The sequence below is a fragment of the Calypte anna genome, chromosome 15 (assembly GCF_003957555.1).
Source record: "Calypte anna isolate BGI_N300 chromosome 15, bCalAnn1_v1.p, whole genome shotgun sequence".
NCBI lineage: Eukaryota > Metazoa > Chordata > Aves > Apodiformes > Trochilidae > Calypte > Calypte anna.
Window position 1 is genome coordinate 5649034 of NC_044261.1, and position 142862 is coordinate 5791895.

The 142862-nt window shown below is 40.5% G+C and overlaps 6 protein-coding genes across 12 annotated transcripts; 2 read left to right on the top strand and 4 right to left on the bottom strand.

Annotated features, from left to right (window-relative positions):
- Positions 1-11496: 11496 nt before the first annotated feature.
- On the bottom strand, positions 11497-74492 carry PPIL2 (peptidylprolyl isomerase like 2). 2 transcript variants are annotated; one of them, XM_008502736.2, is made up of 20 exons: positions 74337-74492; positions 73750-73799; positions 73541-73586; positions 72470-72532; positions 72262-72313; positions 60198-60249; positions 57952-58043; positions 56998-57087; positions 52097-52172; positions 51632-51792; positions 50056-50131; positions 48750-48856; positions 37114-37203; positions 35693-35726; positions 26875-26992; positions 24304-24360; positions 15200-15272; positions 14983-15045; positions 14376-14515; positions 11497-12777 (listed from the first exon to the last, which is right to left on the bottom strand). In XM_008502736.2, the coding sequence occupies exons 1-20, from the start codon at positions 74366-74368 to the stop codon at positions 12684-12686; spliced, it is 1566 nt and encodes a 521-aa protein (XP_008500958.1). In that variant the 5' UTR covers positions 74369-74492; the 3' UTR covers positions 11497-12683. The 2 variants fall into 2 exon arrangements, with proteins under 2 accessions (XP_008500958.1, XP_030316584.1); XM_030460724.1 differs by lacking the exons at positions 73541-73586; positions 73750-73799; positions 74337-74492 and adding an exon at positions 71781-71859 and having other exon boundaries at positions 72470-72530.
- Positions 74493-76943: 2451 nt separating this feature from the next.
- LOC103536653 (protein HIRA) lies at positions 76944-106410 on the bottom strand. 3 transcript variants are annotated; one of them, XM_030460690.1, is made up of 25 exons: positions 106285-106410; positions 99727-99789; positions 98896-99006; positions 98212-98302; positions 97603-97697; positions 97117-97212; positions 95745-95905; positions 94976-95143; positions 94357-94470; positions 92573-92643; positions 90103-90208; positions 89267-89494; positions 88486-88571; positions 87822-88016; positions 86248-86418; positions 85219-85423; positions 84935-85039; positions 84321-84469; positions 83948-84109; positions 83120-83178; positions 81997-82102; positions 80139-80261; positions 78736-78899; positions 77788-77876; positions 76944-77238 (listed from the first exon to the last, which is right to left on the bottom strand). In XM_030460690.1, exons 1-25 carry the CDS (start codon positions 106319-106321, stop codon positions 77122-77124), a joined length of 3072 nt encoding a protein of 1023 aa, XP_030316550.1. In that variant the 5' UTR covers positions 106322-106410; the 3' UTR covers positions 76944-77121. The 3 variants fall into 3 exon arrangements, with proteins under 3 accessions (XP_030316550.1, XP_030316551.1, XP_030316552.1); XM_030460691.1 differs by having other exon boundaries at positions 94976-95044; positions 106285-106361; XM_030460692.1 differs by lacking the exon at positions 87822-88016.
- A 380-nt stretch (positions 106411-106790) lies between these two features.
- Positions 106791-109130, top strand: MRPL40 (mitochondrial ribosomal protein L40). Its single transcript, XM_030460386.1, has 4 exons — positions 106791-106993; positions 107504-107587; positions 108154-108309; positions 108672-109130. Exons 1-4 carry the CDS (start codon positions 106812-106814, stop codon positions 108979-108981), a joined length of 732 nt encoding a protein of 243 aa, XP_030316246.1. The 5' UTR covers positions 106791-106811; the 3' UTR covers positions 108982-109130.
- Positions 109131-109728: 598 nt separating this feature from the next.
- C15H22orf39 (chromosome 15 C22orf39 homolog) lies at positions 109729-111008 on the bottom strand. 2 transcript variants are annotated; one of them, XM_030460388.1, is made up of 4 exons: positions 110916-111008; positions 110656-110823; positions 110036-110181; positions 109729-109834 (listed from the first exon to the last, which is right to left on the bottom strand). In XM_030460388.1, exons 1-3 carry the CDS (start codon positions 110937-110939, stop codon positions 110056-110058), a joined length of 318 nt encoding a protein of 105 aa, XP_030316248.1. In that variant the 5' UTR covers positions 110940-111008; the 3' UTR covers positions 109729-109834; positions 110036-110055. The 2 variants fall into 2 exon arrangements, with proteins under 2 accessions (XP_030316248.1, XP_030316247.1); XM_030460387.1 differs by having other exon boundaries at positions 109729-110181.
- Positions 111009-111971: 963 nt separating this feature from the next.
- UFD1 (ubiquitin recognition factor in ER associated degradation 1) lies at positions 111972-119456 on the bottom strand. Of its 2 annotated transcripts, none has more exons than XM_030460384.1 (12): positions 119311-119456; positions 118706-118838; positions 117955-117987; positions 117012-117133; positions 116539-116669; positions 116057-116129; positions 115258-115326; positions 114658-114723; positions 114310-114357; positions 113285-113373; positions 112501-112582; positions 111972-112100 (listed from the first exon to the last, which is right to left on the bottom strand). In XM_030460384.1, exons 1-12 carry the CDS (start codon positions 119311-119313, stop codon positions 112026-112028), a joined length of 924 nt encoding a protein of 307 aa, XP_030316244.1. In that variant the 5' UTR covers positions 119314-119456; the 3' UTR covers positions 111972-112025. The 2 variants fall into 2 exon arrangements, with proteins under 2 accessions (XP_030316244.1, XP_030316245.1); XM_030460385.1 differs by lacking the exon at positions 119311-119456 and adding an exon at positions 119001-119243.
- Positions 119457-119859: 403 nt separating this feature from the next.
- Positions 119860-131670, top strand: CDC45 (cell division cycle 45). Of its 2 annotated transcripts, XM_030460529.1 has the most exons (18): positions 119860-120028; positions 121023-121082; positions 121377-121469; positions 121859-121996; positions 122577-122729; positions 123787-123842; positions 124420-124468; positions 125244-125305; positions 125688-125738; positions 126547-126666; positions 127478-127609; positions 127981-128079; positions 128308-128469; positions 128618-128756; positions 129198-129281; positions 130215-130333; positions 130790-130866; positions 131606-131670. In XM_030460529.1, the coding sequence occupies exons 1-18, from the start codon at positions 119864-119866 to the stop codon at positions 131668-131670; spliced, it is 1824 nt and encodes a 607-aa protein (XP_030316389.1). In that variant the 5' UTR covers positions 119860-119863. The 2 variants fall into 2 exon arrangements, with proteins under 2 accessions (XP_030316389.1, XP_030316390.1); XM_030460530.1 differs by lacking the exon at positions 121859-121996.
- Positions 131671-142862: the final 11192 nt, after the last annotated feature.

Consider the following 142862-nt stretch of genomic DNA (forward strand, 5'->3'; position numbering starts at 1 on the left):
CTGGCTCCAATGCTGTCTAAAACCTGGCTGAAAATGTCTGTGCAGAGCCTGGCTGCAGCCCTGCCAGGCTGTGAGGGGATGGGAAGGGAGCAGGAGGGATGTTGGAGCCACCTGAGAGGCAGGGACACGGACCCAAGGGCTGTGCCCTTGCTCAGCACCCTGCCACTGCCCAGGACAACATCTCCTTGGTACAAGCTCTGAGTGGCATCTGTTTGGCTTCACTGAGGCTCCCTGCAGCTTCATTGAGCTGCAAGTTTGATGTTAATGGCAGCTGAGGGTGTGGCAGGGGCACAGCCACTGCTGATGCTCCCTGGACAGAGCAGCCCTGATGTGGCAAGCAGGAGCTTGGGAGTCCTCCACCCCCCTGGAAAAAAAAATCCACATCAAGCCAAGTTTTAGAAACATGTAACTTGTTTTGTTACAGATTAACTGTGGCAGTACAACCCAGACACTTTGCTGAACTGGCTGTTTAACCTCTTCCCGTTTTTTTGTTGTTGTTTTTTTTTGTTTTGTTTTGTTTTTAAAACCAGGCACACTACAAATTGCAAAGTTTGTCTTGTTTCTGTTCATCTCAGGCAGGAGGCCAGGAACAGGGGCAGTGGGGGGCACCTCAAAGCTATGTCCAGGACCCTTCATTTCAGTGTTGAGTAGAAAATCCACATATCAAGTGATTAATTCCCCCCTGAACATCTGCTGCCTCCTTGCTGGGGCTGCTGGAGCCCCTCTGTCCCCCCAGGAGGGGTCTTTGCTGGACACAGCTGGTGGTTTCCTTTCTGGAAAGGTTTCACATGCTCCTTGGAGCACAAGAGGGTTTTGCTGACCCTGCAGCCTTTAATCTAACTCCTGGATTTGAGACACCTCCCAAAGCTGATGCTGGCCCCGTTCCCCACTCCTCTGTCCCCAGGACAAGCTGTAATCGTGGCTTGGCAGGACAGCCCTGACCCGAGTGCTCCAGCTCCCAGCAGATTTCCCCAGCCTCCATGAGTGTTTGAAAAAAAACAAAAAAACAAAAAAACAAAACAAACAAGAAAAACCAACCAACCAAAAAAAAAAATAAAAAACAAAACTAAACAAAAAAAACCACCCAGTGATTTATTCTCGACAGCTCAGCTGGGTGGAGAAAAAACCATGGTGCTCTCTACATCTATTCTTAAGATTTTTTTACATTTTTATTTTCCTCTTTAACAAGGATTGGCAACAATAACACAGCAGAAACAGCTCCCAGCACCAGAACTTTTTTTCCTACCCTTTTCTGTAGCAAGTGCCAGCCTGGTTTCTTGCCAGTCCAGTGTCTGCTGAAGAAGTGTCTGGCAGTGATGCAGCCAGGGGTTAGTGATGGTGTGAGTGAGCTGTGCTCCCTTGGCCCTGAATGGTGATGGGCACAAGAGGTGACACCTGGCCCTGAGCTGCCATTTGCAGTCACTGGATGGTGACAGTTCCCTGGCTGGGTGCAGGGCTGGCCAGGGGGCTGCTCCCACCCCACAGCCAATGCTGCCCCTGCAGAGCCAGTGTGGGTAAGCACACTGATTGCTTTTTAGGGTGGTGGGAAATACATAAGTGTCTTAAAAAGTGAGCCTCCTGGTAATTGACTGTGTAAATATATGTTCTCAAGTAATCAAAGCTGTAAAAGTTGGTTAACATCTTCCTTGTGTCTCTGCCTCCCATACTGGTTGTGTGTCTCTGACCACATTGGTCAACAAGGTCTGTGGCCATAAAGCACAGCTGAAAATTAGTTTATTCAGCTGAGAAAGGCAGGAATGACGGAGACCAAGACATGGCCCAAGACTGGTGGAGATGAAGCAGGGTGGAGAAAGCAGGATTATCACCTGGGGTGAGGGTAATGATGCCCAAATTGGGGCAGGGAAGGGCCAGCACCCAGCCATACTCCCACTAGTTAGAATGCCTGCAGAACCTGTTCACAATGCCCAGAAAAAAGAAAAGCCACATCCCTCTGACCAAGGAAGCCCAGGGACACCCCTTTCCCCAGCAGCCCCCCTCTCTCTGCCTTCTCTGGGGGTGGCTGCATGGCTTGACCCCATTACCCTGCTGCCTCGGGTGGGAGCTGCTGTGGTAGAGACAAGCAGGCTGACCCCAGCATCCCGGCCATGGGACAGCTGAACCTTCCTCCCCCCACCAGCCCTGGGCTCCCTCCTCCTCATCCCACTGTCCCACAGACCCCACTGCAACAGCTCCACACTGGGAAACTGGGCGGGTGCCAAGGACTTTGATCCCCAGCCATAAAAACCTCCTCCAGACGCCGACATCTCTTGCGAAATCACCTCCTGGGGGGCCGAGCTGATGCCTGCTGGCCCCGTGGCCTTTGCTGCCCTAGGAAAGGGGTTTTTGGTTGGTAGGCACTGGGATAGTCAGCAGCCTCCTGCTGCAGAGGTGTGGAGCTGGTGCCAGAGGCAGTGCTGGGCAGACACGTGTTGCACCAAGCAGATGCATTTACCTTGGCCTGCTCCCAGGCTGCTGCTCTCCTCCCTGGTCCATCTGCACACCCCAGCTGGGGCAAGGCCAGCTGAAAACCTTTCCAGCTGGGACATGCCAAGCACAGGATGTGTGCCCAGAGTGGCACTGAGCACCTTCCCAGAGCTGCTGGGTGGGACAGGACAGGCTGGGGAGGGTGGTCAGAGCAGAGTTACCAGAAGTGGGTGTCAGTGTTTGCCTTAAAGACAACTTAAAGAGGTGATTTTAATTTTTTTTTTTTTTTTAATTTCTATCTTTTTCTTTCCAGGGGGGGCTCAGCAGCCACAGCCCACCATACGTTGGGGTGGGCAATGCTGAACTGTTGGCTGTGAGCCCTGGGCTCTGCTGGACACACAGCATCAGCCTGGCTGGGCATGAAAGGGCTGCAGGTGCCCTCTGCCAACCCAGCCAATGAGCCCCTGATGAACAATTTTTTTCACATTTTAGTTCTCTTCATTTCAACTCCAGCACCATCCATTATGCTGGTGGAGCAGGGCTTTTAAATGTTATTTAGAAGCGAACTTGGGCAAGAGAGGGGTTATTTTGTGAATGCCAGATTGCAGCTTGATCAAGTCAAGGCTAAATGGTGTCTGCACAAAGATGGATGTGTAAAAAGATGGCAGAAGAGCATCTGGGACTTCTCATACCAAGAAGCCTTCTTATGAGGCAAACACAAACCCTGTCCCAGTGTCCAAAACACTGCCAGATCCTTGGAGAAGGTGATGGTCCCTCCTGAGCTCCAGAGCTCCTGAGCTCCTGTTTCCAGAACACACAAAGTGCAGGACCAATGCTTCTGCACTCACAGCCAGCTGTGCCATGAGCTGCTTTTATTTCACTTTTTTGTGGTTAAACTTTTATTAGCATTTTGCTCTTTGACTCATAACTGCATCCTTGTCTCTCACACCCACACAGGACTGATCGTCCTGGGGTCACGCATCAATCTGCCACCTCATCCCCAACCATCCCCTGGGGCTGTGAAGTTTAGGTCATCAGTGCCACAAAGCTTTTAATATCACTCCAGTGTCACTGAGCCGTGGCTCCCCAACCAGAGCTCTGGCTGTTTTTCTGCTCTGCCAAGTACTCTGAGGGACTTCCAGTGCTCCTCTCCCTACCTCCCCCCAGTTGGGCTCCAGCAAACATGCTCCCAGTTGTGCCTGGATTTTATGTTTTGCAGCCTGGGGTGAGTGCTGTGCCCACAGCACCCAACTGGGTCCCTTTGTCTTTCAGGAGCATCCAGCTGTGGATCCTGGTGCTGGCTGAGACTGAACAACACTCAGTGCATTGGTGCTGAGCAGTGGAGCTCACTATGGGGCTGGGACTGCCACTGCTGCCCCCTGCCCAGGAGTGTGGAAGAGTTTCCTTTTTTCTATTAGTGAGTGTGCTGAACTTTCCTGTCCTTCCCCACAAGGTTCCCATGGATTGGGATGAAATCAGGGTTTGGCTCCACGTTGGCCCCTGAGCAGCACCTGGGAGTGAGGGAGGCCCAGGCCTGGTCCCAGCAGAGGGGATGGAGGTGGCAGCATCCACACATCTTCACCCTCCAGGGCCCTGGCACCCACCAGCTCTGCCAAGTACCTGGCCCTTTCTACAGGGAAAGCAATATTTTTAACAACAACAAGAAAAATCCCAACCCCAAATATGGTTTTGAAGAAGAAACAAAGATTAGAAATACTGTAAGTGGCAGAGACAAAGCACCAAAAATAGCATCCAAAGTTTCCTCTGTGTGCTCTCCCTGCAGGCAGCCCACACTATATTTGTCTTCACTTGCCATTTCTGCTGCAATCAATTTGCAATTGCCGCTGGCAAGGAACCCATCTATTAAAAGCTCAGCTGAGATCTGTGGTGAAGATGTCTGTAATACAGAAAAAAAAAAAAAAAGGCCATTCATTAAAAAAAAAAAAAAAAAAAAAAAAATTTGGGCTTCTCCACAGATACTCCTGGCCTCAACAAAATCCACTAAAATCATCATCAACTGCTTTGTCTAGGCTTGGGACCAGCTGTGGAAACCCAGAGCGGGTTTCCTTCCACGTGGGAAGGGATTTGCAGCCACTCAGAGGCTTGGAAGCACTTGGTGTTTGCTGCATGTCAGTGCTTTATCTCCAGGATTTGCTGCAGGCCACCCTGGGGAGGCAGATTCCTCCTGGGTCAATTGCTTTTATCATAAAAACAAATGTTTTCTATCATCCCTTTCATCCCAGGATGAAAGCACAGATAGAAACCATGTGAGTCCCCGGGCTGCCTTGGTGGGCCATGCTGCTGGGTGCTCACTTCCCCCTCCCCCCAAAAGAACCAGAGTAGGAAGGACAGGGAAAGAAAACAGGAGTCCAGATCATCCTCTGCCTTTCCCTAAAAATTCCCTGTAGGATCACAGACTGGTTTGAGTTGGAAAGGACCTTAAAGATCATGCAGTTCCCAACCCCCTGCATGAGCAGGGACACCTCCCACCAGCCCAGGTTGCTCCAAGATCCATCCAACCTGGCCTTGAACACCTCCAAGGATTGGGCTTCCCAAAGTAACCCCAGAGGCCTCTCTGGAGCTGGTACATGGCTCTCCCTTTGGCTTCCTGCCCCAAAGCATCACAAACAGGGCTGCTGCCTGCCTGGGTTCTGCCAGACCCAGGCACCCCTCTGAACCCCCTCAGCTGGTGGAAGGGATGCTGGTCAGGAGGGGGATGGCTCATTGTGAGGAGGCTGCAGGCATGCAGCCCATGTAGCCAAGCAAAACAGTGGCTGCAGAGGGATACAATTGCTGACTATAAATAGCGTTGGGAAGCAAGCATCAGGGAGGGAAAAAAAAAAGTTATTCAAGCTAAAGGACAATGTTGGCACAAAAGCAAATAGATATAATTAGCCATTAATAAACAGAGGCCAAAGATTAGAGAAAGTATCTAATATCAGAAAAGTGAGAGCCTGGAAAGCTTTCCCGGGGACAGCAACTTGATCAGCATTTAAAACAGGCTGTGGATATTTTTTAAAAGCCCTTAAGTTATGAGCTGTCAAATGCTGCTCCTGTGATTGCTCATAGACCTTTTTTTGTGTGTAAAAGGAAAGATTTGGGCAGTGTGTGATGTCAGGAATGACAAAAGGGCCTGGGAAGCTGCCCTGTGGGTACAACCCCAATTCCCTAAACCTCCTCCTCCCTTGGGCAGTTGGATCAGTCAGTCCCAGCCCTTCCTGGAGCCCTTTACCTGCTCTGCCCTTCACAACCCCAACAGGGACCAAACCTGTCTGGAGGGATGCTCCAGCCCCCAAAGCTCCTCAGAAATTCCAGGGCTGGGGCAGGTTCTGGCTCCTCACCACGGGACCATCCTTGTGCTGGGGAGGTTTTTTTCACCCTAGTTAAGGCATTGTGCTGGCAGGGCCAGCTCCTGCCAGCCCATCCCACAGAGGCCAGCAAAGGGCTGCTGCAATGGGCCATGAGCTGTCTCATGATGCTTCTGCACCTTCCTCACCTCTGGAAAATACCAAAGTAGCCAGCTTAGAGCAGTGCATAGAAGAAAACCCAGCAGTGCTGCAACCCCCTGGGCCAGCCACGTGGGAAGAGCCCTGGTGGAGGGAGCAGAAGGTTCCAGGAGTGGTAGCTGGGATTCTTCTTACCAAAGCAAACCTGGACAAACAAGTACATGAAGGACAAGTGACAGCAAGTGCCAAGCTTGCTTGCCTTGGCCCTGCTGACCTTTAAACAGTGACTGACAGGAGTGAAGTTTGCCCTGGCATTGCAGCAGCCCTGAGATGTTGCAAAACTCTTGCTCCCAGCCGGAGAAACAGACTGGGGGGCACCCATCATGCACCCTTCAGCATGCCCCGTGGCAGAGCCGTGGAGGCGGGTGGCACAGCCCTGTGCTGGACACAGGGACCGGCACCTGTAGGAAACCTGCCTTGTCCATTGTGCCTTGGGAAAAGACCAGGGTGGAGACCTCAAAGACTCCTGACCTTCATGGCAGAACTGTAGCTGAGCTGTTTGGAGACTGCTGTGAGCAGCCCAGGCAGTGCTTTGCCTGGACAGTCCCCAGGACAACTCTGCACACCCATGATAAGAGTGAGAGCGCAGGCGGGCAGCATGCAGAGGGGCCCCTTATCTGCTACAGTCACTGCAGGCCCCTGCCATGGCTTTGCTTTGCTACCAGGGGATCTGAAGGATTAATATTCCCTTGAAGCCTTTGCAGAGAGCCCTGTGCCTTTCTGCAAGGCACTCCTGAGCCAATAAGACATTTTTTTGCTTGAGTGCAGTATGTGAAATTGTCTATGGAGTATGAGCAGGTAGGCTAGACAAAGCTGTGATCTCTTTGGCCTTAAAACACTTTTGCTTCTCCAACCCTGTGCCAACGCTCGTGGGGCTGGCAGCACCTCAGCTGTCAAATGTCCTTGGCCCCATGCAGCAGCAGGGCCCCATCCTGTCCCATCCCACACGGAGCTGATCCAGAGAGTGCCCAGTCTGGAGACAAAACCCAAGGGCAAATCCTGCCTTGGGGTTCAGCCAGCTTCCAGGGCTAGGGCTGGGGTGCAGGCAGCAGCAAACCCTGTGTGTCCATGGTGGTGACAGGGAGGCGGTTCCTCCTCGGCTATTTCCAGCAGATGAAGTCACCGGGCTGCAGCTCAGCGGCGGGTGAGTCCGTGCTGACCCAGCCGCGGTGTTTATCCCAAACGGCTTCATGTCCCTTCAGTGGGAATGTCCTTCCCAGGGCCATGGGGTGCCCTGATCACGACACACTCGTGTTTAAAAATCCTTAGGCACACTTTCACAGACACTCCCCGCTGCCAATGGCCGTGTCAGCCCCGTGCAGTGCTGCAGCTCCCCGGCTGCTGCTGGTGCGGGATGTGGTGTCGGGCGCGGGATGTGCACACTGCAGGCAGCCACCACACTGCATGGCCATGGCCAAAAGCCACCAGGGCTGCCCAGAGACCTGGGAGGTCAGAGCTGAGGGGACTGGGGACAGGAACTGAGCTGCCATGGTGCTTGGTGTCACTGCTGTGGAGGTGTATTTCTCAGAGCTCCCCAAGCTCCCAGCACTGCCTCGGCTTCAGCCCTTTCCCCACAGTCATGGCCTGGGGTGGTTAAATCCTCTGCCACGGCTGCGATAAGAAATTTGCTTTTCTGAAGAAAGAGAGGAAGCGAGAAATCCCCGGCAGCACCGCGTGGTGTAATGTGCTGCCGGCCGGGACAGGCAGCTGCCCGCCTCCTTCCTGTGCAGTCGGATTTGGGTTGTTTTGCCTTCTCCAAAGCAAACAGTGTTGAAACTTTGGGGGGTGCTTGGCAAATCCCCTCCCTTGCTTGCGAGAGCCGCTTCCTGGCGCAAGGTTTCCGACGTCCTGTTGCTTCCACACACCACGGGCCAGGGGTGGCAGGGGGATCCCAGAAATACGTGATACATACAACCCAGCAGCTGAGTGCTGGATTTACCCACCAGCTGCTCACCCCAGCTGCAGGGTGGCCAAGGCTCAGGGGACCTACGCAGCCCAATCCAGAAGCACCTGTGTCCTCTACACCCATCAGTGCTGGGTCCCTTTGGCTGCAGTTGCCACCGCGTGGAGCCAGCGGCACAGACCCACCAGCACCTGGCACCAATGTTCCAGCACCCATCCAGCGTGCTCAGCCCCCCTCTGAGCCTTCTGAGGGCTCAGCTGTATTTAGCACTTGAGCTTTTCACTCCTTTTGTTTAATCCCTGGCCGTGCCTTGGGCATCTGCCACTGAGACCAGACCTCAACATGCCAGTGTAGGCAGCATCAAATCAACATATTGCTGTTTTCAAACCAAACCCCCTCGCTGCCCTGCAAGACCATCTACACACAACCACAAAACTTGCCCCAAACTATTTCTGTGTCTCTAAAGACAGCCTTCAATTTGCTCTCTTTAGGCACTGTCCATAAAGCCTCAGTGCCAGTGCCATGCACTGCATCAGCTCAGAGCAGATCTCCCAGGTGACCACACCAGACACGTTGCTGCGGTGTCTCCTAGAGGACCATAGGCTCTTCTGAAGGGAATCGGGCAGATAAACAGCAGGTTTTGCCATTATTATTTCTGCTATTAATTCTTCATAGCCTGCTAGGCAAGGAACACAAAGCCTTAGGGTGTTGCCTTGGTGAAACACGTTGGGCAGTGGGGATGCAGCTGCCCCGCAGCCACCGGTGAGCAGCTCGACCAGGGGATGCCCATCACTAACAGGAACCCTGACAGGACCTGGCAGGAAGATTTTTGCTTTTTGTTGGGAGCTTTGCAGCCACTCAAGAGGTGATTGAACAGAAGCTTTATCAAAGGTTAGACCATGAACATTGGGCCAAAGCCTGGGGGACTAAATGGGTGTAAATGCCACCTCACCTGGGCAGGGTAGTGGGTGCTCATCCTGGCTTCTCATCCCGAAGTCTCTGGGGCCAATTAGGTCTATACCCAACACACAGGTACATGCCACCCCATGGCAGAGCTACACAGAGGCATGAAGGGCTGAGAAACCTCTTGCAAAAACCTGTCAGGAGTCCTGGCACACGCAGAGCAGCCCTTCCTCCCTCCACCCCCATCCTACTGACCTTCACAGGCAGTCTGTCCATTCGTCTATGCCTGTGCTGTGCTCTGCTTCTGGTATCAATGGCATCCCAACAGTGTCTGGTCCAGGGCCTGAACATCTTCCCTGTGCCCACTGTTCAGGCTCAAGACAACATGAGAGACAAATCCTGGAGCAGCACCTGGTAGAAGTATGTTCTGTGGGGGTTTTTTAGTTCACAGTAAGAAATACACTGGAATAAATTTAGCAGTGAGCAAAGCTGTGCTGGACTGAATTCTGCTTGCACTTCTCCGCTCCACCCCATCAAGCTCCAGTTTCTTATGGCCAAAGGTGGCATGGGCTCTGGAAACACTCCATTGCTTTACAGAAGGCAGAATTTCCTTAGAGACCTTGAAACAAAGTTTGACTACGCACAATTCATGACCACACATGTGACAGGTATTGCTATGATCTACCACCTGATGCTGAAGCAGAGCAGAGGAATTGTTTGTACAAGCTCCTGCTTCCAAGAGAGTGGGCTGAAGCAATTCAAGCCAGTGGAGAACAGGCAAAATTAAACTGAACAACCAGTATTTTGGGCTTTTTCTCTTGCTATATATGGAAACAGAGTTGCATTTAGCTTGAAAAGTATCCAATCAGTGCTGTTTCCCACACAGAAAAGTACTGTGGTCCTTGGGGTGCCAGGCTAAGTTCACACCAGGAAGAGCAGAGGTGAAGAGCTGAGTCTCTGCCAGCCCCAGCTCTTTGTGTGCCTGCATGGGGACACATGGTCACAGCTACCTGCCCCACCACACACCACCACCTTCTCAAGGGTGTTTTCTGCTGGTAGTGTGTAGTGTTATGGTGCCAGAGCTCAGGAAACGACTCATTTACTGGTCATCCAGTGCCTCTGCCTTTCCACAAAATGTCTCAGATACAGAATGCAAAGTGCTGGTATTACTCTAGTTAAGGCCAGACAAAAGCTGCTTCAGCCTCTGGTTGAAATCCTACTTTTTCTCTCTCAGCACATTTACTGGAAAAGTGTCAAAGACAAAGAATGTTAAAATGTGCTTACAAATTGCACAGCACTTCCCAGGAGTTTCTGTAGTGAGGCTGCACAATGCCTGCCTATCCCCCTGGCCACAGCAGGAGCTGCTTTGGATATTCCTTCAGCACACTGTCCTGACTGGAGAGCCAAGAGATGAACAGGGCAGAAAAGTTTTCAGTACGACCAGAAAAATTAGCAGAGAGACAGGATTTGTAAAAACAAGGGCTACACCACACTGCCTGAGCCCCATCACCTTGTGCCCCCTCACCATTTTCACTCATGTTTTAGGGCAGAGCTGGAATCACATTATCCCTGGGGTTTTGTCTATCATAAGAAAAGCTGAAATTAAAATAAAATTGACCACATATGCAAAAATAGAGGTGCGGGAGGGAGCACAGAAGTGGGACTTTAGAATAAAGAAATGGCTGCAGAATCTGGTTGCTTGAGTGGTTCTGCTGCCCTTCAGAGGCTCTCAGTACAAACCCCAGCAGGGTGCTGACTCAGCACAAGGCCTCAGCCAAACATCTTGACCTCCAAACCCAAAGCAGCACCCTGGGGATGGGCCAGAGCCAGCATCTCCCAGCCTGGGAGGTAGTGACAACAGCAGTGAGCAGCAGCAGAACAGCCTGGGAACTGGATTCGGGTCAAGTGGTGAACAGAGCCTGAAGAGCTTCACCCCTACTTAGTGCAAAACTAAAAGGTTATGCACAGCCCTTCCTAGAAGCCAGGAAATGGCTCTTTCTTTTGTGTCCAGTGTTATGGTGGGAAATTACGAGGAAAAAAGGCAGTGCAGAAGGCAGCAGTCCTGTCTGCACTTTGCAGGGCAGTGGCCCTTTGAGGACTGCAGTGAGAGCTGCCAAAAAGCTGGAGTAGAAAGGGAAAGGGGGCAGCTATCTCTGCAGCCTGCTGCTGCAAAAGGAAACTGTCCCTTAGATCAACCTGTTACAAGGACTCTTGCTGAAACAGAAGTCCTTGCCACACCTCTGTTGCCTTCCTTTTAATCAAAAGCTCATTTCTTTCATAATAATATCCATTTTGATCTCGTCCAAAAAAGCATTTTACTCCTGCAGACTTCATTAAACTGCCTAGTCTGGGTCTAGCAACTCTGTGAACTCAACAACTCAAAAATATGCTGAAGCAGGAGTTAGGTAGAAGGGATAAAAATTTATCAGGAATAGGCCAGCCCAGGAGAAGCAAAAGCTTTCAGTAAGACACAAGAAACACAGCTTGAGGAAAGAACCATCATACCCCCTGTTCCAGGAATCAAACATGTGTTATTTCAAACTTACACACTGCAAAATGTTGCAAAACAAAACCCATTATTCTTTCAGGCTGCTTTGAACTTCCTATGATTTAATAAAGACGTAACCATATCCGCAAAGATCCCAGAGTTCCTCATGAGCATCCCAGAAAGCAGGAATGAATAATTTCCTTGCATGACAATCAACTCTGCAATGCCATGATCTTGGAAATGCCAGCTGAACAGTCAAAGGCAAGCACTCAAAAAGAAAATAAAAGCATTTAATGCAAAACATTTCACCAAAAGTTTTTACAGTAATTTCATATAAATGGAGTCTTCCCTTAAAACAGAAACCCACCAGTAAAAGGTATTATTAAAAAGCTGGTTACAAAACTGTCTCCTGAGCCACACTGAGAATTAGGGATGGTATTTCTGTCAAATGAATACACCTAAGATCAACTGAAAAGTAATGTTCAGGATTCAGCCTGCTACATCTACGTGATGGCAAGACACAAGTTCTGGATTAAAACATTAGAACTTTACAGGCTGATACATCTTTACCCCATAAAGCCTTTATTAAGCTTCCTAATAATTTGTGGGTAATGTGGAAATATCTGAAACACCTGTAAGCTGTATTTTATATGGTTTTCCCCAGAGATGGGAAGATGTCAGGGATCAGAGGGCAGGTTTGAACTGGTGCATCCTGGCCCCTCTGGCTGCCCAGTTGCTAAGGGAAGGCCAGGCACTGGGAGGAACAAGCGACCCCAGACTCCTCACCTGGATTTGCTGCTTCCCAGGCTGTCGAAGACTGAACCAGGTACACAGAGAGCTCATTCTGGAGTGAGGAAGGCCCTGTGGAGACTGACAGCAGTCAGGCCATCCTCTTTGCAGGCCCACAAAGAGAAGATAGAATTGGTGAATTGGTCCTTATTGAGAACTAGCAAAAGGCAGATGGAAGGGAAGGGCAGGACAGGCTAGAGCCTTTGCAAGGCACTGCAACAGCACAGGCTTTTCCCCACCACATTAATTCATCCCTTCATTTGGCAGACTTGCCTCATCTGGAAACGATTACCTGTAAAAGGAGCCCTTTCACCAATGGAGCTGTTCACTGAAGCAGCATCCTGCAAGGCTGGGCTCTGCCTGGTCTGCTGCCAGGCAGGCAGGAAAAGGCTCCAGCTAATCCCCAGTGAAGCTGGGCTGCCTGCTCCCCTGCTTAGCAAAACAACAACAAAAAGGCCTTCGAGGAAGATGCAGTGGGGGGAACACAGTTCTCTAGAAAACAAAGCCACATTAACCAGCCTTAACAAAGCAACAGTCTTCTTCCCCAGTGGAAGGGCAGGCTGGTGCCTTCCCTCCCCAGGACAGAGTGCCTTCAGGCTCTTTCAGGACATGTGGGAGGCTGCCTTTTCTTTTTTTGCTGTGCTGCTCCAGTGCTAGGCTCCCCAAGCTGCTACCAGGAGCTGAAGTCCCCGAAGCCTGTGCTCTTTTTCTCTTTCTTCACAGCTGTGCTGGTTGAGGGGCCGTCATCTTCCATGCTGCGCTTCCTGGAGTCAACAGGAAAACAACTTTCAGGGACTATTTAATGTTTGGTAGGATCAGGGCAGCTGGGATGCCTTTCTCCTCTCAGCAAGAACTATATTGGAGCCAGCATGGGGGACAGCAGGGGAGAGGGATGGGGGCCTTTGACATATCTAAAAAGAGGGGGAGAGTGTGTCAGTCTGTGGGGATGGTTCAGGTCAGGCTCCGAACACGTCCAGGACCATGTTCAAAACCCAACAAATTGTCCAGGCCAGAGCCAAAGATTTGACAGATGCACTTTTTTAGTGAAAATGTGATCTTTAAGTTTTCTCCCCGTTTTCTCCCCTGCATTTGTGTCAGCAAAAGGTTTTATGGAGGATTAGGTATAAGGCATCCAGGCAAGTTTTTCAGATCCTTTCCTGTTTCTTGAGCACTGCCTGTTGCAGCCCTGCTGCTGGTCTCAGCCTCTCTTGAGCAGATTTTGCAACCCCATGGAAACACTGTGCAGCCAGCTCACCAAATGGTTTTATTGTCAGGTATCAGTAGCCAATAGAGAGGACTGAGAGCCCTGAACCTGCCAAAGGGCTGCTAGGGACCAAACTCTTCATTTCAAGGCAGGTTGCAAAAAGTGAAGTACCAAGAAGTCCTTTCTGTACTCCTTGGCCATTTCCAGAGAGCTGCAAACTCTGCCTGGCTTTCCTCTGTAAATACAGCACAGAATGTCAGAAATTTTAAGCTGAACACAGTATTTTAAAAGACAAGCAATATTTTGTAATTGAAACACCAAACTGACCTACATGGGCTCACGTATTTTGTTCTCACAGTTATGCAAATGCCTGTAAGTCACACAGGCACATAGAAGCTGATTAAATAGCTGCCCAGATCTGTGTATGCATAAACACATGCCTTCATGTAGCAGACAGACAGCAGCATTTTTGCAAATGCTTTTAGAGAAGCCTGCAAAAAAATCAAATGGAAGGCATTTATTTTAATTTATCCAAAAGTCATGCAAAGCTGCCACTTGGGTGGGATTCTGTACTGTCCTTAGGAAAGCAAGTGACTCTGCCAATTGCAGTGGGTGTACAAAGGGTGTCTGGGAGAGGATGCTTTAGGAGAAGCCTGTACAACCAGCCAGGCACCCTGGAGGTACTCACCAGACACCCTATGCTCCCACAGCAAGTCTGGGAACCTGCTCCACTTACTGGCCATTTCAGTTTTGCTGGTAGAACTGTTTTTGTGGCTGAACAGGGAACCAGATCAGCAGACTGATATGGGCTTAAGGCAACTACTTTGTGCAGGGGAGAAGCTACTGAAAGAGAAACATCTGTGGGACCATGACCTTCAGAAATAGCTGCAGAAGAGGAAGAGAATAGAAGATGGAGTAGGAAGTGACACAGTACAGTTCCTCAAGGACTTCTGCGTTGTGGAAATGTATTTACAGTTCTGAAGTCAGTACACAATGTTAAAGATGAACTTGGTCATGTTCAAGTGCTAAAAGAAAAGCTCAGTTAACTTGTAATCTTGAAAAACAACAGAAGCAGAGGGAACTTGACAATTAGGTGTCTGCAAAGCCTGCTGGCACAAACCAAGCACTCAACAAAGATCAGATGGGCACGGAACTCACGCTGCAGCCATGTTAATGTATTTTCCAATCCCCTGCCGGTAGGTTTTAGGAGTCTGGACCTCTTTCTTCAGTGGGACCACCTCAGCTTTTGTTTTGGCTGCTTCTTCTTCTAGCTGGACCTTCTCTCTTTCTGCAGCAACCTGTGGGAATCAAAGAGTGCAATCTGTTGCAAGAGGTAGTCCAGAGTAAGGAGAAAATGTCTATAACTGTTTGAAGCTTTAAAACAATCTAAAACAGCAATCAGCACTGCTATGATTACGGGGCAGGCTTTAGGAGACAGACCTCAAGGGCCACTACAAACAGGCTGTCTGCAGCCATTATAACAAAACTCCTTTCTTCTCACCTGTAACTGCCCAGAGTTACCGTGGGCATTTGGAAAGGAAACCATTTGAATCATGATGGACTGGGAGCCGTGCCAGACTCAGTTACAGTTATGGGACCTCTGTGCTGAAGAGTGCAGAGATGACCCTGGCACATAAGGCGATGCTGAATTGCCACGCTATGGGCCAAGGAGCTGCCCGTGTTCAAATAAAAGGCATTAAGTTACAAAGTTCTCCAACAAAGAGTTTGGCCTTTCTGAAAAAAACAAATAACCACCTATCCTCACCTGGGCATCTGCCTCTTCATACGGATCAACAAAAACAGTTGTCGCCTCAATTCGTATTTCCTCCTGGGAACAGCAGAACAAATCAATCTGAGGGTTAAGTTCTGCCATCTTACCCAAGCTCAGCTTTCAGAGAAGCAGCAGCAGGGTGAACTGCAGTGCCACACAGGGCCACATGCCTCCACTCCCCCCTGCACAGCCCATGGTGCTTCACACCTACCTTGGGACGGTCTGTTTTTGGGTCACTTTCCACATTCTCCATAGCAGTCAGAGTCTCAAAACCACCAACTACCCTAAAAGAGGAAGAAGATGATTTTTAGCCATCACAACACACTCAAAATATTCCTGTTCTCTTACATCTACTGCATCTAATTTATGCTCATCACCCTGGCAGATTTTTAAACCATAGTGTTTGGGAGAAGAGGAAAAAGCAACTGTATTTGCAAGATAAGATAATGTCATTCAGTACAGAAGGTAAGATTTTTTTCCTCAAATCTGAGATTTGAATTTAAAATTAAACAGAACATGAAAAAGTCAAATACTCAGAGGCAAGGCAAAGCCATTTGTCAAAGAACTCTGTAGCCACACAAAACAGCATGATGGAGAATGAGAGACTGTGAACAGCTGTCTGTGGAAGAGGACACAAATCCATTTAAAAAAGGTTTCACTTGCTAATGCTACCTCCATAAATTCGGATAAATCATCTGTTACTCCCATGAGCTTTGAAAAACAAACCAGCATACTTGGTCAAGAAAGCAAATGTTTTCCTTGACTTCTGATTTTATTTTTTTTTTATTTTTATCTTTTTAAATTGTGTATCAGATGAAAGAGTCTTTATTAGGAAGAGCAGGAACTGTGACTATGGCACTACTGGAGAGCAGTGACAGTGCTGTCTGTAAGAACAGAATGTAATGCAGAAAGCACAGGGTGAAGGACTTCACAACCATGAGCTTGTGAGGGTTCTGGAAACACAACAGAGCATAAAGTCAAAGCCACAAGGTAACATCAGGGCACTTCTCATCACAGTTTCTACTTAGGAGAATGTTAAATCCCTGGCCTCTCATTTTTCAAGTCAACATATCCAAACACTTGCTTCAAAATGTTTAAGAAAGCTGAAGACTTTCTGGACTGCTGCACGTTCATTTTCAAAAGAAGTGTGGAACAATGGGAAAGTTCCAGAAAAGGATATTTTAAAAGGATAAATGGGGTGGTCCAGATAATTATAAGCCTGTCATCCTGGCATTTATCCCAGCAAAATAATGGAATAGCGGAGACAGGACATGATTAAGAAAGAAAGGAAATAAGCAACAGCAATCAACAAGGTTTTGTGGAAAACAGTCTGTCAAACAACCTTCTGTCTTTGAGACAACAGATGTGGTTAGCAGGGATAACAGTGTCCATGGAACAGAATTCTGGAAGGCAGCTGATATTTTGATTGAGAAAACAGAATGATATGTAGTGAACACAGCACACATTAAATAACAAACTGTCTGACAGGTGTCAAAATCTAATTTTAAATAGGAACCACTGAGTCAGTACATTTCCAGAGTGGTCCTGCTGGGATCAGATCCTGGTCCCAGGGTATTTAACACTTTTATCCACATCATCATCCCCAATTAAATTTGAAAACAGCTATACTTAGAAGAGCAGTAAATAAAGATGAAGACAGGCTGTTGATGCCAAGCAATACAGATCCCTTAGCAAAGCAGGCTGTAGCTGGACAACATCTGTTTTAAGAGAGCCAAGCCACATGGCCAGGAACCAAAAATACATCCCATATTAATGGCTGTGGGACAATCAGAAGTAGCCATAATTCTCAAAAACACTGCTCCTGAAGCCAGAGGGGTTCAAGGCTGGGAGATGCATAAGGCCTACCCTGAGAAGCCCAGGGCTGCAAACCCAAGAGCCATCAATTCTCCAGTCTTCATGGGGAGGCAACTATTTTGAAGCCTGATTGCTGGGATTACTGGGACTCTGGCAGTAGCACAGGTAGGCTGTCAAGGGTAGGCAGATAAAATGGAGGAAAATCAAATTAAATGAAACTGGCGGGGAAAAAAAAATAAGAATCAAATTGGGGGAATATGTAGAGTTTTTTATCACCTCACTTTGCTTTTGCATCAGAGAAAGGAGTGCCTCAAACAAAACACACATCATGTTCACAGATATTTGACAGATTTACATCTACTACACCATCTCCCTTTTGCAGGTGTTTCACAGCCAGGCAGAACCTTCCAATCCCAGCACAACAGTCTGCTCAGCCACCACAGGGAGAGGCCCCTGGCTCCCACCTACAGTGGTCTGATCCAATGGAGAAATACACCCTTTAATACCACCCCACACCAGATTTACACACTCCTTCCAAGAGCCATGCTAACCAAACGAAACAGGCTGACCACTGGTTTGAGAGGGAAGAGGGTCCTTATCATCCAACAGCCCTTGGGCTTCATGCAGAGCTCTGCTGCCCCTCACTGCCACCCCACAGGCAGGGACAGGCTCTAAACATGCCCCAAGAGACAGAGCTCATCACAGAAAATAAAACAATGCAAGTCCAAGAGGGTGCTGCTCAGTGCCTGCCTCAAGAGGGTCCTTCCTTGCTGACATTTTTTTTCTGCTGTGCTGCTCCAAACTTCTCCCCTTTGTTACTCAAGGGCCTGTCGATATTCTGTAATCAGGATGTTACTTTTAAGAGTAATTTGAAAACATGTATGCAGGCTAGAACAGCCTCAGTTATTAATAACTGGAGGTAGCACAGTGGGGGATGCAGCACAGGGCTTCAAGACCCTGCACGAACTTTGGAACACTGATAACAAAACCTCAAATTTAAAATCCTCCTTCAGGCCAGTATCAGACTCACTTATAATACTGATGATTAACACACAGCCTAAGATACAGTCACTGTATTTTCATTGTCCCTAAAGGAAACTTCTGATTTAATATTGGAGGATTTTTCTAGCCAACAGCTCCATTCATTATCTGTTCACATGTTTTCATTTAATTAGGTTCTGATGATTTGGAATAGCCAGATCAGCAGCTATGCACTGGCAATCTCAACTGGGTAAGCCCGTAGCCCACAGCCAGACCTCCCACAACATTAGCCCTGAGGGATCTTCGTTTGCTATGCTAATTGGGAATCCTTCTTTGCTACATTTTAAAAGGCTGGGACAGCCATGGCATTCACAGGTCATGATAAATGACCTAAATAGTCTCTCACAACGCAATTATATAAGGGGGAGAAAGTTAAAGTTGTTATGCCTGCAGAGCATGTCACTCTTCTCTTCTTAGCTTCCTGTCCCTAAAATGGAAAATGGCTTTTACATCCCTGCATTCTCTAACATTTTGCACAGAGAATATCTGTGTATTACAGTGCCAGTACAGTGAACTCTCAATATACATTTACATCTTTAGACAGTGTCATAACACCAATTAAAAAAATTAATTAATTTGGATACAAACTACCATCTCAGAGCAGAGAGCTCTAACCAAAGGAACTGGAAATAACTTACTAGTCGTATTTGTTTAGAGACCACTTGGAAACCTTGCCAAGTATCGGACTGAGTAAAAAATTTTATCAGTAAAATTAAAATCCAAAAAGGACAAGAACTGATTCCAAATATCATCTCTCCAGCAAAACCTGAAGTGCTCATTAATCAGAGCACTCATGGCTTGACACAAAAATGAATGGAATATTTCAACTTAAACAATGAAAGATTTTGCAAACTTTCCTCTGATTTGTCTAAGTAGAGGGATAACATAGATGCAGGCTCTTGAAACACTGCATGTGTTATTGTCAAGTCTCATGATGTTGCATTGCAGCACCAAAATCAGTTTGACAAGATATGTGTCTAAGCCCATCCACTGGCATCTGTTACACAATCGCTTCTCACAGAATGAGGAAACCAACATGACAGAGTAGATTTGCGGACTCTGTCTGTCCCACAACACACATTCTGGGTGTAAGAAGAAACAGGAACAGAAAGCTTGCCATGAGAAAAAGCCAATACATAGAAGAGACCATCAGATCACTACATTAAACCATTTGAACAAACCTCTAAAGAGAGACACTACTTAATATTATTCTAATATCCACTAACTTTGAACAAAAAGAACTAAAACTTGTTCTATGAATAAATCTTGATTCTCAGCATAAGGAATCCTGTATGTCAGATTCATTAAAACAAAATGCAAACTCCAGAAGTCCAGACTAATATCCCTTTACACCCTTTCATGTGGTGTGTTACATGGATGGTAGCAGGTCACAACACATCAGCCTTCCTCACTCAGGATGATGCTGGGAGGGCAGCAGAGAAAGGAAGGGAGAAAGACAGAAATAAATTTAGCCTTTTCCATTCTTTTTGGTACTATTCCTTTTAGAAAGTGCCATGAATGCTTTGTCCTAGAAGTTGATTAAGTGAGGTTTAAGCAGATGTTCAGATGACATTCTACAGTGAAAAGAACGATACCTTCAAGACAGCATTTTCTTTAGAAGAACCAGTGAAATGGAGGGTTTGCTGTGTGCTTCCAGTAGATGTTGAGCAGAGCAATGATGATCTCAACTATATATTTAGCTCAGCATCCCTGAGACAGCTTGTTGTATTTTTAGAGGAGCTTGATAAATGTTGCATTACATTTAAGCATGGACAACAAGTAGGTACATTTAGGGTTTTTTATGTTAGCATAGAAACAAAAACAAAAATGTACCCTTACTTGTGCAATTCTGCTTTCTGGAAAATTGAGCCAAGTTAGCACTGGAAATCTTTGCATTTCAAATTCAGAGATGTTATTTAAAATCTCACTTCCTGTTAAGGCTCCTTTAGGCAAAGCAGTAACTTTGCTTCATAAACACTGCCACTGGCTTTGCATGAAGTGTAAGTGAAATACCTGGAGCAAGCTCTTATCTATTTGTAATATGCCAACAAAAGCCTCACTGCTATATTAGTTAGTGCTGTTCTCAAAGAAAACTGCAGACATGCAGATATTCACACGTGGACTTCATATCTTTGTTTAGAAGAATTATAGGAATTAAGCCTTATGCAATGCTGTGGATGGCAGTGGTCCAAGATGATAGGGTTTCCTGGTCAGAAGACTATACAAGAACAATGTCTGGACTTTCTCAAAAAAATGTTTTAAACTAGCAACAGAAACCAGAAAGAAACATTGTTTTGCAAACACATTCTGCCCTCAAGAATATTTTTATAAAAAGAGTACATATATTTATACACACACACATACACACAGGGAGAACAATATATACATGCACAAACAAGTAGAGCCAGGGCAAAGTGTTTTCTATGTATACACCCAATCTGAAATGGAGTGAGCAATCTGAATTTGCAACAAGAATGCAGTTGAAACATCTCAGTCTCTCATAAGGGCTTAATCTCACAGGCGAGACACAGTAATGATGGGCACTGAAAAAAATCAAACAACTTGGAAAAAACCTTTAGAAACTAGACTCAACAGATGAACCTGGCATGTAAGGACTTCTCTTCTTTGGCACATGTTCCTCTTCAGAGATCATGCAACTGTTTTGGAACTGACAGCAGCCCTCATGCAGCTCTGACAGCCCCGTCCTCGTGTGCTACATTAAATCATGGCCATGGCTTCCACAAGGAGTCCTGGGTTATTTTCCTACCTTGCTCTTCACTCCTATCCTGGTGCCTGGGGAGCAGACTTTGCAGTGTGGAATTAGGTCAGGCTCCCTGTGTAGATTCAGCAACAGAATCATCTCTTCTGCTGTCAGGCAGTTTCTCTGTTCTTCAGGTGTATTAAAGCAGGAGCAAAACCAGAGTTCCCAGTTTAGAAGCCATTGGGATTCACTGGTTCAAATTACTCAGAGAATGTTACAAATGGACACTGTATGTTACTTAACCACACCTGGGTAACTGAATAGTTACCCAGTAGTTGGCTGATATAGCTGATTACTCCAGAGGAGAAAAGAGTTACTTTCATTGCCCCATTCTACAGAATTGCAGAAGCATTAAACAGGTGAAAGAATACTTAACCTTAACATTTATAAGGTTAACTTATAACTTTAACTTATATTTATCGAAGGAAAAGAAACTTCCACAAAAGCATTTAGATTTCATAAAGCCTGCCAGACAGGAACATGAGCTTATACTGGTGTTCTAGGTGTAACATCCCTGTAGCTGATGCAGATCAGGCAACAGCTGAACTCCCCATTGTGGCATGGATAAGAGGGAACCCCTCCATACACAGCCTACAACAGCAGCAGACTGCACCTTCCCCATGCAGCAGCCACCTGCAAATGCTTCTAAATCCACTCTGTGCATACCAAATGCACATCAGTTGGTTTACATTATTTGAGTTTGTAAGTTAAACCCCTTACCAGCTAGCTAAAAGCCAGCAAAAGCCACCAGTTAGTTTTCACATTAATTACAGCATTCTTTGAGTCAAAAGAAATGGTAATTAAATTAGTAATTAACATTTCTAGTAATCTAGGCAGCTCTGCTGGAGGAGGAAATCCATGCAGCCTGCAGCACACCTCCAAGGGAAGGCATGCTTCTCTCACTCTCACCTGTGTTTTTGCTCCCCATTCATGCCAATTTCCTTTATTTTCAGTAATATCCACCCTCATTATTGCCACAGTGCCACCTTTCCACAGACACCTCTTCAAGGCTGGTACTATGCAGAAATTGTGTTTCAAACCAGTGGGGACATGAATAAGATGCAGCTCTCTACAGACAGAACTTTTCAATGTTCCATCCCACAGAGCCCAAAAAAACAAGAGGTGGGGAATGGTTACCTTTTTGCTCTTTTTCTGTTCTTCTCAGAAGTATGGAATGCTTGGGGAAAACTTCTATACAAATTACAAACAAGCCAAATAAAATTCTGCTCTCAAAGCAGAATGTGAGTGTGGCACTTGCTAACATGAACCAGAGGTGCACAGAAAAAGCTGAGGGCATTTAAGTTTTTATGTTAACTGAAATAAATAATCCTCCAATCTATATCAAAGTCACAACAGGACAGTAAGTATGCAGTTAAGACAACCCAATTTAACATTAAGGGAAACAAACAATTCTGATTTCATGGCTTGATTCTAGTCTTAAACCTAGATATTATTCCCAGATATGCTTTCCCAGATATTATTGTACTATGCAGCCTAAGATCAGATACAGTCACCAAATCCTGGAAACACCCAGGATCTGAAATAGCAAACTGAAGCCTGAGTTACACTAGAGGTACCATCTCTGGAATCTTTTGGCTTTTATGGCTTTTAAAAACAAACACGGGTAAAAACAGATGAAGGATTTTGATGACAGAATACAGATCTTAAGAGCCACTCAGAGCAGCCTTTTACATTAATTTCTAAGTTCAATTATTCAAATATTCCATTTGTAGATTAATATAGAGTGACTAGAATGCATCCATCTCAGCTTCATTTTCAACATTCTTTGAATTAATCTTCATTTACATGCATGAGAGTCCAGAGTAAAATTAATCTACTCTATTCTGATGAAGATGTCACTCAGTTTTCATCCACTGACTGAAACATGATTCTAAACCAACATTTTAAATAAATGTTGTCCCTTTCTATTTCAGCTAGGAATATTTACAATGCTCAGAAAGCAGCAGAACTTCTTTATTCTGGCAACCAAGTTCAGATTTCTGTAGTAGCAAGGACAATTCAAAAATTAAGACTTAATTAATTTGCTAGAACTGCATAAATCTCTGCTATATAGATCAACTTGGACTCAGTAATTCCTCTCTAAAGGGTGATGTACAGTGAATAAGGGTAATGTACAGAAATATCATTTGAGCTTTTTTGATTGTAAGGTACCTGAGATGTTTTGTATGGTGGGAAGGCTTCAGGGAGCACACTCCCTGCAGGGCAGGAAGCTCAGCCACTCTACACATTCTTTCCTGGTGAATTATGGTTAAACTGGAGCACACTGGAGAAACACAGCAAAGACACTGGAGGATTACATAGGATGCTTCCTGAAGCCAGGTTACACCCAGAACTGAAGAAGTGTCACGTTTTCAGCTGAGCTGTCCTAACCCAAATACTATTTGATGAGGTGGCAAGCTCAGGTTACCAGCATTACTGTATGGGATTTTTGTAACTCAGATTGTAGCTTAATTGAAATAGTCTTAAGATAAGGGTAATGCAAGTCCTCCAGGAAGCTGTCAGCTTTCAGTATTAGAATTTGCTTTACATATTTGCTTTTGCCAAATGACAAGGGAACTTGAATTTTTTTCTAGGACAGACCTAAGAGAGGAAAAAGAAAGAAATTTCAAAGGGTCTAATTACTGCAGAGTCAGTATCAGAACTAACAGGACTAAATTATTTGTTTAAAAAAAAGTCAGCTTCTGTCTCAAGAACTCAAGCCAGAGAACATGGATTAAATATATCCCTTTCACTGTACAGCACTCTTGTATGACATCTCATCAAGTAAAAAGTACACACATTTATTTTCAATTGCTGCCTTTCAAATGCATAAAACGATGAAAAGGACAAAAACAAATCTTAATTTAAAAAACATTTTAAAATCCTCAGGAACCACCAATCAAGCAGGCTAGTAAAATTCCCCTCCATGTCATTTGCACTGAGGCATTTTTTAGAACAGTTATGCATGACTTGGTAAATATCATGTACCAGCAGTGGAGGAAGCAAAGAACAAACTATAACATAAAGACTTTGTAATACATTCTGTAACAAATACCTTGATGCTTATCATGTGAGGGCTTGACTTTTGGAACAGACTTCTTTATAAAGTGTACTTTCTGTCTTGGCATTGGCAATAATCTTTATACATATACACTTTAACACACATTTTTGTACACACATGCACACACACATACAGATTTTATACCAACTATAATTGTCAGGAATAAAAGAAAAGAAGAACTGAATAAAAAAGGAGTAAAAGGGGCCAAGAGAGCTAACTGATGTATAAGCTCTATATTCTACACCATGATGAAGAGCAGCTTGTCACAACTCATTTCCTGGTTGACAGCTTGTAAGAAGATGAAAGCAGTGTTGTAAAAAAGTGATCTCTAGTGTCCCAGCAATTACCATGCACAAATATTACCATGGTTGGTTACAGGGTGATGATTACTTTGCTCAGGACTCCATGGAGGGCCACCCACAGAGAGGAAGCAAAGCAGAGACAGAATGAGAAAAAAGGCAGAGGCTGATGACTGGCACTGATGTGATGCTGACCTACTCCTGACCAGGAGAACTGGACTGTGAGCTACAATTTTGCTCAGGTTCAAGAGCAAGTGTCACAAGACTCTCTTCTCCAGGCTTCAGAGACAAAGGAGAGCACATCTGCTATACTGTTGCTCACAATATCCTTCACTTACCTTCCAAAAACTGTATGCTTCTTGTCCAGATATGCACAAGAGCGGAATGTGATGAAGCTGGAAGGAATGAAGATGTTAGGAATTAGCATTTCACTCCTTGACACTCAACAACAGTCAGTAATGCTTAAAAACACAAAGTGTCTTCTCTGATAGAAGACAAACCTCTCTCCCTCTCTGGGAGTCCTGCTGGCCAAACATCATTTAACTCCCCTGTTTTGTGGGCTTGGATTTCATCTTGGATTTCTGGAGCTTTGACTTCTTGTTTTTATACCTTACTAATATCCCTAAACATCACTCCAGGTATGGTGACTTGCACAAAGTCCAAAATTAATCTAAGCTTCTCCCTCCTTGGCCAGGCAAGCTCTGGGAAGCTCCTACAGGTCAGGAAGATGTGCATCCTGCTGGAAAAGTACACTTCTTGTGCACAACTGAGAGCCTGTATCTAGCAAATACAGTTAATATAACACAAAACCCCTCTGCCAGTGTAGACATGTATCTTTTCAGACACTTACTTTTTGCTTTTCTCTTTAAGCTGACCTGTCAACAATCCATTTCTCCTCTGGACAGAGCACATTTGTGCTTTGGATACAAACATGGCAGAAGAATACTTCAAAGTGTCAAATGTAATTAAAAACCTGCAAAACTTGGATTTTTCATTTTGAATTAATTGGATTTTTAATTTTGGGAATCGTACCTTTTAACTTAAATATGAGAACTAAAACACCAAATCCAAAGCAACCATTACTGCTAAAACTTTTCTCTATAGCTTAATGCTGCTTTGGAAGACTTAGACTACAAGCATATGAGGCAGAGGTTTCCACACTGTGCTCTACACACCATGATGGCCCATCTTGGCTGGATATGCTGTGCTGGCTCTCTTCCCTGTCTCCATCTGTTACACTACATTAGAGACAGCTAAAAATATATATGCATTCCAAAAAGACTTTTCCATATAAGCAACTGCCTCAGGAAGTTATATGATTGCAAATAGAAGGGGCTACAATCTGTCAGACACTTGCCCTAGGAAAGCTCTGAGATGCTGTACAGAATGCAAACTCCTACACAAGCAAACACTACAACATAGCCTCATGCAGGGGTTCTTTGCACCACTTTATTCCCAGATATCCAATGCTTAAAATTAGGGTGGTCAGTTATGTAGCACTGTAATTAAAAAAATGTCAGAGCAGTAGGAAATAGACAGTTTCTCATCTGTCATTGCAGTCAAAATAAAATTGGTGACAATGGAATTAACATAGCTCAGGATGATTGTGAAGGAGAGAAGTCCTGAGCATTATTTGAATGTCACCTTACACAGGGGACCCAGCTTACTCTGTACTGCAGTGTCTACTGCTTATGGGGAGAGCTATTCACCCAGTTGCCAAGGTCACAATAGTTGCCAAAAGTGTCTGAACACTGCTTAGGAAGCTTTATAAATCTGGGCAGCTGGAGTCTCTCAAGGACTTCACATATAAAGGAATTTTGTATTTCATTTGAAAATTTTAGGGACACATATGATCATATTTACAGCAGCAGATGATGAGACTCAAGATGGTACATCACTCATGCACTGTCTCTACCTTCTGCTTCTTAAAAAAACCCCACAAACAAAACAAACCAAAAAAAAACCCAACCACACCAAACCCCACACAAAAACACCACCAGAAAAAGCTCTAGAAAAAGCTCTACTCTACCCTAATTTAGCACCTGAGTATTGGCAATAACATTCAATCCAAAATAAGCTTAGCCTGAAGTATGTAAGTAAGCCTATTGAAAGGCCCTGAGACAAGCACTTGTGTTTAATTAAAGCTAACCACACTAGTGCATAGTTTACAAGCTATAATAATACTTAGCATCATGAAGACCAACACCAAGAACCCTTTCCCTCCCTCTCCTGTCCCAACACACAGCACAGTAGACACACAGACATTCTCCATCTTGATCCTAGGATTTCCAATAAAAGCCCAATATAGAACATTTTTGAAAGACTGCAGGCAAACACCTGTTACACATAAAGAAGGTCATTACAACTTCAGTATCTTTAAATTTCATTTGCTGTTCTTCCTGCTTCTTCACTCATAAGTCCTTCTCAACCCCAGGTTCTGCATTCTGCCATGTCTGGGTTCTACACCTTTCAACAGAGCAGAACTGTTGTGATTTATTTAAAATCAAGTGAATAAAAAGAAGCAACATTTTCATAAAGAATGTTTCACTGCATTAAGCCCTTTCTAAAACTTCAGTACAGAGCTAAATTTAAACAGGGTGGAGAGGTATAATGATGTTAAAGGAATAACACAGGGGGACTCTAAAAAATGGACAAAAACTTTAACACTAAAAAACAGAAAAAACAAATTAATGATGGTATAATAAACCTACTTTTTATGCTTTACTTTGTTCTTAGACTGGGCAACAGCAGCTGTAGCTACCCTGATTTCAATATGCAGCACTCAACAAAATGTTTCACTTAACTGAACTTTAAGGTGTAGCTTGTAAAATGTCATTTGTTTTCTTAACAGACCAAGACACAATGTCTAGAGGGAAATGATAAAACACAAAATGCAAGTGACTACTTACAACTGTGATTTGTTTGTGTTGGGTCCAGAATTGGCCATACTAAGAACACCACGTCCTGTGTGGGACAAATTTGGCTTAAATTCATCTTTGAAAGGTTTTCCCCAGTAAGATTCCCCTCCTTAAAAAAAAAAAAAAAAAAAAAAAAAAGTTTGTTTTTATTAGTTTCCCATTACATTTTTCAACAGGCACTGACATGAAATTCAAGGTTTCTGGCACTTCTGATTGCTACACGTATAATATATTCTTACCTCATCCCTATCACTAGGGTAGCATTTTAGCATGCCCTTGAAATCAGATGTTTGTAATAGGCAACAGAATTTTGTGCCCTCACACTACCAACTGCAGTCGACCAGACTGTTTATCAACAGCATTATATATTGTGTGCTAAAGAACTGTCAAGGATTTTTTTTTTTTTACATCAAGTCCAACATAATGTTTCTTTTCTGAGACATCAAGTCTTTAAAAGTGGCATCCTGACAAAACACAGAGCTAGGAATTACTGGTTTAGTGGCATTCTGGATATACCATTGCTTCCAGAAATAAAATATGGAGATGAAATACATTCATAGAACCAACTAAGAACAGAAGCTATAAGCTTAATTCCTGGGAGAAAAATGGAGAATAATGATATGTATTTCTCCAATACATATCATTCTCCAAAATAAAAAGCAAAAACTTTATATTTAGATTTGATAGCTGGATGATGTAAATGCAATGAAGTCAAAAGGATAAAACTGTAGAGAAGCTGCAGACCCAGCCCTCCAATAATGTTTTTTTTTCTATAGCTGTGAATAGAAAGCAGGTCTGGGAGACCTCTCCTCCTGGCTGTCATTTTTACATTATTTATGTCAGATCTGACATTTTCATTTGCACTTTCCTCCAGGATCATTCTTCATAAGAAAAAAAAACGAAGGCTGAGATGAGTCATAGTTCTACAGTCAAATCCATAATCTTGTTTGACAAACCATGAAAAAATACTTCACCTTAGGACAGTATTAAAAACAAACCAAACCAGACTGTCCAAACTGGCAGCAGGACTGGTCCATTGGCAGAACTGGCTCAAGAATCCCCTAGAGTAAATGTATCACTGGCAAAGGAAGGAGGTCACTAAAGGATCTGTAGTGCTCAACAGCCACTTGCACAGGTAATGCAGAAAATTTAATGATATGGCTGCACAGGCAAGAAGAAAATAAAACTAAGGAATAAATCAGGCTCCTCCTGGAAATCTTGTGCATCAAGTCACAAGAGTGCCTCAACTGAGAAAAGAGTTCCAGGTGATACCATAAAAATAAAACAGGGAAGATGGCTGCAAGTGCAAGTGGAACTATGTAAGGAATAAATTTTGGAAGAAACTGACCCACTTAAAACCCCAATTAATCATGTTCAAAAGACCTATTAATAGAGCTGAATGTTGCCTGCTCTGCAGTTTGACAAGAACCAGCAAAAGGGGACAAACCCTGTAGGGATTTTCTATAATCAGGAGTTAGGAGCAGGGAGTGATTACTTCAGCAATCTTTTTCTATTGAATACTTTAAGATCAGCTAAATTACATCAGCTTGATCCCACATGTCAATCTCTTCCAGCAGCAGATGAAAGGGATTTGGCAGAGCTTCAGCCAGTTCTACTGTCTTGAAGATTGATCCAAACCCCAGATATTCTAACCAAACCCAGTGTGTTCAACCTATCAGAAAATACCTCACCAGAAGACAGTATTTTTGTTAATGAATCTCCCTGCACCTTCCTATTTGCTTGTGCAGTGCCTTAGTTACCTTCCTTGCTCAGAAAAACAAAGTTCTCCTATGCTAGTAAATAAACAAGTTAAGCTCAGAATATAGTCAATCTCCATGAAACAGCTGCTGCCCAAACCCAGAAACACACCTGCAAAGCCTGCAGAGCCACTGCCCATCAACAGCATTCTGCTCTGCACACTGTTTCTCTTTCCTTCTTTCCCTTTCACAATTTTCACTTTTCCACTTCCACCTGGCCTAGTGGGGCAGCTTCAAGGATGGGTTCCCTGCTTCTTGGCCATGGCCAGAGTAACAAACTTTACTCAGACTTCCCTTAGAGAAATACATAATTTTGCTTTAAAGGACCTTTTGGAGGAACTCCCAATTATTTGTGAGGCAGATGCACTATGAGTCCTAACCCAGAGAAGTGTTTGTCACCTAGAAATTTTCAGGTAATATGCAAAGAAGAACAGGTGCCACTGAGATGGTAGATAGCAGCAAGTGACTAAACCCTTGAGTCCATTACACCCTTCAGATGCTTTCAAATTACAGCTGCTGAAAGAGGGAGGAATCAACCCTGAAGACTGCTGGTCAGAAAAAATAAGTTAAAAATAAAAAGCAATGAGGAAAAATTGCGAATGACAGACTCTGTTTCTGGTACAACAAGCAACAGACACAAGAGTTTGCAGACAGGAGCAAATGAGCCATGATCTTTAGGTTCTGGAATATTTATTTTTGTATGATTTCATTGCAGATCATACGCTGCAGGTCAGAATTAATCTCATATGCATGAAGGCTAACTTTGGTTCATTCCAGTTCTCTGGAAATAAGTGCTAACATTTTAGTAGATAGTTACAGCATGAGATCCAGTCCCTGCCTCCCTTTCTGTCTGCCATACAGCTGTTTCCAAGGCTAATTCTGTCTGCCTGGGAGTTGCAAGCATGAACAGAGAGAATGGCCTGTGCAGTATTTGCCTAAAAGGCCAGACATCCTATAAAGGACATAGCTGAAGTGTCTGCAGGGGCCTGGCAGCACAGATTGTAAAGGGGCAATGGAGACACCCCTGGCAGCAAGACAGCAGCACAAGGACAGTTTGGGGTTTGCTGTGTTGTTTTTTTTTTTAAAGAAAAAAAAAATAATTTAAGAATACATAAAAAAAAAACAAACCCAAACCCAAATGTGTTCTGCTTGTCAAAATCCTGCTGACCTCTAAAACTGTTCCAGTCTGCAAGTATCTGCTTGAAGCAGAACCAGACAGCACAAGCCAAAAGATGACGGGTAAAACATATACATTTATTTTAGTTACTGAAACACAGAATCACTTTCTCTCTGAGGATTCAGCAGATGCATCATTAGTCTACTGCCATGGTAGCACAGTGCCTAATGCTCAGCCAGGGGGTTCTGGAGCAGAATTTTAGATCCTTAAGTTTTACTCTCTATGGCACAGCTCAATGTAAACTTGCAAAATTCATGAACCTGTGACCAGGCTCCAACTCTACTGTAATAATTATGGGGTGTTGGGAAGTATTAGCAGATTTTACTGTGCTGATTGCCCAAACAGATGGGTAGTGTGGCTGTGCCACCTTCCTCATTTTCTGAAAGCATAATGGATGCAGAGGTGGGACAATCACACTGTCTAGCTCTAGCCTTCTCTTCTTGCACTCCCAGTATATGTCATGGAGAGAGGAGGCTCCTCCTTACATTCCCCAGATCTTCCTCTGAGCACACACAGATCACCACTGACTATATATGGAGTCACTATGATGCAAAAACCTCACCCCAAAGCTGACACACCAGCCTACAGGCAAAGCCCATGGGAAACAAGAACTGACTCTGGGTGTCACAGTGGGCAGCAATGCCTGTCACTTCACCTTCCTCTCAGCTTACTCCCTGATCAGATAATCTTTGGTCAAAGTGGAGCTGTGTGCCTACTGGACTTGCAAATATTTCTGAGATCCAATTACAAGAAGTGCTGAAAAAAAAAAATTGGGGGGCATCTAGACTAAAAATCAGAGGGGTTCACATGGCAGCAGATGTGGCCCCATGTGGGTGCTGCCACTGGCAGGACTGGTACTGGGAGTGCAAAAGGGCACAGTACCTATAACCCTGCTCATGTGGGTCTCCTGTTTGCACAAAGCTGGAAACAGACTTGGATTGGCCATGAAAATAAATGGCCACCTTCTAACAGCAGCACCTATCCTGTGTAACATCAGTCTTCAGGAGCTGGAAGGAGGTTGGGTGCAATTCTGTAAAATAAAAATCACATGCCTAGCCAGATACCCAAGATTCAAAGCTCAAGGCAGCTGGAAGCCACTTCCTTGCATTTTTAATAAGAGAGAAAATTTCTCTTAAAGAGGTGTTTACCTAATTCTCACACAGAGATGAAAACAAACAGACCACCCAGCTCACAGAAAAAAATTAGCCTGTATTCATAATTTCCATGGCTATCCAGAGTAGCAAGATACAGTTAGCTTGTAACTGAAGCATGGTTATTCAGTCTTGTATCTGCATCTTGTGCTGAGAGTGAAGAGGTGCAGAGATTACAATGACATCTGAAGTAACCACACATTAGCTAATATAGAGAAAAAAGGCATGTTTTCAGATTGTCTTTTGAACTAAGCAAGCTTACTCTTCAGTAGTCTTTGTTTCTTCTAAAAACTTTTTTTCCTGGAAAGTAATTTTTTTGGTAAAATTACAGAAGTTGTACAACTTTCTTGCAAAGAGCAGAGAGATGCACCTAAAGCTTCAGAAATGTAGCATTCCAAAAGCTAGGTGTGGGCTGGGAATCATCATTCATGACAGTTGTGATTTTAAATAAATCCTTCCTTTTTCTGGCATAAAAAATTGCTAAGCAGTGGTAAGGGAGTGGGAGGGCTCTGATTCACAAAAATGATGGCTTACTTTCTGTAATTTTCTTCTTGTCATTTAGAACAACGAGGTACATAATAGCAGCTGACACTTCTACAGAGCTTTCCAAATGAGATTCTTGAATAATTTTGCAAATATGGAAGCCTTAGCTCAGCCAGTAAGAGCTTTCAGGTAAGAGGACATGGTATTTTTAACCCCACATACCAGAGGCTGGATTTTAAGAGAGGCTTCAATCATGCAAGAAAAAGGGCTCTGTAATTGGACTGCATTTTAGGAACTTAGGAAATCTCATTGCAGAACTGACCAAGTCTGTCCACAGTCCTTTTTTACTGACAGTTCAGAGGAGCTCTGCTCATTGCCAAGCAAACTGCAATTCCCATTTACCTGGAGTTATTTAACTTGGACTTTTACAGCTATTCTATGCCTCCTTTTTGCCTTCCTGGATTTATAAATGAAGAAAGGCACATACAATTCATGAGACCTTCCAACAGGTTGCAAGCAGCAATAGCTGAAAAATGCCTGTGCTGCTTTGAGAATGTACTGCTTTGTGTCCCTTTTCATAAAAAGAAGGTTTGGATATTAAACCTATTTTTCCTTCATGCAAATTTTCTTCTATTATTTGGAACACTAAAAATACAGAGCAGCTGCTCCACTTGCACTAGCATGAGTTAGACAGAATTACTCACAATGTTCAACCATTTAGTTGTTATGAACAGCAGGAAAAGAGATACCTCACAAATTTAAAATCCATTTTCAAATAATTAATCATTACAAAGAATGACCATGACTCAGCTTATTGCTCTGCATACTGCCTCTATGGGTGGTTATTTTGTTAGAGAAGAAATAAGCTGCTGCAGCACAATAAAATTTCTCTCAGTGGTCTTAGGAAACACTAAATTGAAGGCTGCAGAAAATTAGTTTGGTCCTCTAAATCAGTGACAACCTTACAGAACTTTTTAAATTGCTTTGGCAACGTGGGTCAGCCAGCTAAGGTAAAACTCTATTCCCTACTCTTTTCCCAGTGTGGCATCTCAGCTTCCAGATGCTATAATGCTAATTTCCACTCTCCTCCATCTCAAGGTGAAACTGCTGAATACCAGAAATCAGTGGTCCTTCACATGTCTGCTGGGTCACAGTTACTTTCATGACAGCCTAACAAGAGGCTCAAAAAGGACACGCTGGGGTGCTGCATAACAAATAAAAAGAGAAACAAGCATCAGTGCTGCTTACAGATAGGACTGTTCAGCTGGAGGAGCTGTGGAAGTGGACAGTCAGTGACAGCCAGCTTGGCATTTACATCTGAAATGTTTCCAAAACACAAGCACTGAGCTAGGTGAGCTGAGAGCACAGCTGCAGTCTCTGTATGTATGACAGGTCACCTTATGTCATCTGGTACCGAATGTGATCAAATCCATCCAGAAGCCAAACAGTCCTGGGCTTAGCTAGCAATGGAGGGGGTGATCAGCTAAGCATTTGGGTGTTGCAACCATAAACCTGACACCTGTTGCTGTACATGGGATGAATGTCAGATGGCAGAAACCAAATGGTGGGAAGAATTTTCAAACAAGTCCGTTCCAGTTCCCGAGCTGACCAACAGGAATAATTAAGCATATACAACAAAACAAAAATATACACAAGCTTAATGCACTTTCCACATATCAGTTTAGAAAAGCTGCTTGTTTTGTTTGGTTTTGTAGTTTGTTTTTTTTTTTTAAATAAAGAAAACAATCCCAAATCTCTTAGCCAGAAAATTTCAGTTAAAGCAGCAGGAGGAAACAAAGAATCTTCTTTTTTTCTGAAGTATTCCTTAAAAAATGCTCTAACTGAAATAATTCTGGCAGTTTATTGATATTTAAAAGGTAGCTTCCAAACAGTCTTCCCTATTGCCAGCTGAAATATCTGGGAAGAAAGCCATGTCCTACTCTCATTTACTTCTCTACAAAAATCAAGTTATTTACTACCTTAGTAAAGCTCTAAAGACCATTCCATCTTACAGACTTTTTAGCTTCCAAAGATGCACTTTAATTTTATTTTTTTTCCTAAGAAGCAGTGAGTGAAAGGAACAACTGAAACTCACTCCAGTTGCCAGAAGAAACGAAAAAGGGAATTTATACTTCATATAACATACACTAGCCAGGTAAAAACAATATGAAGTACTGAGTCCCAGTGCTTTACTCCAAGCTTTCCTAAGATGGATGCTTGTGATCTCATTAGCAATGCAATGGACCACAGGAGACTAGGAGAGCATCACTACATTTGCCATGTTCTGACACTGCTGCCAAGGTGTTCCTTCTGCTGGCCACTCTGCTGAGGAGAGAACAGAAAACCAGACAGACACCTTAGGTCTGGCCATCTTCTTACAGCACATGGCTCAAGATAGACAAGTGAAATTTCTGTGTCACATTCAAGTGTCCAGGATTTATCAGCTAGTCAGGAACAAATCCTGACAGACTACTTGGCAATCTGTGAGCTGTCTAAGTGGCTTCATTTATATAAGTATTACACTCACAGGACAGGCATGACAGATCAAGAGCAATCTAGTAGCCCACCAGGCTGTCCATTTACAACATTTTCTTGTGACATTCTCATAACTGATAAGTGATTATGTAAGGATATCTAAAATTCAGCCATCTTCAAAAAATAAAACCCATTTGGTTGCAAAGGTAATGGCACCATTTGGACTCTACAACAATTGCAAACGGTGACTAAAATCTGCAACACTCCTACCTGAGTGTACTCTGTCCATTTTATTAGAACTTTAATAGTTCTGACAGATGTTTGCAAGGTATCTTGCCTACAATATATTCATATTTAATTAAGAATGACAAGGAGAAAACAACATGCAAAAGGTTAGAGGTTGTTAGGCTCCTTTTAAAACAAATAATATACATAGGAGGTTTTTTCTCCTATGGACTTATTTGCATTTTACTCCTTCTTGCTTTGCCAGTTGAGCTGTCCTGACCTTCAATGCAGCTGCATTACCAGTCCTCTAACAATTGCTAATTGTTCTGTCTTACAATACTTCTACCACTTGCACAAATGGAGACAAAAAAATGACACCAGCAAGTTAATTTTCATTCCACTGCAGAATCTGAACTCTACCCTTCAAGGGTGAAAGGTATCTGAGTCAACCCATTAAACTTCTCCTGTCTCCTGACACCTCTTTAATTTCTCATTTTAAAAGATGTTCCTAATTATGTCTTTTGGGATTTGAACAGAAACTTTCCTTATGAAAAAATCAAATCACATTTGACAGTCCAAGCATATATGGTAACAAATCTTGCTAATGGGCTTCTACCATCAAAATGCAGAATCTTGGAACTAGTCCCAAATCATAGAGTATGCAACTGCCAGTTATCACATGCAGAAGAAAAGCTGTTGGGCAACTCACACTATTATTATTTACAAAGTAAATAAAGCATTTAACAATTACAAAGACACCTTTTTTGAATAATCTGTGAATATTCACAGAAAAATATAATGCTTGTATATACAAGTGACACGTAAGAACTAGAACAAACATGTACAGAACCCCACAGGACCAAGCAAGGAGCTGTGGAGGCTGGTGACACCTACAAAGTGAGTAGATAAAAGGTACAAGTGGAAAATGAGCAAATTTACAGCAGCAACTACAGACATTAAATGACATATCTACTGTGATGGGCAATGCTCTGAGGATCCTTCAGCTGTTATGTCTCCTGACTACTTCTGATACGACTGTCACATAGATTACCAACTAAGGGAGAAAGGACAGGCAGAAGAATTTAGTAACTGTGATCCCTAAAAGTTAGAAAAGGAGCAGCTTGGGCTTTACAAGGCAACTATCTGGGAGGAGAAGGTATCTGACTGTTCATCAATCCTGAGGCAGTTCTCAAATATTTCATTGGCACTGAATTTGAAAGCAAACTTGCATTACTGAGTTTCTTTCTATATTCTTTGTCTGGGAAGGTCAGCAATAATTATAACTATAGTTTTTATTTATTTATTGAAAGAAAAAGAAGCAAAGCCCTAGCAAGATTTCTATACAGAAGAGTGTCCAAGTTTTAGACTGAGAATGTAATAGATGAAATAGTGAAAATGGTCACAAAAATACAGTCATAAAACCTCCCATTTAAAGTAAAAATATAATCTAAGGAATTTTAATCTACAAGGTGTCTACAAATAAATGTAAAAACAGTGTGCAGGAAATGAAAACAGTTTACTTAATTCAAACTCAGCCTTACCTGTTCCTGTTCCAGTTGGATCACCTCCTTGGATCTGTCAAATTAAAATTAAATCAATACATTACAAATATATCTGTGTGGAAGACATTAAATAAAAACCATAAAAGCCAATTCTGCTCGGTTTTCTTCGTTCTGTGTTGTGTCATGTTGACAAGTTAGCAACAAGGAAACCATTATTGCTTATTTGGAGCTTCTTTTATCAGCTGGCTGTCATCTCCTACATTACTTATCCAGGAGCAGAATGACAGTTTTGTGGAAATAATAGGTCTCTTGTGGGTAAATAGAGAAAATAAACAGTCTCAAATGGGTTAAACAGATCACCTGTTCTCTTATGTGCTGAGCTGTAACTTGCTTTTTAACTGATGATACATAGTTTTGGAACTGAAAAGTCTTTACACTTTGCTACCAATCTCCCCATGAAGATAAGGCAAGAAATGAGGGAACACAGAATATTTTTTTTGTATCTGAATCTGTATTTCCAGTACCCCCCTCACTATCTACAGTAGGGAAAATATTCATGAGACAATTCTTTCAGCAACAAAATTAATAACTGCATACACATGCAGGATCTACAGAAATATTATTCTATATGCTAATGCCATTACAAGGATTGAGACATGACTAATTTCACAGTAATAACAAACAAGCACAATTTTAATTGTGAATGTAACTATGAACTGAGGTATACAGTGCTGTCAAAAGAAGAAAAGCTTTTTTTTAGGATGACAAGATGAAATATGACATTCAGTGATGTCCCCTGCAAGGTGTGCTATGCCCTCAAGATCAGGTTGTTAATTTTTCTGGAAGGAAGTTACAGGACAACTACAGCATCCTAAGCTGCCTGGACCACATCTATGTAAATAAAGATCTTTGACTATCAAAATCAACTTTCTGATTCCCTAGGTGCTCTTTCACTCCTTCACAGAGAAAGCCTGGGCACCTAGTCCTGAAGCACACTCAGGAAAGAATAAGCTGACAGCACCCGAGTATAGCACAACCTGAAAAAGAAATTCACTTGGTTTCTAAAGCTTCATCTGAATGGGATTTCAACAGGCCACAGGACTACTTACCCAAATTTGCATACCCCACATCCCCCTTTCTGTTCATTAACCACTCAACCACAGCCTGGGGAAGGTAAGAAGCACCTTGCTAAGGCAATGAGTGTCAAAGGTTTTGTCTGTAATACCACCAAAAGCACTACTAAAAGCAGTGATACTCCAAGTGACAATACCAGTCAGAGATAGATGTTAGTAAGACCAGCAACTACAAATTCAGTAAGTCAGGACAATCCCAGTTCTGATGGTATATTTAATAGACATGTATTACAAGTTTTTATGCATAGAGGAAATAAAACTGAATTAATCTAAATATTTAGAGGCCATCAAGTATTGTGCATTACACAGGATTTGTTCAACACTCACCACAAAATTACGAATTGATCTGTGAAAAATTGTTCCATCATAATAGTTCTTCTTGCACAATTTGATAAAGTTTTCACATGTTCGGGGTGTCTGAAAGAAAAACAGAAGCTTTAAGTAAGAAGGACCTTTAGACAATCAAATTGGTTCCTGCACTGTTTGTAAGAACCACTTTTTATTTGTGCTTTACAACAAAACAATCATGCAGGAGGCTTTGAGAGAAATGACTGTCTACAGAAAAAGAGATACAATATATGCTCTTTTAAAGCATACTGGAGACACAGACACTGTGTTAAATAAATTAAACCCAGACATTCCAATTAGCACAAAGAAGCACTGAACACTAGCTCAGATAATATGAACTTCCAGAAGTTATAATGATGGTGAAAGCAGGTAAGCTCATACTTTCAAGGAACTTAGTTCCAGCAGTGTAACATAATCCTGTTCCAAAGGGGCACTTCAAGCACTGAAAAAAAAAGTTCAATTTCCAGAGTAAGAAATGAACCTGACTTCTCTGCTCCATTTTTTCAAAGTGCATACATTAAAGCTACCTGGGAGAGAAGGATTTGCTGCTCTCCACCACTTTGAACTAAAAAAATGGGTATGGCCCCACAAGTCACTGGACCATAGGAAAAATAAAAAAGACCACTTGTTTACAAAAATCTAAAAGCAAAAAAAAAGCTAAATATATTGCCAACTTCTCATTTGCTTCTACAGTGCAAATTAAAGCTCTTTATTTGAATTTATGAGCCATGGTACTCAAACAATATCTTCTGAAAAACTTTACTTTGGAAAAACCTTTATTGTTTGTATGTGCTTGCAAGTAAAGCTCCAGCATGAGCTGCAATGTCTGTAAATGAACATACACAAAATCTGAAGCCTCTCTGTGAAAGAAACTGAGTCACTTTGCATTGGTGTGACATCATCCTTGCTCTAAGAGCTGCAGAGACAGTGACTGAGACATGAAACCTGGAGTGACTGAAAAGCAAAAAAATAAGGCAAGCCTAATTACAGTCATTTAAAGATTATTTAATCTCTGTCTTTTTAGAAGCAGATCCACAGAAGTATTCATCCAGAACCATACAAAACTTCAATTTTCTGTATTCTGTGGTTGGAAACACAATCATTCTTACCCCTCTTTATTGACACTGAAATGTCTCAATTATCCAAACAAACTCTACCTGCCATTATAAATTCTTTATAATGGTTCCTCCTTAATTACCCTAACAGATACACAACAGTTGTCACAGCTGGGCCATAACTGGAAAAATAAAACAAATTCTAATGCAATCTTACACCAGCTATTATCCCAAATTTCCTATATAATTCATTCCTGGGTTAAAACAGCAATGGTACCATAACAGGTTTACAGCAGAATGCCACAAGGACACATATTTTGATAGCATCCTGAGGGCAACTTGTAAGAAAATATATTACATGAAAATTGTTCAAAGTAATAGGAGTTTCTCCTACAGTTTCAATGCTTACAGCAAATCTGAAAGTTTTTCTATGAATTGGACATAAATCCTTGAAAATCACATTAGTATATAACCTTTCAAGTAAAATTCAACCCCTGAAGAATGATTTGTGCAGTGCATGCTTCCTTTATAAGATAATCATAGCAGTCCTGATCCTAACATAGTGCTATTAGTTAGCACTCATGAGGAATGTCAGTAATATTAGAAGTTTAAAAAAAATCATTTTATGAATCAGAAATGGAATTAGTAGCTTTAAGCCTAAGGCACTTCATATGTTGAGAACCAAGCACTCTTTGGAGAGAAAGACATAGTTAATAAGTTCTCTGGGGGGAATATAGACCTGTAATTAATTTTTAAAGAAAAATGAAATCAGGCGAAAACTGAGTCCCCTAGGAACACAGACCAAACCACTTTACATTTGCACTACATTGAGAACCCAAATACAGATTTCCTATTTGTTTTCAAAACATGATTTGTAAAACATACATAAAAAAAGATGGCTCAAGTAATGTATTTTTTATGTAGGAGCTATGCTGATCCTTCTCTCTAAATGGATTTCTAGTTATATCTTTTCCCAGAAACAAGAGTAACGGCAGAAATACCTAGTACACATCCAATAATCATTTCACTGCAAGGTCATCTTTAAATAATTGCCACCAAATTGGTTCCCATGGTCACCTCATCCATTATACAGACACATTTGGCAGGAAAACCATTCCTTAACAACAGTACCATTACCTTTTACGTGCTTTTTAGTAGACACAAATAAAAAGGTTTGCATTCAATCAGTAATAAACCCGAGGTTCAGTCATACAGTTGATCTAGAGAATCTGCCTCAGATTATCTGATTTATTCAGAGCAGTTAATGTTCTTGCCAAATCTCACATTGCCAAGCACATTTCAGGGGCTTTTTAAAGAAGGATCCTGTCCAAAGGAGGAGAAAAGCTTCCAGTTTATGGGGAAGGTGAAGATCCTCAGTAACAAAGCTACATTCTGCACTGACCATACAAACAAGGGCAGCCTTTGAAGTCTTTGTTCCAACTACAAAGACTGATGAGAAATCTCTATACACAAACCTGACTCTGCTATTTGAGTGCAAGATCTTGTGGTAGATGCAGACTGGTAGTCTCGGAATGCAGAACTGTCTACTCCTTCAGAAACTTGCTCCACACCACTTGCCACACACCATTTCTGAAGGAGAAGGGATGGCCAAGGCACCTGGAAACACACAAGTGCAGAAGGCAGTGCTGGTTTCTTGCTGCCTCATTAATGACAATGGGCTCCAGGCTCTCTTTTTACTTCTGACTCTTACCAAAAATTGACCTCAACATCAGCAGCTAACTTTTCCCTCTTTATTTCTGTTACATTAAGCAAGAAATTATTTAAATTATTTTAATCTGCTGACTATGCTATATATTTATATAGAAGAAAGTCAAAGGGAAAATGCCATCTTAATTTGCTAATGGTTGATCTGAATACCACAGACAGAAAGAAGATTTTAAATGTACAGCAGTACCTTCTCAGAAGAATGCAATGATAGTCCTGAAAGTCAGATTTAATAATTCAAGAAGGACAGCCCTGAAAATTCCTCCTTTTCTTCAGTCAAGCTGGGACCATGTAAGTGAACACTGTCTCTGTAAGATGTTCTTCAGCTTAAAGACACCTGTCTCTCTGAATGAAACACAGCAAGAAAGAAAAAAATCTAGAACAAAAATGAGTCTCCTGCTCCAACTATGTGCCTTATTTATTTTGTAGATGCCAAGTAACTGTCTTTCAACTGTGGAAATTCACACCCATGACAAGTGGTAAAATTCTGATAAACAGTTTGAGACAGGAACCCAGAAGAATACTTATTCCAGAAGATGACACAAACACTTTGCTTGGCTCACAGACAAGTATATTTAACAAGGCAACAAACCAGTGGTTTTCTAATTATGTTTAAGTCTCCATTTAGCTTACACCCTCAGTAGGTAGCTCTATATGGAAATGCCAGCACTTTACCAGTTACTGGGCCCAGACAAGAAGACTGCTACCAAAAATGACCATGCAAATACAAGTGACAAAAGCTGATTGTGAAATCACAGGAGGAAAACACTAAAGAAAAGAATGTACAATTTAGGAAACCCAGGCAAAACAGAAAAAAACCCCAACCTGACTCCTTACTATAAAGTTCCAGGAGAAATACAAATTTTATCTTGTTCCACTTTTAAGTATTGAGACAATTTAGTTTCATTTTTGCCAGCAAGGGTGGGTCCAAATCAGGCAAAATTAATCTCTCCTGCTGCATCCCAAGACCTGAGGGGTTAGACTAACCAAGCCAGGTCACCATCTGATTTCTCAGTTGCAGCTCTCCTTTCTCATCAGTTAAAAAGGGTCATTACATTTTTAACAGTTACCTTAACACAGAATTTGTATTGGGCAGCTGAAGAGCCAACCAGAAGTAGATTAAAAACCTGTGGCACTCCTGTTGCCAAGGTTCAGGAGATGGAAAGAGGAGCTTCTGAGTCGTTGCCATGACTGCAAGGAAGAAGGCTTTACTATGTGAAGAGCTAATAATTTCAAAATGCTCCATATCCCCTGAGGATCTGCACAAACCTTGAAGAGAAATTTCACATTAAGCATTCAGAAGCTGTCATTCGCACATCTGTATCATTTTCTTGTGCTAATTCCACTCCCCTTTTATTTCTTTTTTGTCTCTTTAAATTGGATGAGCTGTAGTAGTTGCACTAAACCTGATATGTACTCATTAACCCTATGTTTCAAAGCAGAAATAATCTGAAATAATTAAGAGCTCATTCCTCACAAAATTAAATGGTTTTCTACACCCTTCATCTTAGCACACAAATGCCAGAATACTGCTACTAAGAGGCATGAACTGGTGATGGAAAATTCTATGGCTTCAAAAGAAGCCTGCAATGTTTTGTAACACAGATCTTTAAAATGTGAGGTAGATTTTGTTTTACTTTAGTCCAGAAAGCCCACTGCAAAAGCCTGGGGAGAGCTTCACTGTGGGAAGCCCATGACATTTCGTGCTGTAGAAACATTTTTATAGAGCTGGCCATCACTCCCTGCCAGTTCACAGTTCCCCTATGCAGAGAAGAGGCTGAGGTGGTGACAAGTTAGGGGGGCAAACAACAGCTGCCTAGGGTGGTTTGGTTCAAAAAAGACACAGTTCATGTAAGGGACACCTTTCTCAATCTGGTCATACAGTGAGCAAACACCTTTGGGACTACTTGTGTTATATGATCAGAAGAGCACAGTTCCAGTGAGAGAGCACTGGGAGAGATGAAAGCATCAGGGCATTACGTGGGAAAACACTTGGCCAGACTCTTACTGATGTTAAAAATGAATCAGAACAACCAAACCATGCCTGGGGCAACAAGATTGCTGACTTCATAGCAAACATTTGTCTATTTTGCTGCCTCAAAGTTTCTTTAGAACAAAGAGCAGAATTACTGCATTCTCATTACACAGAAGCCCACTTAATTTAATTAGCTATTTAGCAAAGATTCCAGCAGATAAATTTAATGTTTAAAGGCATTTCTCCCACAATACTGACATTAATGATCCTACCAAAAACTTTTCGAAGTCTAAGCAAGATATTTAGCTCAGACAAGATGTCAACAACAACAACAAATTACACTCCAGTTTTATTTTTCAATTTTTTGCAAATACAGGGACAATCAATCAGTTTAGCTGAGCACAACTCAGTTAAACAAGGCATCTAATTCACTCAGCTAATTTGTCATTGTTAACTACCAGCTCTCCAGAGGCAGTCATTATCCCTAGACGCAGTCATTACTTTTCCTCTAACTTTTATTTATTGCAGTGGTAGAAAACAATCCTCTCTCCCCCCCTTCAAATTTGTCAGTTGCATAAGGGTTGGAGGAGCTTGTCAGACAGTGAGGTGCAGGGCTGAGTGCTGATGAGGATGGGGCTGACAAGCACGACATAGCACCACTAGGTAGAGTATAAATGAGAGCACAACTTTAACTGCTTGAGTAATCTCCAGCAGCTGCAAAACTTGGAGTATGGCAGGTCCCGGAGCGGCTCCCTGGCATTTCATCAGTCTGTAACTGGCACATAAATTCCACCTTTTCAGAAGACACAACCTGTATACACTAGACAGTGAAGCTCTGGTAGCTGTCAGCCTCTCAGGGTCACCCTGCTCTCATCAGAGAAGCCAAGGTACAAACAAGAAACATGTCAGAAGAAGCAGAAGAGCAGCAGCTGTGAACTCAAAAAAACCCCACTTCACCCTTGGGTTTGGGATCACCAAGTGGCAGATGCAGCTGGTATGGGATGCCTGCACTGTCAAATGTCAAAAACCAAGCAACACAATCCAACAAAAATCAATTCCCTCCTCAGATCCAGGTTTTTAGGGGTGCTGGGGAGGTAGAAAGGTCCAAATGTGCAAAACATCTTCCCACTCAAAAGCAAAGGCTGACAGGAAACTGCAGGGACAGCCAAGGGCAGCAATACCCAGAGTACAGGAACAGCTTCCCAGGGAGGTGGCTGAGCACATAACCCCACATAAAATGTCTCATTCAAGCCTGGGCAGCAGGAGACATCAGGGACTCTCATTGCCTCTGTACTGGTTGCAAAACTGCAATGAGGACACGTGCATGATGGCAGCATCCAGGTAAAGCATTTCCTACCAGCATCCGACATGAAAATGCTTCTGCTTTCTGAGGCATGAGTGTTATGCCTCCAAAGTTAAAAAAATTGTATTAGCTTCTAGTCACTTAAGAACCACAACCTGTTAATCAATGTGGCTGCAAGGAGCCATTTCCAGTCACAAAGAAGAGCAATAGAGATAAAAAACAGACTTGGAAAAACGAACATTTTTATCCAGCTGTTCTCCTACTGGAAAAGGACAGGTTTGTTTCATTGTTTTTATTCCTGTTGACAAGAAAGTTGCAGCTCTTCCTACAATGACCTACTTAGGTGAAAAAAAAAATGAAATAAGCCATTAAAACCATACTAAAACCACATACTTAATCCCTACAACCATATTACTGAGTGAACAAGACACTGGTAAAACATCAGCCAGTTATTTGCTGGACAGTGCCACAACAAAGGTGACAGAAAGTGACCAGAATAGATGTTTAAATCAGAAAGAAAATGAGAGGTTTAGGAAGAATAAGCAACCTTGTCACGCCAGCAGGTCAGAAGATTTTTCAAGCAGCTCACTTCTTTATCATTGGAAATGGATAAGAAGTTTACAGGCTTCTGATCTTCAGAACAGTCCTCACACAAAAGCAGAGATGATTTTCAAAGACCAGGGGCTGGATTACACATTTATAGATCAAAAAGATTAAAACTTAAGTGTTTGTAGAATAATGGCTTCTTCAGATAGTTATGCCAAGACATCATCATTAAACAGAGCTTGCCAAGTCCTAAAACCTCAAAAAGCATTTGCAGAGTGCTGAATGGAGCTTTGAAATCCATCTCACATTCTTCTTTGTTATGCCAACTTGCCCTTAAAGTATTAAACCTGAGTCAGGCAAGTTTACAAAACCTTCCATGTTATGGATTAGTATTCAATTACCACAACTGTCATGTGTTCAACCACCAGATCAGTACCCTACAGTGGCCACTACTATGAGGAGAATTCACAAAGGAGAATGGAGAAAGTACATCAAACCTCCTGTTCATCATTTTGACAGGGTCTTCTGGAGTGTTAAATTTATATACAATATATAATTTCCATAGCACAATGAAAATTAAAAAGTACAAGCACAAAGCAAGAAACCTTTAAAGTAACTCAGAGGCAAAAGCAGGAACTTTTATCCCCTTTCACAGGCGCAGAGACCAGGACTTTGCTATTCTGTCTGTTCTTATGTAGAGCTGCTGATTCCAACAAGCATCTTATGTTATTTGTGCAGCTGCACAATCAGGCACTTAAGATACATCTTATCACCTAGGAATTCAAAATTATACCCACATTTATTTCTCAATGAAATAAAAAAATGTGGTGTCATGGATTAAAATAAAAAAATTCAAAATCAGTAAGCAAATGACATAGCCACTCATTCAACAACTCCATAGCGAAGACACAGAACTCAGGGTTCACCAGCTCCTGGTTCTCCACTCTACCCACCACACTACTTTTTTATTTCTACAGACAAACCAATTTGACTTTTTTCACTCTGCCTTCAGAGGCTGTTCCACCACCTGCAAAGTATCTCTGCATTGCTACAGTCACTAATACAGCAGAATACACACAGATGACTGTAGACAATTGTTCCCAGCAGCATCCTGATTAAAACAGCCAGAATTTGAGATGAGAAAAATCACAGTAAATAAACCAAAATAAATCCAGTGACATTCCTTGCCTTTCATCAGTTATCTTTTCAGATTTTATTTATTTGGTGATGCACTAGACTAGAGCTAAAAGAATAACACTTGTTGGATGTTGTAAAATGTTCTGTACTCTCCAAAATTACTTTTGGCCTGTAAAATTTTCGTAAATTTGTTTCCCAGTAGGGTATGTAACAAATGTTGCTTCTGCCCTGCTCAACTCTGATTCCTGGAAAATGTCCCTAACAATTGGCCATCTGATTAGCCCCCATCAGGAGGAACATACTATATGAGTAAGAAGACTGGAAGAAAAATAACAGGGAACACAGCACTCCACACACCACTATGATGTAGAGAGAGAAAAGTATTGCACTTCAGCTCATTTGAGGCACAAATTCAAAAGGGTGGAAAAAAATCCAGTTTATCTTCCAAAGTCTGCATTGCCTTTTCTCAGGTCAACAACTTAAAGCACACATCATCTTTCTGGAACCTAAGTGAAGTTTTCTGTTGCTCTTAACAAGTGATTTCAAACACAAAAAAAGATCTGAATTCTAGACCTATTTCATGCTCTGAATCTTGTCACAAAGTAACTGATGACTTCAATCACATCTCAGCACTGATTTCCTCTCCTAGATCAATACAAAACATTTCTTGATTAGGTGCTAGCAAGAATCTCATCACTATCAATCTTACTGATTGGCACCTTAAAGTTCTACTGTATGAAGGTCCTTAGATTTATTTTTAAACAAAAGTTTCCATGCATACATATACACTGAACTCCAAGCAATCCATATTGGCAGATAGTTCACAAAAAGCCAAGGAAAGAAAGAAGAGGAGGCAGAAGAACTGTGAAAGGAGGGGGAGTAAGAACCCAAGGGGGCTACAGAAGCTGAAGAGGATATTCAGAAACAGTGCAGGTGGCCAAGAGCACAACAAGAAGAATATTTTGTTTAGATAGACAACCCATAGGCATGAACATACAATTAAAACCTCAAAGACATATATTCTTCTCTATTTCAGCAGGAAAACTTTACCTCAATGTGTATACTGAAATCTAACCCACAGACTATTTTAAAATGTAATTTGAATGTTGCAAGTCTTACCTCCGGACACAGGTATTCATTTGTCATATTTATATAGCAGCTTCATCCTCAAGTTTCCTAAAGCATTTCACAATCCTGTATTTGCAGTACTGTGCAAATACAACCACTGTTAGAGTGGCTTCCATAATAATCAGAGCACAGGATATTGCTCAGCAACGTAAAAAAAGGAGTCTGTGGTCAGGTAGAGACAACAATCAGGTAGTGCTTGTTCTTTAAAAAGAGGAGGCAGGCACCACTGTAGTATGGCTAACAAATCATATCCTTGCTCCTGCAGTTGCACTGCTTAAGAGAGTAGAAAGAACTGAATGAATGGTATAAATTCCCTGAATCACACATGTTTTGGTTGAATTCAAAGAGCAATGACAACCTAATACTGCTATTCTCTTTCTCATTTACTCAAATAGCACAGATCTGTGTGTTAAATCCAGGGGTCCCAAATCTGGTAGTGATCTCCCTGTGTATCAATACAGTGCTTTGGGCTGAAATTTGTTTCTTCTTTTTCTGAAAAGCCAGGGTATTCCCCAAGCCAACTACATTAAAAAAATATGAAGGCTGAAAAGTAAAGCACAAAAACATCTATGCAACATTAATTTGGGTAAGCATTATGACACAGTCCAGTTCCCCCTGACTGGTAAGGTCCTTACCCACATTCTACACTTCTGCAGAAAAAACATATCCTGCATAGAAAGCATTTAACTGCACAGTTGCAAACAGCTCCCAGACCTGGTTCAGTTTGTGCACTGAATAAGACAGGAAAACTGATACAATCTCAGTATATGACTAATTAAGACTATTACCATGCATATTCACAAGCATAGTGAACTAGATGTGTTTAGAAAGGCTTGATTTTGGCTTTTCTCCATTTTCTATGTCTGTCTTTGCAATCTCAACAGATCTGTTGTAGCTGATCTGTGTATGTGTTTGTGACATATATATGGGCTATGTTTGCTCTATCTGCACTAAGCTACCTTATGTGCCTAACCTCAGTGTGATTCAGGAAAACCAAAGTTAGAAGCACAAACTCCTTATATAGTAAAGGCAGAAAAACAAGCACCTTCCGGAAGCACTGATTTAGTAGACCCAGGATGATGACCTAAAGTGGATGTTATGAAAACCTCCTTAAATCAGCAACTTTTTCCTACTTATTTATATAGATCTTTTTCCCCTCTGCAGTGCCAAAAGTCTGCTTAAATCACATAGATTTAATTGACATGAAAAGCCTGAAAGAAACAGATGGTTACAGACCAAGTGTTCAAGCAGGTCTGGGTGTGTAAAACAGTGCACACTTCCAACAGGTACATGAGGAAGCAGTGTGTGAGAAAAGGAGATAAATAGAGATTCATCTGGAAAAGAAGGAAACACAATAGATACCATACAGGAAGTTTATAATGGGCAATTGAGCCTAGGTCCTCAGGACAGAGTGACACTGGCCACATATGGGGCCAAAAAACCCCACGCTGATAAGAATAGCTGCAGTCAGTTTGGGAACATATGGCAAAACAAATGATTCAATGCAATCTGCTCATTCTGCTGCTTCCCCCAAATATTGCTGTACTAACATCCTCTGCTTTTTGCCTTACTACACAGTGTTACTAAAAGCATAGAAAACACCTGTAAGGATGAGAGGGACCTACAGAATTACTAGCATGATATGCTGCTATGGAGATTTTCACACTGTTTCCATAGATCAACTTGAGACGTTTTCTCATGCCATGCTCTTTACTCATGCAAGAGAAAGGAAGAGAAGAGAAAGCTAGCAAGCTTGAACTGTTTGCTCCTTTTATTTTCTCCCTGGCAAACAAGGAGGCATCCTCCCAGTGCATCTCTGGATTTCACACAAGGCACCCCAACTCCTAGCCAGCACCACTGTCTAAATCATTTGAGGGTCACAACAAGCAGAAGTTTTGCCTTTTCAACCCCTGTTCACATCCTTCAACATCTTAAAATTTACCTTCATGCCTATTATCTCCTGAGATAAAAATCTCAGTAAACAATAGAAGGTTTGGGCTTTTTACAAGGAAAACTTTTTTCCTTTTCTAGATGTGGTTGTACAAATAAATAAGCGAGCAGTGACGTCTGAGAAATCAGTGTCACCATAACTCATCTGTCTATCATAAGTCTTGCTGTGTTTATTATTTTAAGAGCCACAGATTTCCTCCAGAATCAGACAGTACAATAAAAAACTCTAGTTCCTTGTTGTTTTAAAATGAATGTCCACCTCTTAACGGCAAAGGGAAGATATTTGAAAACTTGAACGTTAAAAACTTAGACGGCAAAAGATGCATTCTAAGGTTTTCATTAATGTTAGTTCTATGAACCTCAGGGCTTAAGAAGAAAATCTAACATTTTCTGGGGATCTTAACTATGTATACTCAGGCTGACAGTCTGCTCTCAGTTTCATTGAGGCCCTTTTCCTGGTTTTGCTAGTCACATGCTATGTAAACCTTGGGTTATTCTCTTTTCCCTGTGCTTCTCCTTTTTTTCTCTCTACCTTCCTTGTCATTGTTTGGGTCACTATAATCCTGACCCTTTGAAGCTCTAAAAATAGAGAAGTAGTACAATATATATGGTAATATATACACATTTTACAATGGAGTTTTGTGTGTATGTATGAAAACACATCAAAACAACTGAAAACCAGTTATTTATCTGAATCTATTACAACTACACACTGTTGCTTTCTTTGGACATTTCCATTGCCAGTTCCTATTCTGGTTCTTATCTACAGAGATTCATCTGAAAGGGCACACAGTACCATATCACAGTGAAGCTCCAGGTTCAGGTCTCCTTTGTTAGTATGAAGTCTCACATACCCTTTCTTCTTCACGTAAGTGTATCTCACAACATCTTCTTCAATAGCAGCTGTATCAAAGCAAAAGACAGCAATTAGCTCTCTGGAAACTTACCCATTTATTTCTAGAAACCATCAGAACACAAATAGCTAGAGTCTACTGTCTGACCTCTTCCCCTGGGGTACTGGGTCTCCAGGGATTCTGTTCTGTAATTCATCTGTGCCAACCTCAAATTAATCTCTGTGCAAAACACTTTTCACTACAAAAAACCACCAACTCCTTGAGAGCCAACAATATAATCTATATATTTTAATTCACAGAGGGATTCAGTACTACAAACTATAATTTTCAACTAATGTCTACCAATCACAAATGTTACTTTGAAACCAAATTGCTTCTTGTCAAACTTGGAAGCCAAGCAGGTAGTCATCAGTCAACCACAAATTGCTGACATATGAGGACCTACCCAGTTCTGAAAACAAATGAAGCTGTTACTGGAAACATTACTGGAAAGTCAAACCAAAGGATCAATCTAGGATGTTCTCACTTCTATTTTGTCAAAATGTCCAGCTAGTCAGGTATTTTCAACACTCAAAGATTCACTTGCAAATCAGTGTAATTCCATCAAGTAAAGGATCTGAACTTGGTAAATGTAGCTTTAGCAATGTATTCAATCCTTGACAAAGTGTCTGACATACTTCTAAATTTTAATGCCAACAGTCAGTCTCTTCAGCTGGGAATACTAATTATTCAGTTAATAAATCCATAGTCAAATTAAATAAATTCTGTACCTTTCTGTTTTGGCTGGAGAATGAAAGAAAAAACATTATTCTATTAACTTATATTTTTGTTTAACCTTGAAAAGCAGTAAATCAAAAGTTACCTCCACAAAATTTGCTGTTATTCTAACCAATACACAGTAAGGCCAAAAAGGGGGTGAAGATTTTGTAGGCTACTTGAGGAGTGATTATACTTCCTTCCCAACTTACATATGTGGATATTCCATTTTGTGATCCCTGGGCATAGAAAATACCTCATTCATTTCAACATAAGCAACTGCCATTAAGACTTGAAGCTAATTCATACTTGCTCCAACATTTTCAGAATAAACTCACTGGAAGGTAAGGATATATGCAGGGAATACATTTCCCTGGTGTTAGTACTGAACAATTATCAACACATTCCTTCAGTCCTCATGAATGTATATGTGCTAGAGAGCTTTCAAAAAGGAAAGTAAATAAACAGCTTGTAGCAAGGTAGTTCTGGTACCTGCTTCATGGGTAGTTTCAGGTACCATTGCAGTGGAGGTAAAGGAAGCACTTACTGCTCCAGTGGAATAGTGAGCCTGTTTGTAGAGGAAAAAACAAGAAAGACAAATGTCATTCTTCTGAAGGCAGACCTTCTGCTCTAGCTTCTATATAAAGACATAAATGCACAATGCAGTGATAATCCTCTTACCTATAACATTTCCTCTGATAAAACTCTAGTTGAGGCTGTTCATACCCTTTGCTGAAAGGACCTATTGCTTCCACTACATAGTTTAATGCATCATTATGCAAAGATTCTATTATCAGAATTTTTATGTCCACAGGTAGAAATACAAAAGAAGTACTACTGGTAAGTTATCTATAAAATTGCCCAATATTGCTGAGTAAGTGGAAGGAAAATCCAACGACCCACAGAGATACTGTGGCTGAAAGCAAACTACCCCCTGCCCACTCATAGCCCTTCTGCGTGCAGAGGCACCGCCCCATGGTTGCCAATGTCTATTTTGAGCTTTGTAATTCTCCTGCTGAAAGGAAATGTGAACGTCACACATGGATTTTGTAGTAAATTACAAAGATCTAATAAACCTGGAGATATGTTTAGCAGCTCTGAGGCAATGTCTGTGAAGAACAGAGGTCAGGTCAATGCTCCTTCTATTAGGTTAAACCTCATCCTATGCAAGTTCACAGTCCTGTACATGCACATCATGGGCTGACAACCTCACTCTCCAACATACCTAGAGCTCACTGTTATCTTTAACCTTTTTTAATTTTTTTCCTCCCTACATCTTGGTTTTTTATAACATTACAGTGCCCTGAAAAAGGGGCAAACATGATCCTACTCCTTGGTCACACACACTCCCTAATCTGTCACTAAGCCTCCTCATTAAAAGCCATATGCTGCACTGCTATTTGTTTTTGTGTAAGCGTAGTCAAAGCACGAAGACATATACACCCCAGCACTGCAAAAGAATGTCTTCCTCATTTTAAACAACACTTAACATAGGAAATTTAAGATGCAGTTGTTATTCCTGACAACCACAAACACACAGTAAAAAGCACCTGAAAGAACATCCCTTAAAACATCACACTAAAAATCTGGATTTCAGTGGGAAAAAAAAACCAACAACCTATGGAGAAGCAGTTGTGGATGATAACTGTATTTGCCCACACCAGAAATTATTCACTTGCACTGCCTGCAAGGTGTGTTCTCTCTGCCAGTAACTGCAGGGAGCACTGATAAACAAACTCAAAGGAAGAGATTACAACCTGGGAAAAAAAGTTCTGTTACATATACATCATAACCACATCATAAAGATTCCTCCTTCTTATTGTGCTCCATTTCTAAAATGTTTAGGTTCAGTTACAATGATTTAACAAAGAGAAAGCACTAAAAAATATGAAGTATTTCTAAGAAATTCCAATATGATTCTCATATTTTCATCTATGACAAATTGCCATGCAATAGAAAACATAAGGATTATCTGTTTATACTGCAATATGGCCTCTAAACTGAAAAACATCTATTACCATTCTTGAAAAGGTCAAATAGCACCAAACTACAAATTAAGTCAACTTACTGCATTCAGCTTATCCACTTTCTTCTTTTCAGGAGCCTTCATAGTAGCTGCTAGAATATCATCACCTTTGAATTCTTTATAAAGCTCCAGTAAAGTCTCCCGTGTCTCTGTATTTGTATTTTTCAGATAGTAAGATGGATCTAATTTTGCTTTTTCTTCATCTAGATAAGGCAAAGGCAAATAATTCACAGTTAAAGGAAAATAACACCATAGGGAAAGCTTTCCATGTCTGCAAAGCACTCAACAGGGACAGTCACCTCTCAAAGAATCATGTCTTTGCTTCAGAGTGTGTTAACACCTTTTCATGTTAAAGGGAAAGTTTCAAACAGTTATTCATGTTTACAAGAAGCTTTCAAAGTTGCCATTAGCCACAAGCCAGAAAAGAGTGTCAATTCCACAGTGTCAATGTTCAAATTTGCATATTTGGGTTGCTGTTCTCTCAGCCTACTTTAATTTCATCCTTACCTGGATCAATTACTTTTATGTTGTTCTTAACATGAAAGAAGTTTGAGACATTGAATTTATCCAGGTTTGTTGGATCCTGAAAATAATAAGTAAAAAAACAACTATCAGAGAACTTGGGAGGCACCTGTTCCATGCAACAAACTAATCTGAAGGGCAGACACCACCGTAATAAATGAATCAGGGGAGACAGAACAAATCCCATAGTCCCCAAAACATAGAAATATGAAAAAAAAAAATAAAGCAACTAATTCCAACCAACATCAGCAATGAGCCTGCTCACAGTAGGCTCCTTTAGGGATCTGGAATTTAGTCCCAAACATACTATCACACATTTTATCTACAGAAATTACTAACAGAACTAAGCTGAGTCCACCCTGACCTAGTGAGAAGAAAGAATAAGGAGCTACCATCCCAATTCTTTTCTTCATTCTGTTGTTTGGTCTAAGATCTACACAAATTCACATTAGCTATCTCCTGTTTATAAAAGCATGCCTGATTTGCACATGCTCTGTGAACTTTATAATGCATTTCAAGATACAAATAAACCTCAGAGGAAATCTTTGCAGTCAGAACTGGTTTGACTCTTTTTTAATAGTGTAATCTATGCCTACAAAATTTAATTTAAAAACAAAAAATAAAAATGAAAAAAACAACAAAAAGTAGTATTATAAAAATTCCACTGCGTGACAACTCAAGGAAAACAGCAAAATACACAGTCCATTAACTGTGAATCTTTATACTATCTCTAGGCAACTTTCTGCATAACTTTGACCTTTTGTTAGAGAAAGTGAGACAAGGAATGCCTACTGGTGATCAGGGTTACATTATACTATTATTAAACAGTCCTTAATCCTCTTCTTACAATGACTTCAAGGTTTTCTCCTCAAGCACCTCTGTGGCACAGAAAGGTCAAAACAGCAGCCAAAGACACCCACTGATTTCTGGCAATTCTGTCTTACACGAAACAATTCAAAATCTAATATACCAAAATATCTTAACAATATACAATAGGTTCAAGCTTATGATAAAAATAATACAACATATTATGCAAAGAACCATGGCAATGACACCAATAGTATCATGCCAAATTAATTTAAGGAAATTTCCAAGATCACTGTCAGCAAGTAGTTCCATTCTCTGCTAAAAGTAATTATTAACACAAGCAGAGCTGGTAGCTCCATCACTCAATGCATGATCTAATTATGCCTCTCATTCATCCCTGCAACACTATGCTTCCACCAGAAAGTGCATTTTTAGTTTTATTGCAGGTAGTAAAACCAAAACACATTTTTGACATCAAGCTATGTGATTCTGTATCCTAATGGTGACCTCCTGGCTTTTGTCTGTCTATTGTTACCTGCCCACTATACCTCTGATAAATCTTCATCAAGACATGGACTGCCAAAAAAAAGGTAAAGGAAGTGCTTACCCTTTCCAGGAAAGGGAAAGAAAAAACCTGTTTATAAATATTAATAGGGAAAATGGATTTATTGCAAGCCACATGTCTGTCATTCATGGAAAAGCTGAAGGGCAAGACTGATTCCTGAAACCAACTCTTCACAGGCAGGAGGGAGGGCAGGACACAGCTGTAAAGCTGAACCAGGAAACACCTTGGCTATGTTCCTCTAAAGCAAGGTTCTTGATTACTGATTTATTGATTGTTTAAAAATAAATAAAAGGACATCACAACCATCAGTACCTTATGAAACCAACTCTTATGCACAGGGTACCACAAATCAGATAAGTTCAAACTGTTTCACAGCTGCAGTTCATTCAAACTTTTACTGGCTTAACCAGCACTATTGCAGGCACTGAGCAACTCCAATAAAACACATTTGTGGTCTCTTTCCCTGCAAGGGATTTCTCAGGGCTCTCTAAATCACTGCTAACCTGCCCGTGGGCAATGCTCCCATTATGGGATGAAGGACAGCAGAGGCCAGAGGGCAGCTCCCCCTCCTTCTCCCACAGCCCCGTCTGATGAGACCTGAGACAACCCCAAACCCAAGTTCCTCTGCACAAGGTGCTTCATGACATTCAGGCAGGCCACTTATTCAAACAGAAACCTCAACATGGGTTTGATTTACAGTTTTCCCTCGTGTTCCTGATTGTGCAAAGCAAAAGTCCCAAGTGTCACCATGCCTCAAGAAGGCAGCCAAACCACACACCTACTCCAAAACCAGTTTTCCTGACAGTGCAAAAAAAAACTCAAAAAAAGAAAACCAGCCCACTTTGCACATGCATTGGTGCAGGATTCACCCTCATAGGGCCCTCACCCACAACTGAGAGGAAATCTGCTCTGACCTTCTGTCACACCAAGAGTAAACAGGGAATAGCTGAGGAGCGAAATATCAATTAGCAGCGTGCAATTCAGCTACCTCCAACTTAGCTCATTAGTTACACTTCCTGCCACAAATGCCAATGGTGTTTCACAGCTTGTAGGGAACCATGTCTTATCCACGTCTGGTTAGGTGGTACAGTAACAATAAAACTGACATAAGGAAGCACATTACAATGTGAGCTTTGTCCTTTAATGGGAGCAAAGCTGTTCTCATTCTACCCAGATTTTATTTCTTTGCTCTTTAGCAATTCTCTCTCTTCTGGAAAGAGCAAATTTTTTTTGGTTTTGTTTTTTATTATGTACATTAGGAGAGAGAGGTCAAGCTTGAGGTCAATTAGTAAAAGAACAGCTGTAAAATTGCCTTCTGTGCATCAGTAAGAAAAAATCTGATCATAAAAATAATCTGTGAACATACATTATTCAAATTTTCCATTTATGATGTTGTATTTCACTACCAAACACAGGTACCCCATCTGCTTCACAGGACATTCAGAGTCAGCCTCTGGAAATGGTATTTTCCATTGATAAACACAGCTATTACTAACAGCCCTATTCAGCTGTTATTTGCAAAGCAGTCAATGTTTTTTATAGCAACTTCCTTTATCTCTACCTTTTTGCCAAACAGTAGGGTCAGTGTTACCTACTCACTCTCAGTACTCAGTTTACACGAGGGAATGGGAAAACAACAAAATGATAAATTTCAGCACAGAACTGCTAGGTTTTTAAAAGAAGGGTTTGGAATAAAGCTCTAGAGCCACAAATTGAAACACAACAGATTGTAGTCATGAACTCTGACTGAGAAACAAAGCCACAGGTGGTAGAGCTTGGCAGTGTGAAGCCACCACGCTGCCTGCAGTCTTGTCAATAAGACAGCTTATAGCCTGTTTATCTTTTAACAATTTATATGAAGAAAATAATATGAGAAAATAACAACAGATTCCTCTACCACATATACGTAAGCAATTCTAATAGCCTAGCTAGTTGTAACATTCTAGGTTGCATTCTGGCCTCAACAAAGCAAGTCAGGGTAGGGCAGCATTTCATTAGGAGAAATCAGAGAATACTTGCAAGTTTGCAGTGAGTGCATTTTAGCCATTTTAGCCTGTTTGTTGGAAACAATTTAAAAAAAATAATAATTTAAATCTAATTAGATGAAGTGTCAAACTGTAGCACATTCAGATAGTCAAAATCTCTTCCAGTCCCACTTTTAAACTTACTGAAGAAGAGTCTACCACAAGATTCTACACTACAGAAGTTGAGGTAGCACCAACCCATAATGAGTTTTTTAATTAAGAAGAACAAATCTATCCCTACATGGACATGAGGGAGGTACAGGCCACGTATGTGGCTGGTGGGATGACTGTACTGGTGACTGGACAACTCCCACCTACAACTGAGTTGCTGTTAATGGACATATTCCTCCAAGCAAGAGAGAAACCCAACAAGTCAAGAACAGAATGAAGATGAAAAATATAAAAAATCCATACAGAGAGCATCCAAATTACTAGCTGTTGCATTTTGAGATTTAAGGGACTATAGCATCTGTTTGCTTTTATGAAAAATCAGAGCTAGGTGCATAACAGGAACACATTCTTCATACACATGTTCAATTCCAAGCCTATAAAACATACCAAAGCATTTCTTAAATTACTGTACATTTCAATTATTTGTTCAAAATAATTTTTAGTCACTCATGTTATCTTTTTTTTTGCCATTCCAAATCCATTAGCAACCATGCAGCTACATGCAAATAACATTCTGTTGGGAGCTTTCAATCTGCAAAAGCTATGGCTTGTGCTTCTATTGGATTAAAAACATTTTACTTTGCTACAGTAGCTTGATTAGCCACAAGCCCAAAGGAATAGAGGAAAATTATTTATAAACATGCAGTTCAGTACTGGGGAGTGGAGAAAAAGGGATAAATTTCATATAGATTTAGACATAAGTGAAAAATATTTCTATATTCAAATCAGACTGCATTAGTCTTGGTTACTGGCCATATGCTGTTCATGAGATGCATACTAACTTGTGACTCCAGTAAGGATCCTTGAATCTTTTTCCCCCTATTTTAAAATCATGTAAGCTTAAAAATGCCTATTTTTAAACAAAAGCTTTAGGTGCTTCGATACTAAACTTCACCTGTAAATAACTATTTTTTCACAGTCTGAAATTAACTGTTTTAATACTATTTAAATCAGTGTAAGACCAACAGTGGTATTTATTCACACAAAAACCATTCTAGGCCACCACTTACTGAAAATCCTCTGTTTTGCTGCTTATTTCATTTTACATTTAGAGAAGCATTCTAGTAATAGCATTCAGCTATTCTGAAGTTCTGACTTTTTTAGATCACTCTAGAGATTTACCATGTGTTAAGTTATATAGCATCTTTGTGGCTCATCTGGATAAAAATGAAAATACTGCAGTTCCCCTCCTACTCACCTCCAAGACACACACACAGAGTGTTCAGTTATTCTAGATTCCTGCTACATTGTACCTGACCACCTTTCATTCCCTGCAAAAAAGCTGTATTTGAAGAAATGTAAGGGAGAGAAAAGTTTACCTGCAGTGTTACAATGTCTTGCCGAGTGAAGGGCTCATCTGTCAACAGATCCTTGTAGCTTTTTGGTTTAATGTTCAGCTGCTCAACTGCCTAAGAGCCAGGCCAAAGACACAGAAATTAAAAGCTGAATTTTAACGTGTAAATATTACAAGTAATAGAAGGAACAGATAATGTGTTTAAATTAACCTAATCTTCACTGCTCTCTCAGCTGGAATGTAGATAGCATCCCATTTCAAAATGGGATGGATCCAGCCTTTTCCTGGATTGCAATGGTTTCAGCTTGTTTTTTCACAGCATGTGAAAGTCCTAGGGGAACTTCCTACCAGCAGATTTGAAAAAACAGATGCTTCAGTGTTCAAACTTTTTACAGCACTGTGTGGATCCATTAACTGAAGGATTTATTTCCTACTGAAAAATAAATAAACTTTGTTTTTACAGTAAGGACTATGCAAACAAGTCACAACTAAAATTCCACCTGGGTTCAGGCAAATGTTCACAAAACACAAATAAAAGTGCAGTTCAAGTGTTCACTAAAGCATTCTATCTGCTCTTTCCCCAGGCCCAGTTAAAATATTCTTCTTTATTCATTAATATGAATAGAAATGTGGCAATTTTTGTTTTGGTGATGACTCAATATGAGGAAGGAGAACAGAGGATTTACCTATTAATTGAACTGAGCTCATAAAAGGGACTTATTTTGGTCTACAAGATTCAGAGCATACGGATTAAATTAGGAAAAGACTTAAAAAATATCTAGATAATTTTTTTGATTTTTTTTTATACTTTGAAGGCAAAAGCTGGACAACAATTTGTTAAGTCATTAATCTCCTTGTACTTTAGTTTTCCTGGCTGTAGAAAAAAAAATAAAACATACCTACCTTTCAAAAGCATTTTGTGATCTTGAAGGAATTACATCAGCTATAAAATATTAATAATGAAATGCAGAGAACCTACCTCATAGGCAAACACATTCCCAGTTGTCTTGATGGCCACAATATGGGAATTATTGGTGAACACAGTAAACAGCACTGGACAGTGGTATTTACCTGAGAGAGGGGAAAGAAGTTTAAATTTGGCATTAAGCCCCTGTAACTGTTTTGAAGTAACTAATTTCTACTAACTCATTGAAGGATATTTGCATTAAGTTTTAATATAATGTGCAGCTTCAGTTTTTATATTTAATGGTTTTTAAACTATGCTTGAATTCTTCAGCACCAATCAGAACAGGTAACACTTCAGAGGATCATGAAGCAAGCAACAAAAATGCAATTTTGAAACCTACTGCCTTCAACCCCCCAACACAGAAATTTGACCAACTTGCTTGTTATCTATGAAATACCACAACATAAATTAATATTGTTGTAATCAAAACTCTATGGATAGCATAAGCTTGTACACAGTAACATCCCCAGTGCTCCCTCTTCAGTGTTGTTACCAGGAATAAAAAGTTTAGACTTTCTAAAACAAAAAAGTTCACAGCAGTTGTTGTGCTTTTAGGAGAGGAGAGCATTTTGTATTCAAATGTGGCAAGCAGAATGCCATTAAATCTGAACACATTATTCAATAAGGAACCCAGCTTCTGTTCTAATCAAGCTGTGAATTTTCCCAGGAGGGTCAGCATAAATATTAAGCATGTCAACAAGTAAACTGATGGAAGGCAATTTATAAGGAAAGAAAAATGTCTGGATGATCTCAGCAGAAGCCACTTTGAAGAAGGTTATTAATACTTGATCAGTTTGCTGGGCTTGGGGTTTCAGGTGAGAATTTTGAACTCATCTGGGCCTCCTTAGTTCTTTTTTCCTAATTACCATCTGAAAATCAAAACCAGCAGGGAGGCCAGAACAGAGACTGCTCACAGCACCTGCAAAGGGTAACAAGGCAGAGGATTTACCCATAACTGATCAGTCAGAAAGCACTCTGACCACCAGCAAAGAAGATGCAAGTAAAAGCTGAGGACTCTTTCTGTTAATGTCACCAGAGCTGAAGGAAAGCCATTGCCACAAGGGACTGAAATTCAGGAGAAAGTTGAGAAAGGGATTTTGGGAAGTGGCATCAAGGTATTGCCCAACTGATGGATACAAAAACACGCTGGTAAAATGTGAGCTCTCACTCCAGCTGCATAAAAAAAGAGCAAGTCACCATGTTTTCAGTTCTAGCAAAAGCTGAGCTGCTGAGGGCACACAGTTGTTGCTCTGGATAGAAGGTACCCAGCCAAGGAGGGATCCCTAAATAGAAAAAGTTGCAGTATCTGGATGTCTTTTTTACCATACAGGGGTGTATGGCTACATCCATTGCAACATGTTCAAAGAAAAGTTTGCAGATAGACAGAAATAAAAGATTTTTCTTTTCCTCTTCTGTTGCATTCTACCTTGACCAGTTAATGACAGAGAATGCACCTTTTTTAAGGAAAAGGCTTCTGACACACAGTATCTTCCAAAACCCTGGTCACAGTGACTTCTACTCATTTTTTAACACCCTGTTCTTGAGATAAGATGGAACACAAATTGCAGAACAAGTCCATCAGCTAGAGAAAAGACCTCAAAATCTATGGACTTCCATGAGACAAGGAGACAGATACTCCAAAATTCTATTCCCACCTAATGCTTGCCACTCTCATTTCAAAGAAATCATTATCTGCTTGGTTAAAGATTATTTCACCTCCACTCCTCTCTTTCATGCCTAGCATCTTCTATTACATGGAAGATTTTATATTTTTAACCCTGCAGAAATAAAATTCGAGGTTGCTTTCTAGTGTCTTCTTATTCACAAAATCCCATAGATGTTCCTATAGATGTCTGATTTATTTTATAAACAAAATGTTTGTTTATTAACAGTTTGGTTGCTCAAAATCAAGGGAGCAGCAAATATTGCCATAGGCAAGATAGAGAAAAGATAATATATTCTAGAAATCTAGCTGTTCCTGAATTTTTTCCTTAAAGTAAACAGCACCTCACTGCAATAGCAGCTATAGTAAAGTGAAATTGCTGAATAATCTACAGCTCCCCAGTTTAAAAAAAACCAACAGAAATTGGCCTTTAAAGGTGAACGTCAGTCACAAGAAGCAGTTATTCTACTCAAAAAATAAAAACCATGATAGAGAACACAAACTACGTAACTTTACCATGAGCATGACAAAGGAAAATTTATTGAGATACTCATTAAGAAAACAAAGAAAACCCACAGAAAAATACTGCACTTACCTTCACTGTTTTTAGCAAAATTCAGCTTTATAAGTGATTTGGCATCTAGTTTCTAAAGAAAATGAAGCATTAAAAAGTTATTCACAACAGAATCTAACCATGGAAATAAAAGGAAACTGTAGCATCAGAATTTGGATTTTAACAGTATGTAATTTATTAAATACATATAGCAAGTTGTCTGACTCATCAGAACCCTGGGAACTTAAGTCACAGACAGCCCACAAAACCAAGGTTCACCGAGCCTGAGAATTGGGATCTGTTTATTTACAGTGCTGGAGTTTGACAGAGTACAGAGCTAAGCAGAGTGAACAGGCTCCAGAAATTGCACAACTTTCTTAATTCTAACTGAAAAGGGGAGTCCACACAAAAAGCTGAGAGGCAAAGCTCATCTGCTGATCAGAGGTGATGATTAAAAAAGGGACCTCTGATAAAAGCCATAAAGCCAGCAAAGCATTTTGGCAATCAAGCTTGTTACCTTTTCTGAAATAATTGTGATTTCTCTTTTACCTCAGGAAACCAGTAGCAGTGCACATAAGGTAACCAGCAATAATACAGAGAAAAAGAGGCACAGACTCTCCAGAGAGGCACTTGGGGACATGAAGGGAGTCCCAGGAGGGGATTAACTTCAGCCAGTTAATCTCCAGGTAACAATTCCATGGGAGAGAGAACTGAGATGACAGCTGAGGTCAGGAGATCTGCAGGCTGATAAAATGAGGGCAATGTTCCCCAACTCCAGAGAGGACACCACAGACTGAGCTAACTCCTGCTCTCTCATGCTTCATCAGAACAATGTCTATGGCATTTCCCAGTTGCTCTCTCTCTAGAGGGAGCTTCTGACACAGGAAGAGAAGAGCTCTTGGGCTGGCAAACACTTCTGAATTATCAGGCTGCTTGCAACCTCTCTGCAGCCTTCAGACATGCAAGCACACCCAAAACAAGTGCACCTTCAGTAACATGACAGGACAGACACACATGTGACAGTGGTCAGTGGTGATTTGGGCACACCACTGGACATGCCACAACTGGGGTCATCACCACCAGCACAGCCAGGATGGGCAGGTAACACTTGACTTGAGCACCCAATATCAGACAAAGCCCAGGTCAGCAAGCTGCAAGGCTGAGTCAGGATCTCAGATACACAAAACCCCAACTCTTTGATCATATCAGCTGTCAGAGGCAGTTTCACTGCCAAATTGATTGTTAAAAGCACACACAGCACAGGCCTTTTAGAAGAAACAATTGGGTCTCTTCTCAAAACAGGCACCTGAGCAGATTAGGGAGGTTTTTATAACCCAGACAGCTCTTTATAAACAGCAACCAGTGGAGATGTGCCAGCTGCAGTGTCAACACTGCTAGTTCAATCATTATGGCTGAGAGCAACAGCAAAATCATGTGAAACCAAGTCAGTGGGGTTTTTCTGCCTAATCAGAATTCATATTCTTGGTTCAGAGAGTACACATTATGACAGCTGGACTCATTCCTTTATAGGAAGGCACTTTTCAAATTGTTTCCAGCTGACTGGCAGGCTCCTGTGCTGCCAGAAAGGTAACCATCTCCCTGTTTATTAGCAAGAAGAGCAATGAGGATTAGGAAAAATAAAATGGAAAGGGAAGGAAGAGGCCTGGTTAGGTTATATTAAGTAAAGAAACAGAAGACCTATGCCACTCTGTTTTCTTAAGTGGAGTCTCAAAAAAACCCCCCAAAAACCAACAAAACAACAAGCCAACCCAAACCCCAACATCTGCACACCACTGATGTACAAAGACAGAAAAGGCAACGCCACTTTCTGAAATGACTAAGTAAACATAGAGCTTTATTCATTTATTTGTCTTCTAACTAGAACAAAATTGTCAAAAAAATAGTAGGGGAACAGCAGAGCTGCCAAGATGAACATATGATCCTGGGCAGATCTGTTCAACCTAAACAACTTATTAACACAAAGCTGCATCCATCTGTGCACATGTTGTGCAACAGCCAAAAAATTATGTTCCAGAAACAGCTTCTTTAGAAATGTGACCACTGGAAACAATAATTTGGAGGAAGACCTTTAAATTATCTTCCTGGCAGAATTGACCTATCCCTTAAACATAAGACCAGATTATCTTTAAACTAAAATGGAAAGGATTTCCTAAGAAGCAGTTTAATGTGATTTAACATTAAGATTTATACCTTGACAGAAATTTAGTAGAAAAGACAGACTAAACTGCTGTACTGACTTTAAAGGTAGCAAAAGCTGCAGTATTCATCTGCTGTTTCATCTGTCAATGTGTGATGTCTCATTAGAAGTGCTGCCAAGTCCTAGGACTCTTACTCTGTACCCAGGGAAATTGTGTGGTATTTCAGGTCACATTTTTCCATAATATGGAAAAAATATTAGTTTTCAGCAGTTATTCATGGAGCATTAGCTGCTCGTGCTGGCACCAGCACTTAAACAGTCTTGCATGTAAAAAGTAAATTAAAAGTTGGTTGGTTTTTTTTTTTTCATATAGGAATTGAAATATATGCACTGCCTCAAGTCTTTTTCCAGGATGAGAACTCTATAATGAAATACTATATGAACACTGCAAACTTTCAGTGCTGCCTGTCAAGCTTGTGTTGAAGAAGTGACCTTGGCATGTCAGCTCAGGCCCTTTGGAGCAGCTCTGCACTTTTGCTCAGCTGGCAACAGCTTCATGCTGAGTACTCCCACACTGTATCATGAGGGAACTTCCTGCTGATAGAGGATGTTGTTTCTGCAATGTGTTAAGGAAAAGGGATGGAAATGGACCAAGAGTTGTTTATGAGAAAATATGTGGGGGAAATATAATTAGGGCAACACCTCAAAAATATTTTGAGAACTTGTTTAATGTCTAAGGCATGGAACACAAGAGGGGAATTTAGTATTTTGTCAAAGGAAACCTTAGGAGCACCAGAACAGCAAAACCATGTGATGACCTGCTACAAAGACTTGTGATGACCCACTAAGTCAGCTCAGTGCCCAAGAGCAGGCAGCAGCTGAGAAGAGAGCCCAGCTTGCATGCCAGGACTTTCAGTAAGTCCAGTTTTGAAAGATCTATATGTTACAGAGGGAACATGATTGCACACCTGTTTCTTCCTCCCCTCCTCAAGTTCTTAATTTAATATGAAAACAAGGTTATTTTGCATGTGGGTGAATCTGCTTTTATTTATTCTTAAAAGTCAAATCTTTCCAAGCACCATTACACAGTTTGTTTCCATGGAGATGACCATTATGCCACAAACAGGCATCAGTCTTCCCAGGAAGAGACAGCAGGAGTGAATGAGCCCTAAAATGAGTTAAAGCACTTGTTTTCCTATATTTCTTATTAATAATAAAGCATGAGAGCTCAAATATTGCACAGCCAGCTCAGGTTCAAAATTACTTTCAACCTTTGTTTACCAAACACACACCTACCAACCAGTTTCAGCCAATCTACAGTGAAGAAAGCAAGGAAAGAATGTTATTAAAAACAGTTGATCTAATTAAAATTCCAAATTCTTAAATAAAATGAAAGGCCACAAGCATGTGCCACTTCCCCTTAGCAGAAATAAAGGCTGCATATTCATTTCTAAAAATATTTTGTGCAAGAATACTGGAAAGCAGACGTGTTTCACAGCACATGGTGCCAGCTGCTCCACAGCAAGGAAGGGCTGAAAAAACAAACCCCAAACCCCTGCAAGCTCTTTTCTCAGCTGACTCCTCTCTCACACAGGCACACTTCCACAAAGGCAGCCAAGGCTACTTTTGGCCATGACCTACTTTCTTGCAGCAGGGAGAAGCCTCACTGCCCTGCATGCTCTCATCTGTCAGCCCACAGCACTCGCTCCTGGGGGATCCCAAAGGGCAGCATCCTTTATTGATACCCAAAGCAGAGGTTACTACCAGGCCTAGGTCAGTGGGGCACTGTGGCAGCTCACAGATGAAGCATACTGATTGTTTGGAATTAAATCATTCTCTGTTACCACTCTGTGTCTCATGAAGATATGACCTACAATCCCTGCACATCAATTAGTTACACTCTCTGCATCTCTTTGGTCTGTGGCTTCAAGTTCTTCTTGTTAATGAGGGTCTGACCCTGCTGGATACATAGCAGCCTGAAAAGCAGTCTAAATGGGATCAATTTATACTCTACCCACACATGGGAGACGTACAGCAACACTTGTATTTAGTAAATACACACTTTCCCACCCTATCAACAGTGAGATAGTGATAATATGTTTAACACTTGGGGATCTGACAGTCTCCTGAAGGACCTCCAGCAAGAACACTCAATTACCCAGTGAAGCTATCATGGTGAAAAAAATTATGTCTCATGTCTCAACTGGTTGACAACACAAGGACAAAAGCATCCAGTGCTGGCATGGCCATTTGGTAGGTTCTCATCCCACCAAAACAAGCAACAACTCTATTGGAGTTGCCTCCAATAGAAGAAAAAGCCAAACCATATACTAATATTAAAATACAATGTAGTCTCCCAAGGACAAAATGTAGCTTAACATCATCAAGTGAATTTTGTATTAAATTCTTTGGTTCCTTTGAAGATGAGACATGATACTCTTTGCACATCATTTCACACTTTAAGAAGCTCTCTTGGAATTTTCCCTGCTATAAAGCCTTCAAGAAACAGGGGGTTATGAATTGAATGAATAGTACTGGAGTAACTCCATATATAATGTTTCTTATTTCAGATCTTGTAAATGGATTTAATGATGACAAAAGGCATTTGAAATCCTCAACAAATCTACATTATGGGAATGTAATTGGAAACAGCAGTACTGTTTTAACAAGATAAAACCTCTTCATGTAATTTAATACTTAATGAAAAATTTGGGGTCAGGAGCAAAGGGGACAAAATAGTCTCACGATGGAAGGAATCATTTCTGTATTTAGTTCAGCAGCAAAAATGATAGACATTTATCACATGGACAACTGTCTACCAAATGCTAAAAAGATTCACATTCTTGCATGAAGTTGCTGTTTAACTGCAGCATTCATCTACTACTGAACCGGTCTGGAAATGGACACAAAAGATTCTTCACTACCCATTTGCGGACCACTCTATTTCCATATTTCAGTTTTAATTAATATGACACCATATGGTCACCAAAGCCTTGCCCAGAGAACCACAGAGATATGCTTGGAAACACACATGGCTCACAGAAACTAGCAATGTTTTCCTACCATGAGAAAAAGACAGTTTCATGTGCAAGATTAAATGTGCAGTCCTAACACAGTTAGAAGTCTATCAGTCCAGAGACCCACAGCCAAACAGAACAAGATTCATGGAAAACAAAATTTTGCAGAAGCATCAAAAAGCTGGTCTTCAGTTTCAGTGAAAAAGAGGCAAATAAAGAGCTGGGGGAAACCTCATACTGCATTTCATTTAACACAAGGGCATTTCACAGTGTCACAATCACAAAACCCCATCCAGTGTGCACACTGGCACCAAAACACTGAAAAGGCAAAAAAGAGACCATCTGTTTGGTCTGTAAAACCTAGATGTAAATACTTCTTGCTGTAAGGGAAATAATGCTAGACACATTTATCTGCCTGTGTCCAGAGCTGGCTTATGGGATAAAACACTGCCCATGATAAAACACTGCCCATCACCACCACAATCCTCATCAGCAAAATGTGAAGGGGGCACAGCAGCTTGGCCAGTCACTTGTGACACTGGAGGCTTTTTAAACATCTCCTTTGATAAAACACTTGAACATTATGTCCAGGCAAACATCATCTTCTTCACCCTCACTGTCTCCCAAAGATATAGGGAATGGAAAAATAAATCCCCCTTTTAGGACAGATAAAGGCAAACCCTTCCTGGTGCTGGATGCACTGGTGGGAAACACACCAAAGCAGCTTTGGAAGAAAACCACAAGAGAGTGGGAAAGTTTCAGAAAACCCAACAAAAAAGGAGTCATCTTCCAAGTCTCACTGGGATCCTCATCCCCTTGACCCTCCTGTGTTTTATGACCATTTCCAGTTATGACACACAACTCTCTGATCATTTCTCTGGGCAGAAATCATGTCCTCATATGTTTCTATCCAGGAGTCATGAAAATTTATGGTCACTAGTCAAATATTAACTCATTTAGACTGTTGACTAAAAGCTAATAATTTCTGAAGCAAATGAGGTAAGACGACACAGTTCAGTTGCTGCATTCTGAAGAGTTCATCTGGGTCAAAGTGGATTCTGGGCATTTGAGCAGCAGTCTGTGTCTGCTGCCCCCAGACAAAAAAGCACCTGGAGGGAGATTTTAATGATGATGGCTGTAATCCCCCTTGCCTGAAAGACTGCTGCAGGCCACAGAGACACAGGCAGCAACATTCATCTGGAAACAAAAAGGGAAAGGGAAGGACCATTGCTCATCCTGGCTAACTCTTACAGATAAGAAAGTACCTGCTTCTGAAATGACCCAAGCTACCAAGAGAAAATGCAACAAATTAGCATATTCTGAAAGCACCCTTCATGTCCCAACACATATACTGAAAATGTTTTCTGCCTTCTGCTACTTTGTAGAACAGCAAAGTAATACCAAATATTTCAGAAGGAGACTAGAAAATATTCCCACCACTGTAGCAGGCATTCAGCCAGCATTTATACTGTGTTTGATTAAGACCAATTCTGTTCAAAGAACATAAGATCAAAAAGATGTGCAGAAGGACAACAGTGACCATTTGGGGCTACGGAGAACCTGGAGACAGAAGAAACATCTGACAGGAAAACATAGGTCTCAATAAGAAAATGTCAAAAAAGGATTAAATTCCACTGCATTGAATACACAGCTGTAAACACTAACAGAGAGAAGCACATTCTTGGCACAAATACAAACAAGACTAAGCTGGTCAAACCCAAATTTTTCAGAAGATATCTCTCAGATGAAAAACCATTAGATGAACCTCTCAGCAGTCACAGAAGGAAGAAAGCAAACAGTGGTTCAAGACAGAACACAGAGATTGCAAAGCTGACTGAGAGCTGAAGACCTCAGAGAATCTTCCAGTTTTCTGTTCTGATCATTTCACCCTTCTTTCTGAAAAGCATGAAAAACAACTAAGCAGGATTTGTCCTAATAATTTTTCAACAATAAAGCTTCCCTTGGTTTTATTTCTGTAAGCTTTGTTCTCTGCTCTGTAACAACCTATTACTCATCCAGAATAAAACTATTCTCACTCCTCACTGAAACTTTTCTTACAAATAAACAAGGAAAAAATTCCTTCACTTCAAATGTAGAGGAATAAATATGGCAGGTTTAACAATAGGGAAATAAAATAAGGGCAACTGACATTTAAGCCTATGCAATACCTGAAGGCTTTGACTGGACAAATTAATAAATATAGTTTGAATTTCAAAACTGAAGATGTGTTGACTTCTTCTAACATGTATATGAAAAGCATTCTCCAGAGAAGAATTGAAATACTCATTTTTACATCAGTTATGCTACAAGACCTGAATTTACTAATCTGTCTAAATGATCACCCATTTCCAAAGTCCCAAGGAAAAAAATGTAGCAAACTACTTGGATTTCAAGTGCTGTGCTCTCAAGCTGGGGGAAAAAAAAGTTAAAAAAATAAAATGAAACACAACCCACCAAAATAAACCAAAACAAAACACCCCTCCAAAAAAAAAAAACCCCAAACAAACAACAAAACAGCAACACCATCTCATACAAACAAAGAAAAAACCAAAGGAAGGATATGTTTCACTCCTGAATTTTTTTATATAATTAAAAGTGTCTCAATCTTTTGAAGAGAAAAAGATGAAAAGTCACAAGGAAGATCTGCCTCCTGCTGCAGTGTTCCATCTCTAGAACACCACCAAAATCCTAAGGTATACTCCCATGCTGAAAAAGGGTCCAGACAAGGACTCTGTAAATGCATCACACTGAACATTATCTACAGCTCTTACATTTTCCTAACAACACACTCAACAGCAGCTACAGCTATGCTAGCATTAAAGAGGTGACCTTCAAACCACAGATCCTTGACTGATGATATCCATTATTTGCTGCTCATTATCTAGAAGCACACCTGGAGTAACACAATTAAAGCAGCAATCTGCAGTAAATTACCACACAGACCACATGAACCGAGTTAAAAGCCATAGTGACTTGATTTAGCCAACACAATTCACATGAAACAAACTTGTCCTTTCCCTGTTCAGCCTGGAGACCCCTTCCACTCAGTTCAGTGTTGGATGAGTTTTGTTTGTGGCCTTGATCTCTTCACCTCTGACTCAGCAATGTGTGAAGCTCATGCAACCCACTTACAAGAATTCTCTCCTAAAACACACAGGCCCTGTGCTGTTTATTTGGTAGAGGTGGGGAGCAATTTGTGGTGAACTATAAAGCCTTGGCTGAAACTCAACCTGTACTTCAACATCTGTTCTGACAGTACTCAGTATTTCTCACACTCCTGATAAGCTGCAGTTTCTTTATTCAGAATACAAAATTCTTTATTCAGAAAACAAAAAACCCCACAAAAAAACTAAGTCCTCTTTCTCACTATGTTCACTTCTCAGGTGAAAAAACAATTAGTGTTTTTTATTTCTGTGTTATGTGCTTTCAAAATACGTGCATGGTAAAAACACTTATGTTTAAGGAAGTTTCACCTTTGCCCTAATTTCTGCATCCGTTTCAAGCAGGATTTCCCTTATTTAGGCAGCCAAAGACTTTTTTAGTGGCTAAAAAAAAATAAATAAACTAAAGTTCTGTAACATTGTTTGCTCATTCTTAAAGGGAGATTAATTAATTCAGCAGTAAAAAAAGTAATAATCTCCATATCCTCTCCATTAGCCTAGTGAGCAAGTTTCTTTCAGTACAAGACTGGGAACTGATTTCTATGAAACTGACTGAAATCCAGTTCATTAAACTGAAAAAGAATCATGCTTTCACAATATAATGAAGTTAACAATTGCCACCAGCACTTGGTAGAAGAATTGGATAATAAATAAATTTAAATGTATTTACAGTTACTTGCATTATGTATTAAAATATAATACATTTAAATGTATTACATATAAATACATTTGAGAATGTAAAGTTTTGAAATAACAGAGATGAGTGCAATTTTTCCTTATGAGGGTCAGAAGGTATTGATTTTGAAAGTGCCTGTAATTATTCAGCCAAGCATCACCCTACCTACCTTATTTCAAACAAATAATTTAAAAATGGGCACTGTTTACATCCCTACATGAGCAGTGCTGGAGGGAGGAGGTGTTCACTACAGGTTCTGCTACTGGTGCAGGTTAAGATATGTCTCTAGGTACTTTCAAAGCATGGATCAGCCAGGCTTGAGGCAGGCACCTGTACCACCAGAATTATTTGATAATATTAGTCATAATCTGAGCTCAAGTCATTTTTGTTTGGTAAATACAGGATTAAGAGTGTGGAAGAACAGTATCAAATATTTATCTTGTACACAGAGTGAAACCTCAGGTACAGCTCTCTCTTTTAAGAAGGCAGATGGTCCTACTGGGAAAAGTCAGAGATTTTCAGCCTTCCAACTCCAAAGTTAGTCCTCACTTTCCACATGAGTAGCTCTGCTTTCTACTACTTCTTTATATGTCCCAGACTCCTTTTTATCATTATGTTTAAAGGCAGCCCAGGCAAAAGGCTTTTGCAACCCTAAAAAGTCCTCAGAATGTATAAAAATTTTCCTATTTAATCTAATAAGAAGCTAAAAACTTGTGACACTTAAGAAAAAGCTCTCTCTGGCCTGCATGCCTAGATCCTAACCTTGCATGAGCCAGGGCACAAGAGAAAGGTGACTCCTAGCCTCACACATCCACCACAGGGCATCCTCAGGGTCTCTTAACCTGGTTCTTAAACATACACAACAACTGCACAGCTGCATGTGGCCCTGAACATGAGGACTGGTTCTCTGGGTTATGCAGGATCAGCAGACACATGGATTTTAATAGGCTCTGAACAGTGAAGAAACATTTCACACAAGTGATCCCTCTCTATGAGTTTAAAAGCAAATGCACTTAAAGCAATCACAAAACTGACTTTGGGCTAAAGCCTTAGAAGCAACCACCAGAGAAGTGACTTTCAACTGTTCAAAAGCATTAAATTCCCACAGAAAAATAGGAAAAAGGGACAAACACTATAGCTGCTCCTGAGACAGGGAAGGATATATTTGCGCAAGGATACACAGCTAGTCTCAAATGGAGCTGAAGTACACCACAATCTGGCCTGCCCACATGCAGTTAGAATACCATTGAACCAGAGTGGAAAAAAAGTAGTATTTATATCAGAACCATCACAGTGCAAAAGCAAAAAAATAGCTTGACCCATATATATAACATATCCATGCAACAAAGAATAGAATTCCTTGAAATTCCTGTCAAAAGACACACTGCTACCTTCATGCAGATCTATCATCTGTTCATATTTGAGATTCCAACACACCAGACATGCTGTGACCAATCTAATTTCTTGGAAACAGGTACTCTTGAGCCCAGCTGGCTGACTTGTGTGGGCATGCTGGTCACTGCTGTCATATCACTGCTATGTGAAATGTTCTGGCAAGCCTGAACTCTCTGCAAGCCCAAGAAGCCAAAGTGCTGTTCTCAATAAAAAGGAATGAGCTAACTATGACTTCTCTCTTCATTTTACGCAATTTTCATGTAAACATGAGCCAGGGCAGTGTCCTTACAAAGCTGACAGAAAAAGTGAGTTAGCCAATGCCATCTGACAGGCTGTGGTTCAGCTGCAAGAGATACAATTTCTTCCAAAATTATTGGTGTAGTAACAGAAGTATTTTTCACTTCAAAGCATTATTAGGAAGGGTAATAACTATTTTAAAGCCACCTTCTGCAATAGCTCATGGGAAACTCCAGACAAAAGCCAATGGTGATTTGTTTGACATAAATGGATAGTGGTTTACACACAGAAATTTTAAACCCCAACACAGGTCACAGTCTGAAATGAGAGCAGCTCTGAAAAAAAAAAAAATAAAAAAAATTCACATGGCAACATCCCAAAACTCTCAGTGAATGCAGAGACCAGCAAAATGGTGGGAGGGTGGTGAAGACAAATTAATTAACTGAAATTCCATTCCTTCTCAACAATACATTGGCTTCTTCATGTTTGAAGAAAGACCTTCAGTCATGTTTCCATCACACAAACACACCTGCAGTTTGCTCTAATTGGAGATATTGAGAATCAGACCCCCTGCTCATGCTCAGAGTCTGGAATGCTGCATCTGTAGTTAGCTTCTCCTCGCATTTCTCTGCTAGGAAAAATCTTCAATCAAAGACCAGAGGTTTCAAAGGTTTCATACCACAAAGCCATCTGCAAGCCAGCGAAAAATCCTGTGCAATTGCTGCCACCTAATGCTCGGGAGAAGTAACCGCACTTACTGAATGAAACAAACTTGAGACCATCAAACAATTTCTGTTCCAAGTTTTCCTCTGTGCCTTCACAAACAACACACTTGCTTTTAAGACACCGGGGAAAAAAATTTCAAAGTGAAAACCTTCCTAATATTTCATATTTATCTGGAGCTTTACAACTTCACACTACTGCAGAAAGAATCCCTTCAAAATTACCATTTATACAGAAAAAAGAGAGAAAAGCACTGACCAGTGAGGCTTTCTGGGCATCACCAGCAGTAACAGAGGGGCCTGTATTTCCACCTATAGAGATTTTAATTATGCTACACCTGTATGAAAGTCAAAAAATGTTGGAGTTTTATATTTTTTTATATTTTATATATTTCCTCTAGAGTATTATTTACAAGCCAATGCAAAAAAATTAATACAATGCTTTCCTCTTTCTTCCACACACATTTTGAGGCTGATTATTTTCTACTACAAAGATCCTTAGCAGGATGATAGGAAGTGATATTAGGTCTCAAATCCAGAAGCCCTTTTTTTAAGGTAAAAAATAAATCTTGTGCACTAATTTCACCAAAGCTGATCTCCAAATAAGATACTACAAAACAGCACTCCCATTCAACTCCTTTCACTTTTATCAAGGCACTTTTGTTTCTCCCACACATTAAGCAGGAAACTGAACATAAGGAAAGCAAACACATCATGTGAATACACCCATCATTACTTACTTCTCCTGTGATAGGATTGGTTCCATATTTCTTGATCCAAGGAACAATGCTCCTGAAAAGAGAAGGGATTAATAAGAGACAAGTGCTACCAGAAATCTCCTTTTTTTTTGATGGGAATGAATATTTTTTCAAATTGCTAAGAGCAAATGATGACAGCTGTAACCAAGCAGCAACACAAAAGTAAAGCTAAGTACAGGCAGTAACTTACAGGATGTCAAAGACTGTCCCATCTGGTGTACAAACTGGGTATTCAAATGGCTGCAGAGACAAACTAGAAGAAAAAGTACAAATTCCTTTGAGCAAAATCAGATTAAAATCATAATGACAGAAGAAAATAATGTTTGGCTGATTCACTTAAACATTAAAGCAAAGCCTATACCAAAGAAAACACTGAGTAGCCACCAATAGCCATTACCTGATCCTAAATTAATTAGGTTAACAACAACATGTGTAGAAGGAACAGGTGTAGTTCAGTAACTCAGAGCTCCCAGCATGAAGCACCAGGGCAGCTTCTGCAGTACTCCCCAGTCTGCTACCTTGTCCATGTTGGGCCCCACCCACACAAAAGATGGTTCAAGCAGAAATATTCACTGTCTTTGCACTGAGACAGGCTAGGGAATAATTTATAAACACATTGAGTACCTCCTTCATCCACCCAGCTTTTAGCCAAGGAGCATTAGTTTTCATATGTAGACAGCAACTTCTTGACCTATTTGATTCATAAGAGGATTTATAACCCACCTCTAGTGACTCCTTCCTCTCTAGCACTTCAAGCAGAAAACTATAAATACAAAAATTTTGAATAAATATTGCTTCTATCTATCTAATCACTGCTTGATTGGTTGACCATGTATATTCTGACCAGGGAAAACTGGATTTAAGCCTGGATTACAAGATTTTAAAGATTGGAATGTACACAGTAATACATAAATAAGCTAGGGAGAAACTTTTCACAAGGACATGAAGTGACAGGACAAGGGGTAATGATTTTAAGCTGGAAAAGGTTATGTTTAGGTTCGATATTAGGAAGAAATTCTTTAGTGTGAGGATGAGAAGACACTGGAACAGGTTGCCCCAGGCTGCCCAATCCCTGGCAGGCCAAGGCCAGGAAGGATGGGGTCTTGAGCAACCTGTTCTAGTGAGAGGTGTCCCTGTCCCTACCCTTGCCCATGTGTGGGGGCTGGAACTGGGTGATCTTTAAGGCTCCTTCCTACCCAAACCATTCCATGATCCTATGGTGCTATGATTTAATAACAGCACTATAAAATTGTTGTCTTACCTGCAGTGATCAAATGACAGACGCCTAAAATTAGTTCGTGGGAGGTCTGTTTATGGAAAAAGAACCAAACAACAGAACTTTACACAGCATTCTAAGTGACAAACATTTGAAAGTTTTGCACCCAGAGGATGCACTGCACACTTCAGCAGCCACCTACAGTTTGGTGACCCCCCTGAAGTCAATCTGGGGGGCACCCATCACTCCCTTACCTGACTTCTTGCCCCCGTAGAACTGCGTGTACTCTGCACACGTGATGTACCTGCCGAGACAACAACTCACTCACTGGCAGCCACAGCACCCCCCTCTCTCCCCTCAGCACCCCCCAGATCCTCCCCTCAGCACCCCCAAGATCCTCCCCTCAGCAACCCCCATACCCTTCCTTCAGCACCCCCCCAGACCCTCCCCCCAGCACCCCTCGGATCCTCCCCTCAGCACCCCCAAGATCCTCCCCTCAGCACCCCCCAGGCCCTCCCTCAGCACCCAGGAGATCCTCCCCTCAGCACCCCCCAGACCCTTCCTCAGCACCCCCAAGATCCTCCCCACAGCACCTCCCCCAGACCCTCTCCCCAACACCTCTCAGATCCTCCCCTCAGCACCCCCCGGACCATCCCCTCAGCACCCCTCAGGCCCTCCCTCAGCACCCCCAAGATCCTCCCCCCAGCACCTCTCAGACCCTCCCCTCAGCACCCCTCAGATCCTCCCCTCAGCACCTCCGCGCCCTCCCTAAATCCCGTCAGGCCTCGAGTCCCCACGAGTCCTCCCCCGTCGCCGCCCCGCCGAGCCCTCCCTCGCTCACATCTTGTCCTTTTGGTGCTGCCGCTTCCCCATGGCGCCGGCTCAGCCCGAGGGCTCTGCGGGACGCTGCTCCCTGAACCCCTCCGACCCCTCCGCGCCCGGAACGCGCCGGACTCCGCACTTTTCCGGTGCGAGTGTCGCGGCAACAGTTCACCGCGCGGAAACACGGGCGGCGGGCGGCGTTCCGGGGCCGGGCCGGCTGCGAAGCGCTGGGAGCGGCGTTGGGATACTGGGCGCTGGAGGAAGCTCCCACAAAACATGTTTGTGGCCAAGCTCCCACAAAACATATTTGTGGCCTTCCAAGTGTCTGAAGGCCGATCTGTTCCCCTGCACTCAGCGCCCGGCTAAATTTAATTGTATTTAAGTTTTCGCTGCAGCTCCAGCCGGGTCCCCCTCACCGAGCCCTGAGGGAGCTGTGGCGGCTGTGAGGAGAACTATCGCTCCCTGACCTGCCCCTTTTCCTCATCCAGACCTCAATAAAAGCTCCTGGGTTATTCAGAACAAAAAGAGGCTCCTTGATTTTTCTGCAGGCTCCTTTTGGGAATGTAACGTGGCCTTAAGCAGCGTTCATAGCCCTTGTGGAAAAAAAAGGTGCTGAATGCAAGCGGAGAATGCAAAAATATCCACACTCTTTGGAAAAATGTTCATCTTTGTGTAAAAATGTTTTGCTGCGTGGAAGTTAAAATCTTAATGTTCTGCTGGGCAGCAGTAGAACTTCCCAGGAAAAAAAAATGGGTAGAAAAACATAGTGTCTAATGCCAAGATAGCTCTTCATAGGGAGTGTTTCAGTGTCTCTTCAAAGACTAAACAAAAAGAACCCATTTTTCCTTTATTTTTCCTGCACCAGGACTTGAGCCAGACCCACCATTTCCCCAGAACATGGTGTCTGGGTCCAATTTTTCTCACTTTTTGTGAGTAAAGCTAAATTAACTCACTTGCCTGCACTACCTGAGGTAGCTGCAAATATCCCTGCTCATTTCAGAGGGTTTGGACCTGATGATCTCTAAAGGACCCTTCCAACCCCAACATTTTGTGATTCTCTGTGAGGAATGCAATTCCTGTTCCCCTGAGTGCAGACTGACAACAGCATCTGAACCATTCACAGCACTTCCAGGAGTTGTCACAGTGCCATTAAACTTTATGGACCAGAGGTCAGGCGAATTTGGGATGCCTCTCCTTACCCCCTTCATTTTCCCCACCAGATAATGCAGAACCAAGCTGTGCTGTCACTACATTTCCCACTGCCATACTAAATAAAAGCTCCTAAGACAATTCAGTGTGCATCTGATGGTGCTGTACAATGAATTAATCTGGTGATCATTGGGTCTGACAGTTCAATACGGGAGGTAACAAAACCCTCCAAATGTGGGGGTTTGCTGCCTTAACACATCCCTACCTCTAGGGTCCCAACAACCATGTAAATGCAGAGCTGGCTCTCCAAAGAGGCCCAGTCCCCTTCAGCCAAAGTCCATGGTAGCACAGTTAGTCCTTGTCCTGGCTGAAGGTGAAGCTTATTTTTTATTTCTGCTACAAGTTCATGAGAGAAACTACCCTTTTATGAGGGTTTAAATACACTTACTCATTTCAATATTAATTCTCTTACTCAAAACCGCTCCACAGTAAGGAAATAAACTGAGGCACACATTTCTTCTTGACCACTTAGGGCACTGACCACTTAGGGCAGAGGAAGCATTTTTGCTTTATGTTGCCTGAGACAATAACTCCCACACAGCTCCTGCTCCCTCAGCAGAGATACAGCTCCTAGAGAAAATGTTGTAAGGTGCTGTGGGGAGATCACAAGTACTTGTCTGATCACACTTTCAGAGGAAACATCACCCAGATGGTATAATTTATTTCTAGACATGTTAACATGATTCAGCCTGGGCTGACATTTATGAAGATGTCTGTGCCCTCTGTAATGATTCAAGACCATGCTTTGCTTTCTGTTTTTTAAACCAATGCAATGTTCATTTATTTTTGTACTTACAAAAAGAGCCACCCCCTTGTATCCCTCCCCCCCAAAATGCCTTTTACAAACATTTAAAAATTAAAAACCAGATGATGACATGTTAATTTGGTAGAATTATTTTGAAAGATAACTTTCCGTAATTAAGAGTTAAATTTCCTACAAGATGACTTTTTAGATAGCCTGATTATCGGCCAAATAAAATTCCATATTACAAGTTAGCAAATTCTAGTACAAAAATAGTCCATGTGTTAGAACAGCCTCTTTTATTATTATTATATTCACAGGAAAGAGTCTATGGGCTGCATAATACCTTAATATTTATGAAATTTCTTTTTATGTGGCTCATTCATCTAATTTAATATAGTGTTGAGCCTCAATAAATCCTCAGGCAAAAAACCCTAAACAGGGTTAAATATGCTGTTCAGTGTACTCTGAAGTACTGTGCTTTTCACAGGACATCCAAGAAACCCCACAAACAGTTCTCAGCTAGTTTTGATATCAAAATGAGATCCAGATCCAAAAGGACCCCCCTGAAGTACATATCCACAGCTTTCCATAGAAACAGAGGCCACAGCTTCGATGGTTGGATTTCACTTGGGAAACGGTCTAGCTCACCCACTCATTTCCACAAATCCACTTGTGAGCTTCTTTAAAAACTAAAGCAGGTCACTCCTGAAGCATCTGGGACCCCTTTATGGCACTTGCCCTCTTCAGGAGTGTCCCTGCTGCCCCGGCTTTTGCTCCTCTCTGTCTCCGGTTAATGCTGCTCAGCAGTTTCTCTCGGACCAGGCCCCGCAGGGAAAATCTGTGGGAAATGCTACTTGTCTCTCAAGATGTCTAGCTGCTCTTGATATTCTGTGAAAAGCCTCTGGAAGCGGAGGTTCTGTCCAATAACAGGAAGAAGCTCTTTCAATAGCTCTCTCTTTCGTAAACCCTGCACAAGAAACACAAAAGCATCCTCAGAGTATAATACTTCATACCATGAATTTACTCCCTACAGCTGTTTCAGATTCATGTCCTTCTTTCTGCCTGGAGCAAGCTCTGTATTTTATGTCCTTACTCTGCTTATGTGACTCCCAGAATAAAACTGTCTTTACGTTTATATATACTCATGGAGCTGGTGCAGCCTCTGCAGTTACAGTTACTTTTACTGGCATGTCACTATTTCAAAACTGCTGTCAGGAGAATGTGGAGACCTCAACACAAAACTCTGCTCCACCTGTGTGATACTCAAGACAGCACCAGAGCCAAGACTGTGGCACTAAGCATTCCTCTACAATTTCACATGAAATAAATACAAGTGCCATGGGAGGAAGCCTGCTTATGAGATTAGATCACGTTATGGGGAGAGTTCAGGCTCAGAAAAAATTATTTGTCTTTTTGCCACTAATTTGAATCATGTTTAAAGTTCTATTGTCTATCCATGTTCTGTAATTTTCATGGGAAACTTTTCCTTCTTTGTTGAACTATTATCAGGACTTACCATAACTGTTGATTCCCACTGACTTCCAGCTGAGTAATGGACTGGACCCAGTAAATCCTTGCATAATTCTCGCAAACGATATTCAAACCCTGAATATTATCAGAAAATAAAATCACATTCATAAGCATTTCACTATATATAACCACTCTGCAATGTAACTGATAACATTCAGGAAAGCATTACAAGTAGCTAGAACACAATAAACCCCAAAACACTGATTTCTGAAAAAATGTTATTCTTCTAAAAGCAACACTTTGGAAAGGTAAGATGATTTGTAAAGGATTTATTTTAGAGTTCCAAAGGGTTTTATTTTATGTTATCAAAACTGCTAAAGGTGATCTACAAATAGAGAAAAAACCAAAGAACTGAAGCAGTTGCTCCAGTTTAAGGTCTGCCCTGATTTCAATCTCACTCCTCTCTCCCACATAAATACACCAGCTTTCAATAAAAAAATAAAATTGGAAAACTGACAGACTTTAACAGCCAGAGAATATCAAGAGATCTCATAAGAGCTGGAAAGCCACAAGATGAAACCCAGTGAAGGCAAAAAGTTGTTAGGTTGCATGTAATGGCAATGTATGAACTTGGAAAAAGTGAAGTCAATTGTGGATAAAAAAAGTGACATCCTTCTGAAACATTCCTTAATCTGAAATATTACTTAAGTAGATCTCTCAAACCCTTAGCAAAAGAGGTTGTAACAAAACTAAAATGGATCCAATTAATATTCACAAGTGTTAAAAAACAAAACAAAAAAAAAGGAAAACTTTAATAAAACCACAGTTTTCCAGACAGCTTTATTCACCAAAAACAGTAAGTAAACACCATGTCCAAAAGCCTAGTGCTAAAAGGAGAGAACATTAAGTGTAAACACAGACAGACAGGATGTGAATAGAGTGTTTCTTAAAAATCCAGAGCTGCAATGAAGCAGGGCAGCAAGGCAGGTCTCACCTTCATTAACCAGGTACCGTGCATAGATAAGGAGCCAGTGGCGATATTCATGACTGGATTGTAACATAAGTGCTGCTGCTATCTGGTTCTCCAGGTATGCAAGTGTTGTTTCTTGTTGCACTAAATGAGGCATGGAGAACAATCTTGCAGCTTGCCTTCCTGAACTACAAAAGCAAAGAAAAATTACCATGCCAGTCACACAATCAGATACTAATTTAAGGTAGGTATATTTTTTGTTAGCACAAGCCATTCTACACTTCTCTCTCAGAGGCACCTGGTGCTTCCAGAGTTCAAGCTTTTAATGAAAAAAGCAGCACTTCATAGCAAACTGCCTTCCCATCCACTGGACCATTTACAAATAGCAAGGTCCATGGAGGGTTTTCTGCTTCCCTTCTTTTTCCTTTTCCTTTCATCCATCTTCTCTTTAACAACATCCTTTTCAGTGATAAATTGCTCCTAAATGTTTATAGGATGACTGACTACGATGACTGCTTTTACTTTTCACTCCTCACAGGTGAAACTCACAAAACAAACACAAGATAGAAATTTAGCCTAAAGCATTTAAAGGTTTTTTTTGAAGATAACTGTATTGTCATGAGAAGGCCGATTTGAAAAAAGTAACAAATTCTTTCCTATTGGAAAAAAAAAAAAAAAGGAAGCAGCTAATTTGCAGTCTGATATTTTCTCCTTTAAAAAGAGTGTTGTTTGTTTGGATTTCAAATATATTTCCCTCTCAAGAGAACCACAGTAATCTACAACTCTATGCAGTTTTTGTCATCAAAACAAACTCAAATGTTATACAGTTTTTTTCTATCAAAAAATTAAATTCAGATGCTAAGGTCAGAAATAACACAGAACACTGCCTGAGAATTCTAATTCAAATCCAGGTAAGAATGGGCTATTAAATTACCTACAGGAGTCTGCTATGGGTCAAAAAATTCACTGGTGGCATTTTCAGTTGTTAAAATTATGCATTAGATGAGTAATCACTCAGCTTTCTGAAAGAATTCATTAAATGGGTTACCTGAGGACAAATGAGCTACTCAGAATTTGTAAGCCTACTCCAAAACTTGTAAATTAAAAACTACAAATGTAAAATGTAAGTCAGGCATTTAGCTAATCAAAATATTACACGTACAGAATCATCAAATACTTTACCCATCCAATAAGGAGCCTTAAGTTTAGAGCATGCCTTCCTGCTCCTCAAACAACCTCAAAACAACATTAAAATATAGACTATCAACATTCAAAGATTTAAAAAAACACTCTCTGAGATACTGGTAACTTTGGGGGCCATTGGCATCTTAAGGATTTATTCACTGATTCAGGCACATGAATCAGGGATGACTGAAATAGGGGTTAAAAAAGACAAACATGATCAAATGAAGCAAGGAAGTGCATACTTTGATGTCCGTCCCTGTATTACAGCTAAGGGCCCAGAACACAGCATGGCTTCTTGGGATGGTAAACTGTTCCTGAAGTCTGCACATTGTGCTAGAGAGTCCTGTTTGTCAGAAACAAGATTCCTGAAAGAAAAGCAAACAAGCAAAAAACAAGTTTGAGGAGGGATCCAGATTTCTGCCTCGAAGCCTGACTTGTATTTTCACAGACAACCAAAAAAGTATCATCAAGGTGCTCAGAAGTTTCACAGGCACCAACTGTTCCCATTCCATGTACAAATTATACTTGTGCTGTGACAGAAAAGTCCCTCAAACCTCTAAAGTTTACAACATTAATTGTATAATACAATTTAGCATTAGTTTTGGGGAAATGAACTTTCTATTTGTCATTTTACCTACTTAGAAGTTATGCCCCACAGAGAAGGCTGGAGTGAGCACAGGTAATGACTTTCTCATTAAGAGCCTCCTTTTACCTCATGTCAGGTCTCCCCACCAACCAGCCAATTCATCACAGATCACACACATTGATAATCTTTCCCATACATTACAGCTTCTTCCTTCACATGGAGGGAGCTGACAGTTACAGCTGGCATTTCCACACCTAATCAAGGATATCATTTTCACTGGTTTGAGATGCCAAGGGAATCAGTGGCTCAAACCAGTGCTAAGTTTAGACCTCCAGGCAGCTCAGAGGTAAAATGGCACAAGTATTTAAAATACCCTTTACTGCTTTATCATGGCTTAAATTTGTATGATGACTAAAGGGACTGCACTCTCATATATTTTCAAAGCTGTGGTACAAACTAGGAAATGACAGCAAATCCAGAATTATGGCTGAGAGCCTGTCATCTGTTCCTCACTGACTGGGAAAATTCCTGCATAATTTCTCAGTTTATCTACAGAACAAACAAGGTGTTTTTTTCTTCTCCAAAGAACTCACATCAAGTAGTTGAGTAGTGACAATTATGCTAGAGAGGAATTAAAACAATAAGACCTTCCATCAAGCATGCTCATTATACTAAGTACCACAATTAAATTAAGACTGCACCATATTTTTTTCCTCTTAGAAAGACAACAAAGAACCTGTATTGGAAAGATACGGTAAATAATTTAACCATGGAAATATTTTTCTGGGAACTTTATACCTTGACAGATGCAAGTAAATCCATGGGGAATGCCTATTTGATACTAAATAAGACACAGACTCTTATGCAGCCTTTCCTCGTGTTGAGTCTTCCATGGAAATTCTGATGTTTAACAATTTCTTACTTCTTCCCCTACCTGACTTACTACCTTCATTTAACTTCTACATCTTGGAGACAAAGAGCTTTCTTCAAACTTGACTGATCATCAGATCCAAAAAATTACAAAGGAGTGATGGGAACTGACAGTCAGGCACATACGTGTTCAGAACTGGAATGCATGGATCTTTTTTTTCTTTTTGGAAACTGGGCAGAAAAATTTTAACATCCCTAAATTCTCAGCAACCCCCTGAAAATTATTTTGACAAATTTTCCAGAACCACATTACTGTATGTGAAAAAGTGAACTGCAAGGCTAGATTATCAAATCATTGCCAAGTGCTTGACAGATTCAACTGATGTACATCAGCCAAAGTATCTGTAGGTGTATGTTAGTAAGGGTATGCACTGTGCAGGGAAGTGATGAAGTAAGCTGCAGTTTAACTTTTCCATTTTTAAAATGTATTTTTAACATAAGTTGAATATAATAAAGCCTATATATATAACAGTGAACCAAGCATGGTGTGTGAACCTTCAAAATCTGGAGTGAAACAGTAAATCAGGATACCTGTCAGTTCAGCTAAATAATGAAATATATTATAGAAAAATATATGAACTTACCATGTAGAAAGAGAAGGATTAAAACAGTATGCCTTTCCATCAGACATGCTCATTACAGGAATACCATGCTGAGTCAGCAAGATCTGTGAGACAGTTGCATCACTTCCTGCAAGTCAAATCAGACCAAGGTATTTCTTTTGGGTCTTGCATCACATTCATAATGGTAAAAAATGATATCCACCATTAAATGTCAGATACAACAATCAACAGAAAAAGGTTCAGTAAATGCTATTCTCCAGTACTGAAAGGAAGGTCAAAACAGAAGACAGAGATGGTAAACATGAGGCTCAGTGCAGTAGCATAAAAATTCTTTTGCAAAACACATCGATTTTGATATTGCAACTTATACAGAACATTGGCTTAATTGGAAAGGTTCTCCATATCTAAGGGCAACCTTCTCCAATTCTGCCATGTCTTCCATAACCCAAGAAGCCTCTATCTTTCTTTGTCCCATTAAGTTAAAATTCTAAACCCCAGCATATTTAGAAAAGTGTGCTCCCAGGAGACATAGTATACATGGGGCAGCTGGAGTCTCTCATTTCCCCATACATGCCCAGGGTTTGTACATGTTATTTCTTATGAAGACATCTGCAAACTGCAAGTACAACTACTTCTCTAGGTAGTTCTGATTGAGTACTGTAAGGATTAAAGCTAAAATAGAAGCCAATATGCTCTGCTTTTTTTATAATCTGTTTTGTGCCAGACATTGGCAACGATAGAAAATTAAGACTTGAAGTTAGAAGTTTGAGACAATCAGATGCTGTTCATCATTAATACACACTCAAAGTTCACAGAAAGAAATTGCTGCAATAGCAGATTTAAATAAAATATTTGGTTTGTGATGTTCACAACACTGAATCTTTACGATCAGAAGCCAGAATATAAAAAGCTACAGAATCTTGTCAGAATCTTGCACAAGTCTGTTAACCACTGATATTCTCATGTCAGTTACTTATTTCTACTGTATTTCAACATTGCCAATTACTTCCCTTTATTACACAACAGCAAAGTAAAATTATTTGTTTAGGCTTCTCAGGTTTCATAAAATCTAAGCATACTCATACATGGCACTAAAAAGTACAGATGTGCTCAAAGGTTGGTAAATAAATGAACCTTTTTTTACCTGAAAATATTGTTTGCAAAGATTCATCTCTAATAATGACTGTCTGCTTGTGAACGTCCCTGAAAAAGAGAAAAGGAGAAGCTTGCAGTTTAATGACAACTGAAAGCTCAAAAATCATTTAACAAATGCACTTCCCCAGCTCCCATGACAAAGTGGGGGTTTTTGTGGGAGTTTGTTTTTTTAGTTTTGACATTTTCTTCACTTCTTTCAAAATGATTTTGGCAAACTGAGACCCCTTGCAAGAAGACAGAAGTGAATAGCAGAGAACAACTTTTATGGCTCCTTAAGAGGAAACCTCATTACAGCCATGCAAGTGCTAAGGATCCAAATGACTCCTTTAGGAGCTCTGACTTGGATGAGACATGAAATTAAATTCAACGACTGTAAACACACTGCCAGTTTTATCTTAGTATCTTGATGATGGCTAGAGTCCTTTTAACACTGAAACTTTTGTAGTTTATTGGCTAAGTACATTGGAAGATGGAAGTCAGATGGAAGTCAGAAATATCCATATTTCTCCTTTCCTCCCTCTCAATCCGTTCTACATACATGAAACAAGTCTACCCTAGGGAGGCTATTTAAACTTGTAAATTATAGCTGATTATCTGGCTTCCTTCTTGAATTAAATCCAACATTATGGCCCACTCCAGAACAGAGAAGCAACAGGATTCAAGTCCTATGAAAGAAACTCATCAGCTACATACAAAAAATGGAGTTGTGTTCAGAGCTGATTTGATTTCAAGCTCAGTTTCAACAGCAATGCATGGACACAACTGACTGGAGCTACCTATGAGCCCAGCAGCTGTTGCAGCCTAACATGGTACTCACCAAACAGAGAGTGTAGCAGCAGTGGTAAGAGCCATGATGTAAGAACCTGTGCAATGTAGGGTGGAAATGGGTGTATTCAATATTATAGGGGGAAGAAGGCGACGACCACAAGCTGAAAATACCGACAGTGTTCGTTTCTCACAGGCTACACTGACAATCTCACTAAAAGAAAAAGAAATAAAGTATCAGATAAACATTTGCATTTTGTCAAAAGCACGTCACATAAAACCAGACTGATTTCTGAATTTATCATTTAACTCGGGCTAATTCCCCAAAAAGTAACTATTACAGTATTTAAACATCCTGGGTACCCACAGAAAATCTATAGGAACGTTCTGCAGGTTCCCAGTTCCTCTAAAGTACTCTCTCTTACCAGCTTCCTGCTGCAGTGAGAATCCGACTGGTGAGGACAGTCTCCCATTCTTTTCCTTCTCGATTACACTTTAACCTGCTCAGCTTTGAACCTCCCACTGTGGTCATTTCATTCTCTACTTCAAGGTACATTGATGGATCTGAACTTACCTGAAAAAAAAAAAACCAACACTTTTTGAAGGAGGAAAAGAATTATTAAAAAAAAGTGCAACTATTATTAAATTAAAAAAAAAATCCTTAGTTTCAGAATAGATTTAAGTATGGCATTCTCTGTTTAAAATGCCTTCAAATAATACTATGATAACTTCAAAAGAAGCAGACCTCTGAAAATCTTTACGACACACTTTGGTTAACCAGGAGGAAGGACTGATGAAGCACAGGGAACCCCTCTGAAGTTCAGGCAGTTCAGAAGTGTGCTTGTTTTACTTTAATTTGCTGTTTTCTCATATAGACATCATCTTTGAAGCTGAAGTATACCATCTTGCTTGCTTGAGTGAATACATGTATTCAAATGGTAATTTATCAAAGGATCCTGAATCATTTAAGATTTTTTTTTTTAATTGGCAGAATGTTTTTTTAAAGTATTAAGCTTTTTCCCCCTTATGGTCCACTTACTTGCAAAGTAAATGATTTCTGTGGGATTGGGCTTGGGAGTTTAAGTGCTAATGCTGGTGCAGAGATGCAAGCAGCATCCTTCTCAGAGGCCAGTGTAGCTGGGGCCTGGAAAAAAAAATTGCAAAAGTGGTTAATTTTTTCCATGAAAAAGGCAAGAAAAAGGGGTGGCTAAAAAACTGAGGGACTGATATGACTCGTGTTTCCCTGATTTCATGGAACAAGTCAACATGGGACTGATTTTCTTAAATGAACATTGAAAAACACAATTAATCTTTTTCTTTCACCTGAACAGTTAAAGTTACTGGTACAAGTCTGGAGTCTTTTCGAGGCCTTCCTTTTTTCTTCTTTTCTACTGTTTCTCCCTCAAGTTCCAGTTTCCGTTTGGGTGCACTGAGTGGTTTAGCAGCTGGAATCTTCTCTTCACTGTCACTGCTGCTCTCCAGGATATCCTTGGGCTTATTGTCTTTTATTAAATTCTGATCCTTCAGTCTGAACAAGTAAAAAAATATCTTGTGTAATCCAAACCTCCTCTCTTTGGCATCTGAGTTGTGCCAAAAAAGACACTGTTATCCATATTTTACTGGCACATTAAAAGTGAGAGCAATTTAATACATCTTTCTTCTTAATCATATGGCTAAGCCCTTCAACACAAAAATATGGAGGTACTTAGTAAAAGCACATTTTACAAGTTAGGGAACTACATACTTCTTTAAAGTATGCTATTTTTTCTGTTGTGTTTTGGTGAAGCATAAACACTTATGCCATAACAGACTATGCCACAAAACAAAAGGTTTTCTTCTTTTTAAAAAAAATAATCATGTGGATCCAGAGCCAAATCCCCTTGGAATCAAAACATCTTCTCTGTATTCCTTCAAGGCATAAAATTGAAAGAGATCCACAGCTACTATGGTAGGCCCTCTGCAGAAGTGTGTGGTAATGTATCTTGAAGTAAATCTCACTCTTTTACAGAGATGCAAGCTGGCTGTTTTTGCCTTCTAAGCAGCACAGATGCATGCAGCCACACATGGAGTCATGCACATACACAGCCTCTTGTAATAGTAGTTTTTTTAACTCAAAATATTTTGAAGAGTCTGCTTGATCCCAAATACCAGAAACAAACATACAAAGGGATAATGTCAGCAAAGAATTTATCCATTTGCAGCTGTCCCTTTCCTCCCAGTGGAGTGGAAGAGACTCAAGACAATTTCTAGAGTGCCAGCACGGTGACATCCACATCACAGGGAATTAGTGCTTTAACCCTCCATATGACTTTATATATAACCCTCTTTCACACCCCACAGTCTATGCCTTACCTGTCCACAACAATCTGATTTGTGTTTGTGACAACAGCAGTCCCTGAGGTGGCTTTGGATCGTTCAGTAAACCTAGAATCAAATGCTTTCATAGGTTCAATCTTGGATGGAGTTGTCAGCACAGAGGAAGAGGATGCAGGAGGAGCAGTTGAGGCAGAGGTAGCATTTACACTGTCAGGAAAAGAGACAGAAAAACAAGGATTAAAAGAAGCTTAATATTGGTAACCTGCATTGCTCATAACAGCTGGCTAGCATTCATTTTACTGGCTAGAAACCATATTGAATACCTTTCACTCAATTAATTTCATGAATTATATGGTTTTTCTCCATATTGGAAGGTTTGCCTACTTTCAAAAGCTCTTTATGATACATCTTGGACCTAAGAGCTTCATGTGTCTGCATAGATATAACTAGATTAAAAGAGCCTAATTAATTAATTCTCTATTTTTAATTCAGGAGTGAAACGATGCTTTCAGCTGGTATTTACTTACTTAAAGAGAAATAATCACTATTTTAAATTATGACTGAGGTTCTCAGTTTTACCCCTTGTTCACATTACCAAATACTTTACATTGCAAGATTATATTCCACTGTTTATCATTCAAACAATTTGGTCTGAAACAATTCAAGCCAGGTTTTGATTTTGTCGTTGAAGAATCCAAGCTAATTATGAGGCCTTTCCAAGCATAACTCTAAGGGAAAGGAATGTGTTTTCCTCACACAGAAGTATGCCAGGGATCTGTTATTAAAACAGCTGTTTTAGAGATTTTTCGATTCAGGGAATGAATTGGAAAAAAAATGTCTCTAAGTTAACTGATATTTGTACTAAAAAGCAGTTAGAAGTCTAATTTCCTTAGAAAAAGGAGACTTAATAGTTTCAACTGTCAATCATTTCTCATATAGTCTTACCCACTCATTTTTTTAATCTATGGTAAATTTCAACTAAATGTGATGGAATGGCAGAGGCTCCAATGACATTGTGCTCTTAAATATGCTTTACAAACATATTAAAGAGAGAAAAACATGTCAGTGTTACCACTGAGGGAAAAACAAGTAAAACTTAGTTATTCCATAGCTAATTTGAAAGACATGCTGGCCAGCCAGCATACATGCACAGATAAGGCAATGACATTGTGCTCACTCTCATCTCATGGTTGTTATACAGAGAAGAAGTATTACCATGCTTAAAGAGAGGAAATCTACAGGAGACCAGACAGAGTTTAATGGAAAACAGGTTTCACTACTTAGACTGCTGGAAAATCTTCCTTTTATTTCCTAATAGCAACACAGTAATCCATAAGCAAGTCAATTTCTTAGAGCATTAGCAATTGATCTCATGTACCTCATTGGACCGAAGCTTGTTCTCAGAACTATGCATGGGGATTTATTACAAATTTATCACTAGTTAAGGTAATCAAATACTAATAAAATCTTGATGTTTTCAAGAATTGTAGTTTCTTGAAGTTCTGCACTAGGAAAACTGCTTTAATAATTGCTTGATTACAAAACTGTAAACAAGAATTGAAAACGAATCACAGTCATAAAAGTAAAATAACAAAACTGCAAATACTGACCCATCTTTATTGGCTGCATGATCTGTTGGTTTTATACCAGCTGCTGTTGGCTCTACAGAAGGCTTTGAAGTATTAAGGGAATTGGCAGCATTAGAATCTAGTGACATGAGCTGCTGGTTACTTTGAGAAGACATCATTGAGCCAGACAGAGATCCAGATATTGGTATGCTATTGAAAAAGGCTGTAGAAAAATCCCTAGGCAAGAAGACAAAAACCACATACATTTCTAGAGAACACTTTAAAAATAACAGTAATTGAAAAATAGTAATTTAAACAGAACAATTTGTTCCATTCCTTCCTTTTCCTCAAGTTGACACTCATATACAGCCTAAATAAACTATGACCATCTAACTTTCCAGACTTGTTTCTCATATACAAAAGACATTCAAGTCAGTATTAATGTAGATACAAACTTGCAATATGTTAGAGTACTGTTCACTCATCTATAATAATAGATAATTAGAATTAGCCTCATCTGTTAAAAGGGAGATCTTACAGCTAAGAGAATATAAATTGAACCTATATTCCATGTTTTCAGGTATTTCCAGCAAGTGCTTTAAGACGCCATAAGATTAAAACAAGTCAGAATTCTGAGTTTGCATAAAAACAAACAAACAAACAAAAAAAGGTAAAGAAGGCTGTTAAAGGTGGCTTTCACACATACCCAGTGTCCAGCTGAGCTATGCAGAGAGGTGTGATCCTTCTCCGACCATCTGCTGTTCGTGTTTCAACTTGTTTTTTTAAGAGATTCTGTTGGGAAATATATTTTAATGTCATTTCTGTTAAATAGGAAATGCTTTCTTTTTTTTCCCAACTAACAATTATAGGTGTATTAGATGAAATGTGTTCCTCAATTAAAAATCTGTTAAAAAAGATTTTTTTTCCATAGTCTTTGAACCATGTTGTTATTGCATAATAGGATCAATCTATATTTTTATTAATACCAGTGTACTTTAGTACCACAATTTTTTTTTTGATCAATAGTAGGTGGTTTTTAAGTAGAATTACTAATTACAGTAGATTGTTATTCCCTCCACATTACAGAGTCAAGTCTAAAACACTCACCTGTGCGCACAGTCCTTTATTAAAAGTTGTGTGCTATGTGTAAGATAGAATTAAATAATGCTTTCCATCTCCTCCACTGAGAAAATGAAGCAAAGTTGCAGAGTTGGACTGTTATTTGCTACCTTTGGCTTCCTTTTCTACACACTGAGAATTTAACACACATCAGAGAAACATCCACCAGCCTTGTGCACATAGCTTTACTTTTGCTTAAAAGCATTTTAACTTTCCAACACAAGCCAGCAATGTCAACTGGACCACTCCGTGGGTTGAAAGGTGCTCTCTGACATGAATGAGGAAGCAGAGACTGGTTTCATTATAAGCAGGTTGATATTCATCAGCTTAGATTTAACACTATGGAGTGACTATTCCAGCACACCTACCTTTCTAATGTCCTCCAAACTCTCCCCATTAACCATGCTTGCCACCTTGGGAGCTGCTGTTGCAGTCCCAGATGCTTCCCTAATGGATGCATTCTTCTGCTCCACCTGCTGCTGCTGCTGTCTCTGCTGATACTTGAGCATCTCTGGATTTTCAATAATGGTGGTAGACAACTGAGCTTCAGTCATGATAGCCAGGCTTTTACCATAGGTGGACTGATGGATATTGCTCTGTGGGGGTTGAAAATGTATTGTACAGAAAGAGTGACTACAAATGCAAGCATGACATCACTCATTGTGATAGTAATGAAATGGAATCACACAAATCTAATGGATCCATAAAACGCAAATGTCCTCCATATCATTTATACACCACAGATTTTTTTTCTGTCTTTATGTTTCCAGCTAATGCTAAATCAATACATAAAATAATTGAAATTCAAAGCTTGAGTTGCTAATAGCAATGAGAGCTAAAAACAGCCAACAAGCAGTCAGTTTTAAAAGACTTGTACATACACAAGTCAAAGAGTTATTTTAAAGTGTTTTGAAGCACCCACTCCTTGTTTCCTTGGCCAAATAATTATTTCAAATGTTTACTGATTTGTAAGCAAGTGGATGCTTTCCAAACAGAACTTCTTTCCAGAATAGAAACTAGTATCACAAATTCAGCTCTTGACTACCTTTTTTAATGCTGTGTAAAGCAGACAATAACACATTTTTCTGTAATATGGAAACCAGTCACTACATACTTCTATAAATAGTCTATAAAATCAATAAATTAATTTTAATTGAATCAATACATTCCTTAAATACGACGACAGACTGAGTGCTTATTGTACCTTTTCCTCCTCGCTGAGTGGATCTCCAAGTTCATCCTGGGAGAAGTCCAAAAATGCCACTGATCCATCCATGGAACACACCAGGATACCGAGTCCATTAAGAGTCCTGAAGGAAATAAAGGTCCATCTTTGTTTTCAGTCTCTTTTATTGATGCACAGTGGCAATACAATAAAATTGCTCAACAAAAATCTTAGCATAAGATCAGAGAAACTACTGACAAAACAAAAGAAGTGGGACAGCCAGGACACAGGATGATGGACAGCAGGAGTTCATGTGCTGATATTCCTTTGGACACTGCACACAGGAAGGTGGCATTAAAACAATTCACCTGCCCATGGGATGATCAGCACCATGAAAACCTTTTGTAGGGGTAGAACACTGAAAAATGAGATACAATTATAAATGTATTGCCTTCAAAAGATGTACAAAACTACAGTGCTAATGAAACTGGGTGAAGAAAGGGACTTTCAGCAGAAAAGCAATCAGCAACACTTTTTTAAGGCCATAGAAACTGCTGTTTGAGGCCCATGGAAGATGAAGCCAAACCACACATGGGATACAGATAACGGTTTATTCTTATAAAGTGCTTGCAGAGCAAATAAACAAGATAACAAGAAGGGATGGCACTTTTAAGAGAGAAACTCAATGTGGTGGATAAATGCCTCTTCTCTTATTATCTGAAGCAACAGCAACAAAAAGAAAGCACGATGTACACCTGAGCAATCGAAAAATCTCTGTACTAGGCAAGCACAGATGGTTTATTTTGTTATTGTTCATTATTAAGCAAACTGCACATGTTCCATGTGGGGATATATTGTAACCCTCTTGGGGTCTCAAAAAGGTTTTCTTGGTGAAAGAGGAGAGAATAAACTGTACATTCCAGTCTTAACATAGTGATAACCTTCTACATAGAACCTATTAATGTGCATTTGAAAAAAATAGTATTTGATGAATTTTGACTGCTAACCCAGTACCTTTCAGTCACAGAGCTCATGGAGGCAGCAACATAATAGTTTACAGATGACTTGTCACAGAGAACAGACGAGGAAAGAGAAGCAGGCAGAACTCTGAAGCCTATCCAAATTAGTCCATCAAGGCTTAAAAGTGCATCACATCACCATGGCTCTATGTGTTCAAAACCATCTTTTTTTTCATGGTAGGAAATATCCTGATAGCTTTTATCATAGGTGGGCTGAAAAATGTTGCTCTGTGCATGTTAATGTTTCACACACACAGAGTGATGCATCCTGATAGCATCACATCCAGAGAAGCCAGCCTCAGCACCATGTAACTAGGTTAAACCAACACTACTCCAAGCCTGGAAATGGTAAAATATTGTGGAGAGCTTTCTCTTGCTTAGCAGAAAAAAATTGCTGAGCTCTGCATCCAAGCAATCATTTTACAAAAACATTACTATGTTCAGATGCTACGATGATGGATCCAAGTCTAAACTCTCAAGTAGAAAACAGCTATAACAATATAATAATATCAGATTTCTCTGAGTTTACTCAGTCTGTTTTCAGAATGGAGCACAGTTCTGGGAACATTCCATATTGACATTTTAGCCATACATTTCAATTTGTAAACAGGATATAAAATAACAAGCTTCTTGATGATCCTTTGTCTCTCAAATATCCCACAAAACCACTTCCTCAGAAGATGCAAAATGTTAACCAGCTATTACTCTCAATGACTTTATTCCACAAAAAATGTGCAAATTGCAGATAGAGAAATAAAAAACATGGCAAGAAAGCAAAACTATTTGAAGCTATTGTACTCCAACAATAGCAGCACTGCTCTTGAAATACTCCACTTACTTGCTGTCTAGCCTCAATCCATTAATGAAAGAAAAAAATGTTTGGTTTTTAAAGCTTTTTATTGTGCTTCACTGAGCTTCATGGCAAAATCCACATGACACAGACAACAGGAAGTTATACAACTCTACAGCATAGAGACACCAAGATTGTTACAGATACCAATGCAGAACTTTGAAAGTCAGTAAGTGCTAGAATGAAGACAACCTGTGTAATCAGCTGTGTGCCTATCCAGCTGTGTCCTAGAAGGTTGACCTGGATTTTTCATAACAATGTAATGCAATAACTTTTCATAGATTTAATGCATCTAAAACTCACCATGTCCACCATGTCGTGGTACAAAATACATATTCTAAAAAAAAAAATTCAAGGAATTGTAACAAGTAGAAACTTGTTCCACAAGTATATTACTGCATTATGTTCTAAATATATTAATTTTCATTCAGTTTTAGTGTCACACAATCATAAGTGACCACATGCTAGTTGCTAATGTTACTACCAAAAAGAAGCTGCAGCAGAACCAAAAACTTCAGAACCCAGTTACCCATGTTACAACAGCTACAACATGTACTGTTTTAAGGAATTTCCAATTAATGTGTGTACCTAATGTTGATAACACACTGCATTTTGTAACAAACAGCAGAAATCAACTTACCAGGAGATGTCCATGATAGACTTGTCAAACAGCTCGTGTATGACAACTAAAGGTCGTTTCAGACATGTGAGCTTAAAACAGAAGAAACAACACTAAGAAATGTAGAAGTTCCATGCTACAGCAATTATTACCACATAAATACTCTCTCTAACAATATTTACCAAACAAGACCTGGCCAGGAGACAGCTGTATGCCTGATGATCTATTTGAAGCACCTAGTTACCCATTCCACTACTGACACAGAGAAGCTTTGGAGAAGAACAGCTGACATTCAACCCTTCTTTTTGAAACACAGGGTAAATATCTGAACGAATTTGGCCTTTACATCAGTCACAAAACATTCTCTACCACTCAAAAAGTAATTCTACAGCTGCTTAAGACAGCTTCTATTGTATGCTGTCTGAGATAAGGATGTTGCAAACTGCCAGCAAATGAGGAAGACAGAAAACAGATTAGGTTTTCATGTCCTCACTCAGGCTTCATTTACTTTTAGGCAAGTAGTCTATGAAGAGTAAGGGGAATTTGACTCACAATCATTCTTAAAGAAGATTCCTCTACACTTATAGACCAGCTTAGTAATAAAGAACTGAGTATGAAAATTCCCAGTAACCTCTTCTAAATCAGACAGTCGAAGCTCTTTAATGTTAAGTGGACTTAATATCTATAGTATGTAGTACAACTAAAATGAAGCAGAAGTCAATGTGATCTGGAGTGTTTCGTGCTCATGGGTTCACAGGTGTAACACAGAAGTCATCTTCAGTAGTTATGTAATTTCTATTTCCACAAGTCTGAGCTGTATACACATCTAAGCTCTTCATGGGCAAAATGCCTACAATTTTGCACCTGTGATACCTAGTATAAGATCAACAGCCACCCAAAATGAAATAATAGTATAAATAGAAAGTAAAATACACTGCAAGGGATACTTTGGTATGGGTATGCACTGGTAGCATTGCCAGAAACAGATTGAGTGCTATGCATTTAGAGATTGATGGATAAATATCACACTGTAATCTATAAATAGTAGACTGCAGTTAGCAATTGGTGTGTTCTGGCAAATGCTCTCATCACAAAGCTTCACATATCAGTTTAATTTATTCCCTGTCCTTTGCAGTTGCCAAACAACTTGTCTTGCATTTATAAATGTGAGAATAGCTACTCAGAATCACAATTTTAGTGTAGATTTAAAAGTAAAACCCAATTTCAATTTTGAAAACTTGAATGTATACTTAAATCACTCTCACATTACTTCACATGGCAAGGACAGAAGCCCAGGACTGAAGTCAGATTAAAGCAGAAAGATGAGAGGCATATCTGCTCAGAAACAGCTGTCCTATTCTTGCTATGTTCTCCTCATACCCATAAAACCAAGACTAACAAAACTAGACTCAAAGAGTAATTCATGGGCAGATGGGCTAAACAAGGAGAAACAGTAAAGTCTTTTTCTTATGAGACTCACATGGAGAATGACTAAAAGATACAGGAAGAAGATAGGGCTGAATTATGCTTATTAACTGTAGTAACACATTATTACCCTTAAAAGTTCCTCTCCCTTACCAGGGCAACATCCTCTGCCACTGGCTTGTACCTGCTTTTGGCTTTAGAGAAATGAACTAATAACAATCCACTTCCTTCCCTCCCCAGCTAATCCTGTAAAATCAAAGAAAAAACCCACTAAACATGAATCTAAATATAAAACTTCATTCCATACACATGACTTTGTGCTAAACCCTCCACTTATCCAAATGACCACAGTAGTCAAAGGCAGCAAAAACCACACTCACCCAGACAGAAAGAGATCGATCCTTACTACCAACAGCACAGCAGCAGTAGGGACAGCTTGACTTGGTGGAGCTCCCATTCTTTTGTTTCTTCTTGAAGATTTTTGGATTGAATTTCTGAGCACATGAGATGACGAAATTTTATTACAGTAATGACATTTGCTTTAAAAGCATGTTTTTCACTTAATAGTAAAAAAACCCAAAACATTACATAGAGACAAAGTCCCTAACCAGAGCACTGACAGAAGTAGCACATGCTTTCTAAGGGGCTTTCTGAATGCCTTAACAGGAATGGCAAATAATACTCATTTTATTAGCAATCAGGAGCCCACAAGAAATCTGCCACTTCAATTACATCACTGAACAGCTTAACAAGTTAGTGTTTGGCATTCCTAACATCCTCCTGTTCTCCTCCCTTATCTTGTTCGGCAACATCCAGATCTTGTATTACAATAACAAGCTGGTTGCTTCCAATAGGTAAAGCTGACATTTTTTTAATCACCACCATGCATTTGCTTTCCTCATCTTGACCCTCTATCTCCACCTCATCCCATTCATGCATAAAATTATCAAAAAGCACATATCAGAAATTTTCCTCCAGGGATAAATTACTATTACTCACCACTACTGTAACTGCCTTTCGATGTCCTACAAAATCCATGTTGGTTTTCCATCCATCTCTTTCAATAATCTGAGCAGTAGGTCCAGAATTATTCATAGCATGAGCAGAAACAAGATAGTGACCATCAGGTGACCAGCTAAGACGCAACACATGAGTTGTCCCTCCACACTGACAAAAAGAATAAAAAAAAAAAACAAAACCCAACATGCTAGAGCTTTAGAAATGTTTAACACACAAAGCATTTTTAATACAAACTTTAAATTTTACATTTAGGGACTATGATTACAAATTAAGCCTGCAAAACACTCCACTCACTAAGCAACAGCTTCTGTCCTCAGAAATTTTATTTCTTGATCCACGTCATCACTTAACAGTCCTGTGATGCCAGACCAAAGATCCTTCCTAAGTACTCACCTCATTTCTGATAGTGGCCAATAGAAGATACATAGGGAGGAATGTAAGAACAATGTAATTAGTGTGCTAATACTTCCTTGGAATAACCTCTACATTTCCAGGAATTTACTTACATTGTTTACATAACTCATTTCAACCTTTGGCACCCACAACATCCAATGGCAATGAGAGTCTCAACCTATTCACATTGTGTGAGAAAGCAGCTCTCTCCCCCCTCTTTTGAATCTGCCCTCTGATAGTTTCATTTGATTCAGTGCTAGTAAATTAACACCTTTGTGCAGAATCAGAGTTAACTCTTACAATTTTAATTAATTCTATAGGAATTCACTTGGAATGGTCCCACATTCTGAAGTACCTCATCAAAGGGTTTTGTGATGCTGGTTTCCAACTGCCAGTCCATGGTCCGCCACACCTTCAGACTTCGATCATCAGCCTGAGAGGCAATGTATTTTCCAACAGGATCCCAAGTCAGCCCTTTCACCAAGCCAGAATGCCCCTTTAAAGTGGCAAGAATTTCTGTGCACACAAAATTGAGAAAAGAAAGGAGTTACTGGTGTCTCCTTTAGGACAGACTATTGAGGAAAGACTTTTTTGAAACAGCATATTAAACAGAACCTCTTCTAATGTACACACTACAAGATGTCAGCCACACAGGAACCTGTACTCAAGCTAAGAATGATATTAAAAAATGGTGAAAAGAACTATGAACAAAATAAGGGGTACAAAACTCTGTTAAGATTAGTGCAGGAAAACCAGCAGATTCCAGGCAGTTCAGGATAGCACTTTAAAGCTAACATCAGTTAAACATTCACCCTCTCCTCTGCACCCAAAGATTATCGCAACAAATTTCAGCTTTGTGCAACAAACATGAACTAAGTCAAAGTTGCCACTGAACACACACACAAGCCTGACACACCTGGTAACCTATTTTCAGTCAATCTCTTGCTTGACTGAAGAGTCAGACTGTGAGAGAAGAGGCCGAGAGCACAGTGCAGTCTACACACCTAGCTCAGAAATCTAAAAACTCTGATGTAAGGACTTAAAGCAAACTTAAAATAAATAGCAGTGACTGGGCACTACAATGGGAGTTTTAGCCTGCCTCAAGTTATGAGGGAAGAAACAGCCAAATGAAGACATGTGCTCCCTAACTGCCACAGATCCTGGCAGGTCCATCCAAAGCTGTCCAGAGCACTGGCTGTGCCTGTCCCTGAAAAACAGACACCTCAGGACAGTGCTAATGGCCAGCACTGCAGCAATGGAAGAAGGAAAATGGACATTAAATGTAAGGCTTGAGAGCTTCTGTGACTTTGAGGCTCCTCACATCCTTCCTTCCTCCATACTTCAATATATCAAATTACACTGATTATTAAGTGATAGGATTTAAAATAGGGTAAATAAGACAATGCCCCCCCAAGACAAATTAATGGAAAGTCCTGTAGGTAATAAAGGCAGCAGGGAAAAATATATGCATATATAGGTGTAAACCAAATCTTAAGTTCTATTTATTTGGGATTTTGTAGAGAAAGTGAAAAAGATAATACATGTAATAATGACTTTCATGTAAAATCAGCAGCACAACCTGAATGTAGCTGTTGCCTAGAGCAGAGCAGAATCCACTGCTCACTGCCATCTGAAGTGGTTTCAGCCAGTAAAATACATCCAGGGAGGAGAGAGTTTGTCACAAAGTTTCACATACTTGCACATACAAAATGTGAGAATTTTCTCACCTGGAAATTTGACAGCATTCCAGATGACAACTGTATTATCGACACTACAGGATGCCAGCCAAGCATCATGAGGAGACCATGCTACATCCATGACATCTGTTTAAAAAAAATAAAAGTTTCCTCATAAGATGTTGATGGTAATCAGAGAATCTAAAAATCTTTTTGACAAGAACTTGTGTGGCAACTTTTCTTCCATCATGAAGAATTTATTACCAGCTTAATACAGTGGAAGGTGAAGAACACCACAACAGTCACTGGGACTCAGCCTCCCCACGTTGGCAATTTTCAATAGGCAACAACAAAAAAATAAATCCAAATCAGAATGCAATTTTTAGTGATTATAGGAAGTACTAATGCCTGTATAAGCCCTTTGTCTTGTTTTGAATGAAAAAGCAACAAACAGTGTTTTGAACATGAAAATATGACACTGAAAATCAATTTTTTTCCAAATATGCAACTATGTTCATTCAACATTTTTAGACTTACCTCCAGAATGGCTTCTGAGAATCGATACACACCTCCACTGCTCAACATTAGTAAGTTTGCTACTAGAACCAAACACAGTGCTAGGTCCAATGTACCTAATTAAAATAGAAACAGCTATTAACAGAACCACCTCGAATTCTTCAAACCTTCTTTGTAAAGAAAATAGGCTGCACAGAACAATTCTACTTTACACTCAAGTTATTTCTGCAATGAAAACTGAAGCAAAAAAATTTATTTTTTAGAGAAAGTAATTCTAGTTAATGAAAAACTAGCTCCAATAATTTGTACTATTTCTATCGTGAGGAAAAAAATATAACATTTAAGATAATTCTTCAAATCTCAATAGGAAGCTTTCTTCAAGGACAGAAGAAAATGGCTCAGCTCCTCGGGAGGAAAGGCTGCCCACAGAGGCACACACACTCCAGCCCAAGAGACAGAAGAGACCAAATCTCCAGTGCCAGTGATGTGTGTCACAGGATTCAGCTCCTTATGCACCAGACATGGTAATGAGCTTACAAAAGGACAGCATGAGACAGAAACACGAAGAAATGTGACAGAGTAACTGAGTTAAAATGAAATATAAAATCAAGAAGGAAGAAACATGCTTACGCAGCTCGTTTCCACACCATAATCAACTTGTCATCTCCCCCTGAAGCCAAGTAAACTCCATTGTTTGACCATCGGACACAGTTCACACAAGCTGGAAAGAAGAAAGTTTGTTACATGAAATATGAGAATAAGTGGTTCTGGACTGGGGAAAGAGTTTATAACAAGCAAAACTGGACAGGAGATGTTTAGGATTTAAGTGTGCTTCTCCCACTCAAAGCAGTTACTCTGTCTGCTTTAGATAAATGAATGGGCACTTATCTTTCAGTGGCAGCTGAGGAACTTGGTTTAAAAAAACTATTCCTTGTTTCAAAAAGCTTCACCAAAAGTAGCCCAAAAGAGGAAAGATAAATATTCATCTAACAAAGAAAAGTGCTTGTTGTAAATGAGGTGGGATTAAGAGGGTAAAGAAGAAAAGACAGATCATGAACTGAAGAGAGAAGACAGCTTGTTCAGATGACTATACCTTCAAATGTAATGTGCAGTAAATCCAGAATAATTTAGAAACAATATACTTCATATGATGCTTCCTTTACACTTATTTCTTCTCTCACTGTTCTTTATTTGTGCTTCATTGATTGATTCAGCACTGGACATGGCATGATTTTTCTAATTACAAATATGCAGTATTTAAGCTTTGGCAAATGACCAATAGTCAGTGAAAAAAAAAATTAAAATCTTTGTTACCTAAGTGATTGTCCATCTGACAAAGCATCTTGGGAATATTTTCATTCTTTTCATCTTCCTCTTTCAGGACAGGAGCCATATTCCAGATCACAACTTTCCCAGAATCCTGACCTGTAAGTAAAGAAAAGAACCCTCTTTTTAAATACATGCATAAAGCTTTTTAACTGTATTTCATACTAAGATTTAGGCATAAATGCACTGGCAATTTTGGAAACTTTTGAATACAGATGCCATTCTGATATAACGACATCAAACCAAAGTGTTTTATTTTTCTTGAAGCTCTTAAAAATAAATTTACATTGCCTGGTTTGAAAATCATACTGTACATAATGACACCAACCATCAGGATGAACTATTTATAATAAAACTTCAATTTAAAAAGAGAAAATGTGACATTCAAATCCTACATTCAATTATTGTAGCCAACATCAAATTATTCACTACTGTAATCCAAATAACATTTTTGCACATATTTCTTGAGCTATTCAATTTTGTATAGTTGGAATTTTTTTTTTGTACCAATAGCTGTACTATTTAGCAGGTACAAAAGATCAACTTCACATTCAATTGCTCTTCAAACAAAAAAAGTTTGGCCACAACTGAATTATTGCAGTTATTATCTCAACAAGGTCCAGGAGTGTACCAGAAACTGTACCCCTGCCTGCTGCAGTAACAACCTCACTTTTCAATGCATTTTCTTAACTTGCAACTCTAAGGAACAGATAATTATGTCAGTGATGTGTTTTTTAAATAGGTCAAACCAATTCAAGTTCTGTGAAGGCACAAGATTATTACAGCCCCAAAATCTGCCTTCTATTAGCACACACATACCTTGTCCTCCTGTTGCAAACTTGGTCCCATCTGGGTGAATGTCCACTGAAAATATTGGCTTTCCTGGAATTAGAGAACAAGCAGCAACATTCTGAATTTTTTTACAGTCAAGAGAATGCAGTAACACCAAAAGCAAGGTAAGTCTTCTGGCTAACAAATAATAACTTCCTTCTTCTAAAGCTATAGGTGTAAGAATTACAGCTGACTCTAAGAGTTGAAAGCAACCTGATGACAGAAATGACAGCCTATTGAAAGTGGGTATGAAAGTTATCAATGCCATAACAAACAATGATAACCAAGGACACTTAATCCAATGGGATATGCCAAATGCCTCAAAGCAAAATAATACCACAAAGCAAGTGCCAGCAAGGCAAAACTATGCTTGAGTAAGGAACTTCTTCCAGGTTTCTGCAGTTCATTAGCTGATGACCTGAAGCAAGTTTTGTTTTGTTTTAGTTTCTGGTTTTTTTTTTTTTTTGGTTGTGTGGTGGTTTTTTTTTTTTAATCCTCCCCAATCTCAGACTGCATTTGTTGGTCACACAATTACCTGTGTCAAATTTAAATTCTCTTATTAAGTGCTCCTATCATAAGCCTAGCTTTTATTTTTATGGCTTCCATATAGACAAAGGAAGACTAACCACCTCTTAAATCCTTCAGTTCTCCCTATGCTAAATCTTTGAGAAGAAAATTAAGTTTTATGGCAATGACAACCCTGTAACAAATAACTGACACAGTTGGGGAACAGCTCTGGAAACCAGACAACCCTTACTCTCTAGCCTGTTCTGCTTTAACCACTGGACCCCATACACTCTCCTATATGTTCACAGTTCTTTTCATCTTTGCAGAAGAAGGAAGAGAGGGAAATGTAAACTCACTGCCTTCCAATGATCACACAGGATCAGAGATGTTCAAAGAACCACCACTAAGGGCTACCTGAAGGCACACACGTGATTTCCATATTCAAGTAATTTTTGGCAGCAGTTCCAACCCTTCCAGGCTGGAATGATTCTGCAAATAAGATCACATACATGCCAGTATAAAATAAGGCAATTTATCAGAACAGCCAAAAGAACTAGTACCCACCATACCAAGACTACTTGATACATTTCCCAAGTATCTCAATTCTTGCACTGTAACTTCATGGTATGTTAAGACATAAATGATAAAACCTGGAGAATTTATCCCACAACAGGTTTTACACTGCAATTGTAGCATCTGAATTCCTTAACACTGAACTGACAAAACCTTCATCCAAACAGTATTTCTCACTTTTTGAGGGATATGTGTTTTGCTTCATCTTTATCTTGACTTGTTTTAAGGTTTATTTTATTTGGATTTATACTGCAACTCTGGCATGTGATTCCCCTTAAAAATTTTTACAGGCAGCCAAGTAAAGTACAGTAAGATGGCACTCAACTTACATTCCTTCCAAGTGCTTTGAACAGTATAAAACATGTAAGCTGAGGCTTAGCTGTGGCTTTTATTCAGATCGTTGTGCCTGATTCTGCCTTTTATTCTATTCACTTGAACGCAACAAACAAGGCTAAGCTGGATATTTTTAGAAGCACAGGCAAGTAGCAAGCATTTATTTTGTCCTTCCCAAGACACAGAAGTTCCCTTAAGCTAAACCCATGCACAGTTTGAAACAGTGTATTCCACTGCTAGGGAAACAGGTAACTCTGTAGACCTTCCAGGTGGCAGAGGTTCCCTTTCCAATCTGGGTCAAGAGTCTTGGGCAAGCAGACTTAACTATACTCCCAAATTTGTAAGCACATATGAAGAGGAGAGTGCTCCTTCCAGGAAGCCAGGTATCAAGGACCCTGATTGTACTAAACTGGCCCATTTTGCCTATGTCATTTGCCCCAAGAGGAAACAGCTCCCCAGGAAATCAGAAGGAACAGAAACCTCTAACACGGGGTCATCAATAATCTAGAGGAATTACGGCTCCCAGAGCCAGCAGCTATGAACAAGGTTTCAGAGTCCAGATGGTCTGTAGTTTAACAATACTGGATGTAAAATTGGTTCAATAGATGCAGCTGTCTCATACAGAAAGTCTCGTTCCTCCTCTGCCCTGATTCCACCACTCTTCCTTCCCAAAAATCTGCATTGAGAAGTAGCTGTGACCCAAGCCCACACGGGCAAATTTGTCTGACAGACACATTGGCTTCTCATTATTCAGGCAACACAGATACATTGTGCATGCTGAAAAACTGGGGGAAAATGTACCTGTTGCTTTGCAAAAATTACAGACATGATAAACTTTTATTTTCCTTTACTAGGTATTAAATCTATCATACATAGCATCTCCAACTTCTGCTTTATCTTGAGTACAACTCTACAGAAGCAGGAATATCAGCTCTCTTCCTCATCCTGGACCAAATATATATATGACAAGTCAATCTAGATGAAATATTATTTATAAATCAGTCTAGTTTTTATGTCAAATGGCTTTGGAAATTATTTCATGATCCATGGGTAATACAAGGAAACATGGACTCATAGTTTAGAGTTTCAGTTCAGAACACTTTCACTGTGCTCCTCTACTTCAACTATAAGGTGAAGTAATTTTATTAGTGGAGAAAAGCATAAACTTAGGCTGACAAGAGCATCCTGAAGAGGGAAGCAACTCCTTATGAAGTAGCTAAGGACCTAGAACAGGACATCAGGATTTCATTCCTGCAATGTCCTGTTGGATGCCTGCAGCCAAGAGTAACTACTGGATATAGGAACCTGAGCTTCTACCACTTTGGCTAAAAAGATAATTTGCATCCTTTTTTCTGATTACATCTGCAAGACCTGCTCCAGGCTATTTAAGATTTATCAACTGATCACAGTTCCAAGATTTTTCCTCACTTCCTTCATTTTCCCACCCCCCAAAAAAACCCCAAAACAAAACAGAGAAGGAATCATTATTTGATAGCAACCACTTCCTTCCCTGGGTCCATGTCTTTATCTGATGATATTGTGAGATCCTGTTGAAATGAGTCAAAATGCACAAGATTCCTGCTTCTAAATGGCTGAATGCTTTCCCATGCTCCTAACTGGCTAAATGTTCAACTTCCTAACACTCATGATACACCAAAACAAAATGGGATACTTAAGCAGCAATGTTAAAATCTAACCTGTATGTTAAGACATTTTGTCCTCTTGCAGTAATTTCTAAAAGAAGTTTAAATTACTGAAGCTTCCAGCATCTCACTGCGTATGTAAAGCAAACTAAGGTCATTTAAACAGAACACCTAATGACAATCTAGGTGTCCTGTTGGATTATTTAAGGAACCCAAATACACCTTATGCACAGAAAGAAATACTGATTATGAAATAAGCTTGGAATAAAAGAGTTCCAAGATAACTCAAGCACAAGGAGGTCTCATCTTTAAAAAAAATACACCAGCTGAACAGATAGAGTAATTTAAAATACTGAGTAATTTAAAATACTGCATTATTTTTGGTATTTTAACTTTAGGCAATAATCAATGAACTGTGAAGACAATTTTACATCAATTTCTACAACACCATGAATGAGTTCCTATTCATTTTACTTCCAGCCCACCTGATAGATAACATCCAACATGACTCACAAATCAATTCAAATATTTACATTTCACCATTACAGCTTGGAGAGATAATCAACTCCATGCCTATGTTTAAACAAAAGCAGGCTCCAATGTCTACGAGTTGTTCTACATGAACAGCACCTTGGGGTTTCTCCAAATTACAAGGGACCTCTCCTTTCCTGCAGGGCTCAGTGTTTACCTCTATCTGCCACTGTTAAGCACCAGGCTCTCAAGACCTTGTGTGCCCAAAATGTATATAGAACTGTTTGATGCATGATGCACCTTTATAGAAGAAAAAAGGGAAGGAGAAGCAAATCACACCATCTGACTTATTGTCACCCATTCCAGCCCTCACCACTGGATTACACTTTTGAATGTCCTCTCCTGCTCTAAATCAAAGAAACAGAAGAGACAAACACATTAATAATGACAATTTCATGTGAAATCTAATAAACTCACAGTAAGAATGTGAAAAGCTTTTGGAAAATGCATCTGAGGAAGAAGTATTTCCAGTAAGTACTCAGATAAAGTAACATTAAGAACTCCAAGACAAAAACCTGTGGAGCCAAAACATGCTGAAGTGCTTTTAATGTAAATGCAGGGCATCTCAACTGAACTGCATGCAAGTCCCAGGTGTGCTCAATTTTCCTGCTATGGCACTAACTTCTAATGTCTATTATCTCATGGAAAATGCATGTAAGGATAAATAAACTCATTCCAGTCTATTCTGTAAAGTACAAATCCCAGAACTGAGCAGGGAAAGGCAGGAATGACAGCACCTAGAACTGGTGTGTGGAAAAGCCAGTCTTGAGATCAGGACTCTTGCTCACACACCAAGAAGCATGAAGCAGCCTCTTTGTGCCCATGGGGAAAACAAAAGGAGGAAAAATTATCACAATGAGTCTCCAGCACACACAGTATAAATTATCTTTAACCCTGTTTCTGGAGAGGTTTCAGAGCAAAAACAGAGTCCCATTAAGAGTGATGGAGACTGCCTGCATGCAGCAATGCCTGCAGGATCTGCAACCTGAGTAAGCTAAGAGAGGCTGACTAAACTCACCTGCTTGTATCCAGCACTCTTTGCCCCAAGGACAAGAACACATGAATGTCAGTAGTCCTGTATATGTTAGGAGACCTGAGAGCATTTTACAAATGAAGCCAGTGATGAATGGCTGCTCTGCTGGTGGCGAGATTGTGACAAAGTAACTTGCTCAAAGTCATCCCAGCAGGACAGCAGCAGAAGCAGGAATAAAATTTGGGACTATTGAGGCTGCAGAGAGTGCATTATCCACTAGGAAAAGTATCACAGGGCTTTATAAATGAAGCCTTGCTGCAAGCTGCTTGGCTGAAGACTCTTTTCTGCAATGGTCAGACCTCTTTTAAATTGCTATGTATTTCAAATACATACCTGTAACAAAAGTGCATCCATTAAAGAGATAAGGAAAGACGTTACAAATCTATTTGCTGTGATCTGCTGAAATTTAGGCTAAAGTTTTTATTCAGCTGGTGGTAAGTGTGCTGCCACTGCAGACTCAAAGACACAACCTGGTCTGCCCACAGGCAGGCAGAGATTAAGATGTAAATGCTACATTTGGTTAGATTAACCAAGCAGAAATGTAAAAAAATAAAAAAAGTACTTCCTTTTTTTTTTTTTTACATTCATACAACCTTTTGTGAAAAGGCTAGGGGCTAGGTCCATCTGCTGACTGTACAGCCCCAAGGGAGTGGTTCAAGTAAAGATGGATGTGTATTTCCACTCATGGCTTCAGTTCTGCTCTTAAAACCTGAAGCATGATCACAAAGACAACGATGCATGCAGAAAGGCAGATGTAAAGTTGCAACTGTGGTTTCTAACTCAAAGCACACTTCTTCAGCTTGAATAAGCTTGTCTCCAGCTTGGTTTTATTCTAAAAATCCATCAGCTGGGCGAGTCCAACTATTGGCATTTGTACTAGGGTATAAAAGATGCAGTTGCAATAAAGCACACAGCATGAATTTGAGGACAGAACATGTTAGATTCCTTCTCACAGCTTCACCAGGAACAGTACAGGTCTTAATCTCAAAATTCATCATAACCAGTGTAAAAATGCAACAGTGAACCTACCCTGTGCTCCCCGAGCTAGAAAAGCAGAGAGCTTTCTGTCAATGGGGACACTTCATTCTGAAAGCGTTCAAGCTCACAAATCTCTTCAAAATTACCAGAGGGGTGGCAGACAGGACACTATATAACTTCAGGGGGTTGCTCTGAAAGTACTCGGAGGTCCCTTTTCTGCCCCGTGGCCAGTGCCGTGCTGGCCCCGCAGGTCCCTCAGCAGCTGCACAAAAGCCTCCTCCCTGTTTCGCACAGACCACGCTCGATCCGAGCTCTTCCTCTCCGCTTCCACAGCCCCGCAGCTGCCCCGCACTCCTGCCCGGCAGGTAACAGCAGCTCAGCTTTCGGCTCCAGCCCTCCCCAGGCCCCAGCACACGCTCCCGCCGGGATCCCACCCGCGGGCACAGCCCCGAGGTGGCGGGGGAAAGCTGAACGTTCCCGGCTGCCCTCAGCCATCTTCTGGAGCTTCTCCGGCCGAGCCGCTCCGCAGACAAACTCCGCTTTGGCAAACCCCACCCCTCTGCAAACCCCGGTTCCGTTTTCTCGCCCCTGCCCGGCCGGGGACTGCAGAGAAGCCCCCAGGACACCGGGAAGGGGGGTGAGGACTTCTTGCTCCCCGCTCCCGCAGCACCTGCCCGCTGCCTCCCCGCGTACTCGCCCGCCGCTCCCCGCTGCGGGGGGAGCCCGGGGTGGGCAAACATCGGCTACAAACGGCTACGGCCGCCTGGGCCACCGTCCCCGGCTCCCTCTCGCCCGCGTTCGAACTCGCCCCACGCGTGTACCTCTCCGCCCCACCCGGTCCCCTCGCCCCACCTGCGGCCCGCTGCCCCCCCCTCGGTGCCCCCGCCGCACCTGCCCGCCCGGCCCCGCGGCACCTGCTGCCCGGCGGCGCGGCCAGCCGGCCCTCACCATTGTGGTTGACCCAGGTCGGCTTCAGGAGCTTCATTGTTCCCCGCCCGGGGCCCCCGCCGGCCTCCGCCCTCGGGACCCCAGGGCGGCTCCGCCCGGGCTGCCTCCGCGGCCGAGCGAGCGGCGGAGCTCAGCGGCCGCCGGCCACCATGGGCCCCCGCCGCGCGCCGCTCTGCCCGCCCCCTCCGCCGGCCGGAGCCGCCTCAGCGCCGCTCCATGCCCCGGCGCCGCCCGTGCCGCAGCCCCCGCCGCCCGACCGCATCCCCCGCTCGGCTCCCGGCGGCTCCCGGCAACGCCGGAACTCGGCGCCTGGCAACCGCCTAACCGGCCCGGCGGGAAACAGCCACCCCCGAGCCCCGGCGTTCCCCCGCCTCGGCCGGCGGGGGGCGAGATCCCGCGAGGCGCCGCCGCCCCGCCTCCAGGGCGGGAGCCGCCGGGCGGACGGGCGCCCCCTGCCGGGCGCAGCGGGGCGGTGGCGGCGGGCGGGGCGCGGGAGGGGCCTTCCCGCGGGTCTCCCGCCACGCAGGATGGCGGCGAGAAGGGGCGGAACGATCGTGAGCCGGAATAGGGGACGCAGGACTCGGAGCCCGGCCGGAGGGGGAGTAGAGGCGCACCGCTGGCCGCGTCGGGGAGCCATGTTGGCCGCGGCGGCCCGGGCGGGCCGGGGTCTGTGCCGGGCTTGGGCGGCTCCCGGAGGCGCCCATCTGAGGTAGGGCTGGGGCGGCTTTTTGGGTGAGTCCCTTGCGGCTGCTCTGCCCCGGGCCCGGGAGGAGGGAGCCCAAGAAGCGCCCCGTGCTCGGTGTTCCCGCTTTGCCCTTTCTCGGCCTGCCCGGGTGCTGCTCCCCTCCCGCCCGGGGCTCCCTCGGCGGCCTGAGCCCGCTGTGTGCGGGCGTCCGGACCCGGTCCCTCTCTGTGACAGCCTCCAGGATTTCAGAGACGGCTTCTCCCAGATCAGCAGATCAGAGGGGCCCTTATCGGAGATCAAGAGTAAAATTACTCGAGCCTCTTGATGGAGTTAAAAACCTTTCTGCCTGTGGATTCACAGCACTGCCCCAGCCCAGACTTGAACTCACTGAAGTGTGAGGTTGTCATCTCTGGACAAGCACTGTGTCCTGTCATCACTGTAGTTTATGACTAATAAACAGATCTTGCATTTTGCAAGAACAAAACCATCAAAGTCAGTTTTTCCTCATGCTTTATGTTCTTTTTCCTTCTTCAGTTCTTGGCTGCCCCAGACGGTTCCATTCAGAGGAAGTCACTGGCAGAGCTCACTGCTGGCATTCAGGGCATTGCTCCCTGTCAGGTGAGTGCAGCTACCATGGACTTATCTACAAGTGTTTTCCTCCTTAGCAGAACACAGATTTTCCCAGGTCCAAATTAGCTTTTAATTATAGATGCTTGATTTTAAGGCACTGTATGCAAAAGCAGTTAAGAACTGTTGGCTTCTTGAGGAGGGTCTAATGATAACCCTATAGAGTTGTACTTTATGCTTTGGTGTAGCTGGTTTTGCTTTTGCTTATGGTTGGAAATGTTAGGATTTTACCTGTGCTCTGGCATTCCTTTTTGAGCAGCAATGGAAGTGAAAGCCTAGCTGAACCAAAACCACTTTAAAGTGATGTGGTATCCAAAACAGCCTTCATTTATCTGTGTCAATTTTGGTATCCATGTTTTGTTTTGATTCAACAAGATTTTAAATATCCTGGTAGCTGTTAGGTACCATCAAAGAGACTATTACACTTCATGAAGGTTGGATGATCCACAAGTCAGGAATTATATCCCAGAGGTGCCCTGAGAGGATTAGTTTAGGGAGCATGTCATATGTACACACAGATCCAGGATATCCAGGATAATGTATTATTTCCATCGTAGAGCACAACCAAAGAAGAAGAAGAAAGTGGATGTTAGGAGAGAGCAAGCACAGAAGGATCGTATGAAAAAGAAGATTAAAAAGTTGGAAAAAGCAGCTCCAGAACTGATTCCAATCGAGGATTTTATACCACCACTTAAATACTCAGATAGCAGCAGGTAAGCAAGCCTGTCCTTCACCATGCACTTGCATTCATGGTAGAAACACTTCTGATTTCTTTCTCTGCAAAACTGCTGTGTAGTGCCAGATTTAGATCAAAACCTTCAAAACACAAAAGTGAAAAACAAATTTTCCTTGTTTGTTCTAAAAGTAGTGAAAAAACAGTAACATAAGTTTTCTGATGTAGTGACTGTGGAAAAACTCACAGACATTGCATGAATGAAATGTATTCTTTGGGTTGGGTGGGGTTTTTTTTCATCGTTTTAACTTTTGTTGGGTTTTTGGTTTGGTTTTATTTATTATTATTATTTGCTTTTTGCAGAGTATTTCTCAAAGACAATGTTATCTTATTCTTTATCAGGGTGAGAAATCTTCCCCCCCTGTCCTTTGAGGAGACTGAAAGACGAGTTTTACTTTTGAAAAAGTGGTGTTTGTTTAAGCAGAAACAAGATAAGACAGAAAAGAAAGCAATCCAGAGCCTTGTACAAGCTCAGCAAGAGGCACTAAGGGAACTTCAGCTTGAATCTGAGGAGCTGTATCAGGCAGCAATCAGAAGAGATGAGGGGCTTTTCCCCTTTGAGAGAGATGGACCTAATTATACCCCACCACTTCCTGGTTATGATCCTCCTGAAGGAAAATGTGTTGATATCACCAAAGTGTATACACAGTGATGGAGTTTGTTGTTCATCTGCCATGAGCTACTCAGCTGCCTGAAGGAGGAAAGAATGGAATAGAATAAACAATGCCCTCTGGGGGCTAAAATACTGTAGGTGTGTGTGAATGAAAAAAAAAACCACAAAAACATTTTTTGGTTGAAGTATTTGTCTGTTGGGTTTTTGTTTTTAAACAGCCATCTTCTATCTTGGTAATAAAACACCCAAAAAAATTCAGAATTCACCACCCAACACGTGTGCCATGCCAGAAGAAGACAGAAGGAATATTTCACAGGGTATTTTATCTTTCTGAGCTTGTTTCTCTTCCCTCCATACACCTGAGAACCATTTTTTGTTCTGCATAAGCCAGAACTTAGAAGATTCCCATGTTATGAGGAAAGAATGTCACAGTCATCACATCAGAGCCTGTACCATAAGGGAGGCAGCAGCTGACTGTTACAGAATATTTAAGAGGTGTTTGTTTTATTTTGCCTTGTAAGTATTTTAATGACGTTTCTGCAGCTTTGCCCTAAAACAAACGAGATTTCTCTGGTAATTTAAATGTTTATTTTTGTAGTAATTTTGAATACTGCTGTTGACACATAGCAGCATTCAGGAGCAGCTTCACAAAGGGCAAGGTTGCCGTTTCAAGGTCTGCAACATCATCACTCCAGATGAGAAGCTCTTAACCCACGGCAGTTGTCAGTGGGTGGAGTCCCACCTTGCTTTTGTTTTCCCATCTGGAAGACCTGGGTGGGTACCTGGTTCCAGAAGTGTTCAACATTGGCTGTTTGGGGAAGAGGTCCTTGTCTAGCAAGAGGACCTAGATGATGTATGTCCTAATTTGGGAGCTGCCTGCTGAGATGAAATCCTAAAGAGTCAGTAGTAGAAGAGCACTTAATTAAATTAAGCACTTTAATCATGCCTTTAAAAAAATCCTGGGTGTTTAAATAAACTGTATTTTTGAATGAGTGCTAAGGTACTGCAGGGCAGAGCTACAGTTATATCATTTCAAGATGACATGAACAAAAAAAATGCAGCATAACTCTGAACTGTGTATGGTGTTACTGACCAAAGACAGCAAAAGTCTTGCTAATTTGGTTTGTCTTGGTCAAGTGGAAGATACCAGTCTGGTGGTGGACTCTTCCTGAACGTCCACACTGGAGCATATTTCTGTTTTTCCATAACTCGAGCCCTCTCACTCTTGCACAAAGCTTCCTGAAATACAAGAAAAAAAAATTACCATGATAGTGTTGGATGTTTAAATCTTACAGAGCTTATTTCCTGCTGTGATGAGTTAAAACAAGGAACTAAATTTATCATGCTTAAATACAGCTGCTAAGTACTACCTAAGTAAGCCAGGAAACAAGCTTTTAACTGTGTCACTTTCATGTTTTGCTTCTGACTCCTCCAGCAGGAAAAACCTAACACTTCTGTGCTGCCTTCCCCACCAGACCCCGTCCTGCTTGGCTGAAAAGGACGGGGAATGTTAAACCCACCCCCCCGAGCACCCCCGCCCTTTCCATCTCCCCCCTCGCCCTCTGCCCTCCCGCCCACAGGGGCTGCGCGGCTCCTTTCCCACCGGCACTGAGAGCCCCGGGCACGGAGACTCCTGGGGAAGGGGCGGGGCAGCAGCTGTCTGCACCGGCTGGCGCTGCCCCCGGGCCGGGCCGGGCCGTGTCCGGGCGGTACCTGTGCGGCAGCGGATCGGTCCCTCAGCCAGGCCTGGCAGGCCTCGTAGTCCTCCCGCCACTGGTCGCAGACTGGCAGCTCCCCGTGCGCGTAGTAGTGGTGGAAGGCGTGGCGCAGCCCGCGGCAGTGCTTCCATTCCCACCAGTAGTCCTCGCACGGCCGCGGCGGCTGCAAGCGGAGAGAAACAAGGCTGAGCCGGGCCGGGCCGAATCGGACCGAGCCGAGGTCAACCGCGCTGCCGCCCCTCCCGCCCCACTCACCCTCCAGCTCTCGCCGCCCGCCATGCTGCCCTCCCCTCCCCTCCCCACCGAGGGGCGCCCTCCGCCACCAATCGCCGCCCTGCTCTGTGCAGACCCGCGGCTCCGGCCAATGGCGAGGGGCGACACAAACCCTCGCCCCACCCTCAGCCTTTCCAGCCAATGGCTGCCCGCGGGGCGGGGCTCCCCAGCCCGCACGTGACGCCTCCCGCTGACCCTAAATCCTCTGTTTTCCCCCCAAAACCTCCCGCCGCGGCCGGGAGGAAGTGCAGGAGACACGAGGCAGTTTACGGGGGTTTTATTTGTATTTGTATTTTTATTTTATTTTTTTCCGAAATAAGCACAGCAGGCTCGGGCTGGTGAACAAGGAGCCGGTACTCGGCCTTTCCCCTGGGAGCAGGGGGTCCCGCCAGCTCCCCCCGCACCAGGAGGGACCCGCACATCATCACCCGACACCGCTGCCCCAGAGCACTCCCTCACCGGCACCTGGCAGAGCAGCCGGGTCTCGCCTCTCCCTACAGGATGTTATTGTATCTGAACTGGATATTGTTGTATCTGAAGTAGTACAAGGCGTGTTATTAATTATAAATATAAAAAGTTACTCCAAGGGGGTTGCTTGGGATGGTTTATGACCCAACACCTGCAGCTAAAATCACTCCCTTCACAAAAGTCCTAAAAAAGGAGGCGTTAGCCTTCAGCTGCACCACAGCAAAAAGCTCACCTGAAGTTGTGGCAGAAGATACAGAGAGGAAAATACCAAGCACAGAGCAACGTGAGACCATCACCACTCAGGATGTCAGAGGGGAGGATGCAGCCTAAGAACTGAACCTTTTAGTAAGGCAGACCTTGTTAGACTTCTCAGTTTATCCCAGACATATTTTCCCTCTTGACAACACACACAACAAAACTACTTCAGAATTCCTAGCACTTAATTTTCACTTAATTTTCAACTGAAAATTAAGATAGTCTGGTGACTCTGGTTTTAAACATGGAACCCAAACCAGTAAAAGCATTCCTGTGTTGCAAAATTAGCTCATCTTGCAATCAAAATAACTAAGGTCCAATAAACTGCGATTGTTACTTTATTTTCCTCCTGCCTAAGAGTACCACAATTTAGGGTTTTCTTCCCTTTTTGCGCAGGGACTGTCCTTCTCCTGAAAAGGCAATAAAACGGCTTCCAGATTCATCCTGGAAAAAGGAAAGAGGGAGAAAAGGTTATTATCTCTTTGCTCCCTGCTTGTCAGGGACGAAAGCTGAACACTCAGAACATTCCATCAGGGCAGCAACTGACTGGAGACATTTTACATCCTTAAATATACATAATAACCACTTTCTTTGTGAAAATAAAATATGAGCATTTCAGTGGCCTATCAGCCAGCTGAAACAAAGTACACACTGGGCTATTAAACTTGAATCAGGTGAATCTTTTGTACATTAGCAAGCAAAGATATTGGGAGCTGCACTCAGCTAACTGCTCTTTAGGAGAACTGTGCTGTGAAAAATCAAGTATGGAGAAAGCCACAAATTTGGACAGCAGTTCTAATGTCCTAATTTTGTGCAAAACTGGGAAGGATACAGTTTTATTTACCTCTTCAACTTTCTTAACCAGTGGACGTGAGTTTCTAATGAATGTGATTTTACCAATCTTGAAGTCATAGTTGGGTATTCCTCTGGAAGAAAAGCATAAAAATATTATTTAATAAAGTTTTGAATCTGCCAGTGGAACACCATAAGACCTATTAGACCTGACTGTTTGTCAGTATCACTCCAAACTGCACATATTTTCATTAGCAAATTCTAGATTACCAATTCTAATTCTAGAGTTAAACCACTCTACAGAACTACTTTCTGAAGGCTGGCACATTGCATGAAGTGAACAATGAGATATTGGAGCTGCTGTGGCTTGGTGTGGGCACGTTTCCACATAGCCTGTGGTTTCTACAGGATCATGGACACACTTTTTCCACAAGGATTAATGTTTTATTGTGACAGGTGTGACAGAACACCACAGGAATCACATTCCTGCCCACTTCCACTAAGCTTGAATTTTCTAAATTTCCTTCTAAGAAAAACAAGCAAACAAACATAAAAAGATTAACTTCTGCACTAAACTTCCCCACAAAAAACTGGCAAGGTTCTGTGCATCAACAGAGTGCCCTGTTTTGGCAGATCTGTTTTGGCAACATTAACTTAGGATCTGCATCTTAAATAGTCAGGAATGTCACAGTCAATCTAGAAGATTACAATATTTATTTTCCAAATGCAACCTCATGACAGAATTAGCTTGTTTTTATTGCAGGGGCAGAGAAATAAAAAGCCTCTACTCAAACACTGATCCTTCCCGTGCTGACAAGTGAATAGAACAGACTTACCTTCGAATGTCTCCTGGTTTAATTGGTGATGGACTAGGCTCAACACCTTTCTTTTTGCCATCCAGTCTGTTCCCAGAACCAGAGAATGCCTATATATACATAATGAGTTTTAAATTAACTGTACATTGTATTTGAAAGCACAGGGCAGAGGGATACTGTAGTCTGTAAAAGCTTACTACCACTTTTATTTAATTATTTATTATTTATTTATTATTAATTATTAGATGATCTTTCGAGGTCCCTTCCAACCCCAAGGATTCTATGATTCTACGATATAGCCCCTCAGTTTAGGAAGGATATTGAGGTCCTGGAGGGGATCCAAAGGAGGGGACCTAGGCTGGTGAAAGGACTTGAACATAGACCCTATGAGGAGAGGCTGAGGGAGCTGGGGCTGTTCAGCCTAAAGAAGAGGCGGCTCAGGGGAGACCTCATCACTCTCTACAACTCCCTGAAAGGAGGTTGGAGCCAGGGGGGGGTTGGGCTCTTTTCCCAGGCAACTCTCAGCAAGACAAGAGGGCAGGGTCTCAAGTTGTGCCAGGGGAGGTTTAGGTTGGATATTAGAAAGAATTTCTTTATGGAGAGGGTGATCAGACATTGGAATGGGCTGCCCAGGGAAGTAGTGGATTCTCCATCCCTGGAGATATTTCAAAAGAGACTGGATGTGGCACTCAGTGCCATGGGCTGGGAACTGCAGCGGGAGTGGATCAAGGGTTGGACTTGATGATCTCTGAGGTCCCTTCCAACCCAGCCAATTCTATGATTCTATGATTTGTTTCACCCTGTTTCTTTTTTAGTACAGCTGATGAGCTCTGAGTGAAGGAGCATGTTTCAGGCTGTCATTTATAGACTGCCCTTGTAAGGACAGCAAGGCACATAGTTACTAGCTTTAAGCACCATAAACATTCCTAGATACTGGCCATTTAAGTGATGAGTACCTCTCAGAAGAGGTACTAGTATTTTCTAGTTTTGGACAACTTTCCCTCATTTTACAACAATTCAGAAAGCAGCAGAAACAAGGGACTTACACGAAATCCTATGTCACTCACATATCCACTGTGGTCTGCTTCAACATCCTGTGAGGGGAAAAAACAAGTTACCTCATTGTGTTCATTTTGTGATATAAAGAATACAGGAAAACAGTTCCACATCTTTCTCATCAAACAAAATTTAAGAATAGTTTTTTTATAAAATCAACAGTTGGTCAACAACCATCTCCTAGGTAACACAAGCAAAAGTATCTTGTAAGTAAAGTTTCCTTTCAATGTCTTAAGAAATTGTTAAGGAAAAAAATTTATGTTAGTGCTCACTGCTCCACCACAAGTAAGGCTGACTTCTAGGGAGTACATTTTTGGAACAACAGAAGCTTAACTTACTGCAGTCTCTTCATGTTGTGCACTTCTTTCTGGCTCTTTGTACCCCAAAGGAGCATCAAAATCCACCTATTTAAATAAGAAGCATGGAAATAAGCATGATTTTTTTTCTTTTAATCATAAGTTTTGTACAACTAATGCTCAAAACTGCACAGACTATCACTCCATTTTGATCTAGAAAGAAACAAGGTTTGCTTGTTAAAACATTTTAACTCACAACTAACAAGACTAAGCCTCCCACAAATTGGTCTTAGCATGTAGTTGAAGCAGAGCAGTAAACCAGAACCCCACAATAACACTGGCATTTGAATCCAGACAAGGCCATTAAATAAAATGCAGATTACAAAACAGGTTGAAGCTAAATATTTAATTCTAGGCACTACAATCACCTGATGGTACATGAAGTGCTGCTTGAGACTACAGATTTGGTTACAAAGGTAAATGGGGATACACTCAAATGACTCAACCTCCCTATCCCATCTGGTTTTTACCTTTCCTGCAGCATCAGAGGTGTTTGGTGTACTGTGCTATCAGTGAACGAGGTGCCCTCTCCTTTTGGGAGGACACAGTAAAGGCAGACTTCCCACATCAGCTTTAACTTACATTCATGTCACATTCTATGATGGACACAGCCTTGTCTGGTTTGGTCTCCATTACCCGAAGCTCATAGATCTGAAACAGTAATGAGTGTTTTATGACTGCACATGAAAGAGCTCAATTTATATAAAAGGCATATCTAAACCTTTCCCTTCACGTAATTAAAAAAAAAAAAAATTAATCAATCTTTAATCATTAATCAATCAATCAATCTTTAGGTTGAGGACTGTATCCTTTAGGCTTTCTACAGAACTTGAGAGCACATATTTTTAACTGAGAAAATTGCTATGTGCTGGAGCTACCTACCCTTTACTGTACCTTGCTGAACTCTTACCATACCTTATTCTGCATTTTTGAAAATAAACTAGGAATCTAGGGTGAAGTTTGTAACTTGACTTGTGAAAATATCAACTTATTTTCAATATTATTTTCTCCCGAATCAAAAAACAGTCTAAACAGCAGGTCAGGAGACTTAACTGATCCCTTTCTTCCTCCAAAAAGAAAACTGTGAAATCTATCCTCTTGGGATTACATGTCAACAATACTGCACAGCTGTAAGACTCTAAAACTGCTTTAGAACCAACAACTGAGCTTAATCTACAACCCCAAGTGATCAAATGTGCACATGTGCTGCCAAGAATACTCATCTATAAAATATTTTCACAAGACATAGTCACAGTCCTGATGTGGTCACAATTCACAGTCTACAGAAACAGAGTATACTTTTTTACATGGGGCAGAATTTTTTTCCTCAGATTGATGGTAGCCAAACCAAACTTGTGTGAATTGCTGTTGTATATCATACCTTTTCATTGTAGTTGATGGCAATAACATCCCCAGTAGTTAGACAAGCAAAGTTTCTCAATGCATTTTCTAATCTTTGGAGTATGTTAAGATGAAACATTTGTTTTCAATGCATACCAAAGCTTTGAAATTACTACATTATAAAACTCTGACCTTTGATCTCTCAAAGGTGGTTTAGGTCATCAATACTGCAGCCAGCCTTTTAGTGAATATTAGGGAGTAACAAGTTCTTCTAAGGGACATTCAGCCTCATTGGACTTTAAGCCAAGATTCATTCTTCTTCACTCCAGGATACGCTCAGTGCCAACAGTTGGCAACATCTCTGTACATAAGATCTCCATCCTTTTTATTTCCAGAAGGAGCAAGAGTAGTTACCTACTACTGGAAGTGTATGAACCACACCTATAGAGCTAGTTCTACTTCATCATTCCAATGTGGGAGAAAACTTTAGTTCCCTGCTCCATAGCTGAACAGGAAGGATACACAGCCTTGGGATTGGTGATGTCAAGAAAATCTGGACTCTGTGGCTGAAATTTCGAGTAAGTAGCAACTTGAAGATTAACACTCTCCACTTGTACCAGGCCTCCCTCTTCCAGCAGCAAGTTCTGCATCATCTGCAAGAATGGAAGCAAAGATACAAACCATACCAACACGACTGATTAAATCTCTTACCTTGGGTATACCTTTTTTTTTGCTGGGGCCATCATCTTTCTTTGAGATGCACCATTTTCTCATGCTTTACTTTCAGGAACAAGAGTCAGGTGCATCTTAAAGAGTGTTTTGCTTATTTGTTAAATTTTCATGGAGAGAAACCCAAACTGTGACTGAAAGCTGTAGGAGGAACCTGACTAGCAAAGTCATGCACTCTCAGGAAACACTCAGCCTCTTTAATAGTCAAATGGCAACACAGTAATCCTACTCTTCAGGTTTTGACAGTTCAGCATGAAACAACTCACCCAGTGTGGAAGGTAACAAATGCCCTCATCAGCCACAAATTCAAGCACTCCACAGTGTGTCATTCGGTCTGAATTTTTATTGGTCAGCTTAAAGAGCATTGGGTAGGTTATGTTAAGTCGGCCTGGTGAGAAAGGAGAAAAAAATTTGTTAAAAGCCACTTACACATTTCTGAAACTTTCAGAGATTGAACACTAGGAAGAGTGAGCCAGTCTACAGGAGAGGATTTCTGTCACACCATCATTCCAATTGCTCAAAACTACAAATTAAAGAGAGAACACAGAGGCACTGATCCTGTGCTGCCACTACATCTACAGCTTGAAATGCTTCTCCAACATTCCCCCAAGCTCAGAGATGAGCAGGCAGTGGGTACTGGCAGAGGAATCTATTATTGCCTTGTGCTATTATCAGTCAGTTTCTACCTAATGAATATTAAGAGGCCTTGCCTATTTTAAAATTAAATCCTGACTAAACTAATTTCTCTAAGTTCTACTAAGGCAAAAACTCTGGGAGAACCTGTTAAAAAGGCCAGTAATATCCATTCATACTACTGATTCAGTTATTCTTTTCACTGCTTCAAAATTAATTATCACTTATTTTGTGCTTAAGATGAATTTTGCTTCAGACAGGAGCATCCAGAACGAGGAGGTTGAGATTGAGAATTTACTGGATTAACTGCAACCACTATACTGAGTAGGCTATTAAAAACTAATAAATATTGATTCATGGTCCAGGTTGTCCAACATTACAAATGTCTGTACTTGAAGGCAGAAGCCTCCTTAATTCTGACAGATGAAATACTTACAAAATATATGTTTTTAACTAATTAGTTTCATAGTCTCTGTTTCAGTCAGATTTTAATAGATAACTAAAACATTGTGGTATTTGCTTATGCATTTACTTGTATTTCTAATGTTGTTATTCCAGAATAAGATATTCACTTACTGAGTTGATCCAAAGCTGATGGTGGCATTATTACTGCAGAAATGAATAAGAATGCAAGATTAGGAAAAGTATGGCTACACAAAGGGTACACAATATAAAATTTTATCATTCCTTTTTCTAAGAACACCTCTTTAAAAAAATGAGATTCTAAAATTTTCTTCAAAGTCATTTTTGAGCTAGAGATTTCAGTAGAATTAGTTATGACAAATATTCCTGCTAGCAGGGAGATTTAGAATGTAATCAGAAAACAAAAGAAGACAAAGTTTTACAGTACTCAGTACTAAAGAAATAATCTGTTTTCTAAAGATAATTCTTAAATCATTATTAACTTAAAACAACACAGGACTAGTCTGACAGCATCAAAATTCAATTGGCCAATCTATCCTCTTTGTTCAAGCTAAGTGAGGTACAACAAGGAGGGGAAAAAAGTCCTTAATCATAAATTTCCATGGCTCGTAATAGGCCTAGTCATTTAACAAGAAATTTTAAAAAAGAAAAATGTCTTTTTCTAATGTCTGTAAACCAGGACTCGTTCGGAAAGTTTTATTTACCTACAAACCACTGAGTTAAACCCCTCCTTCCTTCTGAAAGCCCCACCCAGGGTGCTCTTCTAGCTCCAGCCAGGAAGTCAACAATTCGCCTCCATGCTGTTCAGAATGTTTCCACAGCCCGGGCCCAAAGCTGTATAACTCGGTGTTATTCACAAACACTCTTCCAACAGGTTATAAATCAAAATAAAACATTAACCTACTCTTCCCGCCTTTCTCCACATCTGACCTGTCATTAGGTCCGGCAAGCATGGACACGGAGAAGCAGCGGTATTGGGTTGAGAAGCGGTTCTGGAAAACCCGTGGGATGGGGTGATCAAACATATTAAAAGAGAACTGGACAGGAAAAAAAAAAAAGAAAAAGAAACATAAAGAGGGGACAGAATTAACAGGCAGCCACAGCACGCCGGAGTTACAGCACTCAATGAACTCTCCTGAAGTTTCGCTAAAACCACGCTTGGCAGCCGCACAGCTGATGTTCTCCCCCCTCTTATTTGCCTCGTACAGCGCTGCCTGGGGAAAGATTTGTGCATCAGGCGCTGCTCGGGGAGACGGAAAGCAGCAGCAGCAGCGCCTTTCCAGCCGGGCTGATGGCTCCGGCTACCGGGCACTCAGCACGGCGGGGCCTGCCCGAGCAGACGTCGGTCCGCGCCCTCCTGCAGCCGGGGTCTCCACATCCCCGGCTTGGAAAAGCGGCTTTGCCAGCGGGGGAGCCACCGCGGCACAGGAGAAGGAACGCGGGGCCCATCCGCCCTCCCGCCCGCCGTGACTCGACACTTCCCCCGTCCACCCCCCTCCCGGGCCTCACCATGGCGGCGGCGCAGCGGCGCAGAACGGCGGCGCTCGGTTTCCCCACGGGAATCTGCGGGGCAGAAGTCGGGCAGGGCCGGACTGGGCGCTCTCTCGCCTGACGGAGCTGCGTCCGCCGTCCCCGCTGCCCAACCCCGCCGCCCCGCCCCGCCTCCCTGCCCCTCCCAGCGCGCCGCACGGTGCCCGCCTCCTGTGCGGCCATTTCGTGTGAGGGCGGAAGGTTGGATCTCGCCTCTGCCTAGCTGGCCATGGGGGAGGCTTCTCTGGCCGCTTAGCCCTTGCTCTCTCAGGGAGCGTTGAGGCGGTTCCTGCCGCCTCTTCGTCAAAGTCCCGTAAACGGTAAAAAGAGCGATTCGCCCGTTGCAAAGATGTCAGCCATGGCAACACGGGCAGGCCCGGTGCTTCCGGCTGCTGTACCCCTGGGATTGGCCACTCACACCCATCGCCTCTCCCGTCGCCCAATCCCCTCGGCGAAAACCCGGAACGAGTTGTGAGGGTCGTCCAATTGGCTCCGCGGAGGAGTGACGTCCGCGTTGCCATTGGCCCGCGCTATGAGGTGCCGACCAATCAGAAGGGGCGCTGCTTTGGCGCCCAGTTTGAGGTGGGGGCTCCCTGTGGCTGCCGCCGCTTCTCCTCCGTTCCTCCGCCGCTCCGGTGCTGCCGCCATGTTCGTCTCCGACTGCCGGCGGGAGTTCTATGACGTGATTGTCAGCCAGGTGCGGGATGCAGGCGGCAAAGGGGACGGGATGGTATCGCCCCGGGCGTCCCGGCGGAGGGCGGAGTTGTCTCCCCTCATGTTGCTGCTCGCGATGTTGCGGTAGCTCCCGCCGCTTCACGGAGCGGGGATAGTGCCGGGACCTCCCCGACTTTGTCGGCAGCAGCTGAGGGTCTCTGGTCCTCTCGAAGCCACAGGGTTGTGCGGGGGGGTGGTGCCCGCATCCCTGGGACTGCCGGGGCGGGTTGGGCTGCGGGCAAAGGCCGCGGGTGGTGGTGAGGGCGGTGGGCTCGGAATGTCGAAGTGTCCTTCCCAATGGTGTGTGTGGCCTCAGAAACCAGATCCAAAGCTGCCGTCAGTGCTACCGAGTCTGTCCGCAGGTTTTACTTGTAGTTCACCTCCTCTCTGGAGAGTGTTTCTGGGTATTGTCAATCTTTTGTTTCTTTTAGTTGAAACTGTTTTGTAGATTGTTCAAATGAAAGCATTTCGCTCAACTTCTCTTTTTAAAATGTAAAAAGAAAAAAGAAACCCCTAAAAACACCAGATGATTTATAATTTTTGTTTTTGCCTTTATCAAGGTTATTTCAAGAGTCGCCTTTCTCCTATTTTTGCTACAGATTTCCTTTAGTTGAAACTGTTCAAACCCATTCGGGAAACTCAAGCCTTTCTAGAGGTAACAAAAAGAGATGTAGGGCTGAGTACCTTTGGCCATTCAAACCTATGGGCAGTTCATAGGAACCTGAATAATTACATTTTTTTTCAAAGCAGCTGACATATTTTCTGGGTGTAAAGTTGCTTATTGTTCATACTGACAGGGTCCAAATTGGTTAACACTGTTTGCAGTGCCCATTCAGAAGCAATTCTGTTTAATGCTTTATGACCTCTACTTAAATTTCTTGCTTTCTGGTCTCATAGTGATCTCCATGTTTCGTGTACCAGCACGTTAGATTTGGTGCCTGTGTAATATATTAATCCTGTTGTTCTAATTTTTGCAGCGTGTTCTTCTCCTTGTTGCTTCAGATGTTGATGCCTTGTGTGCTTGTAAAATAATCCAGGTAACTCTCTGTTCATTACCACTGCAGGGTAACAGTTAAATTAAAAATGCCCTGGGATTCTTTTATCAGTTTGAACTGGGAAAAGGGTGAAAGTTTAATCTGTTTTTATAAGTTATTTATTCCATGAGTTATGGCACTGAAAACCAGTAAGCCATACTGCCAAAGTTTATATAGGTTTAACATTGCAGATGTCTTCAAGATTAAGATTTGTGTGAAATAGAACTATGCCATGGTATGGTATTGCAAAAGAGGTTTTACCCTCACCTTTACTAACAGCTATTTTCTTCATTTTAGGCTTTGTTTCAATGTGATCATGTGCAATATACACTCGTCCCAGTTTCTGGGTGGCAAGAACTTGAAACTGCCTTTCTTGAGCATAAAGATCAGGTGAGAAAATACTGGAAATTTTAAAAGTAGCAACTCACTCTATAAAGGCATGTACTTCACCCCTTTCCCCAACTTAAAATGGCAGCTCTTAAACTAATTATTGTTATTGGTTAACTCAAACATACCAGTTATAACCTCTTTACATCAGCTCAAGCTAATGTGCTATAATTTTGGTAGATTCAAATTATGTTGAGATCTAGAGGGGAGTTGTATTAAATGTGCATCATCTCTGAATTGGCTCCTTTGTCTTACAAATTTTTTATCACCATCAAATATCAGAAAGCAAAAACAATGATGAGTGTTCTGAAAGTTTTGTAAAGGTGTTTTCAGTCTTTGGGTTCCTGCTAATTGAAGTAAAAACATTTTTTTTCCTTTTCTTTTGTTTGCAGTTTAAATATTTTGTTCTTATTAATTGTGGTGCCAATGTTGATCTTTTGGAGATCTTGCAGCCTGAAGAGGACACTTGTTTTTTCATATGTGACAGTCACAGACCTATCAATGTAGTGAATGTTTACAATGACACACAGGTAAACTCTTCTATAATAAAAATCTTTGCCCAGTGTGGTGGTTCAGTGCTTTTCTCTACTTTGGAAAGCTGCTTACAGTCTTAGCTAGTGGGTTTGTATACAGTATTAATGGATATTTGCAGAAGTAATGTACATGATCAGAAAAAAAAGTGGTTTTAATAATAAAATATATACCATTAGTCATGTGAGAGTTATCAATAGCAAGCTGTGTATCATGTTGCTCTAAATGAAACTGCTAATAATCAAAGGATAAACATCCTCCAGAATGTAACATGTCTCAGCATCTAGCAACTTAGAATGTGAGTATAAAGCACAAATTATTTGACATGACTTTAAAAATCATAAAAAATTACAGTTAATTTAGTAGTGCTGTAATCAACGAGTATGTCTTTTACTCATATTTTGTATACCTAAGTATGGTCTCTATTCAAAGTAGTATTTTTGTAATGTCAGGAATAGATTACAGCAAAAATTAATTTTAAGTTCTTTTAGTAAGTTTCTGAAGTAGTCTCATTTGTTATTTGAAATACTTTTTAATCACTAAGTAGGATAATTTATTTAAAATACTTTTTCTTGCTAGATTAAGCTGTTAGTTAAGCCAGATGATGATTTCGATGTTCCTGCTTATGATGATATCTTCAGAGATGAAGAAGATGAAGAAGACGAAGAAGAGGACTCAGAGAATGAAAGTCATGGGTCAGAACCTTCTGAAAAACGTAGGCGTTTTGAAGAGGTGTGTTTCTGCTACTTTGTTGTGAAAAGAAAGAAAACAAAAGTTATTATGTATACTTTAACATCATCATAATGATGATGAGTTTAATATTGTGTTCTATTAGATAAGAAATTCAAGCATAAGATTTAAAAATGATCCACTACAACCTGTAGAGTTTCACATACACAAAATGTTTAATTATCTGAACAGTATATAAGTATTTTCACTCTTTAAAAAAAAAACAAAAAACAAACAAACAAAAATATGTTTTGAACTTGATTTAACATGTTGGCTTTGTGTAATCATTAAGCTGAAGAGAGGTATCTCTAATTATGTCCTCTGGACTTTCCAGTATAGCAAATGACTGCTTAGATATAAACTTTAGTTTTTTAATAAGTGAGAAAATAAAGCTCAGAAATAGTTCAGCAATAAGACTTTGTCTGTCTTTGTAGTAGTAAATAACAAAAGTCTGTCATGTATCATGGTAGACACATTCTGAGATTTAATATGTATTTAATGTTGTTTTTCTGTTAACATTGTATGTTTTCCCTACTAATCTACAAAGAGCTCTTAAAGAAGGCAGATACCAGAAATCTAAAGTAAAATCTATAAATTACATGCACAAAAACTATTCTTGATTCTTAAATCTATTTAATATTTATTTGAGTTTTCAAGCTGATTGTGCTATTTTTGGAGTTTAAATATACATTGTCTGCATCTTTTTTTGACCTTCATTGATTATCTTGTCTATTTTTTTATCATTTCATTTTTTTATTATAAAATGGCAGAATGCAATGTTTCACCTGTTGAAAATACTGGGTACTTTGTCTCTAAGTTTTGATGAAAAGCTAAATAAATGCTAGCACAGGAAGATGTCATGATTTATAGAAGTGTGTTCCTTGCAAAACTATTTTCTAGTAATACTTCTCTCAATTGTGTTGATAATAGGAATAATTCTCCTTTTTAGGGAAGAGTTAACTGAATCTTTTTAATGAAGACTTAGGCATTAAAATGCCTGGATAGATGCTAAGCTATGTGACTATTTTTCCAGTTTTTTAACATCCAAAATAATTTACAGGATGTAATAGAGAGAACAATGAAAAGGCGACAGAGGCGCGAGTGGGAGGCACGCAGGTCTGGTCAACATCTTTGTGTTGCTTTTCTTTTACTTTCTCTAATTCTTTGATTCAATTCTTGTTGAGAGTACAAAACTGATATTCTGCTGCTTGATCTGCAAGGAACTTTAGTTCTAGCTCTAATCAGAAAGAGGTATTATATAAAAAAATGTTTAAAGGGAGAAGAGTTGTAAACAGTCATAAATTGAAGTAGTTAGGTGCATTGCCTCTGCATGTACCTACAGTATTCTTAATCTTTTCTATCTTTATATAAACTTGTGCTTGTTTCTTCCTTTACAATACCACTATTGTCAATGAGAACAAGCAAGAACAAAGCAGATAAAAAACCATGGGATTTGAGGATTTGAATTAATAAGTATTTTATTTTTACTTTATATTTTAGTGTGGTTTCTCCTTTGCTTCTAAAACCTAATTTCTTTGCAGAAGAAAAATTTCTAGCCCAGGTTTAATTTTTTTTTAATTGCTAAAAAAATTTTTAAATTTTATTTTACAGTTCCTTGCTTAATTTTTAATTAATCCAACGACCATTTCACCATGTAGTCAAATGTGGCTTTATTTTTGTTTTTCTTATTTAGACGGGAGATTCTTTTTGATTATGAGCAGTATGAATACCATGGAACCTCAGTAAGTATGAACTCTTGTTTGCCATAAAAACAATTAGAGAATATACAGTGTTATAATTATCTAATACAATGTTATGATTATCTAATAATACTATATATTAAAATATAGTTGTATCTTTATTTTCTTGTATCTTATTGTTCTATATGACACATCATACTGTACAAGTAGTTTGATTTAGCAGTTTAATGCTTTCTGGTTGTGCACATCCCATTTTATCACTGATGAGTTGGATACATCATGGAAGCTACACTGATAGATGGTAGTTAACTGAGTCACAATGCATAGTTTTATGTTATCTGTGGGGGTAAATGATAACCCAGAACTGTTAACTTTCTTTTTTTTTAATATCTTTAATATTCGTGTATAAAATATAATATTTTTGCTCAGACCTAAAATAATTAAACTGCCAACTATGCACAAAAGACTTGCAAGAAGTCTTTAGCATGCAGGGAACTTGTTTGCCTTTGAGTTTTCAAAGTCTCAAGATATTTCAAACCTAACACTCAGTACATCAAAATGTTTTCATTTGCCTTCTTGTCCGATTATTTTGCTAAGCGTTGCTTTATATATAATGCAGGTTTGCAGAGTGGCATAGATGATTTTTCTTTTTTCTTAGTCTCTTAGAAAGTAAGGCACTGGCAGGCTGTCAGACTCAAGTGTAATTTCTAGAGGTTTAATGACAGGCTAATATTTGGCAAATTGAACTGCATCCCATTTGTTTAAAAAAAGGATAGTTCTGTGTTCACTTACCTTGTTTTGCTTTTCCCTCCTGTAGTCTGCAATGGTGATGTTTGATCTGGCATGGATAATGTCTAAAGACTTGAATGACATGTTGTGGTATGTTTCTATTATTGCTTTTCTTTGAGTCCAGAAGTTTAATCCCACAGTAGAGACAGGCAAGACTTCCCAAAACATTTGTTTCCGCATGAGGTTGCAGTTTATTTAATGAGCAGATGTATGTCTGGAATCAGAGGACACATCTGTGCTAATTAATTACAAGAAACCAATATATTTTCCATGGAAAAAGGGAGGATGGTACTATGGAATATTAGTATATAGCTTTGTTTTTAACTTCTGTGTGCAGCTGAACAGTGTTTCTGACTTGTTCTGTTACATACTTAGAGGGTTGAATATAATGTAGTGTATGTACTGTAAGTATATATTGTACTGGAATATTTTTTGTTTTAGCTTTTTTTTCTTTCTTCCCTCCCAATTTTAGGTGGGCTATTGTTGGCCTAACAGATCAGTGGGTCCAAGATAAAATCACTCAGTAAGAAACATTTTATTTTTTTTAGTTTCTCTTTATAATAACTGCTTTTAATTTGTCTGTCTTGAGAATTTTATTTTTAGAAGTAACTAATAGCAATTAACAAAGATCACAAAACATGAGAATTGATTCAATAAAAGTTAATTAGTAATTAGAGACATTAAATAGCCTAATGATTGAATTGATCTGATGCCTTCCAACAATGGGAATATACAACAGAAAAAATGTATTTTCATGATCTATTACTTAGGATTTTTCAACTAACTTTATTTTTCACTAAGTTTTACAACAAGCACTTCTGATCCAGAAAGAAATGGTGTTTAACAGTATTTTTCATAAATTTGATCTTGATCCATTTATATTAAAGGAAAAAAATATATTCTGTGTCCTCCAGCTTCCTTTCCAATTTTAATTAATGAGTTTCAGATTTCCCCCTGTTTTTTTCCTTGTTTCCTACTTCCTACTGGATACCATCAGAATTCTAGTAGTGTATGTGTGGACTTCAATTATGGTGTTTTCTTATTACTAATATACTCATCATTTTAAGGAGATTAATGTAATAAATAACTAATTTCATTGTTCAGTCTGTCTCCCTGTATTGGTTTTATTTTACTTTTAATTGCCTGGGTGTGTGGCAATTAATATTGACTGAAGATGAATTAACACATTGCTTGAGGCTTTTAAAGCTGTATCTGCAGCTGCCACGCTTCTGACTCCTACGCAAACTTTAGGAAGCATTTTTTGTGTTTTCATAATCAAGTGCTAAAATACAGAGGGAGAAAGTGAAGTAACCAGTTTGGTTTGGTTTAAGCACTAAGTACGTGACTGACATCGGGGTCCTGCAGCGCCACGTCTCGCGTCACAACCACCGCAACGAGGACGAGGAGAACTCCCTGTCCATCGACTGCGTGCGCATCGCGTTTGAGTATGAGTATCCTTGCCTGGCATTAAAGGAGGGCAACTGGGCTTGTGAAGGGACTCGAGCACAGATCCTATGAGGAGAGGCTGAGGGAGCTGGGTCTGTTCATCCTGGAGAAGAGGAGGCTCAGGGAGACCTCATCACTCTCTACAACTCCCTGAAAGGAGGTTGGAGCCAGGGGGGGGTTGGTCTCTTTTCCCAGGCAACTCTCAGCAAGACAAGAGGGCAGGTTTAGAAGTTTAGGTTGGACATTAGAAAGAATTTCTTTACGGAGAGGGTGATCAGACATTGGAATGGGCTGCCCAGGGAAGTAAGTAGTGGATTCTCCATCTCTGGAGATATTTAAAAAGAGACTGGATGTGGCACTCAGTGCCATGGGCTGGGAACTGCAGCGGGAGTGGATCAAGGGTTGGACTTGATGATCTCTGAGGTCCCTTCCAACCCAGCCAGTTCTATGATTCTAAGGAAAAATGAACTCTGCCCACTTAGTGAACCTCAGATGAGTTTTAATCTAGGGAAAAAAAATAAATTCCCAGCACCATCTCTGTTGCTGAGAGTGAAAAGAAATGGAAATGTGAATGTTTTGTTGGACGTTAATCCCTCTCTCAATAGCTCATGTAGCTTCAGTTCAGCTGAACTCTTCAGAATTATGTGCAAGGCACTGTTGCTTGTTGTTACAGGCACCTGCAGCTTCTACCTGTGGTGCCCAGGTGCAATATATAAAGGCAACTGAAGACTTAGCTATTAGTTGTGGAGTTTTGTTACTATTTTTACCTGCAAATCATATATGTGTTTATGAATTATTTCCTTAGCTCTTGTTCAGTCTGCGCCTGGCACTTTATCAGCACTGGTCTCTATATGAAAGTCTCTGTAACACTTCATATACCTCTGCTACTCTTAAGCTTTGGTCTGTGCAAGGGCAGAAGAGGCTCCAGGAGTTTTTGGCTGACATGGGGTAAGTGATAAAAATCTGGGTCTGAATTAAAGAATCCCTTTTTCAATGAATTACGGAGAAATATTAAGAATATAACTTTTAAGTACTCGAATTCTTAGTTTTTAAGTATGGTTTTGGGGCTCAGTAGGTTGTGGAGTTTCTTTCAGATCAATTATGCAACTTGTATCTTGGTTTATGAGGAATACTTCAGCTGTATGTATGTAACTTGTGGTATCTCACATCTACTCTTCAATAAGTAAAGAAAATTCAAACCAGCTTAGTCAGACTTAACTTGCTAAATTATATAACATTAAGAAAGTCTTGTGAAATTAAGGCAAAATATTTGTTTCTTCTGGCATAACTGTCAATGTATCTTTTAAATCTCTGTTTAGTTTGCCTTTGAAGCAAGTGAAACAGAAGTTTAATTCCATGGATATGTCTTTGAAAGAAAATCTTCGAGAAATGATTGAAGAATCTGCAAACAAGTTTGGGTAAATTGTGTTAAATATAAATGCTTTATCTGAAAATACTTTTCAATTAAGTTCAGATATTTTTGTATGAAGAACATGTAGTATCTTGTTTTTAAAATATCTTCTTTAAATTGATAATATACTAGACTCATTGCAGATGTTAGGTTGTATTTTTCTTATTAACATGCTGAGGAGATGACTGGTTAATACTGATAATAATAAACTTAATGGTTTTATTTCTTTTTGCAGAATGAAGGATTTAAGAGTTCAGACCTTCAGCATTCACTTTGGCTTTAAGAACAAGTTCTCAGCAAGTGATATAGTTTATGCAACAGTTTCTCTCATGGAGAATATAGAGAAAGAAGGGCCTGAAACAACTAATTTCATTAAAGCTTTGGACAGTCTCTCCAGGTACTGTAAATACATCTTTTTGTTCTTTTACAATTTTATTTGGGGAGTGTAGGCTATGTATCCCTGGGAAAAGTGTTTAGAGATGTCTCGCTTTTGTGTGAAAAGCTTTGTTTTGTGAAAGGGTTTATTTTTATTGTTTCTGCTGCAGGGGTAACCTGGACAAACTGCACCAAGGACTGGACCTAGCCAAAAAGCAGTTACGTGCCATTCAGCAGACAGTTGCCAGCTGCATTTGCACCAACCTTGTAATTTCTCAGGGGCCTTTTCTCTACTGTGCTCTCATGGAGGTCAGAATTTTAGCTTTTGACTGTCCCATTTCACCATCATATTTGGCTGTCAGGGTTTAACCCAATGACAATTAAACCGCAATTAATCGCAATTAAACCGAATGACAGATGCTTTCTATTAATCCCCCTCCCCTCCCTGATAAAGAAATAGTTGAATAACAGTTTTCCCAACTGCTTGACTCAATAAGAAGGACTCTGTCAGAAAGAAAAACTGCTGTCCTCTGAGGGGTCAATATTGGCATCTACCCTGAACTCTTCCCAAAGAAAAAAAAAATAAATCGGTTCTCTCAAAGGGCAGAGAGCTCTTCAATCAGTGCCAATGTGGGTGTGCTCAAGCTCCTCTACTGTAGTGGTTCTTGTTCCAAACTTTTAGATTTGTTCAGTAGACTTAAGTGGACAAATCATCTTGAATTGTAATGAAAATAATTTTTATTTTCTCAGGGCACACCAGATGTGAAACTGTTTTCCAAACCAGTGTCTCTGTGCCTGCTTAGTAAATACTTACTCAAATCATTTGTTTGCTCTGTAAGTAAATCAAAAGCTTTTTACTAACTCACTTCTGGCCTGTGTAGTAGTTATTGTTCTGTTGGATACTTGCAGCTCATTATCAAAAACACCGTGTGAAAATCTTAATGATTTTCTGTTAATTGTTTGGATAATTTTAGTACATCCATGAATACTGCTAAGGGTCTGTGCCTGAGAGCCTTTGTAGCACTTTGTTTTCATTCCTAAGATGATCACAATCTAAAAATCTTTGTTTCATTTTATAAATTTTGAGGGAACTCTCCTCAAAGTCAAGACTTCCTAATTTACAAACTGAATTTATGGTGGTTCCTCCTTGTTAAATTGCACCTGTCCTCACTTTAAAAGTTATACATGGGGAATAACTATCTGCTGAGAGCAGGACAGCACTTTTAAAATTCACTACAAAACATTTACCTTAAGAACAGAACACTTCAAACAAACTTCTGTTTCATTTACTTACATGTCTAAAAATGTTAAGATCATAATGTTTAAATTTAAATTACAAAATTCTTAGTTAAAATTTACTGCTGTAAAACAATATGAGGGGCAAATAATTTCTAGTGAAGACTTTGTCAATGTTATATCTGTTGTATTTTAGTGTAAAATTATGATTGCAAAAAATAAGCCCAGACCAAGTTTTTAAATAACCCAAATCTGTAACTTGTCTGTGTTGTTCCTTTACTATAATTTTATCTTGTCTGCCTGTATAATTTCTATGTTAAAATGAAATGCAAGGTCATAGAAGAACTGAAAACTCTATTGGTCCTTAAAGTGACTTTTACTGTAAGAAGGGGATTAAGAGATTATGTAAAAAAAAAAGCACCTTCTGTTGAACTGTATCCTTAGATAAGTATTTATAATACTAGCTCACAGAGAGCTGAAACAAAATTGTTTCCTGAGTTTTGCCTAACAAAGAGGCTTTCTGACTTGCAGACAAAAAACAAGCGTTGTAAACTGCTGCCACTGGTAATGGCTGCACCCATGGATGTTGAACAGGGCACTGTGATCATGGTGGGGATCCCTCCAGAGACAGAAAGCTCCGACAAAAAGAAGTAAGCATATTGTTTAAAAGTTCTTACTAAAGGTTATCTATAGGCTTTTCCTATTTTTGAAGCATAGATATTTTCCCTGTACGTGTTTAACACGGAGTATGTTGACTTGTATCAGTCTTAAAAATGTGCTTTTTGCATATGTTATGTATGAGATACTCTGAGAGGATACAGATGTTCTACAGCTTTCTTGCAAGTTTTTTTCCTCACTCCCTCTTAACTATTTATTTACCTTAGAAGAGGAGATAGTTGACTATTATGGCCCATGATTTAACTTTTTAAAGCCTGCGTGTTAAGATTTTCACACTTGAATAAGAGAAGTGTATGTTGACTACGTGGCAAGTGAAGAACACCTGGAAACCATTTTTAGCTCATAGCAAGGAAAAAGTTCCACTCTTCTACCTTAGTAAAAATATCCTTTTCTGTAATGCCGATTTGTAATTTCTCTTCATCTTCCAGTTTTTTTGGAAGAGCATTTGAGAAAGCTGCAGACAGTACCAATTCTAGGACTTTACACAACCATTTTGACATGTCAAGTAAGTAAGCTGCCTCTCGCGCGTGTCATCTACCACAGAGTCCTTTAGGGGTCAGTGTTTACGCAGCCTCCACGAAGCACAACGCCAGGCAATGTAGCCCTTTGTGTGTGGCTTAGATGCAAACACTTAAGGGTGTGTATATGATACACTTACTCCTGGCTCTAGTGAAAACACAAGCTACATTATAAGTCAGTCTTTGTCTAAGTGTTCTTTTGCAGAAATTTCATACTACTAAGCAGTAGTTTGCATAACTTTTTGAGATGAAATACATTTTGTATTGAGTAATGATTTTCCTAATGTGCACTTCAGTTTAAAATCTGTGGGGGGTTTTATATTTGGTTTATACCAAACCAGGTATGGTATTTGTGTTATAAGATGCATTCTTTATTGTTGTTGAAAAATTAGTTACAAGGTTTTCCTGTCTTAGTGTACATGCTTACAAAGGAGAGTTTTATCCATACATATATGTGCATGTTGAACTTAAAAAACCCTCTATACTCCTATATTTAAAAAGTGGGTGCTTTGTCATGTAGTGAGCACCTAGAAATCAGAGTTTGCTGAAATCTAAGAAAAAAACTGATGTGCTCTGCATTTTTTCCAAATAAATAATTTCTTTTTTCCTTCCTAAAGTTGATATAAGATTATAAGTAAGTATACTTGGAATGAATAGTCTTGAAGTATGAGATCTGCTGTATCTTTTAGTTATTTACATCTTGTAATAAAATATTTAATATTTTAGTAATTGAATTGAAAACAGAAGACCGGAGCAAATTTCTTGATGCACTCATTTCTCTCTTGTCTTAATGGTAAGTGTAAGGAGAATTAACAAAAAAATTATTTCAAATCAAATTAGTAACTAAATGACATTAGTATATTATGTGTGGCATGCTCTTAGAAAATGAGTCAACTTCTAGTGAAAATATAAATTGAAAATTAGAGTTTCATACAAAGACAATTGTTTTTCTTTTTGGGACAAGGCAGACAATGTACAACCAGAATTTTATTTTTTCTCCTAAAGAGATTTACTAAAGTTTCATAATCTATAAGCTTCTTTTCTATTGTTCTTAACTTTCTGAGGGCTTTTTGGGGGGCTTTTTTGTGTTTTGTTTTTTTCTTTCACATTGTTAAAGTTGTAGTCAGAGTGTTGTTTTTATCTGTAATAAAGACAGGGATGTAAGATTTCGTTTGTAGTTGTGACTAGGAGCAGTAGGTCTGACCCGAGTGTCAAATTGTTGCATCTGTCTTAAAATATTTACTGCTTTTCAATGCTGAACTATTTTTATTTGCTTGTGTGTGTGTTTATTCTGCAGTGAATGGGTGGGGACAGATCCTTTCTCCCAGAGAAGGAGGCAAACTTTTAATTGTTTAGTAAAGTCTGTTCAGACAACCTGTAAGACTGTCTGAAAGTATATGAAATACCTCATGGCTTTTTTTATTGCCTGGATAAAGATCTGGTCTTTAATGTTAACATGTATAATGTTATCTTTATGGCATATATCCGAAATCTAGGGCATAAGATGAAGACTTAACAAGTCTGGCTGTTGGCATTCCTAGTCAAATGAGAATGATTTAACCTTTTCTCAATGGGTAACAAGGTTGCAATTTCTTTTTTCTTCTGCTCCCTCGGAAGTTTGAGTGGCTAAATAGCTGCAAGTGTTGTTTGTCAGTATAGTGGTGCATGGCATCTGAGATTGCTACATCTGCTTGTTCTTTCTTTACTTTTTGAGTACCAGTTGTTTCAGTTTGTCTTCTGTTACACAGTGGTGCTTTCTGGTTCCTTGTACTGGAAGCCGAGGATCAGAGGCTCCGAAACTATTTCGGATATTCGAAGGTTTATGGTGCTGCAGTTGTGATGCATCAACTTGTTTTAACTTAAATGGACTGGTACAGGCCTGGACTATTGTTTTTAGGTCTCTTGGGAGGTTACAGAGATTTTAACCTTAATACACAGGTATTGAACACTGCTTCTTTGTAAAGATCCCATCCTCTTAACGGCAAAAGGACTTGTGCTTCTCAAACCTGCTTTCATTAGACATGCTCCTCTGATGTTTAGTTGTTGGCTAATAATGTTAAAATAGGTTTTGAAGAAATTGCATATTTATGTTACCCTTACATTAACATTTGAATCTTCTTTTAAATTGTCTTGAATTTTTTATTTATTGTTTTTTTAAGAATTTTTAAAACTCTCCTTGAATTTCTAGAATGTTGAAACTGCTTTTAGTACTATCAGTTTGAGGTCTTGTACTTTAAATGAAATAATTGTTTTGTGAAACAACTTTCAAGATTTTAGGGCTTTTAAAATCTAAGTACTGCCAAATACTGAATCTGGGGAATTCTGGTGTCAATTTTTAGTCATGTATTGTGATACTGTATTGTCACTTTTAGCTTGGCTTTGGGAATACTGTTCCTGGAATAAGTCTAAAATACTATGATAATTGTATGTGGACTGTAGGTTGATCCTTTTCCATAACAGAGATTTCATTTAACTTTGGTCATAGGAAATGGCATTGCTTGTTAGCTTTTATCCTCCTGTGCATTGGGTAGGTACATATATGTGTATGTTTGGAATTCCTTTTCTTCTTGCAATGTTTTCTTGAATTCTGTGTGGTTTTAATGTCTTCATGTAAAGGTTCTATATCATTACATCATACCTTGCTCAGATTTTAATACAGATTAATATAAATTGTGATTTACATGTAGCCAACAAAGCTAATTAAACTACATATTTGAATTCAAACACAAGTGGTATTTTTCTGGGTTGATGTTTTTTGGTCGGTGGCGTTGTTTCTTTTTTCAAATTTGAGTCTAATCCCTGTGACAAGCTGTGATGGCCAAAAAGTTGTGCTTCCTAAGATAAACCATAATGCCACCTTCTGGTTTGGCATGCTTCCTGGGTAGTATTGGCAATAAATAGGAGTGCTGAATACTCTTTTACAAGAAAGTTTTTAAATCTGTGTGGAAGAATGAAGAAGTCTCTGTCAATAGATAAGTGTTTTGCATGTTTACTTTTTACAATAAGTAAAACAGTATCAGACACTCCTTGCAGAGTATATTCTATGCTATAGAGTTTATAGATGAATATGTTAATATTACCAGGAGGATCATTGTACAGGAAGATCCAAAACTGTGGTGTCCTCAGTGTGAGGATATAAAAGTAGCTGAGTTCAGCAGCAGTGAACTGATGGTTTGAATGGCTCACTGAAACTGTTGTGGAGGTTATTTAAAATGGCCACTTCTTACAGTCAAGTGTTGGACAGAGATTCCATGCCAAGAACTCTTTGACATCTTTTCATGAGGAGATTATTATGCTTTTGATTTATTTGCCCAAACAGAAAATGTGGTTCTAACAAGTCATTTTAAAATAAATAGCTAGAGCACTAAGAAATCGGCTTACCCTCTTAGATGTATGGTGACATTCCACCTAGCCATGTCTGAATACAAATAGAAACATTCCCTAAGGATTATATTTGAGCTCCAGTAACTCTTTTTCTTCTGCTGCGTTTGCTTGCTGTAATAGTACCCTCATAAATCAGCTCTTTAAATTATTCCTGCTGCTGCTAATCTGTTTTAGAGAACAATAAATGCATGAAGCAAATCCTTTAAAATGTTTGAGTTTTTCAAGAGAATAAAATAATGAAAATCCTTACATACCAAAGCCCTGAAGTAGCTGAACAAGCTGACTAAATTATACCATTCCTGTACAGTGATTCATGGCTGTTTCTTTCTGGGGTCATAAATTTAGACATAATTGAATTTGCAAAGTAAGGATCTCACTTGGTTGGAATTAAAGTGAATCCCTTTCCTCAGAGGAATCATAGGGACATAATAGACTTGTGCTTACCAACATCAAGGTTGCATAGTGGGTAGGAATAAATTCCTATTTCTAGTACTGCTTCTTTTAAGTAAAAAATAAGAATTAAAAAGAACTACAACTTGTATGGGTAAGCTACTGGCCATATGCCACTTTAAACATAGTAGTAATAGCCATGAGGGGAGACCAGCAGGCCATTTAATCAGTTACTTGACCTCTATAATGTCAAAAGCAGGTGTTAGGAAAGCATATAGAAACAAAGCAATTGCATATGATGCTTCCTCTCCTGTACAAACACAAGTACTCCCCCAGTCCTCAAACTCAAGGACATCCTGAACCAGATCTGGTTTCTGTGTATGTGATAACTCTCAGTAGTTATCTGTGAACCTGGATAAGTTCCTCATTAATCCTTGTAAAATTCTGGTCTGTGCAATATTCTGTAGTGAGTAGATCCATAAATACAAAAGAAATAAAATGCCTTTCTTCCCACAATAAATCACTCATCACTAGTCTGCAGTACCCCAATATTGAGGTCTGGAAAGAGGAAGTTTTAAAATTGGTCTCTTTTCTACAGGAGTTTTTTCAAGATGGCTTTGTTTTGTTGAATTGGCTGCTTGGGGTATGCTTCCTTGCACCTGTCAGTCATGATAGTTTTGATTCCTTCAGAGAAAGGATAATCTGGAAAACATTCCTCTAAAACTTTGTGAATAAGTCTGGCTTTTCAGAGGGAAAGAAAGCAGTGAAATGTTTGTCTCTTTAAATGGTAAAACTGAAGTACCTCTTGGCTCTCATGTACCATTGTTGGCTTCAAGGTGGTACTGAAAGTTCCCTTTGGATCAGACTCAAGTTCTAAGGAAAAAATTTTGTCCAGGGTGGAGCTCTAAGTACAGTGCCACCTTTATGCACAAACATTTGGGTTATAAACACTTTTTAAAAAGGAAATATTACAAAACATTCACCGGGGAAAGAAAATTATGTGAGCTTTTATTTGGACTGAACTCCCAATCTTTTCTAATGTTTGGGGTGGTGTAGGGTTTTTTGTTTGTTTTTGGTTTTTGTTGTCTTTTTGTCATTCGGAAGAGTTAGAGAAGCAAAACAAAAGGTCAAACACATTCAAAGGGGGGAAGGGGTGTTACACACAGTTGTACACAATTTCATGGCAGTCCTGGGTCTGACAGAGAGCAGAGAATGCAGGTTTTCCATTCACTGCTGTAGTGTGATAAATTTTATTTGCCCTCAAGGCCATATCTGCGGGATTGCTACCCTTGCACTTCTGACTTGCTGCCTAGTACTGAATCATGTATCTGAGCAATATATTAACATCTTAATAATGAGAGATGAAGATAAAGAGTTATATAGTGATTTGATATCACAAAGAAGCATTTAGCTGAGTTGCTGCTGCATGCTGTTTTCAGTGAGCTGGAGGCTCAGAAGACATACTTAGATCAGAATTAAAATCAAGCTCTCCATAGAGAGCTTCCATACAGGCATTTATGGGCAAGCATCTTGAACAAAACTAAGGTAAAATGTATACACAAACCATATGCCAACACAGTTCCTTCCAGTTCTGGATCTGGGTTTGTGTTAAGAGATTTGGGTTTTTTTAATTCCCCAATTCAACAACATTTCTCTTAAGTCTTGGCTGCTTGTTTAAGAACTGTAGATGATTTCTCTGCATATTCCTTGATGTTAATTAGGTTACCTGTGTTAGAGAAGTATGTGATACTTTCCAGGTATTAATATTTAATTAATGTACTTAATGTTCCCTTACAAAAAAGAGGTGTTTTAACTGGATAAAGCACTGAGAGTCACCTGTTCTCATTGATAGAGCTTGTCTGTTTCTTCAGTCCCTGTGGTGTTGGTGTCTTTTTCCACTGTTTAGCTCAGTGGAATTTACTTTCATTTAATCATTCATTTACAGCATGTCAGTGGAAAATCGGAGGCACCTGCCATTGAATTGGAAAGAATTCACAGGGACATTCAGCTCTTGGTATGTTTTTATTTGCTGAAACAAGTCACTAAGGGGCTCTCAAAATAAGTATGCCACTAATAATCTCCTGTCTGATCTGGAAGTTTAGCTGGATCAGTAGCGTGTCAGGAATGGGCATGTGAACTGGTATTTTCTTCAAACACTGTTGTGGTCACTGTAGTAACTCAGGACTCAGGTAACAGAACTGTAGCATTGTGTGTTCTTATGGCTGCCTCATGGCAGCTGCTTGCTGTTAGCAATCTGCCTGAATATTTGTAGTTGTAGCTCATTTTAAGGTATTGGTCCTAAACATCTCTGTGTTACGTTGCAAGTGGCAAAACCAGAAGGAAGAAATGACTTTTGGCTTCAAATAAGTTAGTTTTCAAACAGATACAGACTAGAGTAAATGGAGGTGGAGAGAGGGGCACAACTACCTTCTCTGGCTTGGGAAAATCTCCTTTTAGGTGAGTGAGATTCTTATAATAAAGCATTTAAGGAGAGTGGAAAATAACTAGGACTCTACATGCAAAGAAGGAAAATTCTTGCTCTAGAAATTTCTGTAGAAGACTTGGTCTGTATTTTTCAAACACTGCCTAAATAGGTCTAATCAGTACTGAGCAGTTTTAGTATAAAGAGGTAGTGGTTTATCTTACAATGTTTTCCTACTTTATGGACATTTTCAGTTATTCTAATTTGAAGGATGATGGTGAAAAACCATTGGTGCTTTTAAGATGTCATTTTGTATATGCTGTTATCAGGAACAGGCCACAGCACTAGAGCTGGGGTAGCTCTAAATAGATAGTAAAAAAATCTTCCTTTAAAAGGTTTGTGGTTCTTGATCTTTGGAAGGATGTGTGGTTTAGGCCCACAAAACAGATTTTGTGAAAAGCAGTATGCACTGGGGTTGAATATCCTCTGAGGCCTGAGATGACCTTGGAACCCTGCTACATTCCTCTCCTCAGACAAATGAACCTACCTCAGTTTTCTTTCCCCATTGTACAGGGTAGCAACCATCTCTAAAGAAACGAATATTATAAAATTTTAACCTGAGACTGCTGTGTTTCCCACTGGAAAGTCTATTTTATCTGGCAGTGGCCTTGTTACATTATCTGTAAGCTGTTAAAAAAAAAAAAAAAAAAAAAAGCTCTCCAGACAGTTTTCTTCTTGCTTTTTCCAGTGGTAATTGTTCAGTTCAAAGAAACTCAAAAGAGCATTTGTCTGCTTCTAGCTAATCACCCTGTGTGGGACTGACTTCATCATAGGAGGTTTTATTTGCACGAGCTCAAATTTGAAACACTGTTGTCCTACAGTCTCTCAATGCCAGCCTGCTCTCCAGGTTGTTCAGGGTGTTCTGCAAATTTTAGAGCACCTGGAAAAATACATAAATGATTGGAAACAAGATCTCAACAGTTGCAGAATTTGTGCTCTAATATAATTCTTGGGCTCTAGGTGAGAACTGTGGTGTTTAACGGTGTGCAATTTGGTCTGTGCCATACTCTGCTGCCTCAGAATAATTTCCTCTTAAACAGCTCTGGAGGTTGTTAGTGCATTTGTACTGTCCATGTTTGACTACCTCAATTAGGTATTGATTGCTTACTAGGTTAAATCAATATCCAGCTTTAATATAATCTCTAATTGAGCTTTTGGGTAGCTGTTTAATGATAGACCAGTTCAGCACTTACTACTAATTCTGATATTTTGTTTAGGAAGTGTAAAACTTTAAAGGGAGTACAGTAATTTCTAGCTTTCTCTTTTCTCAACTTTTTCTCTGTTGCCAAAATCTTTATGGCTGAAAAGATTTTCTACTTTTAAAGATACAATCCAGTAGGTTTTTTATTTATACTTGTTGTCAGTAAAATCCATTACTCCTTAGGGCTAATGGCACTCCGAGTCTGTGCTATCAGTACTGCACCATTTCTGGAATATGTAAAAGTTACATTTTGAAAAATTAAGCACAATCATTTAAAGACCTGTATGCACGTAGTGGACTGGTGGAATTTCACAGACAAGTCTGTTCTAGGAAGGGAAATGTCCACTTAAAACAGTTGGAAGAAGAGAAAGGTCAAATCATTCTGCAGTTTCTCCTCTGCCTCTTCTCCTCGTGAGATTTTTCTACCTACGTGTTATCTGTTTCTAATGTTAAGCTAAACTGCCTCCCTTTATTCCTACTAGAGGTCTGATTCTCTCTTGTGTTTAGGTTTCTTTATCTTGTTATTTGGCTGTAGTTTGTTCACACCCACAAAGAAAGCATTTGCTCATGCTTGGCTGTTGGTATATGATTACCTGCTTTGCAAATCCAGCGTGTGCTGCTTCATGAACATGAAGAAGGGGAAGAGTATTGTTGTTTCAGCTGGTTCCGTGTGCAATGTTGCCATGTAAGTAGATTAGCTGATATCAGTGTTAAGGTTGGAGTAGTTAGAACAATAACTTAATGAACATATCCTCTACATGAGACTTTTCCTCAGTAAAACTACTTAATTCTGACTCAGGCTTGCTGGCTCCTATTGCAGAATATCCTCTCAGCAAACTGAGCCCAGCACACTCTGTCGAAGGGAAACTTTCCAACTGTTGCACACAAAACTGAGAAAGGGGACCTGAAAAGGACTGAAAATGACAGGGTGAAGTACAAAAATAGAAAATAAAGAACTAACAGGAAAAGAGAGACTGAGCAACAATAGAGGGTGAGCAGCAAATCCGGTTTGCCTTTCTAGCTCAGGAAGGTGTCTTGGAATCTGTATTTTAGGGCACCCACTGGGTGGTCACCAGACCTCTTTTGAGTGTGTGAAATGAAATGGAAAACAATAGCTCAGCAGCAATTGCTTTTTTCCTCTGATGAGGTGTTCCTTGAATTGCCAGCACGACTCCTGCTTGATTTAGCAGTGAATACAGCCAGGCATTTCCTGAAACGACAGCACTACATGGTGCTATTAGAAATGCTAAGTGAAAGGTTCTGCTGTGAATAATGAAGGAAAGGGAATAGGATCTGGGAGTGTGTTCCACTAAACTGTCTCTGCAACAAAAGGGGGAATGAAATGTGGCACAGCTGCACAGGGTCCATCTATCCAGTGTGAAAATCCTCATCTCTTTGCACAAATGGGTAACAGGAGCTGAGATCTTTCTGGAAGAGATATGGGTTTTTTTTTTCTGGAAAGGTTAAAGACTCATGCCAGCATTGTTTATTTTCATAGCTTGTTTTTTGGGGGGGGGTTCTGTTTTGGTTTGGTTTTGGTTGTTTGTGGGTTTGTTTTTTTCTTTCTTTGTATTATCTAATAAATTCAACCCTATTCTTCTTCATGAAGACTTTTGGCCAATAAACATAGATATTGTTTGTGTTGTTGGCTAACGTCCCATTCAGACTAGTCTCCACATATCTGTCTTTGCTTACTCATCTGTTCCAGTATCTCCAAATAACCAATAAATGTTTCCTTTTTAGAAAGGGTATCTTGTCTCAGCCTTTCAAAGATAGCAATGCAGTACATGGCTCCAAGAGTACTGCATTGACTTGGCAGAAAGTACCTAAGAATCACTCCTCCTCCTCCTCCCTGATTACAGCCCTTAGGAAAAAAAATGTGATGACCCCTCATTTTTTTGTTGTTCAGCACATTTTTGTGGTATTTTATTTCATTAAGCCTCAAACTGTTTTTATTTCCTCCTTGCCTCACCTACTCCCTTCAGCAGGGTGGATGTTAAAGAGTGCCTGATTCAAATGGATAGGGAGACCCAAAGGACATTGCTGTGACAGATCAATTAGTTATTAGGTGAACAGTATCATGTCTCATCAAATGCAATCTGTATTTAGTAACTTGTGCTGTTCTTTATTGTGTCCAACCACTCATATTAGTTCTATTTTATTTATTTATTAATTTATCTATTCTATTCTATTTCACAAAAAACCTGTACATCAGTCTTAGAGCCCTCTAGCTGTCCAGGACACTCACTACCATATGTGTACAGGTGTGTATGATACTTTCTAGTCTATTTGTCAAAAAAAAACCTAAAAAACCCCACTTCCCTCTTTTACTTTCAACTTGGAGAATTGTGGTCTTTCTGAACCGGGTTCATTTTAGTCCTAGATTTTTAAGTTAATGGAGCATTTGTTTTTTCTTCAGCCCTGGATAAGTTCATTTCCATTTCCAAACTCTCCTTTCTTTTAACCACTTGTTGGTGTACAATGTCTGTGTTTTCCAGACGTTTCCTGACACCCCAGGGAAAGGTTTCACTCCATTTGGTGCCTACAGCAAGGCTCTATCCTATCCCTCCTTTGCTCATTTTAAAGCACTTAGTAACTATGTCTTTCCTTTTCATTCATCTGAGTTAAGACCCTTCTGTTGGATTCAGACTCACTTGCAAGGTCAAAAAGTGAGGTTTCACAGCAGTAGAAAAGCTCCTGTGTCCTGTCTGCCTGTGTCACTGCATGGAGCAGTCAGATGGTGGTTAGACAAAGAAATCCATTGCTTATTTTTCTGCTGGGTTTGTTCTCAGCTACTTTGCTCTCCTTACCCAGTCTGCTCCTCATACCATGGGTTCTGCTGCAGGGGAGGGGACTGAACCAAATGGGTGCTCTTGACTGATCTCTAAAATAACCTGTGCTGAGATACCTGATCTGCACACATTTGAGATGCCCATCTCCATCCTTTCCTTACAGGAGGGACAAAATGCAGTACCAGCTCAGGACAGGTTTGGTTAAGGAGAAGGATTGCAGTTTGCCTTTTTCCTCATAATACAAATTCCTGTGCAGCAACAGATACTAAAACTGAAAATGTCAGTTTCTTACTGTGACATGGCTCAGACTGTAGAAACTGTCTTACAGTTTACCTCCCCCTCCCACCCTGCCTTTGCTGTGGACTTATTTTCTACACACCAGTGGAGCTCAATATTAGCATTGCAATGTTGCAAAGGGCCAGTTCTGCAAGGCTATGAATGCACATTACAGACAGCAAGCAAGTAAAATCTGAAATCTTGCCAGAGAAGCAGGAGACAGAGGGATTGTTCTTCCTCCAGTGATGATCAGCCTTTAGGACAGATGGCAGTAACTGCCTCAGAGGGTGAAATGATCCCATACAGCCATCCAGGTATGAAGTCAGGACTGCTGTACTGAACTGAAAGTCCAACTTATAAAGAATGTAATCAGCTCTGGAGGAATCTGGGCAGGATGCCATGGGTAGTACCTTTCCTTTTAGGAGGGACACTACAGTGATGATATGGATGTCTTGAATAGTTGTGATCATTAATAACCCCAACTAGACAAGAGGTCTTCTTTCCATTTATCCAACCAACAGCATTTTACCCCTACACTCTCAGTATGATATTGGCTGCTGGGAAAATCCAATACCTATTGTTGCAGAGCAAGCATTTTAATGTTTGCCTTTGTTTGGTTTCTTGCTACATGATCTTTTCTCTAAAAAGACACTCAATTCATATTGTTACAGTAGATTAGGATTATATTTAAAATCATATTTGTATAGCTGAATAGGTATTCTTGCACCTTTTGAACAAAGGTGTAAATGTCATTTACACCATTTTGAACAAAGAAACTCCTGTGGTACCTGCTGCATATAATAGCTGCAGAAATTAAGACGTTTCTAAAATTGCCAGGTAATGGGGCACGTTTCAGATGTTTTCAACTGGATAAGACAATAAAATCAGGAGAAAATGAGAGAATTAAAAAATAATTTGAGGGTCCAAGAACATAATGAAAATTCAGAATAGATGTGAAATTTTTAAAACTTCAGTCTTGCTTGAAAATATTTTTAAATGTCAACAGTATAATAACAAAAATAAAGCAGATGTAAACAGTGAAATGTATTATGTTGGTTGGATCTTGGCAGTCACCTCCAATGAAATAATAGCAGGAAATTGTAGAGAAAAAAAATGGAGAAATCATTCTGCAGTCATTGGGTGTTCATGTGAGTCTTCTGTGTTGAGATAACACTTGGGTTTATTTGTATTATAGAATGAAAGATTGCTGTTATAATTGGAAACTGTTAAAGGTTTTGTAGCTCAGGCTAAAGGTTATCAAGGCTGCTGCAGCAGATATCCTAATTCTAACAAAAGATATACAGTAAGGACAGAACATTATAACTGGAAGAGTAATCTAAAAATATACATAGAGCAAGAATCCTGCCGTGCTAGGCACTTGCTAGAGCTGATAAGAATTGTGATTGTTGTTTTTCTCCCAGACCTTCAAATATGTGAAGCTGTATTGAAACTGAATAA

What these genes read in the sequence shown, in the direction of transcription:
- PPIL2 (XM_008502736.2), bottom strand. Translation starts at nt 74,368, where the DNA reads ATGGGGAAGCGGCAGCACCAAAAGGACAAGAT. An exon ending in CTACGGGGGCAAGAAGTCAG is followed by an intron (nt 73,587 to 73,749) that starts GTAAGGGAGTGA and finishes TTCCATAAACAG; the next exon opens with ACCTCCCACGAACTAATTTT. An exon ending in ATGAAGAGGCAGATGCCCAG is followed by an intron (nt 14,516 to 14,982) that starts GTGAGGATAGGT and finishes TGATTCCCACAG; the next exon opens with GTTGCTGCAGAAAGAGAGAA.
- C15H22orf39 (XM_030460388.1), bottom strand. Translation starts at nt 110,939, where the DNA reads ATGGCGGGCGGCGAGAGCTGGAGG. An exon ending in CGGGCGGCGAGAGCTGGAGG is followed by an intron (nt 110,824 to 110,915) that starts GTGAGTGGGGCG and finishes CTCCGCTTGCAG; the next exon opens with CCGCCGCGGCCGTGCGAGGA. An exon ending in ACCGATCCGCTGCCGCACAG is followed by an intron (nt 110,182 to 110,655) that starts GTACCGCCCGGA and finishes CTTGTATTTCAG; the next exon opens with GAAGCTTTGTGCAAGAGTGA.
- CDC45 (XM_030460529.1), top strand. Translation starts at nt 119,864, where the DNA reads ATGAGGTGCCGACCAATCAGAAGGGGCGCTGCTTTGGCGCCCAGTTTG. An exon ending in ATGACGTGATTGTCAGCCAG is followed by an intron (nt 120,029 to 121,022) that starts GTGCGGGATGCA and finishes TAATTTTTGCAG; the next exon opens with CGTGTTCTTCTCCTTGTTGC. An exon ending in ATGTTTACAATGACACACAG is followed by an intron (nt 121,997 to 122,576) that starts GTAAACTCTTCT and finishes TTTTCTTGCTAG; the next exon opens with ATTAAGCTGTTAGTTAAGCC.
- UFD1 (XM_030460384.1), bottom strand. An exon ending in TGTGGAGAAAGGCGGGAAGA is followed by an intron (nt 117,988 to 118,705) that starts GTAGGTTAATGT and finishes TCATTTCTGCAG; the next exon opens with TAATAATGCCACCATCAGCT. An exon ending in TCATAGAATGTGACATGAAT is followed by an intron (nt 114,724 to 115,257) that starts GTAAGTTAAAGC and finishes TTATTTAAATAG; the next exon opens with GTGGATTTTGATGCTCCTTT.
- MRPL40 (XM_030460386.1), top strand. Translation starts at nt 106,812, where the DNA reads ATGGCGGCGAGAAGGGGCGGAACGATCGTGAGCCGGAATAGGGGACGC. An exon ending in CCCGGAGGCGCCCATCTGAG is followed by an intron (nt 106,994 to 107,503) that starts GTAGGGCTGGGG and finishes TTCCTTCTTCAG; the next exon opens with TTCTTGGCTGCCCCAGACGG. An exon ending in AAATACTCAGATAGCAGCAG is followed by an intron (nt 108,310 to 108,671) that starts GTAAGCAAGCCT and finishes ATTCTTTATCAG; the next exon opens with GGTGAGAAATCTTCCCCCCC.
- LOC103536653 (XM_030460690.1), bottom strand. Translation starts at nt 106,321, where the DNA reads ATGAAGCTCCTGAAGCCGACCTGGGTCAACCACAATG. An exon ending in CTCACTGCAGCAGGAAGCTG is followed by an intron (nt 84,110 to 84,320) that starts GTAAGAGAGAGT and finishes TTTTTCTTTTAG; the next exon opens with TGAGATTGTCAGTGTAGCCT. An exon ending in ACGGTACCTGGTTAATGAAG is followed by an intron (nt 77,877 to 78,735) that starts GTGAGACCTGCC and finishes GATAATATTCAG; the next exon opens with GGTTTGAATATCGTTTGCGA.